Source organism: Scyliorhinus torazame, chromosome 4 (genome assembly GCF_047496885.1).
Source record: "Scyliorhinus torazame isolate Kashiwa2021f chromosome 4, sScyTor2.1, whole genome shotgun sequence".
In the NCBI taxonomy this organism is placed as follows: domain Eukaryota; kingdom Metazoa; phylum Chordata; class Chondrichthyes; order Carcharhiniformes; family Scyliorhinidae; genus Scyliorhinus; species Scyliorhinus torazame.
Window position 1 is genome coordinate 279,543,423 of NC_092710.1, and position 111,134 is coordinate 279,654,556.

The 111,134-nt window shown below is 46.9% G+C and overlaps 1 protein-coding gene across 1 annotated transcript; it reads right to left on the reverse strand.

Annotated features, from left to right (window-relative positions):
- Positions 1-1,831: 1,831 nt before the first annotated feature.
- LOC140411738 (melanocortin-2 receptor accessory protein 2-like) lies at positions 1,832-56,781 on the reverse strand. The gene is made up of 5 exons (XM_072500735.1): positions 56,673-56,781; positions 46,792-46,903; positions 36,896-37,020; positions 13,018-13,117; positions 1,832-2,318 (listed from the first exon to the last, which is right to left on the reverse strand). Exons 3-5 carry the CDS (start codon positions 37,011-37,013, stop codon positions 1,919-1,921), a joined length of 618 nt encoding a protein of 205 aa, XP_072356836.1. The 5' UTR covers positions 37,014-37,020; positions 46,792-46,903; positions 56,673-56,781; the 3' UTR covers positions 1,832-1,918.
- Between the last annotated feature and the right edge of the window lie 54,353 nt (positions 56,782-111,134).

Here is a 111,134-nt window from a genome sequence, read left to right on the forward strand (position 1 = left end):
GGCCAAATGACCTCCTTCTGAGCTGTAGGCTGCTATAATTCATTTATTTTAAAATATTTTCACTGGTTTTATAATTATTTACAGTGACATTTGTTATGGATAACACAGTAATAAAAATAGAGGGGAAAGCAACGGGAAACTACAAAGTGGGAATATTGAGGGACCTATGTACATGAATGGGGAGCCCCTGTTTATGAGCCCCGGGAATTGCTTATCACAACTGTACTTTCTTATATATGCCCCTGCTGCCATCTGGTATGTATGGGGGGAGGAAGGGGGGAGGTGGAGGGGGGGCGTGTGCTTCAGGTTTGTTGCTGTGGCCGGCCCCATGTGTGCCTTTGCCCATCATCCCTTCTGGCTCCCCTGTCCTGCTTTCCCTGTGTTTGCTTTGGCGTCTTCCCCCCACCCTCTCCTATCATCACCCCTCCCTCCCTTCCCTCCAACCCCTCCCCCAATCTCTCTCTACGTTGTCTGGTTCGGTCCCTCCTTGCTTATTGGTTGCTAATCATGAACAGGTCTTGGAACAGGCTGGTGAATGCCTCCACGTGTTGTGAAAGCCTTCCTCCCCGAATGGCGTATTTCATCTTTTTCCAGTTTGAGAAACTCAACCAGGTCGGACCGCCAGTCTGTGCCCTTGGGTGGTGCCGCTGATCACCAGCCGAGGAGCAATCTTCGGCGGGCAATAAGGGAGGCAAAAGCTAGGACTCTCCCCATCAAGAGCTCTGGCTCATCCGTAACATGGAAGTCCACCACTCGTGGGCATGGCTCTGCCCTCACCCCCACAATCTTGGACATCACCTCGAAAAAGGCTGTCCAGTGCCCAACAAGTCTGGGGCAAGACCAGAACATGTGGGTGTGGTTGCCGGCCTCCCTGGCACCGTTCACATTTGTCCTCTAGTTCCGGGAAGAACCCGTTCATTCGCGTTCTGGTTAGGTACACCACCTTTAGCTGTGTAAGGTTCAGCCCAGCGCTTGAGGACGTGAAGTTTGCCCTGTGCAGTGTTGGCTGCTGTAATTCTACGATGACTTTTCTTTTTTTTACGATGACTTTTCTATATAAGAAATATCTTTTAGTCAGACAAAAATGAGGTGAAAACAGAGATAGATGGTTTCTGTCTGAGCTGAGTATAGGGAGATTTCTGAGGCACTGACAAGTATAATTAAGTTAATGAGCACGGATTGTAGCATTAGATTGGAATCTATCTAGGCTGAATTTAATGGTCATGGCAGTGGCTCTGTCAACCCGCCATCGAGCCGGAGGCAACCTTACATCAGTCATTTCTAGGAGCTCCAGACACATACCTGCCTAGCATTAGGGTTCCAGGGACCTTGGAGCTGCACAGTAGCACAGGGGTTAGCACTGCTGCCTCACAGCTCCAGGGACCCGAGTTCAATTCTGACCTCGGGTCACTGTCTGTGTGGAGTTTGCACTTTCTCCCCGTGTGTGCATGGGTTTCCTCCGGGTGCTTCGGTCCTCCCACAGTCCAAAGATGTGCAGGTTAGATGGATTGGCCATGATAAATTGCCCTTAGTGTCAAAAAGATTAGATGGTGTCGTAAAGGAGTGGTGGTCATGGATGGGACTGCAGAAGATCCCGTACAAAGAGCAGCCATGGAGGCCCCAGAACTCAGGTAAGCTAGTTGGTCCCATTGGGGACAGATAGGTAGGCTACTTAAGGGCCTCAATTGGCTGAGGGGCAGATTTGCTGACCTCGGCCTTTTTCCTACACCTGACTTAATTGGGGAGATTTGGGAAGGTGACGGGCTTTCCAGCCAACACCTTCCTGGTCTATGGAGCCAATTTTCAAAAAGTGACAAAATAGGCAGTTATATTTCAAAAATTTCCATGTGTTACTATTGTTTTTTTTCTATGTTTAATCATAAAAGAAATCCCCTCCCCCCCAAGTTCCAGTGTTCTCTCAGTCAGAAATTTGATGTATATCCTGCAGTCTAGCTGGCTCACTTTCAAATACAATTGGCTGTTCACACATCAGTAGATCATCTTCAGTCAGGGAGGAACTTTGATCTGAGCCCACAAAGTTTGGTATGTTGAACTTGCTCAGGCTGTTCATTGGGTCATCTGAGTTGTCACTTCTCCTCCCTCTTTCTCGATTGGGAAAGTCACAGTTCCCTGGTGCAGGCACGTTGCTTACCAATTGTTGCCTTTCCACTTGTACAATCTTATTAACATGGCAATGAAAGAGAGACCTGGACTCTTCATTTGCAGGACGGGAAAAGGCCTTGTCTGATTTGGACATGGCATAATTAATAGCAAAGCTGTTTGTTCTGTGTTGTTTTGGAGGAAGGTCCACATTCCTGCTAAAAGAGATTTCAATTTTAGAGCAAACATTTCTCAGATGAATGTTCACACACCACAAACAGTAACTCAAATGGTACCTTTAATGTAATAAAACATCTAAAGGTGCTTCATAGGATCGTTACAAAATGAACTGTGATACCGGGACACATAATGAGATACCAGGTCAGATGACCAAAAGTTGGTCATGGAGCTTAAATGCTTGAAGGAGCATTTTATCGGAAGAAAGTGAGGCAGAAAGGGGCACAGGTGTAGGTGTAAGTCCAGAGTTTAGGGTCTAAGCAACTGAAGGCAGAGTGGAGTGATTAAAATTCGGACAGCACAAGAGGCCAGAATTCGAGGAGCGCAGGATGGATTGTGATGCTGGAAGAGATTGGAAGGGGTGAGGTCTTGGCGGGACTTTCAAACAAGCATGAGAAATTTAAAATATAGACATTTTGGAACAGGAGCCAATGTACATCTGGGCAAAGGGGGAATGGGTGAATGTGACTGTGCAAGTTAGGGCAAGGGCAGCAGAGTTTTGATGACTTTACATTTATGGAAAGTAGAATGTGGTAGACCAGTGTCATGTGAGAGTACCTTTAAGAAATGGGTGTTTATAAATGGGTGTGTATATAAATATCTGTAGTGAGAGTACCTTTAAGAAATGGGTGTTTACTACTGCAGTGATGTCAGAGAGTGGGTGGAGCTGGGCTGTCTGTCAGCTTTTTACTTTCGTTTTAGGTTGTTTGCTGCAGGGTGTGTTTTAGTTTCGTTTTCAGAGCTGGATAGCTGCAGTCACAGCCAGAAGGTGTATGAATCTCTCTCTGTAATCTAAAGACTGTAAATCGATCCTGGTGATTTTAAACTAATAACAGTAGTGACTTTAACCTGATGTGCTTCTGGTAAAGGTTTTGTTTTTCAGTCGTATGGATGTTAAAAGGAAAGCTTACGGATTGCTGAGTGTTGTATTCTTTGGGGGTTGTATTTGAATTAATGGTTGCTACGATGTTCACTGTATGTTTTAAAAAGGTTAACTTGAGTTCATAGAATAAACAGTGTTTTGTTTTAAAAAATACTTTTCCATTTCTGCTGTACCACCCTGAGTGGGCCGTGTGCTCCCCATACCACAATCTATTAAAAGTTGTGGGTCAGGTGAACTCCATGATACACTTTGGGGTTCTCTAAACCCTGGCCCATAACACCAGTCAGGATTATGTTGTAATTGAGATCCTTAAGTAGCCTGCCGGACTGGGCTGGATGGGAACGCCCCCATACCCGTGTTCTGTGGCCTCCATGGCTGCTCCTTCTGCTGGGCTTTCTCCAGTGCCATCAATGATCACCATTCCTGGCGGCATTGCTGGATCTGAAGTGCAGTCAACCAGCTAGATGTAATGAAGGCATGAGTGAGGATTTCAGAAGCAGATGGGCTCAGACAGGGGCAAAGTCAGCCAATGTTACAGAGATGAAAATCGGTGGTCTTAAGTGACGGTTCAAATATGAGGTCAAATGTTCATCTCACGGTCAAATATGACATGAAGGTTACGAGCAGACTGGTTTAATCTCAGTTCCCGGGAGAGGGACAGAGTCGGTAGTTGTAGGAACTTGAATTTTGAACGGGACAGAAAATCATGGTTTCAGGCTTCCCAGTATTGAATAAGAGGACATTTCTCAGCATCCAGTACAGGATGTCGGATAAGCAGTGTGCTAATTCAGCAACAGTGGGGGAGTTGAGAGAGCTGGTGGTGAGGCAGAGCTGGGCATCATCAGTGTGTATGTGAAAACTAATGCTCTGCTTTTGGATGGTGTCACTGAGGGAAACATGTAGATGAGAAAAAGGAGAGGGTGAAGGATAGATCCTCAGGGGACAACAGAGGTAACGATGCCGGAGCGGGAGGAGAAGCCAGCACAAGTGATTCTCTGGCTACGATTGAATAGATAAAAATGGAACCGAGTTAGAGCAGTCCAACCCAGCTGGACAACAATGGAGTGTTCTTGGAGATGGAGGATGTGGCCAAGCATGTCAAAGGCTGCAGGCAGGTCGAAAGGATGAGGAGGGGAAGTTTACCTTTGTCACAGTCCAGTCACAGAAGATGATGTTTGTGACCTTTATAAGTGCTGTTTGGGCATTGCGACATGGTGGAAAGCTAATTGAATGGGTTCAAACATTGAATTCCGGGAAAGATGGGCAATGGATTTAGGAGATGACATGTTCAGGCATTTTGGAGAAAAGGGAGGTGGATATGGAACGCACTAAAGAAACCTTGCTTCGTGAGGCATTAATTAGAATTCTAGATAGACTGAAGTACCACTCAGCTATTGTCCATGCTAACAGGGAAATTACATGCAGTAAGCAGTTTTTTAAAAAAAACACCCCAAGTAAATCCATTAGGTGATGATGACCCAGATGTGTGCCGATAACTACTTTGATGTGAGCAATTTCCACTTATGAGCAGCATTTCTCCGCTGGATAACTAATTATCTGTTTTTTCATTTTATCCATAATGTCAATTCCTTGCTTGCCATAGCAACATTTCATATAATAACCAATATGGACACTCACGGTTTGTAACGCCGATTCTTTAAAAAAAGAATTTCCCTGTCAGCATGATAGAGACGTTGCACCAAACCATGTCTTTTTACAGTGACTAAAAGTTAACCTGTAAGTTAATAAATCAATTTGGTAAGCTGTAATTAAAGCTGAAAGAAGCTGTGCTGATAATCATTGCCTAGTTAAAGCTTCACTGGATTGATTGCACAGTATTTCACTGTCCGGAGAGGAAAGTGATTATTCTTGGCAGCTTTTTAATGTTACAAGTACTAAAGCTTTGTGATGGGAATCTATTCCTATTTATGTAGTCTTTAATGTCATAAATATAAGGCAAGAACATTTCCATTATTGGACCACATTTGACACCAAACCATTTAGGACAGACAGCAAGAAGTTTGGTCGAGAATGTAGATTTTAAGCAGCATTTTAATGATGGAGAGATGGGCAGAGGCATGGAAAGGTCAGGAAAATCCAGAGTTTAGGGCCTCAATAGCTGAAAGCACAATTACCCATGGTGGAGTGATGACAATCAAGGATGTAAAATGGCCCGAATTGTAGGCGCAGTATCTCACAGGGTTTTAGGGCAGGAGGAACTAACAGAGATAGGCAAGGATGGGGTCATGAGGGTCTTGAAACCAAGGAAGAGAATTTTAAAATTAAGACTGACATGTTTATTCCAAGGTTGTACAGCAATCTCTCCCTGAACAGAGGCAGATGATATTGAACAGTATGCATTAGAAAGAAAGCTGCTTGAAACCAAATATTCCTGCCCAACAATCCTTGTGGTGGCACATCACCTCACAGTACAAGTTGGCAAACTTGCCAATAATTCATTGTGTCTGCAAAGTTGCTGTTAATGTGCCCTTTGTGGCCTTTCGGCGCTTCTGGATCTCATTCTATGACTGAAGAAGACAAAATGTCAAGTGAAAGAGTTACCGAGACAGAGGGACATTGGGTGCCATCTCACCCACACCATGCGGGGGAAGAAATAAATGCTCGTACAAATACTTGACAAAAGTCAACACTTTCAAAATTAAAAGAAATTTTGTTTCAAATCATCAGGGATCCCGACCTCGCTCTGACCCGGAGGAATCCCCAAATGGGCCCCATAACTGGTGTTCTGGCCGATATGACTGGTCTGATGAGGTGTATCGAAACAGCCAATCGTAGAGGCCCACAAATAAGGTCCCAGTTCTTTTCATGTCAATTGTCTCTTTTTTTAAAATAGATGAGTGGGAGCATTGCTCTCCAGCAAGTTTATCTGGAAATGAGTCAACAAGGCTCTACTCTGACATTCAGCTGGATTCAGTGCTAGTTTCCAAACTCTGCAGTGAAATTCGGTCAGGGATTTCGGTCCCCTTTGTTTAATTTAAGCACCAAGGAATAGAATATTATCTTCACACACTGGAAAATAACCTGATAAAGTGAATCGTCTATCTGTTGTATAATTATCAATAGAACAGTGAGCTCTGAAAAAGGTGTACAGTCCCAGGCAGTGAAGATGAAAATCTACCCCAGAGTCCGAAAATATCGTCTGAGTTCAGTTCTCATGGCTTCCAAGCTGTTCAATCAAAGGAAGACATTGAAAATATAAATGACAGTAAAATACCATTTTTCTTTCTCTGCCGAGACAATGCTTAAAAATATCACATTTGTTTACTCTACGTAAACATTGGGAAAAAACACTTATCACAGTCAGACTTCCTTTCATGGCAAAAGCAATTGTTAGATGCTGAACACAATGAATACATCGTTCTTATTGTACTAGCTCTTATTAATGGTGCACAACTTTAACCGCCTGAGCTACCGTAAAAGCCAATTATCTGCGTAGAACAATTGAGCACAAGAATCCGCATTACTAAATATTTTGGGTAACCACCTGCATTTTGTCAAAAGCAACAATTATCATACAATTTTAATCCACAAGAGATGATGTGGCCCTTTGTGCCTATGAATGAGAAAGTTGCGAGGCCCATTCCCTGCTCTTCCCTCATTGTCCTGCCAATGTTTCCCTTCACACATATGCAGGAACATAGCAGAGTTGGACATTTAGTTCCTCGAGCCTGTCCTGCCATTCAATGAAATTATGGATGATCTCCAGTTACCCACCTTTACCATATGTCTCTTGATACCTTTGGTTAACAAAACCTATCAATCTTGGATTTAACATTAATAACTGGTCGAGCAGCAATTACCATTTGCAGAAGAGAGTTCCAAACTTCTACCACCTCTGTTTTGAATTTCACCTCTGAAATGTGTGGCTATCCTGGTCCTAGGCTGCCCAACAAGCACTATCTGTTCCCCTTCATATCTTGAAAACTTGAAATCACCCTTAGCCTTCTAAATTCCCTACATTATTCTAGCTTGTGTAATCTCTCTTTGTAATTTAACCCTTTGAGTTCAGGTATCAATGTGTTAAAATTACGCTGCACTCCCTCCAAGCCAATATATCCTGCCTAACGTGTGATGCTCAGACCTGCTCACAGCAGTCCAGGTGTGGTTTAACACAAGCTTTGGATAACTGACCTACCATGTCCACCCCTTTTGTGTTCTAGTCTTCTGGCTATAAAGGCCAGCATTCCACCAGAGGATTTTGATTATTTTCTGTACATCCCAATACATTTCAATGATCTGTGCACCTGGCTCCAAATCTCTTTGGGCTGCCACTCTTTCTAGTGTTTCACAATTTAGAAAATACTCTATTCTATTCTATCCCTTTTAGATCCAAGGTAGATGATTTCATGTTTTCTGACACTGAAATCTATTTGCCGCATTTTTGCTAGTTCACCTACTCCATTGCTATCTCCTCACAATGTTATGCTTCCATCTACACTTCTTACAATACCATTGCCATTGTGTCAGTTGAAAACTATGTTATGTGGCTTTTCATCCCATTATCTAAGTTATTAATAAATACCGTAAATGCTTGAGGCTCCAACACAAATCCTTCTGGACACCACGAGTCTCATCCTGACAATTTGAGGATCTGTCCCATGATCACTGATCACCGCTTCTTATCAATCAGCCAATTTGCTAACCTGTTCAATAATTTGCCTTGTATTCCATGAGGTTCAACTTTAGCTGTCTGGTATGTGGGAATAAATCAAAAGGCTTCTAGAAGTTCATATGGTTTGCGATTCATTCACAGGGTGTAGGTGTTGTGGCTAGACCAGCATTTATTGCCCATCACTGGGGCCCTTGAGTAGGTGACAGTGAGCTGCCGTCTTGAACCAATGAGGCCCATGTGATGTAGGAACACTCACAGTGCCGTTAGGGAGGGAGTTCCAGAATTTGATTCACCAACATTGAAGGTATGGGCCTAAACTTTTTGCGCGTCAGGCTTGCGCACTCAACAGGCCCGCAAACAGGAGCAAAACATGCTTCCGGCTGTGAGTGGCCCCAGAGTGCAATTTCACGTCAGCTAGCTGATTAATGGGCCACCAACATAACATGTGCACTAAGAAAGGCTCAGCACTGCCTGAGAGGGCAGGAAGAGGGTGGGCATGGAGAAAAGGTGGGGGGTAAGCTGCCGCTTTTAATGTGCTCCCTCAGGGGACAGCCACTGTGAAGCTATCTCATGGAGCTGCAGATCTGTAAAAAAAAACTGCGATGGAAAAACACTGCAGAGAGTGTCTAGGCTGCACACTCAAGCACAAACCTCAGTCCCCGTCACCTTTTAAAATTTTATTTCAGCCCTGACATTTCAGTCCACCCTGAATCGATGTTGTGGCTAAAACATAAAGGCCACCCACCCGCCAACAGTAAAAGCAGACGGGCCAGGTAAAATCTTATTCAATTGGCCCCTTAATAGGTTAAATTGCCTGCGTGACTGTCGGCGGGCTTGCTTCCAACTCTTGTATTCGTCCACGAACTGAAACATTACGCTAGTGCGTGATGAGGTTGGGACCAACTTGTTCTCAAGCGATTTCACGTGCTTCCAGGTTGGGTGTGCGCCTGCCCGAGCAACGTAAGATCCTGGCCGTGGTGACATAGTTCCAAGTCAGGATTTTGAATGACTTGGAGGGGAACTTGCAGGTGCTGGGGTTTCCATTCATCTGCTTCCAGGTGGTTCAGGTCGTGAGTTTGGAAGGTACTGCTGAAGGAAATTGATGAGTTGCTACTATGTAGATAGTGCGCGCTGCTGTCCCTGTGCATGAGTGGATAGGGAATAAATATCTAAGTGGTGGATCGGGTGCCAATCAAGACGGCCGATTTGTCCTAATTGATGCCAAGCTTTTTAAGGGTTGTTCATTTTACACACACACAAAATGCAGGCAAATGCAGAGGATTCCATCACACTCCTGACTTGTGTCCTGTAGAGGGTGGACAGGCTTTGGAAAGTCAGCAGGTGACCTATTCTCTGCAGACCTCCCAGCTATCCTCTGACTTGTTCTTGTAGCCACAGTTTTTGTATTGTTACAGACGGGAGTGGGGATTAATTTAAAGAGCCTGGTTACAGAAAGGTGTTTTTTCATTTTTTGATTTTTCCTTTTATATGTATTTTCCCCATCCTACAGTTTTAAAGTGATCCAATCCTCTGCTAATAACCACAGAGCAAACTTGAAAGAAGGTAAAATAAGAGGGTTGATTTATTTTACACACATATAAAATGTGGGGAGGGAAATGTCCATTGAAAATTCTGTCAGGTGGCAAAATTTGTGATCTTGAACCAAGGAACTCGATTGCAGGTTGAGTCCACTGAAGATGCAGCAAAGTATCCTTGTCTCCTGGAAATGTGGAACTCGAGGGAGATGGAGGTCCGGTTTCCTATTCGGAGATAAAACTTCAACTGAACATAAAATTCAAAAGCTGTATAATTAAAGGACAGCTCAATTATCAGTGATGTGACAGGGGGTTTCAGGTCGAGCTAATGAGGCCCTTTACTAAAACCCATTGTATTTTGAGCAGGTAACTATGAACCCATCATTGGAGATGAGGAGTCACAAATAGCTTTGCCTGTGTCCGTAGCTGGCTGGTGCAGACAACCTTGTTCACTAATCCATTGTGTTGACTTGGCTGGAATGTTTCTACAATGCAAGGAGTGTTACATTCATAGGGTTTTATGTGTTATCCTTTGTCTGTGTTCAAATTGCTCAGATACATCCAGAACCACCATCATGTGATCAGCAATGGCCATTTTAACAATCCAATCATTTGTATATTAAGAACAATTATAAAATAGCCAGGCTGGGGTATGTGATGATATGCCTGTGCACATTTTTGTATACAGTCATCTATTAATGTGCATAGTTATTGATATGATCTCCAACCAGTAGGTGGCAATAGCGATCTACCATGCGACTCGAGATATTTGGCAGTTGGTAGGAAGTCGTACAAGAAGATAGTCGCACTAGAAGTAGCTCCAGGAGAATTCGCTGAATCCATTTATTTTGTTACCATTTGTATCATAGTTCGTTAGTTATCTTTCCACAAGTTTATCTTGGTAATAAACCTATCTTACTAGTCAAAGAACTAGATGTTCTGTGTCCATCTGTACTATGGCCAAAGCGCAGAATATAACAGGGTAGATATATGTATTCTTTACAGTCATGTGGACAGGACTATATGGTCCAAATATTGATAATGGAGGATTCAGCAGCGGTAATGTCATTGAATGTTAGATTCTCACTTGTTGAAGATGGTCATTAGCTGGCACTTGCCACTTTTCAGCCCAAGCCTGAATATCATCCAAGTCTTGCTGCATATGGACGTAGGCTGCAGTATTGAGGAGTCTCGAGTGTTGCTAAAAATTGTGTAAACAGCCAACATCTCCACTTCTGACTTGATATGGAAAGAAGGTAATACCAGCTCCTGTAGTGATGTCCTGGGACAGTGATAAATGACCTCCAACAATCACAACCACCTTCCTTTGTGCTAGGTATGACTCCAACCATGGGCAGTTTTCCCCCTGATTCCCATTGATTCCAGTTTTGCTGGGGTTCCTTAATGGCATACTAGATCAAATGCTGCTGTGAGGTGAATGGCAGTCATCTCACCTCACCTCTTGAGTTCAACTCCTCTGTCCATGTCTGGACCAAGGTTGTAATAAGGTAAGGAGCTGAGTGGCCTTGATGGAACTCAAATTGAACATCAGTGAGCAGATTATTGCTGAACAGGTGCTGCTTGACAGCACTGTTTATGACACCGTCCACCACTTTGCTGATGATCAAAGGTAGGCTGATGGGACAGTAAGTGGCCGGGTTGGGTTTGCCCTGCTTTTTGAGATCAGGACACACTTGGACAATTTTCCACATTGCCAGGTAGATGCCAGTGTTGTAGTTGTATTGGAACAGTTTGGGAAGGGGTACGGCAAGCACATCTGTAGGCACTCTGCTGTCTATTGCTTCAGTCAAAAATTTCAATCTGATCCACCAGTCATTGAGATACCCTTTACAAATCCAAATGCTGTCTCTCTCCGATCAGCTGAAAATCTTAAAGGCCCACCTATCCTTGGGCAGCACGGTAGCACAGTGGTTCGCACAGTTGCTTCAGAGCTGCAGGGTCCCAGGTTCGATTCCCTGCTTGGGTCTCTGTCTGTGCGGAGTTTGCACGTTCTCCCCGTGTGCGCGTGGGTTTCCGCGGTTTCTTCCCACAGTCCAAAGATGTGCACGTTAGGTGGACTGGCCATGCTAAATTGCCCTTCGTGTCCAAAAATGTTAGGTGGGGTACTGGGTTACGGGTGTGGGTTTAAGTGGAGTGCTATTTCCAAGGGCCGGTGCAGACTTGATGCGCCTAATGGGCTCCTTCTGCATTGTAAATTTTATTATCACTCAAGGATTCCAGTAATTTACTGACAACACGGTAGCATAGTGGTTAGCACAATTGCTTCACAGCTCCAGGGACCCAGGTTCGATTCCCGGCTTGGGTCACTGTCTGTGCGGAGTCTGCACGTTCTCCCCGTGTGTGCGCGGGTTTCCTCCGGGTGCTCCGGTTTCCTCCCACAGTCCAAAGATGTGCGGGTTAGGTGGATTGGCCATGCTAAATTGCCCTTAGTGTCCAAAATTGCCCTTAGTGTCCAAAATTACCCTTAGTGTTGGGTGGGATTACTGGGTTACTGGGATAGGGTGGAGGTGTGGGCTTGGGTAGGGTGCTCTTTCAAAGAGCCAGTGCAGACTCGATGGGCCGAATGGCCTCCTTCTGCACTGTAAATTCTATGAGTATTCTAACAGATGCAATGCAAATTGGTCTTTAATTCCTTGATTTCTCTCTCATCATTCTTGACGAGAGTAACATGCACAATTTGTGCAACCTTATTGAGCCATTGACGAATTGAGAGACCTTTGGAAGATTATAATTTGGGCATCTGTGTTGTTCCCACCTACTGTCTTAGGAAACCATCTGATTCTGTGAATTTGTAACTCAATGCCATACCTTCTTCCTTGCTGTTACTTTGCTTCCGTTGATTTTGGTGATTCCCTGTCCATGATTCAATATTAGTTTCCTGGGAGTTCCAGCATGCTGACCTCTTCCTCTATTGTGGATACTGATACAAAGTAACTATTCGTCATGCTCACCATCTCTTTACGTCCATTGACAATAGCACGATTCTCAGTTTTCACATTGTTCCCGCTCCTCCTATTTTTCAAAATGTAATTAATTTTTCGGATTGAGTTTGATATACTTGCAAGCTTGTTTTCATACTCCTCTTTTTGTAGCTCTTTTGTCACCTTTTGACCCTTCCCCACTTGCCAGGATTTTGTCTATATTTTTGCATTATTGCTTTTAGCGTTATGTCGGTGCTTACCTCTTTTATTATTGAATCTGTTTCCACCAGATGTTCAAGTGGTGTATTCCAGATCATAATTTACTGGCATAAACACTTCTCTAAATCTCCCTTCTGGTGCTTAAATCAGTATCTAAAGTATCTTAAATGTGTGTCCTTCTGCCAGTGAGAACAATCTTTCTTTATTTACTCTATCAAAACTGTTCATCATTCTTTTTTACATCATCTAAGTATTTGCAATACATACAATTCTGGCTAGTCAAGGGGACACGTTTTTTAACCTGTGCCCTTTACAAGTCTTCTCTTGGATTCGCCCAAGTTTACCTTAGTTGCTGTGCTTGGGTATTCTCTGGCTCCTGTTCATTTGAAGCTATTTGTGAGGTACTATTATACTCTGCCTCTAATGTTCTACCTTTCAAATAAAAGGGGCTGTTAGAGCCTGACTTACTCTGGATGTGGTGCTCCTGTCTTTGTGAGCAGCGTCAACACAAAAAACATAAAAATGACGAAGACTGCCAGGCCCACCCAAAATCCGATCACAATGGAGTCTGAAAAACAGGATGATATTTTCAGTTGCTTCAATACAACATTAACACAATTGGTACATTTGGCTTCAAAAGAACAACCTTGCGGCATGTTCGGAAGGCCGAAAATGTCATTAAAATGAACGATGAGAACCAGATTTACAGTTCAGGACCTGGGGAAACCTTCTGGAAAAGTTGAGGACGAGGCCATTATAATGTTTAAAATAGTATTGGCCAGCTCCTTGTCCAGAGTCACCGGGCAGAAATTGCTTAAGCCTGGCAACACCAGCCAACCTCCATCCTCTCAGGCGTGATTGATAGACACTTGAGTTCCTGGAGGGCCCAGTCTTCATGGATCTAATGCCATCAGAATTCTATATGGCTTTCGGTGACATTCTGCCACAGCAGCAAATCACTTAGGAGAGACAGGTTCAGTGGCCTAAAACTTAACACAGGCACCAAGAAGTAATATTCACCAAGAAGTAATATTCAGACACTGAGTAATAAAGGAAATGAATCCAATGCAGTTGACGTGACTGTGCATTGAACATCATTTCAGTTAGTTAGTAAATATGGTTTACCCTGTGTAAAACTGTATAGACCTTGGCACTACTCGGATCGAACAGCAGCTCCCCCTTTCCCCACTTCACTTTACAAAAGGCTGAGGGATGACCGAGTAGATATCTTCTTTACCCAAATATTGGTGGGAATGTGGAACTCGATGCCACAGGGAGTGGTTGAAGTGAACTGTATAGATGCATTTAAGGAGATGTTAGACAAACAAATGAGGCAGAAGGGAATGGGGGTTACAACATCGATTTATAAGAGGCTTGAATGGACTGGTTGGGCCTTTTTGAATGACCCTGTTTCTGTGCAGGGGCTGTACCAAGGATCCGGGTTCAATTTCAGTCTTGGGTGACTGTGTGGAGTTTGCATGTTCTCCCCATGACTGTGTGGACTTTCTCCGAGTGCCCCTGTTTCCTCCCTTAGTCCAAAGATGTGCTGGTTGGTTGGATTGGCCATGCTAAATTTTCCCTTAATGTACAGGTTAAGTGGCATTACGGGGTTGGGGCGGGGGAGGTGGGGGAGTGAGCCTAGGTAGGGTGCTCTTTCAGAGAGTCAGTGCAGACTCAATGGGCCGAATAGTCTCCTTCTGCACTGTAGGATTTCTCTGATTCTATTTTATCCCAGATAATCCTATTTCATCCCTTCACTGTATTGCAGGTACTGCTGCTAATTCGTCATTGGTGTTTTCACCCTCCATGTCTGCCATCTTGAGCAAGAAGATTCACACCAGAGATTTTCTTCAATGAAAAATGATGGAGCATCCAGCAGATGACAATTATTTGAGAAACATTGTCAAGGGAATTAAAACAGAAAATGCTGGAAAAACTCAGCAGGTCTGGCACCACCTGTGGAGAGAAAAACAGAGTTAGTGTTTGAGGCCATATCGTCATGCAGACTCGAAATGTAACTCCATTTCTCTTTCCACGGATTCTACCAGACTTGCTGAGATTTTCCTACATTTCTGCTTTTCGTTCAGATTTCCAGCAAGGCGGAGGAGAGAGTAAAAGAGAAGGATGCATTGCATTATTAGTTAAGGAGGCAGTTACTGCAGCAAAGAGATGAAGGAGTGAATTCTCCATTTGGAAGACTATGGGCAGAATTCTCCGTCCCGGGACACCTGGAATGCATTCCCTGATGGGGCAGAGAATCGGGCATCGGGGGGGAAATCGGGTGCTTATCTGAAGGCGATGCTCCAACCCCAAACTGGCGGCGTGAACGAGGTCCACGATGTGCGCTGGCGGTGGAAGTAAATTAATTCAAATAGGTCTTAATGACTCATTTGCATCTATTTAGTGGGCCCTGCGCCCTATGCTCTGGCCTCCTCCTCCCGTTGTCTGGTCCCCACAGCCAGGAATCATGTCCTTCCTCCACATACAGGGGTGATCTGACCTGACCCCCGCCACCCACCAGGGACCGCCTAACGAGGAAGACTGTGCCCAGGGACCCCTGTATAGGGAGACACCTCCTCAGGGACACCTGCAATAGAGACCCCCTAACTAAAGGGACCCCCCCCCCCCCCACAGACCTCACCCCCCCCCCACTGACCCCCCTCCCCCCAGAAAAGAGACTCCTGTCTGGAAGCAGAGAGCATTCCAAACAGGGGCAGTGAGAAAAATTACAGCTGTAATGCTTACCTGGAAGCTCCACATGTCTCTGAAGGAAAACAGCTATGACCTGTGACATGTGAACTGTGTTTCAACCCCGTAGATCCATTGGCTGCATGCCATTCATAATCTTCTTGTAGTGGGTGTGATTGACAGCTTTCATAAACCAGCTGTCACCTTGATTCATTCATCTCCCTTCTTGGATGAGTGACTCTTAGTGGTGAAATCCCAATGTTTACGAACATTGACCACAAAGTGAGATAAGTGCATGCCAGGCATGAAGTGCATTTCAATCACTCATGCATGTGATTGGAATGCACTTAATGTGGCCAGTGTTTGTAAACGGCAGACAGTGAGTCTCATGTCGGTGGCAGGGAAACTATTGGAGAAAATTCTGAAGACGAGAATCTATCTTCACTTGGAGAGGGAAAGTTTGATCAGGGATAGTCAGCATTGGTTTGTCAGAGGGAGGTCGTGAATAACAAACTTGGCCTGTAGACGAAGGTATTGCAGTTGATGTAGTTTATATGGATTGCAGCAAAGCCTTTGACAAGGTCCCACATGGAAGACTTATAAAAGAGGCAATGCACGTGGGATATAGGGTAATTTGATAAGATGGATTCAAAGTTGGCTTAGTTGTAGGAGACAGAGGGTGATGACAGACGGCTGCTTTAGTGACTGGACGCCAGTGTCCAGTGGCGTACCACAGGGATCTGTGCTGGGTCCCCTATTATTCATCATTTATATAAACGACATAGATGACTACGTGGGGAGTAGGATCAGTAATTTTGCGGATAACACAGATTGGCCGAGTGGTTAACAGTGAGGTTGAGTGTCTTGGGTTACAGGAAGATATACACGGGATGGTCAAATGGGAAGAAAAGTGACATATGGGGCGCGATTCTCCACTCCCACGCCGGTTGGGAGAATTGCCTGGGCCGCCAAAATTTCCGGGGACGTCGGTCCGAAGCCCTCCCGCGATTCTCCCAAGCGGCGGGAACGGCCTGGTCGAGTTTCGCAGGCCGCAGGCCGGAGAATCGCCGGAGACACCGAAAATGGCGATTCTCCGGCACCCCCGCTATTCTGAGGCCCGGGTGGGCCGAGCGGCCAGGCCAAAACCGCGGGTTCCCCCCGGCACCGTCCACACCTGGTCGCTGCAGTCGTGGGCGGTGCGTGAACGCTGGGGGGGGCGGCCTGTGGGGGGCCGAGAGGGGATCCTGCACCGGGCTTCACCTGGAATGTGGGGTGGCCCGCGATCGGTGCCCCCCCGATCGTCGGGCCATCCTCTCTGAAGGAGGACCTCCTTCCTTCCGCGGCCCCGCAAGATCCGTCCCCCATCTTCTTCCGGGGCGGACAGGATGGCTACCACGCATGCGCAGGTTGGCGCCGGCCAACCCGCACATGCGCGGATGACGTCCGTTATGCGGCGCTGGCCGCGTCATCTATGCGGCACCGCTTTTACGTGGGCGACAAGGCCTGGCGCGGGTAGATGACGTGGCCCCGATACTGGCCCATTGCCAGGGCCTGAATCGGTCGGGACCGGGGCCGTTCCGCGCCGTCGTGAACCTCGACAGCGTTCACGATGGCGCGGCCACTTCGGCGTGGGAGTGGAGAATCGCGCCCCCGGAATTTAACCCTGAAAAGTGTGAAGTGATACACTTTGGATAATTTGACAAGGAAGTATTCAATGAACGGCCTGACACTGGGAAGTTGCGAGGAACAAAGGTACCTTGGCGTGTTTGTCCATAGCTCTCTCATGGCTGAAGGGCGGGTTAATAAGATGGTGAAAAGAGGAGATTCACCAGGAATTTGCTTGGGTAGAACATTTAAGTTATGAAGAGTGGTTGGATAGGCTTGGGTTATTTTTGCTGAGCAGAGAAGACTGAGGGGTGACCTGATCGAGGTGTACAAGCTTACAAGGGGCATGGACAGGGTGGATAGTGTCATGTGAGTTTCCCTTTCAGAAAGGTTTTTGGCTTATCACATGGCTTCAGTGATGTCCTTGTGTGGGTGTGGCTGGGCTGTGGCTCTGTGACAGTTTTGCTTTCGCTTTCAGGTTTGACTGCTGTGGACTCAGACAGGAGAAATAGGTGTTTTGGCCTGTCTCTCTCTATTTTCATTTTAAACATATGTGCCAGCAAAAATCACCTTGGTGGTGGCTTTTAAGATACAGTTTGCTTTCCGGAAGGGTTTAAACCTGCTGGTGAGACGGGGTCAGAATCTCAGGGAAAGCCAGTCTTATTCAAGTGAGAATGCAGAGTGCTGGGCCACACCCTTGAAAAAGGGTTTTTAGTTTATGGGATTTTATTTTTGAATTGGAACAGTTAAGGGGGAATTCATTAAGTGTTATACAGAGATTAACTGTGTGATGTCTTTATGTTTGTAATTGATAAGAATTCTTGCTGTTTGATTAGTTAACTCAGTTCTGAGAATAAAGCTTATTTGATAAAAGTGTCTGGGAATACTGTTGAATAACACCTGAAGGGTAGGCTCTTATGCTCATCCTAGCCGAATACAACATAACCAGTTATAGGTCAGGTTAACTCCATAATACACTTTGGAGTTTTTAAACCCTGGCCTATAACAAAAATTGGGGGCACATCTGGGATCAGGTATTAGGTAGGCAGGTCAGGTGTTTTTCATGTGTCAGTGCAGACTCGATGGGCTGAAGGGCCTCTTCTGCACTATGTGATTCCGTGATTTACAATAATAACTTTTCTTCTGGAGACTAGAAAGTCCATTTCCAAATGGACCTCTTTCTGCTGTAACGCCATAGGAGCAAACCAGAATGAAATGGGGGCCACCAATATCCGCTCTAATTTACGTTAAAAGACCCAAAGTCTTTTAATAAGATGTGGAGATGCCGGCGTTGGAACGGGGTGAGCACAGTAAGAAGTCTTACAACACCAGGTTAAAGTCCAACAGGTTTGTTTCGATGTCACTAGCTTATCGGAGCGCTGCTCCTTCCTCAGGTGAATGAAGAGGTATGTTCCAGAAACACATATATAGCCAGATTCAAAGATGCCAAACAATGCTTGGAATGCGACCATTAGCAGGTGATTAAATCTTTACAGATCCAGAGATGGGATAACCCCAGGTTAAAGAGGTGTGAATTGTGTCAAGCCAGGACAGTTGGTAGGATTTCGCAGGCCAGATGGTGGGGGAGGAATGTAATGCGACATGAATCCCAGGTCCCGGTTGAGGCTGCACTCATGTGTACGGAACTTGGCTATAAGTTTCTGCTCGGCGATTCTGCGTTGTCGCGCGTCCTGAGGGCCGCCTTGGAGAACGCGACGCTGCGACAACGAATGAACGGACATCGCGCAACAATCACCAGGCAGGAATGTTCCCTTCCAGTCGGGGAACACTTCAGCAGTCAAGGGCATTCAGCCTCTGATCTCTGGGTAAGCGTTCTCCAAGGCGGCCTTCAGGACGCGCGACAACGCAGAATCGCCGAGCAGAAACTTATAGCCAAGTTCCGTACACATGAGTGCGGCCTCAACCGGGACCTGGGATTCATGTCGCATTACATTCATCCCCCACCATCTGGCCTGCGAAATCCTACCAACTGTCCTGGCTTGACACAATTCACACCTCTTTAACCTGGGGTTACCCCATCTCTGGATCTGTAAAGATTTAATCACCTGCTAATGGTCGCATTCCAAGCATTGTTTGGCATCTTTGAATCTGTCTATATATATGTTTCTGGAACATACCTCTTCATTCACCTGAGGAAGGAGCAGCGCTCCGAAAGCTAGTGACATCGAAACAAACCTGTTGGACTTTGACCTGGTGTTGTAAGACTTCGTACTTTTAATAAGAGTCACACAAGCCAGACGTGCAGGCCTCTTGAGCCACCAGTACTACCTGGCCGGAAGATGTTTGGCCCCCGATTTTCACAAGAATATAGGAAGTAGGAGCAGGAGTAGACCATTCGACCCCTTGAGCCTGCTCCACCATTCAACATGATTATGGCTGAAGGTCTGCCTCAACTACACTTTCCTGCCCACTCCCTTATCTCTTGATTCTCTGAGCGACCAAAACATCTGTCTATTGCAGCTGTAAACAAATTCAACGACTGAGCATTCACAAACCTCTGGGGCAGACAATTCCAAGATTCAAACCCTTTGAGTGAAGACATTTTTCATTTCACTGTTAATTGATCGGCCCTGAGGCTGTGTTCCCATGTTTTAGATTCCCCAGCCAGGGGAAACAATCTCTTGGTGTCCATCTTGTCAAGTCCTTTCATCACCCTGTATGGCAAGCGCATGTGAGCTGAGTATCTCCCCTAATGGGTTAGAACTAGCGTAACTATCTTTTCCTTGTGTGTTTGCGCCTTGGACTATGATGGCACCCTTCCATCTCATCAGACAATGGACTGTTCCCAGGGTGTATGTCACTGCAATATTGAACATCGTTTGTTGTGGCTTGGACTTGTGATTGGCCGTCCCATCCAGGCGAATAGCGGTGGCCCGAGGTCGACTGATGTCTATTCCTTTCAGCGGACTCTCTTTTCTACCATCTGGTCATTTCTTTTATCCTCCACTTTTCCAATGCCCTCCTGACTGCTTGTCTCCATGCACTCTGGTCAGTAGCGAGAGCTTCCTATCAACCGACACTGATTCCTGTCTTGCTTGCAGACATCATTGTGTCACAGCCATGGATGACCTGCTGGTCTAGTGCCGATAGCAAGCTCACAATATAGTTGGCAGCCAATAATTGTCAGGCAGTGAGGGGTGCCACAGGGATCGGTGCCAGGGCCCCAGCTATTCACAATATATATTAATGATTTAGATGAGGGAACAAAATGTCATTTTTGCAGATGACACCAAGTTGGGTGGGAGGGTGAGCTGTGAGGAGGATGCAGCAATCCTTCAGTGTGATTTGGACAAGTTGATTGAATGGGAAATTAATGGCAGATGCAGTATAATTTGGAGAAATGTGAGGTTATCCACTTTGGTAACAAAAACGAGAAGGCGGAATATTATCTAAATGGCCATAAATTAGGAGAGGGGAATGTGCAGTGAGACCTGGGTATCCTTGTACACCAGTCACTGAAGGTAAGCATGCAGGTACAGAAGGCAGTAAGTGTCGTGTTGGGTGTTCTGGTGTACAAACGATCCAACATGGCTGGAGATGGTGTAACTCAATTTTATTTACTACTTAACTATAACAGCACACTGCTAACTTGGGTAAGTGCATTACCAGCTAATCTGAGGACCCTGTCCTATTATTATCTGGGTGAGGCACTCAGCACATGGTGAATGTCTGAGTGGCAGGCTCTGAGCTCGGTGCTCTGAGCTGACTGCTGCTGGAATGAGCGGGGACTGTAGTGTCCCCTGTTTTTATAGTGCGTGTGCTCTCACTGGTGATTGGCTGCGATGTTGTGCGTGTGTTGGTTGGTCCTACTGCATGTCCATCTGTGTGTGTGTGCTTGCACCATGATATACTGATCTAAATATCATGACCTCCCCCCTTTTCGCAAAGAATATGTGCCTACATGATAATAAATAAAGAAGTGTGGTGAGTGCATCTAATCATGTGTGTGCAATATTTACAAACTATATGCACAGGAAGGTGCCAGGTGCAGAAACTAACTATGTTACACCAAGAACGAAATCAATGCCATTAACAAACAATAACAAAATCTTAAACAGTATGGCAAAAAGTCAAAATCTTAAACAGTATGGCAAAAAGTCAAAAACAGTATGTGAGAACAAGTCAGTGAGTCCAATATGAAAAGGTTCATAAATTACGTCTCTCAGGTGGGTGACGAATTCGGGTTGACCGCCTCAAGGATGGGTCAGGATCCACCGGCTGAGGAACGGGCCGGGCGACGGTTGAGTGAGGAGGATGCAGGGTGTCCGGAAGGTCAACAAAGTCCATTGTACGGAGAACAGGAGGGTGTGGCACCGGTGCAGGATCACGTAGCGAGCGCGGAACCAGACGAAGAGCGCGCCGATTGCAACGGCGAATAGAGCCATCAGGCAGACGAACCAGGAACCAGCGGGAAGCTATCTATCGGAGAACCTCAGCGGTTGTCGACCAGCCGCCCTCCGGAAGGTGTATGCGGACATTATCTCCAGGCGCCAGGGCAGGAAGATCAGTCGCCCGAGCATCATGTGTCGCCTTTTGTTGCTCACGCTGTTGCTGCATCCGCCGAAGTACCGGAGCATGGTCGAGGTCTGGGACATGAATGGACGGCACAGTGGTCCTGAGGGTGCGACCCATAAGCAGCTGGGCCGGCGATAGGCCCGTGGACAGTGGGGCCAAGCGATAGGCCAGCAAGGCGAGGCAGAAGTCAGATCCTGCATCAGCAGCCTTGCAGAGGAGCCTTTTAACGATATGGACGCCCTTTTCTGCTTTGCTGTTCGACTGAGGATGCAAAGGACTGGACGTCACGTGTGTGAAGTTGTATGAGCTGGCGAAGGATGACCATTCCTGACTCGCAAAGCAGGGGCCATTGTCTGACATCACGGTGAGCGGAATGCCGTGGCGAGCAAAGGTCTCTTTGCAGGCCCGGATGACAGCGGATGACGTGGTGTGGTGCAGGCATATGACCTCTGGATAGCTGGAAAAGTAGTCGATGATGATGATGTAGTCCCTGCCGAGCGCATGGAACAGGTCCACACCCACCTTCGACCAGGGGGACGTGACCAACTCATGGGGCTGAAGGGTCTAACGTGGTTGGGCCAGCTGAAACCGCTGACAGGTGGGGCAATTGAGTACAGTGTTAGCAATGTCCTCACTTATTCCCGGCCAGTACACAGCCTCTCGGGCCCTCCGCCGGCACTTCTCAACGCCGAGATGGCCTTTGTGCAGTTGTTCTAAAACAAACCGGTGCATGCTGTGTGGGATCACAATGCGGTCCAGCTTCAGGAGGACACCATCAACGACTGCCAAGTCGTCCCGAACGTTGTAAAACTGTGGGCATTGTCCTTTGAGCCACCCGTCCATCACGTGGCGCATCACATGTTGCAGAAGGGGGTCGGCCGCGTTCTCTTGGCGAATGTGGGCCAGGCGTGCATCAGTGGCCGGCAGATTGGCAGAAGTGAAGGCTACATGTGCGTCGACTTGGCAAACGAACCCCTCAGGGTCGGACGGTGTGTTGACTGCCCTGGACAGAGCGTCTGCTATGATGAGGTCCTTACCCGGGGTGTAGACAAGTTGAAAGTCGTACCTCTGGAGTTTGAGCAGAATGCGCTGGAGGCGAGCGGTCATATTGTTGAGGTCCTTTTGAATGATGCCAACCAGCGGGCGATGGTCAGTCTCCACGGTGAACTGGGGAAGGCCATACACATAGTCGTGGAACTGGTCAATACCAGTCAACAGGCCTAGGCACTCCTTCTCAATCTGTGCATAGCGCTGCTCTGTGGGGGTCATGGCCCACGCGCATAGGCGTGGAGTCGGCTCCGTGACCCGGGAAAGCACTCCTTGGTCCTGCAGCTGCAGCTTGAGGCGGTCCTTGTGGGATGCTGGGACCCTGCGAGGTGCGTGAACTACCGGGGTGGCATCCTGTTTAAGCCGGATTTTGTACGTGTAGGGCAGCGTGCCCATGCCCTCGAAAAAATCCTGGTTGTGCGTGAGGATTGAGTTGAACTGCGCCCTAAAGTCTGTATCTGGGAAATCGGACGTGCCTTCTGGAGAGAGAGAGTGTACACGCCGAACGAGGTGGAGGATTTTGCGCGCCTGTGCGCCTAGCAGAGTCCTTTGAGGAACCCACGATTTCGAAAGGTAGTGTGGCTTTACGTGATTTGTGTGTCACTTCGAGCTGGCACGACCCCGTGGCGGGATGACGTTGCCATTGTAGGCAATGAGTTGACAGTTGGATGGCAGAATAGGTGGTTTAACCTTCAGGGTCTGGAATGCTGACCATGCGAGGAGATTGGCGCAGGCACCAGTGTTCAGGCGGAATTCTAGCTGGGATCGGTTGACCGTCAGGGCGGCACACCACTCATCGTCCGGATCAATGCTGTGCACTGACAGCGGCTGGTGTATTCGACTCGGGGACAGCTTGTTCTTGTTGATGACAGCAACACGGAAGGGCTCCCTGTCCTCAGTGTCATTGGTCTGTGTGATGTCGGGATCGGACTCGGTGAACGTGGGTTGAATTGCCCGAACGTTTCTGCGAGGCTGGTTAAACGGGTACAAGTTGGCAGGGTGAGCTGCTCGACAGCAGGCATTGTAGTGCCCCAACCTGCCACAGCGTAGGCATTGTCGCGCTTTGGCAGGACATTGCTGCTTTAAATGGGCAGAGCCACAGTTGCCGCACGTCGTGACGTCAGTGCGTTCGTTGCGCCACCGCGCATGCGCAGTGCGGTCTTGCGTAGTGCGCGCCTAAGCATCGCATTCCTCTGCGTCAGCGTCCCCTCTTTTGGCGCGTACAAGCGCAGGAGTCCTCGTAAAGCGCGCGAAATGGCCGGCCTCCTCCAGGCCACGGCCCGGGAAGTACACAATCGTCCAGACCCGCTCCGCCTCGTGGAGCCCGTGCCGCGCCGTTTCGGCCGCCTGGATGTGTGAGTACCGGCTGGTGGCGTTCTCATGGAGGACGCAGGTCTCAATGGCAGTTGCCAGGGTGAGTTGCTTGACCCGAAGGAGCTGCTGGCGCAGGGTGTCCGACATGACTCCGAAAACTATCTGGTCACGTATCATGGAGTCAGAGGTGGTCCCATAGCCACAGGACTGAGCGAGGATGCGGAGGTGTGTTAAGTAAGACTGGAAAGGTTCGTCCTTACCTTGCAGGCGCTGCTGGAACAGGTACCTCTCGTTTACTTCAAGGCTGAAGTGTTGGTCGAACTTCAGGAGCACCGTCTTGTATTTGGATTTGTCCTCGCCGTCCGTAAATGTAAGGGCGTGTTGCCCCGCCGTGGAGAGAAGAAGGGCAATCTTCCTGATTTCCGATGCATTCTCCCTGTCTGTGGCCTCGAGGAAGAGTTGGAAGCGCTGTTTGAACAGTATCCAATTGACCCCGAGATTGCCAGCGATTCGGAGCGGCGGCGGCGGGTTGATGTTCTCCATGGTGCAGGACGGTGGATTGCTGATGCGTTGCAGGTAGGTCTCACAGGTGCTGGCTTGCGTCCACTTCTGGTATCATGTCGTGTTGGGTGTTCTGGTGTACAAACGATCCAACACGGCTGGAGATGCTGTAACTCTATTTTATTTACTACTTAACTATAACAGCACACTGCTAACCTGGGTACGTGCATTACCAGCTAATCTGTGGACCCTGTCCTATTACTATCGGGGTGAGGCACTCAGCACATGGTGAATGTCTGAGTGGCAGGCTCTGAGCTCGGTGCTCTGAGCTGGCTGCTGCTGGAATGAGCGGGAACTGTAGTATCCCTGTTTTTATAGTGCGTGTGCTCTCACTGGTGATTGGCTGCGATGTTGTGTGTGTGTTGGTTGGTCCTACTGCATGTCCATCAGTGTGTGTTTGATTGCACTATGATATGCTGATGTGGATATCATGACAGTAAGGAAGGTAAATGTATGTTGGTTTTCGATGCGAGAGGATTCGAGTACAGGAGCAGGGATGTCTTGCTGCAATTAGACAGGGCTTTGGTGAGATCATACATGGAATATTGTGTGCAGTTTTGGTCTCCATATCTGAGGAATGATGTTCTTGTTCTAGAGGGAGTGCAGTGAAGGTTTACCAGACTGATTCCTGGGATGGCAGTACTGACGTATGAGCAGAGATGTAATCAGTTAGAATTGTCTTCGCTAGATTTCAAGACCCAGCGGGTTACTTGATAGTTGATCTAAGGTCTGTAAAGCTGTCAACGACCTCCGGAGTGAAGTTGATAATGTTAATGGAAGGTAGAGTCTCACATCCATGCCCATAACTTTGGTCTTCCTGACGCTGACTGTCAGCCCGAACTCCCTGCGGGCCAGTGAGATCTGCATGCTGCTGCAAGTGAACTGCATTATGGGATGCTAGCGCTGTTTCGTTATGCTCTTGACGTAGCATCAGCTGCTTCCTAGATGTGTACTTACAGTGATGCATATCACCACAAGCGCGATGTCATCAAGAAGCAGCAACTCACAGACTCGGACATTACTCACTTAGGCCTTGGGGTGCAGCCTTGCTAAGTTGAATAGATTGATATCATCTCTGGCATGCCAGTAGACACCTTCATTTGAGTCGCCAAATGTGTACAATAGCAGCATGAGGAAGAATATGTGAAAGGGAGTTAGCACCAGTTTCACAGCGTTCCTTTACCCCCGCTGCTGGTCTTCGAAGACTCCATTGTAACTGCTGAAACTGCATGTTCTCGTGGAAAGAAGGACTGACGCCCAGGAGTCCAGACGGGCAGTCTATTTTCTGCAACAGTTAGAAGAATCCATCCCTGCTGATGAGGTCAAAGGCCTGACTGGGGTTTGTGAAAGCAATGTGTGTCAGAACTGTGTGCGAGACTTTGCCTGGAACTGCTGAAGTGAGAAAACCATGTCAACAGTCAGTCTGCCAGCACTGAAGCTGCTCTGAGACTCAGGTAGATGTGTGATGCCAGGGTCTGAAATCTGGTCAGAGCAACACGAGCAAAGACCTTCCCCACAACTGTTACAAGATGCCTCAGTAATTCCAGCAATTACTGCAATCGCCTCTGTTTTTGCGTAAGGTGACCATTTTTGCATCATGCACATCTTTTCGCACAAGTCTTTGCTTTCAGCGGAGACACAGAAGTTCATGGAGATGCTACAGCAGTGCTGGCTTTCCACTTTTGATGATGTCAAGTGGAAAGCCATTATTCCCTGAGCTTTACCACTGGGAAGATAGTCAATGGTCTTGTTGAGCTCCACTGTAGTGGCCTCACTGTCCAGTTCCTCCATGTCAGGAACATCTGGAATGACGTTGAGAGTCTGTCAGTGACAATGTTCCCCATTGTAAGGAGTGCAGGATAATGCTCCATTCACCTTTTCATCTGCTTACTAGGTTCAGTGATGATCATCCCTGTCCTTGTTTACAGGGAGGGCTGATTTGGTTGCTGCTGGGCCTGTTCTTTTCTTGATTCCTTCATACAATCCTCTTGCATCCCCGGATTCAGAGGCAGACTATTGGCTGTTGCAACCAGTATTGATTGGCGCAGTGTCGAGCAGTGTGCTGAGTGCCAGCTCTGAGAGCATCTAGAGACAGTGGACTGGTCCATATTTGAGAACTCAGCAACCAACTTAAATGAGTATGCCACCACCATCACAGACTTCATCAGCAAATGTGTGGACGACTGCGTGCCAAAGAAAGCAGTACGTACGTTCCCCAACCGGAAACCATGGCCCAATCGCGAGATTGACTCCCTACTGAAGGACAGATCTGACGCGTTCAAGTCAGGCGACCCTGACCTATACAAGAAATCCAGGTACGACCTCCGCAAAGCCATCCGAGATGCCAAGAGAGAATATCAGACCAAGCTAGAGTCACAGACTAGCGTTACACTCTCGGCGGTTGTGGCAAGGCCTAAACAACATAACGGGCTACAAAGCGAAGCGAGCAGTATCTCCAGCAGCAGCGCACCCCTCCCTGATGAACTCAATGCATTCTATGCTCGGTTCGAGCAGGTAACCAACAATCCGCTGTCGAGTGCCCCAGCAGCCCATAATTCACCCATACCCACCATCACAGCTTCCAAAGTCAGATCGGCTTTCCTGAAAGTGAACCGTCAGAAGGCGACGGGTCCAGACAGGATCCCTGGTCATGCACCAAGAGGCTGCGCCAACCAGCTGGCAGATGTGGTTCGCGGACATCTTTAACCCGTCCCTAATCCGCTCTGAGGTCCCCACCTGCTTCAAGAAGACCACCATCATACCGGTGCCAAAGAAGAACCAGGCAATGCGCCTCAATGACTACCGTCCGGTAGCCCTGACTTCAGTCGTAATGAAGTACTTCGAGAAGTTGGTCATGGAGCGCATCACCTCCATACTCCCAGAATGCCTTGATCCACTGCAATTTGCATACCGCCACAACCAGTCCGCAGCAGTTGCCCTCTCCCTGGCCCTACACTTATCCCTAGAGCATCTCGACAACAAAGAGTCCTACATCAGACTCCTATTTATTGACTACTGCTCCGCCTTCAATACTATAATCACAGCCAAGCTCATATCAAAGCTCAAAAACCTAGGACTTTGCTCCTCACTCTGCAACTGGATCCTCGAATTTCCAACCCAGAGACCACAATCAATAAGATTAAACAACAACACCTCCTCCTCAATAGTCCTCAATACCAGGGCCCCGCAAAGCTGCGTACTTAGCCCCCTACTGCACTCCCTGTACACACACGACTGCATGGCAAAATTTGGTTCCAATTCCATCTACCAGTTTGCTGAAGATACGACCATAGTGGGCCGGATCTCGAATAATGACGAGTCAGAATACAGGAAGGAAATTGAGAACCTAGTTGAGTGGTGCAGCGACAACAATCTATCCCTCAATGCCAGCAAAACTAAAGAGCTGGTCATTGACTTCAGGAAGCAAAGTACTGTACACACCCCTGTCAGCATCAACGGGGCTGAGGTGGAGATGTTTAGCAGTTTCAAATTCCTAGGGTTGCACATCACCAAAAATCTGTCCTGATCCACCCACATCAACGCGACCACCAAGAAAGCACAACAGCGCCTATACGTCCTCAGGAAACTAAGGAAATTCTGCATGTGCACATTAACTCTTATCAACTTTTACAAATGCACCATAGAAAGCATCCTATCTGGCTGCATCACAGCCTGGTATGGCAACTGCTCGGCCCAAGACCGCAAGAAATTTCAGAGAGTCGTGAACACCGCCCAGTCCATCACACAAACCTGCCTCCCATCCATTGACTCCATCTGTACCTCCAGCTGCCTGGGGAAAGTGGGCAGTATAATCAAAGACCCCTCCCACCCGGCTTACTTACTCTTCCAACTTCTTCCATCGGGCAGGAGATGCAAAAGTCTGAGAACACACACGAGCAGACTCAAAAACAGCTTCTTCTCCACTGTTACCAGACTCCTAAATGACCCTCTTATGGACTGACCTCATTAACACTACACCCCTGTATGCTTCATCCGATGCCAGTGTTACGTAGTTACATTGTATACCTTGTGTTGCCCTATTATGTATTTTCTTTTATTTCCTTTTCTTCCCATGTACTTAATGATCTGTTGAGCTGTTCTCAGAAAAATACTTTTCACTGTACCTCGGTACACGTGACAATAAACAAACAAACAAAACAAACAAACATTTTGTTTGCTGGGTATTTACTTGTAGTTCTTCAGAGCTCTCCTCTTGCCTCCTGTAACTGACTTCATTTCAGTCCAGTTAGTCTTGCCGCGCGCTTGAGAGCATGTGAAGATTAAGATGTTTTTCTGAGCCTTCTGTGAGACACGATGATCTTCACCACCATCGTAAATAACCCATGTTTCTTCCCTTGCTGTGCCAACGCTAAACCACCAAGCTGGGCTGTACCCTTCAGGGCACAAGCCAAATAGTATGGAGTTCCCAAGCATCAGGCCTCCCCTCTCCGTATTGCTGGTCTTGCAGCAATTACCGGAAAGGTGTCTGATGGATGACATATTACTGCCTATGAGTGAGTTCTCCCAGTGAGACAGAGAAGACAGCCAGGAGTGAGGCAGCAAAGAGTGAGTTTGGGAATTTGAATCGATGTGGGAATTCGAAGCTGGGTGGGGAGGAAGTGCTTTTTGTGACTGGTAAGTAGTGTTTCTGTTTTTCTGTTTCTTTTCATTGGTATATATGTATATATATATATATTTTTTTTTTTTCTTCATTGTTTATTTATTTAGTTAAATTTTGGGGGGGGAAATTGAAATTGTTCAAGTTAACCGAAGGTTTAAGACATGGCAGGTGATCTCAGACCCGTGTCATGCTCCTCGTGTGCGATGTGGGAGCTCAGGGACACGTCCACTGTCCCTGGCTCCTTCACGTGCAAGAAGTGTGTCCAGTTGCAGCTCCTGTTAGACCGCTTGACGGCTCTGGAGCTGCGGATGGACTCACTTTGGAGCGTCCGCGATGCCGAGGATGTCGTGGATAGCACGTTTAGCGAGTTGGTCACACCGCAGGTGAAAGGTACTGAGGGAGATAGTAAATGGGTGACCAAAAGACAGAGCAAGAGTAGGAAGGCAGTGCAGGTGTCCTCTGCGGTCATCTCCCTGCAAAACAGATATACCGCTTTGGATACTGTTGAGGGAGATGGCTCACCAGGGGAAGGCGGCAGCAGCCAGGTTCATGGCACCGTGGCTGGCTCTGCTGCGCAGCTGGGCAGGAAGAAGAATGACAGGGCTATAGTGATAGGGGACTCAATTGTAAGGGGAATAGACAGGCGGTTCTGCGGACGAAATCGAGACTCCAGGATGGTATGTTGCCTCCCTGGTGCAAGGGTCAAGGATGTCTCGGAGCGGCTGCAGGACATTCTGGGGGGGGGAGGGTGAACAGCCAGCTGTCGTGGTGCACGTAGGCACCAACGATATAGGTAAAAAATGGGACGAGGTCCTACAAGCTGAATTTAGGGAGCTAGGAGTTAAACTAAAAAGTAGGACCTCAAAGGTAGTAATCTCAGGATTGGTACCAGTGCCACGAGCTAGTCAGAGTAGGATTGCCAGGATAGAGAGGATGAATACGTGGCTCGAGAGATGGTGCAAGAGGGAGGGATTCAAATTCCTGGGACATTGGAACCGATTCTGGGGGAGGTGGGACCAGTACAAACCGGACAGTCTGCACCTGGGCAGGACTGGAACCGATGTCCTAGGGGGGGTGTTTGCTAGAGCTGTTGGGGAGAGTTTAAACTAATGTGGCAGGGGGATGGGAACCGATGCAGGAAGTTGGAAGTTGTAAAACAGGGACAGAAATAAAAGGCAGTAAGGGGGAAAGTGTAAGGCAGAGAAGCCATAGTCAAAAATCAAAAAGGGCGACAGTACGAGGTACAGTGACTGAGGGGAGCTCAGTGAATAGGACCAGGAATACTAAAAGAAATAAAACGGGAAGTGAAAACATTAATGGTAAGCGATGCGGCAGGTTGTTACAGGAAGATGTGGGTTCGACGACAAGGAAAATTAGGAGAAAGGTTAAGAGGAAATATAACTTAGGAGAGGTTACTGATCGAGGTGTTAAGATTCAGAACAGAGGTAAAAAAGCCAACATAAGTGTACTTTACCTGAATGCTCGTAGTATTCGGAATAAGGTAAATGAGTTGATGGCGCAAATCATCGTGAATGACTATGATTTAGTGGCCATTACTGAAACATGGTTAAAGGATGGTCACGACTGGGAGTTAAATATCCGAGGGTATCAAACTTTTCGGAAGGACAGAGTGGATGGTAAGGGAGGTGGTGTAGCTCTGTTATTTAAGGATGACATCCGGGCAACAGTAAGGGATGACATCGGTGCTATGGAGGATAAGGTTGAATCCATTTGGGTGGAAATCAGGAATAGTAAGGCGAAAAAGTCACTGATAGGAGTAATCTATAGGCCACCAAATAGTAACATTATGGTGGGGCAGGCTATAAACAAAGAAATAACAGATGCATGTAGAAATGGTACAGCAGTTATCATGGGGGATTTTAATCTACATGTTGATTGGTTTAACCAGGTCGGTCAAGGCAGCCTTGAGGAGGAGTTTATAGAATGTATCCGCGATAGTTTCCTCGAACAGTATGTAATGGAACCTACGAGGGAACAAGCGGTCCTAGATCTGGTCCTGTGTAATGAGACAGGATTGATTCAGGATCTCATAGTTAGGGATCCTCTCGGAAGGAGCGATCACAATATGGTGGAATTTAAAATACAGATGGAGGGTGAGAAGGTAAAATCAAGCACTAGTGTTTTGTGCTTAAACAAAGGAGATTACAATGGGATGAGAGAAGAACTAGCTAAGGTAGACTGGGAGCAAAAACTTTATGGTGAAACAGTTGAGGAACAGTGGAGAACCTTCCAAGTGATTTTTCACAGTGCCCAGCAAAGGTTTATACCAACAAAAAGGAAGGATGGTAAAAAGAGGGACAATCGACCGTGGATATCTAAGGAAATAAGGGAGAGTATCAAATTGAAGGAAAAAACATACAAAGTAGCAAAGATCAGTGGGAGACTAGAGGACTGGGAAATCTTAAGGGGGCAACAGAAAGCTACTAAAAAAGCTATAAAGAAGAGTAAGATAGATTATGAGAGTAAACTTGCTCAGAATATAAAAACAGATAGTAAAAGTTTCTACAAATACATAAAACAAAAAAGAGTGGCTGAGGTAAATATTGGTCCTTTAGAGGATGAGAAGGGAGATTTAATAATGGGAGATGAGGAAATGGCTGAGGAACTGAACAGGTTTTTTGGGTCGGTCTTCACAGTGGAAGACACAAATAACATGCCAGTGACTGATGGAAATGAGGTTATGACAGGGAGGACCTTGAGAGGATTGATATCACCAAGGAGGTAGTGATGGGCAAGCTAATGGGGCTAAAGGTAGACAAGTCTCCTGGCCCTGATGGAATGCATCCCAGAGTGCTAAAAGAGATGGCTAGGGAAATTGCAAATGCACTAGTGATAATTTACCAAAATTCACTAGACTCTGGGGTGGTCCCGGCGGATTGGAAATTAGCAAACGTGACACCACTGTTTAAAAAAGGAGGTAGGCAGAAAGTGGGTAATTATAGGCCAGTGAGCTTAACTTCGGTAGTAGGGAAGATGCTGGAATCTATCATCAAGGAAGAAATAGCGAGGCATCTGGATGGAAATTGTCACATTGGACAGACGCAGCATGGGTTCATAAAGGGCAGGTCGTGCCTTACTAATTTAGTGGAATTTTTTGAGGATATTAACAGTGCGGTAGATAACGGGGAGCCAATGGATGTGGTATATCTGGATTTCCAGAAAGCCTTTGACAAGGTGCCACACAAAAGGTTGTTGCATAAGATAAAGATGCATGGCATTAAGGGGAAAGTAGGAGCATGGATAGAGGATTGGTTAATTAATAAAAAGCAAAGAGTGGGGATTAATGGGCGTTTCTCTGGTTGGCAATCAGTAGCTAGTGGTGTCCCTCAGGGATCAGTGTTGGGCCCACAACTGTTCACAATTTACATAGATGATTTGGAGTTGGGGACCAAGGGCAATGTGTCCAAGTTTGCAGACGACACTAAGATAAGTGGTAAAGCAAAAAGTGCAGAGGATACTGGAAGTCTGCAGAGGGATTTGGACAGGCTAAGTGAATGGGCTAGGGTCTGGCAGATGGAATACAATGTTGACAAATGTGAGGTTATCCATTTTGGTAAGAATAACGGCAAAAGGGATTATTATTTAACTGATAAAATATTAAAACATGCTGCTGTGCAGAGAGACCTGGGTGTGCTCGTGCATGAGTCGCAGAAAGTTGGTTTTCAGGTGCAACAGGTGATTAAGAAGGCAAATGGAATTTTGTCCTTCATTGCTAGAGGGATGGAGTTTAAGACTAGGTAGGTTATGCTGCAATTGTATAAGGTGTTAGTGAGGCCACACCTGGAGTATTGTGTTCAGTTTTGGTCTCCTTACTTGAGAAAGGACATACTGGCACTGGAGGGTGTGCAGTGGAGATTCACTAGGTTAATCCCAGAGCTGAAGGGGTTGGATTACGAGGAGAGGTTGAGTAGACTGGGACTGTACTCGTTGGAATTTAGAAGGATGAGGGGGGATCTTATAGAAACATATAAAATTATGAAGGGAATCGATAGGATAGATGCGGGCAGGTTGTTTCTACTGGCGGGTGAAAGCAGAACTAGGGGGCCTAGCCTCAAAATAAGGGGAAGTAGATTTAGGACTGAGTTTAGGAGGAACTTCTTCACCCAAAGGGTTGTGAATCTGTGGAATTCCTTGCCCAGTGAAGCAGTAGAGGCTCCTTCATTAAATGTTTTTAAGATAAAGATAGATAGTTTTTTGAAGAATAAAGGGATTAAGGGTTATGGTGTTCGGGCCGGAAAGTGGAGCTGAGTCCACAAAAGATCAGCCATGATCTCATTGAATGGCGGAGCAGGCTCGAGGGGCCAGATGGCCAACTCCTGCTCCTAGTTCTTATGTTCTTATGAGACTCCACTCTGCATTTTCAGTCACAGTTTACTTCCTTAGCCTTCTTCTCTCTGGAGGTACTCAGAAGGCAATGGGGCTATTTACACTTGGATAGGCATCTGGGTTCATGGGTACCATGCGCTGATGGGACGGTAAGCAGTATGCCATGCGTCTGGGGGCTAGGATTCCTCCAAGTTCTTCATCGTGTAGCCAAGATCGGCAAATTGCCCAATTTATATATGTCGCCACAGAGAGGCACTATGCTGAACAGGCAATGATGAACAGGCTATGTACTGGCGGGAGAGGCTGGCGCGCTCGACTCACTTCTCTCAATAGTTGTACCACTCGTCAGCAGTGAGAGCTAAAAGCAAAAGGTGACAAGCAGACTGACCACAACACATGTCCCACTACACGAACATACTTGACGCATCACATCAACCAGAAACACAACCTTGGACTATATTATCCAAACTATCCAGAGTAATTTATTTTCAAAATTTCTTTCTGTTATCCGCGCACCATATGGCTAACCTGGTTGAGAGGTTGGGCAGAACATGTTGGCCAGGACCTCTGCCTAAGCTTGACTGGAGAGTTTAGGAGCGATTCACCTTAGAATTTCCCACCCTCCCGCCATCCACGCAGCCTTTGCCTCTGGCTAAAAGGTTGGACTCTCCTTGCACTGCTGAGATTGATAAGCTTAATAATCAGAGATCGCTTCTCAGCCTTTTGGTGTACATGAATCAGAGAGACTTACATCAGATCTTGCCAAACTGTGCAGCTGCAACGTGATTTATAATGTGCAATTTACTTCACAATTTGTCACACTGATGGAAATAAGCACCTTTTCCTGACACTATACCAATGACAAAAGCTGGTTCTCCAGGTCTTTGGGTTTTTCTTTTGTTTTACACTGTAGAGTAGTACAACTATTGTGAGAAGTGAGTCGAGTTCCATTGAAGCCCCGGCTTTTTACCGGGAAGGTCTGTGGCAAACTGGCAGACAACTGAAAGCTCATGAGGAGACCATTACCGTTGAAATCGGACAGAGTAATGATCAGCAAGCAGGAATTCAAGCTGTGATTGCACCTGAGGTCTGACTACTGGGAGGGCATGCTGAGAATTTCTGTATGGACTCCTCACACTTGTCCTTTTATTCATTTTCAGGCAGAAGGTCATGGAGGGGATGTGTTATGTTCTTAATGACTTGTAATGTGTATCCAGTGAGCAAGGCTTTGTGCCAGAGTGAGAACCTGTGACGTGACTCACTAAATGATTAAATCACTAATGCAAGGCAGTAGGAAGATCTGATACAGTACACTTTTGAAGGGGGGAAAAGAAATCACTCTTACTTCATTATTTTCAGAGTATCTATACGTGGGTAGCTTCACCTCGGGCTCTAATAGCAAACTTCTCAATGTGCACTCATTCAATATACGCTTGATGTTTGCCTGAGCCTCAGCTGATGTTTAATAAGATTGCTGAGATAACTTGCACATTTGTCTCTGTCTGTGTCTCTTTCTCTGTCTGTGTCTGTGTCCGTGTCTGTGTCTCTGTCACTTTCTGTGTCTGTGTCATACTTAACCTGCTCGCAAATAGCGGACCTTTTAACAGCAGCATTCTGTTAATATAGTGACTAAAACGCATTCTTCAGCCTTGACCTTTGCCTAGGAACCAGTCCTGGCCCCAACAATCATACTTGTAAAAAATATTCAGCAACTATCTGGGGGGGCAGGGGGGGGGAATTCAGATTGTTATCTGAAGATGCTGCTGAGTGACTGCCCAGTGATCCTTTAGCCATGCCAATGTGATGAATATGTTACAGCAAAACATGAAGCTGAAGAAATCACAAAATGGTGGACTGAACCCCGGGGATCCCCATTACACCATCCTGCAATCTGAATAAGTCATCCAATCAAGGTCAGAACTGCTGTGCCCAATGCTGACAGTCAGAAAACTGTGCATCGCTTGGTCATGTTTAAAAGGTTCCAACATCCGGTACAGAATCCTGAAGAACTTGCTCAGTGCAGGACTCCATGCAGAGACGCACACAAAGCATTAACACAGAAGATAGGCCCCCTTTTAATGGCACAAGCTGCCGTATAGGCCCCCTTTTAATGGCACAAGCTGCCGTATACTAAGTTTAAAGGACCAGTTTGAATGTTGGTGAATGGGTGAGTGCGGTAGGTAAGTGTGCGAGGTGGGTAGATGGGTAAATGGGTAGGGAGTGAGGTGAGTAGGTGGGATAGGTGGGTAAGTGCATGGGGTAGGGTGTAGTGGGAGTAGGGCATAGGCGGGTAATCGGGGCAGGTTGAGTTTGATTGGGGTGGGGTGGGTCGCAGGGTTATTTGGGTCAAGTCAAGGGATGAAGTCGCACAGGAGGGGAGTAGTTGATCAAAATGGTAGTGAGGTGGTCTGGGGTGGTCAGGTCTGGGGTGGTTGGGGGGCTGGTTGGGTTGGTGGAATGGAGGGTTTGTCGAGTTGGGTTGGGAAGTAAACTGATTGGGCCGAAGGTGGTCGGGTTGGGGGGGGGGGGTAGTTGGGTGACTGGGAGGTAGTCAGGTCAGGTCAGGGGGATAATTGGGTTTGATCGGGGGTTAGTCTTGTGTTCGGAGGGGGGTGGGGAGTAAACATGGTTTGGGGGGCTGTTGCAGGGGATGACAAGGGAGTCAGTTTTGTAATTACCAAGATGTTCAACTAGATTTTACTCTATCTAGCATTTTGGAGGTAACTATTTGGGTACGTAATTGGATTCGCCCAAGTCTCAGACTCTAGCTCAGCGTTGACATTTGCAGAGGGTTCTGGTAACATGAGAATTACCAATCGGATGTTGAAACTTCCATGGTCATTCAAACTAGGCCCCGCCTGAGTGTCGGTCAAACATCAAGTTCGAAATGATCCAGCGAATGGAAGGTTTGTCTCTTTCGTTAAATCTGCTTAAAGTTGCACAGCAGCTTGACAAAGGCTCGGGAGCGGTCTGGTAGGCCCAAGAGGAGAAATGGTAGGTTTTAATGCTTCCCTCACAGAGTTTTGCTTTTACTGGACAGAAATGTTCATCTCTGTATCTGAATCCCCAGTACGCACTCTCTGCAGCCTGAGCATCAAGTCAAGGCTGATAGTCTAAATCAAATAGCTGAATACGGCAGGACTTTAGAACATAGAACATATAGTGCAGAAGGAGGCCATTCGGCCCATCGAGTCTGCACCGACCCACTTAAACCCTCACTTCCACCCTATCCCCATAACCCAATAAACCCCTCCTAACCTTTTTGGACACTAAGGGCAATTTATCATGGCCAATCCACCTAACCTGCACGTCTTTGGACTGTGGGAGGAAACCGGAGCACCCGGAGGAAACCCACACAGACACGAGGAGAACGTGCAAACTCCGCACAGACAGTGACCCAGCAGGGAATCGAACCTGGGACCCTGGCGCTGTGAAGCCACAGTGCTAGCCATGTGCGCTACCGTGTTAGTCCTAATTACAATAGATTCACTCTGAAGGAAATGTTTCCCTGTGGATTGCGGTTCAGTTTATGTCATGTCCTTTGCCTGAATGCTAAATGATTATAGTTTATTTATAAAATATTGGAATCATATTGGGTGAAAAAATCCATCCATGAGAGAAACTTACATTTGTGCGCTTTCAGTCCTTCAAAGGAAACTGGCTCATCATCGTAATACTCGTAGCGCCAGATATAATCACTGTTAGAGTCAGTGGTCTTGTTTGCAATGGGATTAACTTCAGACATTTCATACCTGTTAGTAAGAATAATAACATTGAATTTCATTATTGAGTTCTCTTAATTAATTAAATTCTGCAATCAAACTGATAGCATGTTCATCCCAAATGAAATTCCAAAATTCATGCTCACTTACTAATTGGATTTTAATTTAGATTAACATCTTCAAGAACATTCAGTGCTCAATTGCTGTCAACAATCTATTTGAATTTGTGTATTTATCACACTGTAACATCAAACACGGCCATTTTGCAGTCTCATGGCTTTCATCTGCCACAACTTTTATTCCGTCTTGGTCAAACTCCAAAGGAAGTTAGGAAGCTTCTTTAATCATTCAAAACTGATGAATTAAAAAGGAACACTCGAGTTTGAAATTGTTTCCTGACTCATTAACTGAGGAGGTGACGATATTCTGACTATGGGTTACAATTACAAGCTGCTGGTATGACATTTCTCCGTCCGCTTCATTTTTGTAAATATTTTTATTGAACATTTAAAAATTTATAAATAAATACAGAAACATAACACAAAAACAAGAACAGTCCCCTCGCCCACCATGGTCGCGGGTCCGATCTCCTGCCAGGTGGTACCAGGTTAGAACCACGCCGGTGGGAATTGGCAGAACTTGGGGCAGCACGGTAGCACAAGTGGATAGCACTGTGGCTTCACAGCGCCAGGGTCCCAGGTTCGATTCCCCGCTGGGTCACTGTCTGTGTGGAGTCTGCACGTTCTCCCCGTGTCTGCGTGGGTTTCCTCCGGGTGCTCCGGTTTCCTCCCACAGTCCAAAGACGTGCAGGTTAGGTGGATTGGCCATGATAAATTGCCCTTAGTGACCAAAAAGGTTAGGAGGGGTTACGGGGATAGGGGGAAGTGAGGGCTTAAGTGGGTTGGTGCAGACTCGATGGGCCGAATGGCTTCCTTCTGCACTGTATGTTCTATGTTCTAACTTGGCAGGGGTACGGCCGGTCAACCGCTGGGAATCACCGCAGGGGCCTTTCAGCGGCCCCCCGACCGGCGCCACAGCGACTGTGCGGACGCGACTGGCGGGTTGCAGCTATTCTCTGCCCCCGCGCCGGGCGCGATACCGGCGCAGAGGGTCAGAGAATCCTGCCCCTGATCCATTGGCCCCTGATATATTGCTTGTGGGTTTCTTTAGCTCTGTCCTGTAGACCTGCCACCTACCAATAACTCTTTGTGTCTCTAATTTGGCTTCTGGTGTTTCCCCATTTCTTTTGATGCCCACAGTTGTGCCTTCAATTGAAATGGAATGAAATGAATGAAGTTGATAAGGCTTTCAAATTTCCTCACTAAAACTTTACATTTCTGCAGCTCTCTCTCCTCCTTTGAGACCTTCTTTAAAACTCACTTATTTAGGCAAGCTTTTAGTTATCTTTTGATATTTCCATCTTTGATCGGAGTCAATAGTCTGTGAAGCACCTTGGGTCATTTTTCTATGATAGAGGTGCTTTATAAATGTGGGTTGTTGTAGAAGCTATCCACTGTAATTCCATTTTCCAACTCTTTCCCAATATTAACTTAAGATTATCCTTCCCTTTCAAGTACCTGTCTGCCTTTTAATGTCTGCCTTAACAGTGATTTACAGCGAAGCATTTTCCACCTTCAAATATCTTGTTGGTAATAAGAATGAGAGAAGGTTTGTATGGCATAAACACACAAGCATAAATCAGTTGGGCTCAAGAACTAGTTTCTGTGCTGCGGTTTCAATCCAATTCTGCATAACTGGCTTTCCTTTGTAAATAAAATCCTGAAAAATATTGAACTGCACTATGTGAACTTGTTCAATGTATTATGGTTTTTGGCTTCAATTTCCCGTTCAATAAAAACATTTGGGGCAGGATTCTCCATTTCTGAGACGAAGAGCTGGATTCTCCGATTCTGCGGCTATGTCCACCGGATCTGTCTGGTCTTACGACCAAAAAGCCGGCGGCGCCACCGCACTGATGCTCTGCCCGGTGGGTGGCTAGCAGCAGCGCCACGTAAAGCCCTCAGCTTTACCTGCTGATACGGACGCAGAATTGCTGGATCCGTGGCCGAGCATGCGCACGACGGCGGCCTGTGGCGGCCGCGCCGTACAACATGGCGACGGCCACGCGCGGACTCGGGCGGCCAAAGGCTGTCCCCCTGTAAACCCCCTCACCACCCTCGGACCACCCCCCCACCATTCCCCACAGCCCACACCAAAGCCTCCTCTGCCAGCGGAATGGCTCCCCCCGCCCCCGGCTATGGTGGCACAGCCTGCAGCCGCCACACCAGGTCCCCAAAAAGTGAGAGGACACACGACCGACGCTGTCGGGGACTCGGCCCATCGGGGGCGGAGCATTGGGGAAGGGCCTCAGGTGACGTCCTGAGGCCATCCCGACGGCGAGTATGACGTTTCTTGAGGGGGCAGAGCATCGGAAAAACAGCGTCACCCCGATTCTGACATAAAAATGGATTCTCCGGCCGATCGCCGATCGGAGAATCCCGCCATATATGTTGACGCCGATGCAGATTTTGTGGACTTTCACGACAGCGAAACTGGTGCCACACCTGCAGCAGCTCAACGACCATTGAGGGCTAACACCGGGGCCACGTGGAACACAATCGATTCTAATGAGCAACGGTCCCGGAATCACCAGTTTCGCGATGGACACTCAGGTTATATACACACACCACTCCCCACACACACCATCCCAGCCAACAAGATGGATCCTGCGGACATAGCGAGGATAATGGACCCAAGGTTCGCGGACACAGAACTCGAGACCGCCTTGGACGCTGTGGAGGGAGAGGAGTATGACCCTGTACCACGGCCCAGGAAGGAGGCTGCCAGGAGCTGCCATTCGCTGTGCCTGGGCACAGGTGGCAGAGGTGGTCAGCGCCGTGGGAAGCGTCATCCGGACTGGCCAGCGGTGTCATACAAAATGGCACAACCGACAGACAAGAAGCCGATTTTGTGAATGCTCATTGTGGTGAACTTCATGGGGAAGTTCATTCCCAACTTATCCAATCATACAATGGCTCTACGTAACCTCATAAAAGAGAATGTAGACTTTAAATGGACGCCTGAACATGCAGCTGAGTGGCAGGACATGAAAGCAGCTCTGACCACTGCTCCACTGTTAATGTTCTATTTTTAAAAAAATATATATATTTTATTCAAATTTTTTCGGCCAAACAAAACAGTACAAAAAATTTTCCTTTTTTACAACAATAAAACAATATAAATAATAGTGACCATTTTTAACAAATAAATAAATAATATATAAACTAAATGGCAACTGCCATAACAAAATATTAACTCTCCCAAATAATAAAGTCAAACAAGCCAATATACATATCCAAGTAAGTAAAAATATCCATACAAAAACTCCCCTGAGGACCCACCCGAGCCCTCCCCCCCCCCCCCCCCCCCCCCCCCTGGGTTGCTGCTGCTACTTTCCCAGTTCCTTTATCGTTCTGCGAGATAGTCAATGAACGGTTGCCACCGCCTGGTGAACCCTTGAGCCGAACCTCTTAGTGCGAACTTTATCCGTTCCAGTTTTATAAACCCTGCCATGTCGTTTATCCAGGCCTCCACACCCAAGGGTTTAGCTTCCTTCCACATAAGCAATATCCTTCGCCGGGCTACTAGAGACGCAAAGGCCAAAACATCAGCCTCTCTCGCCTCCTGCACTCCCGGCTCTTCTGCAACCCCGAATATAGCCAACCCCCAGCTTGACTCGACCCGGACCCCCACCACCTTTGAAAGCACATTTGCCACCCCCACCCAGAACCCATGCAGTGCCGAGCACGACCAAAACATGTGGGTGTGGTTCGCTGGGCTTCTCGCGCATCTCCCGCACCTATCCTCTACCCCGAAAAATTTACTGAGCCTTGCTCCGGTCATGTGCGCCCTGTGCAGGACCTTGAATTGTATCAGGCTAAGCCTGGCACATGAGGATGAAGAGTTTACCCTGCGTAGGGCATCTGCCCACAGCCCCTCTTCGATCTCTTCCCCCAGCTCTTCTTCCCATTTTCCCTTCAGCTCATCCACCATAATCTCCCCCTCGTCTCTCATTTCCCTATATATATCTGACACCCTACCTTCCCCCACCCATGCCCCCGATATCACTCTGTCCTGAATCTCCTGCATCGGGAGCTGCGGAAATTCCCTCACCTGTTGCCTCACAAAAGCTCTCAGTTGCATATACCGAAATGTATTCCCCTGGGGCAACCCGTATTTTTCCGTCAGCGCTCCCAGACTCGCAAACGTCCCGTCTAGGAACAGAAACGTTCTATGACTCAACCAAAGAAATGAAAATCTCAACAGATGCCAGCAAACAGGGCATTGGCACAGTCCTCCTCTAGAAAGATGATCAGGATATGTGGAAACCTATTACGTATGCATCTCGATCGATGACTCCTGCAGAGCTGAGATATGTGCAAATTGTGAAAGAGTGCCTTGGCATCACTAAATTTCACAACTATGTTTATGGGTTGCCACATTTCATCATCGAAACGGATCACAGACCAGTTAGTATATATTATCAAAAAAGACCTCAACGAGATGTCTCCACATCTCCAGAGGATGATGATGAAGCTAAGTCGTTATGATTTTGCACAATTCTATACACCAGAAAAGACTTAGTTGTTGCTGATACCTTACCAAGAGCTACCACTGATACTGACACATCAGATACAGATATAGTACACATAGTGGAAGCACAAGCCTCATTTACTGCCGAGATGCTACCAGTGTCTGATAGAAAACTACGAATCATTAAAGAAACAGAAAAGGATTTGACATTCCAGAGGGTCATAATAATAATCGCTTATTGTCACAAGTAGGCTTCAATGAAGTTACTGTGAAAAGCCCCTAGTTGCCACACTCATTCCGGCGCCTGTTCGGGGAGGCTGGTACGGGAATTGAACCCGCGCTTGTTCTGCATTGCAAGCCAGCTGTTTAGCCCACTGTGCTAAACCAGCCCCTAACCAGTCTTCAAATACCTCAAAGAAGCAAATGCACCAATCTATGCAATGCAAAGAAAGTATGGAAGAAAATGAACTCATCATCAAGTTGGTATGGATCTGTTATACTTTAAAGGTCCTGACTATCTAGTCATCATCGACTATTATTCCAACTATCCCGAGGTGATAATGCTGAATGATTCAATGACAAGATCTGTCATACGTGCAGCAAAATCCATTTTTACACGTCACGGGATACCATTACACGTTGTCTCTGAAAATGGTCCTTGATTCACAAGCTGGGAGTGGACACAATTTGCAGAAAGGTATAATTTTAATCATATCACATCAAGCCCATTGTATCCTCAATCAAATGGCAAAGCAGAGAAAGGCGTAGGAATAGTCAAAAAACTGTTCCATAAAGCAATCTATAACAACAAAGATTTATCTTTGGCACTGTTGACGTACAGAGCCACACCACTGTAATCTGGATTATCGACTGCCCAGATGTTAATGGGGAGAAAAATTCGCACCACGTTACCTGAGATAACTACTCCAGATATGGATCATCAAAAATACACAACTGCTCAAGATTACGAAAACAGAAACAAAAAGAAAGCTATGACAAGCACACAAAAACTTTGTTAAAATTAAAAGAAGGAGACTACGTACTCCCTGATGGTGGATGGCAACACATAGCTAAAGTTCAAAGACAAGTTGCACCTAGATCGTACTTAGTTCCGACTGAACAAGGTTCCATGTTCAGAAGAAATAGAAGAGCACTATTGCAAATAAAACATCATGTTCTATTTAAAGTTCAAAACATTGTTGCTCAGGATGACATCTTCAAAGACATTGACTTTCCTAATCCTTCCTTGTCACCGATGCAGCAAGACAATTTGGAAAATCAATTGCATACTTTGACGAAACCACTGAGAAGATCAACTAGAACGAGGAGACCTCCGAATAGCTTAAATTTGTAATGACTGTACTAACTATTCATTTGTCACCAACAATGTGACTTTTAAAATTTTTTTAGAATGCCCAATTCATTTTTCCCAATTAAGGGGCAATATAGCGTGGCCAATCCACCTACCCTGCATATCTTTGGATTGTGGGGGCGAAACCCATGCAAACACGGAGAGAAATTGCAAACTCCACACGAATAGTGACCCAGAGCCAGGTTCAAACCTGGGACTTCGGCGCCGTGAGGCAGCAGTGCTAACCACTGCACCATCATGCTGCCCATCAACACTGTGACTTAACAGTTATTTTTCCAACTGACTGTAAAAATAATAACAAGTTAATGATTCATGCTCGCTCCTGTAATGTTTATAAAGTCACAAAGTTTATAACTTTTTTTTCAAAGGAAGGGGGATGTGACATTATCACAAATGTAAGTACTGCAAGGGTTAGTGAAATGTCTAGGTCAGCCACTAGAGGGAGATAGAGTTACAAGTTTATGACATTGATGCTAAGCCTTGTGGGGAGAGAAGTGAAGGAGATAGCTATAATACAGATTGAAGGAAAGATAGTGTGAGTGAGAGAAGATCATAGTTTGTAACAATGTAGAGTTTAGTAGTAGATGGGTGTAGATTATATCTGAAGTATCACCTGTGTATTTTATAGGAGTAAGTGTTGAATTCAATTAAGTAGTGTTCATAAATTTAAAGCTTTGTTCAAGTTAAAGCTATTTTGTAATCTTTGTTAACACTACGCCAACCATCTTTAATTTAGCAACACAAAGAACACCACAACCACCCCAACACCACCCTCACCCCCCAACCCACCTCACCCCCACCCTCACCCCCATACCACCCTCACCACCCTCCCCTCAGCACTGGAGATGGGATGGAACAATCTGGCATCCCCCGCCCCCAGCCAGTGCCACAGCCAGAGCCCCCCCCTCCCTCCCCCGTGAGCCGAGCAGTGATGAGAGCAGCTCGGATGCCAGCCCTCCACCCGGGACTCAGGGGACCCTGGAGCTCGAGTCGGAGGATGGCAGTGATTTTCTGTTACAGCTGTCTCCAACATCCTCCATCATCCAAGAGACACTCACCTTGGTTGGGCATGTTAGTGAAGAGGCTCCTGGGACACTATCTGGTTCTCATCACACAGCTGATCCATCATAGCAAGTAGAGGTAGGAACACCCAAGGGGTAGGATGGTCGGAGGGGAAGCTGGCCCCAGGGACTAGTTGCCGTCCAGATGGGTTTCGGGCTCCAGGAACGGACAGTCCCATCAATTGTGGAGATGCAATTGCACAGCCATGAGGGGTTGTCGGCGAGCATCAGCACTGCAGGTGCAGTTGGAGAAGTCCAACTGCATGCAGCAGCAGCAGGAGGCAGTGCCAGCTATCCAGGCCAACACCGCACAGGTGCTGCCCACGATGGAGGCATAGGGGATTTGGTTATGGATCTGCATATCCAAGGCTTTCTGTGGGGGCGCTGGCCGAGGCCCAGGACAGGGTTGCCATCTCACAGGCCAGAGCCACCTGGACATGGCGTAAAGGTTCAGGGTGACTGTCACCTTGATGGCCACCGGGAGCGGGGGTCCTCCCCCATAGTCCCGTGGTGCCAGGTGTGGCATGATCTGGCAGATATGTCACACTGTCTCTCTGCTCAGCCGGAGTCTCCGCCGGCATGTCAGTCCGACAGGTCCTCGAATGACAGGTGGTGCCAGTACACACGGGGCCTCATGCGCGCCTCCTTGGCACCTCCTCCTCCTCGGCCTGTTGGGCGGCCGGCCCTCCACCCTGGGCGGCTGCCTTCTATCCTTCTGCATCACACTCCGCTGCTGCAGCTTCCTCCTCCCCAAGCAGCTCCAACCCGTACAGCCGCAGGGCATCCTCCAGTGCTGCGGACACTAGGAGGAAGGCCGCCATTTCTGGTTGAATTCCAATTTCTATTGTCTGTAGTGGGTGAAAGGTCGATGTGTTAGCACGGTGCATATTCCCGTGCCCAACCATGTACACCGGGCTACATGATGGCCCCGGTTGGCACTGAGGACTCTGCCCCGCATGTTCCCACCCCCATCCCCACACCCCTGGCCCTGTCAGTGGCAGGCACCGTGGGGGCCTCTGGCACCTGTCCCTGATGCCAAGGGTACCGTCAGCTGGCACTGCCCTTGCAATAGGTAGGCACCGCGGCCCCCGGCCAGCACCCCCATAGGGGCTACAGTGGGCATTTCCCTGGATGGGCTGCTAGCGGGTGGTGGCAGGGTGGGGGAGGGGTAAGGTGGAGTGTTGGATGGGGGTTGGGGGCACCCATTCGGCTGGTGTCACTCTGCAGTACCAGGGATCAAGGTGGGTGGTCAGTGGTTGCACAGCAAGATGGATGTCTTGCAGGCTGCGGTAATGGCGGTCCACAACTGGACCCCGCCCCAGTACCGTCGGGGGTCATCCCCTGGCCCTGTCAGTGACACCTCACCCACCCCAGCCAGCCGAGCCAGTGTCCGGCCCCGCAGCCCACAGTCACTCCTCTCAGTGTCCTACCTCCTCTCTCTCCCTCGTCAGCCATGATGCAGGTTTCACAATTTTTAAAAGCATAAGTGAACCTTGCCATCGGGAACTCGGCCCATTAGAGGATGAGAATCGTGGAGGCCCTGGAGAATACCGGGTCAGGTCTGCTAATGATATGCAACGTTGTTTACTGTACATGCTTTCCAAAATGCATTGACGCTGCTTTCGAGGTGACGGAAATTTGGCGTCAAATCTGCATTTGCCGCGATTTTGGCGTCAGAAACTATTCTCCGCCCAATCACATTTCCCGATTCCAGTGTCGGTCAACGGAGAATCCCGCCCTTGTTGTGTCAAAATGTTGGACACTTTGCCCAACATTGGACATCAGACAGATTTCAAACCATGTTTATCTACTCAAATTATTTCTGTGCCTTTCTGGAGTCCTACTCCATACACAAAACCGCGCATCAGCGCAATAACACTTGATAGAACTTACTTCCTGCCAACAATTATTTAGATTAGGTGATAACTTCATTCTCCATGGCGGGAGAAGTATTGAAATAGGTCTGTACAGTATTTTCTTTGGGTTGATAGATAAAAGCAGCTGCAGTATTTAGGTTAACTGATCTCGAGAGCCCCCAGAATGAAACATATTCCACTGCACATCAGATTATACACTGGAATTTTATTTTCCATATAGCAGCGATACATTAATACCCAAGCACTCTGACCAGCAGAATATCCTTTTTGTAATCCTATGTCGCTCCAATGACTCAGTCACCTTTCCATTTCTCACACAGTGGCAGGGTTTTCCATGAGAAGGTAACTCAGTCATCCATCAATTACCAAGTAACACACAAAGAATAGGCCAGGTCATGTACTCTTTCAACCAGATGTTATATTAGTAATTATACCCAGTGGTTTTACAATGAAAACCATTTTACAACTTCCGACCTCAGCAGATCTCAAAGGAGAGTATAAAAAAAGCCTTGAAATCAAAGAAATTCATTTCAAACAAAGCTGCAATGTTATTAATTTATATTGCAGCAAAATCTTCAAATAAAACCCATGGCTAAATAATAGAACTAATAACCGCAAGTATTCTTTTACCACTGTGGGTTTGATTTATCTAAAACCTCTTCAAAACAAGGCTGGATGGACCTTGTATGTTACCCATTCAGAAAATTAACACGAATTATTGAATATAATTTTGATACACGATTTCACAACTACTTCAGAACTGTCGGTGATTTCCCCACCTTACTGCTCACTTTCCCTCTTGCTTCATTACTTGCTATCCTCCTTGACAAGTATGCTGCTTCATTTAGCACGGCTGCATTGTCTTCGCACAGTCTGCTGCTTGCTTTATATTTCTTACCACTTTCCCTTGGGCTCTTTCTGCACCGTTTGTCTCAGCCTCTCTCAGTACTCTCCCTCGTGTTGCCGCTGATGGTTAGAAGTACGCTTTATTGTTCTTTTTCATTTATTTCCTGTGGAAAGGAGTGAATAAGGATAAAATTAATGATCAAGAATGCAGAAGCATTACAGAAAAGACAAGCAACAAGTGTACTGAGAAAATCACAAATCAATTCAACAGAGCAGCGGAGTATGAGGTATTTATGAGAGAGAGCAATGATGTATGTCTGCATATTTTGCCTATTTCCTCATCTATACATCTATCCATTGAAACCTTCAATATCACTATCCACTTATTAAATGACACAAAAGAAACCTATTTCCTACTGAACTGCCAGCATTTGTAGATAGAGAAACAGAATTAAACTATCTGGATGATGTTATTTGCCAGGACATTCCTTCCTCATCCTATTTAATTTGCACAACATAGTTACATAATGTTCATGTAATTTTCTATGCGATGAAGTCCAAAGGCTGCAATATTGAAAATGAACATTATGAATTTGGACCTTTGTGCTCTTCCAATCACCAGGGCAAAGCGATGCCACGACTGACAGTGGGAAGAATTGGAATATGCCACCGCAAGCATAAGGGAGAATTGTTAGAATCATGGCCACTGTTGGACATTCATCCAAAGGAGCGGACCCCATCGCAGAATGGAATAACCCGTTATTTAACAGCAATGGCTCCAATCTGAAACATGGAGATAGATTATGCCATGCATGAGGAAGGTGATGCTCCTGAACTTGCTATTTTTTATTTGTAGTAATTGCGCTTATTAGCTTCTGAGGTGGTGACAAGTGGCATCGCTTTGTATCTGACTGCAAAATCTGGGCCATTATTATACACAAAATAACAGTTTGGAGGAAATCAGAGCCTCTGCCAAAACACTTCTTTTATTTCTTTAAGACTTTATCGGCTCCTAACAAGCCTCCAAGCAATTAATATTTTATTGATTCTGAGCCCTCAACTGCCTTTCTGCAATAGTCTATTTGAGCGTTTTGGTGATCACAGAGGCATTAAACCAGCTAGCTTGATCTTGCCATTGGTTTGAACAGAGGGGCGGAGTTAAGATCATTACAGAATCAGAGAATTTTTAAAAATTAGTTCACAGGACGTGGGCGTCGCAGGTTGTACCTGCATTTATTGCCCATCCCTAATTACCCTTGAGGGGGCAGTTAAGCGTCACCTGCATTGCTGTAGGGCTGGAGTCACGTGTAGGCCAGACCAGGTAAGGACAGTAGATTTCCTTCCCTAAATGACATTAGTTAACTAGCTGAGCTTTTATGACAATCGGCAATGGTTTCATGGTCATAATTAGACTTTTAAATCCAGATTTTTATTTAATTCAAATTTCACCATCCGCAGTGGCGGGATTTGAACCTGGGGCCCCAGAACCTCTGGGTCTCTGGTTTACTAGTACAGTGACAATACCACGACACCACCACCTCCCCATTCAGCCCATTGTGTCTGTGCTGGTTCCATGAAGGAACAATTCACCAAGTGCCTTTCCCCTGCCTTCACCCCATAGCCCTGCACATTCTTCCTTATCGGAGATAATAATACAATTTCCTCTTCAGTGCCTCGGTTGACCGTACATCCACACTCTAAGGCAGTACATTCCAGACCCGAACCACTCGCTGCGCAAAAAAGATTTTCCTCATGCCGTCATTCCTTCTTTTGACAATTACCTAGAATTTGTGGCCTGTTGTTCCTTCCACCAACAAAAACAGCTTCTCCCAATCTACTCCGTTCAGGCCCCTCAGGATTTTGAATACCTCTATCAGATTTCCTCTTAACCTTCCCATCGCCAAGGGGCCTCATGTTTTTGTACTCTATGTCACTATTAATAAAGCATAGGATGCCGTAGGCCTTATTAGCAACTTTCTTAACCTGTGCGGACACTTTAAATGATTTATGCACCTATCCACCCAGGTCTGTCTGCTCCTGCACCCATTTTAGAACTGTAGCCCTTATTTTGCATTGTCCCTCTGCATTCTTTCCACCAAAGTAAATCATTTCACACTTCTCTGCCATGAATTAAATTTCATTCGCCATTTGTCCGCCCATTGCACCAACCTTTTGAAGTTCTATACTATCCTCCTCATAGTTCACAAAACATTGAGTTTGTACAGTCCACAAATTTTGAAAGTGTGCCCTGTACACCAAGGTCTATGTCATTAATATATAGAGTAAGAAGTCTGACAACACCAGGTTAAAGTCCAACAGGTTTGTTTCAAACACTAGCTTTCGGAGCACTGCTCCTTCCTCAGGTGAATGAAGAGGTAGGTTCCAGAAACATATATATAGACAAATTCAAAGATGCAAGACAATGCTTTGAATGCGAGCATTTGCAGTTAATTAAGTGTTTACAGATCCAGAGATAGGGGTAACATTACATGTCGCATTACATTCATTCCCCACCATCTGGCCTGGGCTTGCAAAATCCTACCAACTGCCTTGAGAACAGCGACCACGACACTACAAACCCTGCCATGGCAATCTCTGCAAGACGTGCCAGATCATCGACATGGGCACCACCATTACACGTGAGAACACCACCCACCAAATACATGGTACATACTCGTGCGACTCGGCCAACGTTGTCGACCTCATACGCTGCAGGAAAGGATGTCCCGATGCGTGGTACATTGGTGAGACCATGCAGACGCTGTGACAACGGATGAACAGACATCGCGCGACAATTGCCAGGCAGGAATGTTCCCTTCCAGTCGGGGAACACTTCAGCAGTCAAGGGCATTCAGCCTCTGATCTTCGGGTAAACGTTCTCCAAGGCAGCCTTCAGGATGCGCGACAACACAGAATCGCCGAGCAGAAACTTATAGCCAAGTTCCGCACACATGAGTACGGCCTCAACCGGGACCTTGGATTCATGTCGCATTACAGTCACCCCCCACCATCTGGCCTGGGCTTGCAAAATCCGACCAACTATCCTGGCTTGAGACAATTCCCACCTCTTTAACCTGTGATTATCCCTCTCTCCAGTTGCTCCGTCTGGACCTGTAAAGACTTAATTACCTGCAAAGACTCGCATTCAAAGTATCGTCTTGCATCATTGACTTTGTCTATATATATGTTTCTGGAACCCACCTCTTCATTCACCTGAGGAAGGAGCTTTGCTCCGAAAGCTAGTGATTTGAAACAAACCTGTTGGACTTTAACCTGGTATTGTAAGACTTCTTACTGTATTAATATATACCAGGAACAGCAGAGTCCTAACTGCTGGCGAACTCCATTCTAAACCTTGCTCCATTCAAAAAGACTTCTATTAACCATTGTTTCCTGTTGCTCAGCAAATATTCATGTTTCTCTTGCTCCTTTTTTTCTCTGAACTCTAACTTTGCTCACAAGTCTATTGTGTGGCATTTAATCAAAGGTCTCGACGAACTCATCAACCTCATCAACCATCTGTTACCTGATCAAAACATTCAAGCAAGTTAGCTAAACATTCCCCCAAAAAATCCAGGCTTGCTTTCCTTAAATAACCTGCTTTTGTCCAAGTAACCATTCATCTTGTCCTGAATTATTGTTTCTAGAAGCTTCTCCACTACCATGGTTAAACTGATTGAACTTTAGCAGCTGTGCCTACCTTTACAACCTTTTTTGAAGCAAGGTGCAACATTTGCAATTCTCCAGTCCTCTGGCACTACCCATCACAAAGGAGAAGTGCTAGAGAAACTAAGAGGTCTAAAAATTGATAAATCTCCGGGCCCAGATGGACTACATCCCAGAGTTCTAAAGGAGATAGCTGAAGAAATAGTGGAGGCGTTAGTTATGATCTTTCAAAAGTCACTGGAGTCAGGGAAAGTCCCAGAGGATTGGAAAATCTCTGTTGTAACCCCCCTGTTCAAGAAGGGAACAAGGAAAAAGATGGAAAATTATAGGCCAATTAGCCTAACCTGAGTTGTTGGCAAGATTCTAGAATCCATTGTTAAGGATGAGATTTCTAAATTCTTGGAAGTGCAGGGTCAGATTAGGACAAGTCAGCATGGATTTAGTAAGGGGAGGTCGTGCCTGACAAACCTGTTAGAGTCCTTTGAAGAGATAACAAATAGGTTAGACCAAGGAGAGCCAATGGATGTTATCTATCTTGACTTCCAAACGGCCTTTGATAAGGTGCCTCACGGGAGACTGCTGAGTAAAATAAGGGCCCATGGTGTTCGAGGCAAGGTACTAACATGGATTGATGATTGGCTGTCAGGCAGAAGGCAGAGAGTTAGGATAAAAGGTTATTTTTCAGAATGGCAACTGGTGACGAGTGGTGTCCCGCAGGGTTCAGTGTTGGGGCCACAGCTGTTCTCTTTATATATTAACGATCTAGATGACGGGACTGGGGCATTCTGGCTAAGTTTGCTGATGATACAAAGATAGGTGGAGGGGCAGGTAGTATTGAGGAGGTGGGGAGGCTGCAGAAAGATTTAGACAATTTAGGAGAGTGGTCCAAGAAATGGCTGATGAAATTCAACGTGGGCAAGTGCGAGTTCTTGCACTTTGGAAAAAAGAATAGAGGCATGACTATTTTCTAAACGGTGACAAAATTCATAATGCTGAAGTGCAAAGGGACTTGGGAGTCCTAGTCCAGGATTCTCTAAAGGTAAACTTGCAGGTTGAGTCCGTAATTAAGAAAGCAAATGCAATGTTGTCATTTATCTCAAGAGGCTTGGAATATAAAAGCAGGGATGTACTTCTGAATCTTTATAAAGCACTAGTTAGGCCCCATTTAGAATACTGTGAGCAATTTTGGGCCCCACACCTCAGGAAGGACATACTGGCACTGGAGCGGGTCCAGCGGCGATTCACACGGATGATCCCAGGAATGGTAGGCCTAACATACGATGAACGTCTGAGGATCCTGGGATTATATTCATTGGAGTTTAGGAGGTTGAGGGGAGATCTCATAGAAACTTACAAGATAATGAATGGCTTAGATAGGGCGGACGTAGGGAAGTTGTTTCCATTAGCAGGGGAGACTAGGACCCGGGGGCACAGCCTTAGAATAAAAGGGAGTCACTTTAGAACAGAGATGAGGAGAAATTTCTTCAGCCAGAGAGTGGTGGGTCTGTGGAATTCATTGCCACAGAGGGCGGTGGAGGCCGGGACGTTGAGTGTCTTTAAGACAGAAGTTGATAAATTCTTGATTTCTCGAGGAATTAAGGGCTATGGAGAGAGAGCGGGTAAATGGAGTTGAAATCAGCCATGATTGAATGGTGGAGTGGACTCGATGGGCCGAATGGCCTTACTTCCGCTCCTATGTCTTATGGTCTTACCCCTGAGTCTAAGGAAGATTGCAAAATTATGGCCAATGTCCCTGCAATTTCCACTCTCACTTTCCTTAGTATCCTGGGATGCATCTCATCCAGTTCTAGTGGCTTATCAACTTTAAATACAGACAATATAATACTTCCTCCTTATCGATTTTCAGCCCTTCAAGTGTCTGAACTGCCTCCTCTGAACAAATCTTGCTTCTTGGTTAAAAACAGATGCAAAGTATTAATTTAATACCTCAGCCATGCCCCATGATTACATTTGCAAATCCCCTTTTTGGTTCGTAATCAACCCCACTCCTCCTTTTGCGATTGATTTCCCAAAGAAGACTTTTGGGTTACCTTTGATGCTAGTATCTTTTCATACTCTCTCTTTGCTTCTCGTCTTTGTTTTTTCAATTCCCCTCTGACCTTCTGTACCCGAGCCGGATTCTCAGTTGTATTATCCACCTGACAACTGTCATTAGCACAGTTTTTCTCCTTCCTCGTGATCACTAATTTAATTGAGCTTTTTGAGGTGTCGACAAAAGTGATTGACGAGAGAAGGGCTGTGGATGTTGTCTACATGGACTTTAGTAAAGTATTTGACAAGTTCCCTCATGGCAGGCTGGTGCAAGATATTAAATCACATGGGGTCAGGGGTGAACTGACTGAATGGATTCAGAACTGGCTTAGCCATAGAAGACAGAGAGTAGCAGTGGGAGGGTGTTTTTCCGAATGGAGGTCTGTAACTAGTGGTGTTCACAGGGATCAATGCTGAGACCTCTGCTGTTTGTAATATATATAAATGACTTGGAATAAAATGTAGCGGGTCAGATTAGCAAGTTTGTGGATGATACTAAGATTGCAGGAGTTGTGGATAGTGATGAAGATTGTCAGAGAATACAGCAAGATATAGATAGGCTGCAAAATTGGGTAGAGAAATGGCAGATAGAATTTAATGCAGGTGATTCATTTTGGTAGATACAATTCAGGTGGGAGCTATAAAATAGATGGCAGAACCATCAGGAGCATAGACACACAGAGGGATCTGGGCGTGCAGGTCCACAGATCATTAAAAGTGGCAGCACAAGTGGAAATGGTGGTAAGGAAAGCATATGGCATGCTTGCCTTCATAGGTTGAGGTATTGAGTATAAAAGCTCGAAAATTATGTTACAGTTATATAGAACGTTGGTTAGGCCACATTTGGAATACTGTGTCCAATTCTGGTCACCACACTACCAGAAGGATGTGGAGGCTTTGGAGTGAGTACAGAAAAGGTTTACCAGGACGTTGCCTGGTATGGACGGTATTAGCTATGAGGAAAGATTGAATGAACTGGGATTGTTCTCCCTCGAGAGATGGAGGCTGAGGGGCGACCTGATAGAAGTTTATAAAATTATTAGGGGTATAGAGAGGGTGAACAGTTGGAGGCTTTTTCCCAGGGCAGAAATGACAATTACAAGAGGGCACAAGTTCAAGCTGAGAGGGGACAGGTTCAGTGGAGATGTGCGGGGGAAGCTTTTTTACACAGAGGGTGGTGGTGTCCTGGAATGCACTGCCGAGTGAGGTGGTTGAGGCAGATACATTATCGACCTTTAAGACTTATCTGGATAGGCACATGAACAGACGGGGTACAGAAGGATACAGGCAGTTGGTCTAGATAGGACATGTGATCGCGCAGGCTTGGAGGGCTGAAGGGCCTGTTCCTGTGCTGTATTGTTCTTTGATCCTTAATTCTTTCATCATCCAGGGAGCTCTGGATTTATTTGCCCTACCATTCCCCTTCATGGGAATACATTTTGACTGTGCCCCAAAAATCTCTTCTTTAAAGGCAGTCTATAGTTCAGTTACAGTTTTGCCTTCCACCCTTTGCTTCCAGTTTATCTGACTCAGATCCATTCTTATCCTCTTGAAGTTAGCTTTCCCTCAGTTAACTATTCTTACTCTGGATAGTTCCTTCTCCTTTTCCATTCCTAAACCTAATAACGCAAATATAATTTTCCTCTGAATGTTCCACTGCTAACTTTTGATCCACTTGGCCCGCCCCATTCCCAAGGGCCAGGTTGAGCAGTGCCTCTTTTTGTGTTGGACTAGAAACATATTGCTGTTGAAAAAATGTTCTTGAACATATTCTGAGGATTCTTGCCTATTTCTTTCCAGTCTGTATTTGAAAAAATAAAGTCCCCCATTATAACTACGCTACAATTCTTGCACCTCCTCTAATTTCCTTGTAAATTTGTTCCTTCCCACTAGTGGGTGGCTTATAGGCCACACCGAATAATGTAATTGCATCTTTTTTGTGCCTTAGCTCCAGCTAACCTTTTTCACCATGAGTCTCTTTGAAGTTGTGTAAAGGTCCTCAGAAATTATGATACAGCATTCTACACATCATAAATCACTCGTCATCATTCTTTTTGCCATTTCTGCGGTGTAATAATGGTATATTCAGTAGATAGGGCATTATTACTGATAACTTTCAGCTTGTTGGCACAGAACTTGTTGGGTGTAAATTCAGTTAGTGAATCAAAAAGCCAGCAATTTGTGGTGAGTAAGAGTGTGTTAGAATGGGTGAGTTGAAGGGGCGGCACGTGGCGCAGTTGTTAGCACTGGGACTACGGCACTGAGGACCCGGGTTCAAATCCCAGCCTTGGGTCACTGTCGGTATGGAGTTTGCACATTCTCCCCATGTCTGCATGGGTTTTACGTCCACAACCCAAAGATGTGCAGGATAGGTGGATTGGCCATGCTAAATTGCCCCTTAATTAGAAAAGAAATAATTGGGTATTCTGAATTTATTTAAAAAATGAATGGGTGAGTTGTGAACCATTACACATTGCTGAATGATTGACGCTAGTCCATCACAGGCCTTGTAAAAATGCAAGTTCAGATTGTCGTGGAATTGCTGAATTTTTGCAATAAATATAAATTAAACTGACCAGAATTAGGGCTGATCTTATGCAGCCGATATGCCCTGTTATTGGGGGAGCTACTGTTCCAACAATGCCATGCAGTCTCGGAGGTCCCAAAAGGAAACAGAACTTCAATATTGCTGAAAAGAGAGGCATGGTACTCATCAGAAAGAAAACATGAATGCAAATTTCAAACTCTCACAACAATTCATACTACAGCAGAAAAACGTGCTGATTGGTTGGCAAGTTCACTCTGATTGGCCAAGGCATTGACATGGGGAAAATATTGGGTAACTAAAGGCTGCCAAAGCTCCTGGTAATTCAAGAAAGGTGCAAGTTTTGAACACCTTCCTCATATGGAGGAATCTGTTCTGTGCAAACAAAAGTAATATGCTCAAACCATGTACCTTTTCAAAATACCTGGGATAATGGAGAGCTTATTGTTCCCCATGGCAAGGCCCCAGCCAATCAGAGTTGACTTGCCAGCCAATCTGTGGCATAAACTGTTGCGATGGTTTGAAATTTGGTATTCATAGAATCCCTGCAGTGCAGAAGGCCATTTGGCCCATCGAGTCTGCACCGGCCCTTGTAAAGAGCACCCTACAGAGCCCATGCATCCACTCTATCCCCCTAACCCAGTAACCCCACCTAACCTTTTTGACACTAAGGGATAATTTAGCATGGCCAATCCACCTAACTTGCACATCTTTGGACTGTGGGAGGAAACCTACAAAGACACGGGGAGAATGTACAGACTCCGCACAGATAGCCACCCGAGGCTGGAACTGAACCTGGGACCCTGGAGTTGTGAGGCAGCAGTGCTAACCACTGTGCCACCATGCATTCTTGTTTGTCCTGATCAGTGCAAGAGCCAAAGCTTCAGCACCATGTCTCCTGAGTAATACTGAAGAAAATAATTAAAAGTCTTCAGCTTCTCTTCTTGTAAGTAGTAAATTGTTGATTTTTTTTCTTACTTGCGCTTTCTGGTCTTTTTTAATCCTTTCAACCTCGATTTTTTTTTTGCTGTATTCAATTTGACTCTAATTGGTCGTATTTCTTGCTTGCCCTTCCTTCCTCGCCCCTTCGCCTTTAAATGTAAATAGTTGAAACAAATTTCTATTCGTCCTTCCAGCAATCTGAATGTAGTTTTAAATCACTGCAGCTGGCCAGCGACAAACACTGAAATGCACCGGCATGGAGACAGTTCAGTTGTCTTCTCCACCTTTTGGAGCACCCAGTTAGATTTTCAGGTTAGATTTAATTTATTCCCCGCGTTCTTAATATTCTGAACACCACATTGCACCGTAAATGTTCATTCTGCAAGAAGACATCGAGTCCCGTTTTAAACAAAACTCGCATCACAAATGGAACTGTTTAAACCGCACCCCGCGCACAAGCTACATTTCTTTACGGTTCTGCATTAATAAAAACATTAAAGTTTCCGCCACAATATCCTCGCCGTTTGTTTTAATTCACCCTTCATCGCGGAAATGGACAGAGCTTGGGTTTGATTCCAGTTTTCGCCATTGAGTCTCCCTGGAGTGCCCCACAGCCCAGCCCATCCCAGAGACCCCACAGTCCCACAGACCCAAATCCACTGTGTCCATCCAGCCCCCACCCCAGACCCACTGGACCTGCTCCAGCCAGCCCATCCCCGCCAGTTCACCTCCACTCTGCTGTGTGTCCAGGCAGTGTTGGCAGCAGCAACCCGGCTCCGGAGCCCTGCCTTCCCGCTTTCACAGCTGCCGAGCGACTGCGCCTGGCATCTACCTGTGGTTTCTGATGTCCTGCCTGAGGTTGAGGGATGTCTCCCAGCGTCAGAGCTGAGAGCGAGCTGTCACTCCTCTCTCCCGCTGGCGGTGAGCCTCCTCCTTCTGTCCAGGTGAGTGATCCGGGGCAAAGTGAGTTAGGGGCACATTGATCAGCTTCCCACCTTATCAGCGCCGCTTTCCCCCACTGCCCGGGATCTTCACTGGGGAAATCCGGTCACAGCACCTCCACTTGGTCCGTCTGCAGATAGTTTTCAGAGAAAGGGCTACAGCGGCACAGGGCACCATGCACACTGTTCGCAATGTGTTGGTGTGATGAGACAGCCTTTTTGCAGGTTAATTGGCTCTTAAATAAAATCCCCTGTCAGTACAAAACATTTTGGTGTGCTGCAGCAACCGAGTACATGCAGTCAGTGCACGGTTCTGTTTAAAATGTTATCATCGCTGGAATTCAATAAAAGAAAAAAAAAGATTCGAAGATAGAGGAGTCTAGAACTAGAGGGGATAGGTTTAAGATGAGAGGGGAGAGATACAAAAGAGACCAGAGAGGATTTTGTTTCACACAGAGGGTGGTGAGCATCTGGAACGGGCTGCCAGAGGCAGTGGTAGAGGCGGGTACGATTTTGTCCTTTAAAAAGCAGTTAGACAGTTACATGGGCAGGATGGGTATAGGGGGGTAAGGATCAAATGCAGGCAAGTGGGACTAGCTTAGTGATAGAAACTGGGTGGCATGGACCAGCTGGGCCGTTGGGCCTGTTTCCATGCTGCAAACATCGATGACTCGATATAAAACAGGGTCCCGATGTGGGGTGGTGGGTGGGGGTGTTGGATGGAAATGACAAGACTGGAATATTGAATACACACAGCCAGAGGAATCAGCTATTCCTCAAGCAACATCACAAGTAACAAGTCTCTCTGGTCATTCATGAGTATTGGAATAAGGATGGTGGTCTCTGATGCCGACCCAAACCCTGTGAAGCAGCCCTGCCAGGGGGTGCAGTGACATTTAAAGAAAAGTGATTTGTTGAGAGAACGGTTTGACCAGGAAGGTTTTTTTTTTGCTTTTATTTATGCACAATAAATAATTCCACGAAAGTATATTATTGGATCTTAACGGCATAGAATATAAGAGTAGGGAGGTTATGATGGAGCTGTATAAAACACTCGTTAGACCATACTAGAGAGGTTGTAGAGGAAATTCCCAGGACGTTACCTGGGCTGGAGTGTCTCAGCTTAGAGCAGACAAGGCTGAGGGGGACCTGATTGAGGTGTTCAAAATTATCAAGGACTTGGATAGGGTAGATAGGTAGAAACTTTTCCCCTTAGTAGAGGGGTCAGTAACCCGGGGGGGGGGGGGGGGGGGGGGATTGCATAGATTTAAATTATTGGGCAGGAGATTTCGAGGGGAATTGAGGAAAGACATTTTGACCCAGAGGATGGTTAGAATCTGGAACTCACTGCCTGAAAGGGTGGTAGAGGTGGGAACCCTCGCAACATTTAACAAGCATTTTAAATGAACACTTGAAACGCCAAAGCGCACAAGGCTGCGGCCGAAGTGCTGGAAAATGGGATTAGAATAGAATTATAGAATTTACAGTGCAGAAGGAGTCTATTCGGCCGATCAAGTTTGCACCAGCCCTTAGAACGAGCACCCTACTTAAACCCACACCTCCACCCCGTCCCCATAATCCAATAAACCCACCTAACCTTTTTGGACACTAAGGGGAATTTAACACGGGCAATCCACTTAACCCACCCATCATTTATATGTGGGAGGAAACCGGACCACCCGGAGGAAACCCACGCAGACATGGGGAGAACGTACAAACTCCACACAGACACTGACCCAAGGCCAAAATTGAACCTTGGTCCCTGGCGCTGTGAGGCAATAGTTCTAACCACTGTGACACTGTGCCACCCCTTTCCTGCTCTTTCTGTGCTGTAAAAGTCTATGACTCCATTAATTATTCAGTGTTGACCTCTCCATCGAAGATCACCCACATCCGATAAAAAGAATAACGCCATATTTCAAGATTATACAAACTGACAATATCCCGGCAATAATCCTGAAGACTTGTGCTCCAGAACTTGCCACACCCCTAACCAAGATGTTCCAGTACAGCTACAACACTGACATCTACCCAGCAATGTGGAAAATTGCCCAGATGTGTCCTGTACACAAGAAACAGGACTATTCCAACCCAGCCAAATACCGCCCTATCAGTCTACTCTCCATCATCAGCAAAGTAATGGAAAGGGTCATCAACAGCGCTATCAAGCAGCACTTACTCAGCAATAATCTGCTCATGGACACTCAGTTTGGGTTCCTCCAGGGTTACTCAGCTCTTGACCTCATTACAGCCTTGGTTCAAACACGGACAAACGAGCTGAATGCCAGAGGTGAGGTGAGAGTGACTACCCTTAACATCAAGGCAGCATTTAATTGAGTATGGCATCAAAGAGCCCCAGCTAAACTGGAGTCAATGGGAATCAGGGGGAAAACTCTCCACTGGTTGGAGTCATACCTGGCACAAAGGAGGATGGCTGTGGTGGTTGGAGGTCAATCAGCTCAGCTCCAGGACAACACTACAGGAGTTCCTAAAACTAGTGCCCTGGGTCCAACCATCTTCAGCTACTTCATCAATGACCTCCCTTCCATCATAAGGTCAGAAGTGGGGATGTTTGTGAATGACTGCACAATGTTCAGCACCATTCGCTACTCCTCGGATAATGAAGCAGACCATGTCCAAATGCAGCAAGACCTGGACAATATCCAGGCTTGGGCTAACAAGTGGCAAGTTACGTTCGCGCCTCACAAGTGCCAGGCAATGACCATCTCCTACAAGAGAGGATCTAACCACAGTCCCTTGACATTCAATGGCATTACCATCGCTGAACCCCCACAATCAATATCTAGGTGTTACAATTGATCAGAAACTGAACTGGACCAGCCATATTAATACTGTGGCTACCAGGGCAGGTCAAAGTTAGGAATACTACAGTGAGTAACTCATCCCCTGACTACCCCTCAAAGCCTGTCCACCATCCACAAGGCACAAGTCAGGGGTGTAATGGAATACTCACCACCTGCCTGGATGAGTGCAGCTCCAATAACACTCAAGCAGCTCGATACCATCCAGGACAAAGCAGTCCGCTTGATTGCTCCCCCTTCCACAAACATTCAAACCCTCCACCACCGCAGCAGCTCACCAAGGTTCCTTAGCACCTTCCAAACCCACAACCACTATGATCAAAAAGGACAAGAGCAGCAGATACCTGGGAACCCCACCACCTGTATTTTATAGAATTTACAGTGCAGAAGGAGGCCATTCGGCCCATCGAGTCTGCACCGGCTCTTGGAAAGAGCACCCTACCCAAGCCACACCTCCACCCTATCCCCACAACCCAGCAACCCCACCCAACACTAAGGGCAATTTTGGACACTAAGGGCATTTATCATGGCCAATCCACCTAACCTGCACATCTTTGGACTGTGGGAGGAAACCGGAGCACCCGGAGGAAACCCACGCACACATAGGGAGAACTTGCAGACTCCGCACGGACAGTGATCCAAGCCGGGAATCAAACCTGGGACCCTGGAGCTGTGAAGCAATTATGCTAACCACTATGCTACCGTGCTGCCCTGTATGTTCCCCTCCAAGTCACCCACCACCCTGACTTCACTGTTGCTGGGTCAACATCCTGGAATCCCCTCCCTAACAGCATAGTGGGTGTACCTACACCTCAAGGACTGCAGCAAGAAGGCTGGTTCAAGAAGGCACCTCACCACTACCTTCTGAAGGGCAACTAGTGATGGGTAATAAATGCTGGCCTAGCCAGTGACGCCCACATCCTGTCAACGAATATTTGAAAAAATAGATCACTCGGTAGTTACATAGCCACGACAATGGAATACAAGTTTAAAAAGGGGGCAATGGTCAAACTGTCCAGTGCTCCTGAATACTGTAATAAGAATAAAAATGTCCATTGATTTCGGCAGGAGCAGAAAATCCCACCAAGCCTATGCCACCCTTGAATACCGTGGTGGGTATCAGCCTGGATTATTTGCTCAAGTGCTGAACTGAAGATGGAACTCACAAATATTGATCGGCTAACCATGTGCTTGATTTCGATATAATGAAAATGCATGGAGATGCTAGCTCATGTACAACAGTGTATTGAGCTTAAAAGGAACAGAGTTAAAGAGAAATGTAGAGGTAACACCAAAATGGTGCAGCGAACAAAGATTACTGCAGAGAGAGAGAGATCAGAGGTACTTGGGAGATCAAGCAAAAATTACTTCCTTTTACCCTATTTTTGGGGGGATGTCCCACGGAAATAAGGCAGGGATCCAACTCATTGCAGGTCTCAGCATTATTTGAAATAAGAACAGAAAATGCTGGAAAAACTCAGCAGGTCTGGCAGCATCTGTGGAGAGAGAAACAGAGTTAACGTTTCAAGTCTGTATGACTTCTTCAGAGCAGATTTTTCCGGGGCCTACTTTGCAGTCTTAGTGACACAAGTCAGATGGATTGATGACAATATGTCAGGAGGGCTGGAGATTCAGTGCCCCTTGGCATTAATCAAATGGGATGGTGCTAGAAACCATAGAATCCCGACAGTGCAGAAGGAGGCCATTCAACCCACTGAGTCTGCACCTACTCTCTGCACCTACACCCTACCTATGCCCATTCCCCTGCTGCATCCCTGTAACCCCACCTAACCTGCACATCCATGAACACTAATGGGTAATTTAGCCCGGACAATCCACCTAACCTCATCCACCTGATAGGAACACAACTCGCAACTTTTGCATTGTTAGTCCAATATACTGTAAAATGGAGGGTAGAAAACAGTTGAAGGTCCACAATTCCTCCACAGAGTGAGTTTCCAATCTCAGCCTGGAAGTATATGCTCTTCCACAGTGACAGAAGGAAGAAGAACAATAAAGGGATCTTGACTCAAGGGCGTTCTTATTCCTATCCACTAGTTGTCTCAGCTTCTCAACTGATGTATCATTTAAGAAAGCACAAGAGGAGTGGGACGGTGGCACAGTGGCTAGCACTGCTGCCTCACAGCGCCAGGGACCCAGGTTCAATTCCAGCCACAGGTGACTGAGTTGACTTTGCACTTTCTCGCAGAATCTGCATGGGTTTTCTCCGGGTGCTCCAGTTTCCTCCCACAGTTCAAAGATGTGCAAGTTAGGTGGATTGGCCATGCTAAATTGCCCCTGAGTGTCCAAAAGGTTAGGAAGGGTTACTGGGTTACGGGGATAGGGTGGAAGTGTGGGCCTAGGTGGGGTACTATCTCCTAAAGTCAGTGCAAACTCGTTGGGCTGAATGGTCTACTTCTGCACTGTAGGGATTCTATGAAAATCTCAGTTCTCTGCCCCAAGGAGGGTCGAATCCACAATGCCACAATCTCCACCATGGGTAGGTCAAAGAGACGGCTCCTGAATCCACCTCAGGTGGATCAAGGATCACACCCCGTGCACTACTCTGATCCACACTGGCCACCCAGCCAAATGAACTAACACCCACACCCAGGGAGTCCGAATTGCTATGGCAGCATACATTTTTGCATGCATGTTGCAGCCTGGTGCTATGGATTGTTTCCATCACATAGCTGACCAGGAATCGCTCCTGCTATTACCACCTGCCATTGTCAAATGTTGGAAGGATCGTCACTCTGTGTGCCTGTGTTGTGAGGAGAGAAATAAGAAGGAAGAGGAAGTAGCACCGTAACATCCATTCATACTGAAACGTCCATTGTATTGGCTCTGGGTATATATACTGAGAATTTCCACTTGATAAAATATTTGTTGTTTGAACAAATGCCAGAGATAAATTATAGATTCCTAGGGACTAATGTTCCACATGGGCCCCACTAGCTGACTCCCGTGATTCCAACAAGGGACTGACAGGAATCCCTAGTGAATGTCTTTTTTAAAATCTTTTAATTCGCCACATTTTTATCATACAAACAAGTTTGAACATTCTGAATTCTCCCTCTGTGTACCTGAACTTCTGCACTGTAGGGTGAGTGTGGCAACTCGGGGCTTTCACGGTAACTTCATTGCAGTGTTAATGTAAGCCTACTTGTGACAATAAAGATTATGATATTAAAAGAAAAACAAACAAAGAAACAGCAACAAAAGCGACCCCACCAATATACAGTGTTATGGGCCAGCGTTTAGAGAACCCCAAAGTGTATCATGGAGTTCACCTGACCCACAACCTTTAATAGATTGTGGTATGGGGAGGACACGGCCCACTCTACAGGTGTGGTACAGCAGAAATGGAAATGTATCTTTTTAAGCAAAACAATGTTTATTCTATGAATTCAAGTTAACCTTTTGAAAACAAACAGTGAACATCTTAGCAACCTTTAATTCAAATACAACCCCCCAAAGAATACAACACTAAGTAATCCATAAGCTGTCCTCTTAACATCCAGAAGACTTAAAAAAAACCTTCAAACAGAAGTACATCAGGTTAAAGTCACTACTGTGAGCAGTTATTAGTTTTAAATCACCAAAGGATCGATTTACATTCTTTAGATTACAGAGGGAGACTCTAATACACCTTCTGGCTGTGACTTGAGCTATCCAGCTCTGAAAACGAAACTAAAACACACCCTGCAGCAAACAGCATAAAACGAAAGTAAAAAGCTGACAGACAGCCGAGCTCCACCCACTCTCTGAAATCACTGCAGTAATAAACACCCATTTCTGAAAGGTACTCTCACTACAGATATTTATATACATACCCATTTATAAACACCCATTTCTTAAAGGTACTCTCACATGACACCTCCCCCCCAAGAAAAACTTCAAGATGGTATCATTTTTCACTTTTTCGCTATCCTTTAAGAAATGCACACAGTAAATATACATTTTTGTTTCAAAAAACAACACACGCAAACAGATATAATAATATAGTCCATTTTTTTTTCGTTTTTCTTCCTCCAACTGAAATCCTTCTCGATTGACAGTCTCTTTAAACATGAAGGTCTCTGCACGATCCATTTCTCTACGCCTCGGCATTTCTCTTTAAAGTCAGATACTTTAGTTCAATCTGATCACAGAGTCCCTTGCAATTCTCCAACACAGGAGCATTGGTTATCACAGCTTTCAGGCAGTCAAATGCCTGTTGAAAGTCCGCTGTCCATTGAAATTTTCGACATTTCTTCAGCAAGTTCAGCAGTGGAGCAATCACGCTACAAAACGTTTGCACAAATGTTCGATCAAATCCACTCATGCCAAGAAATCGCATTATTGCCCTTCGTCTCGAGGGTATTGAAAACTCCTCAAGGAAAGTGACTTGGGCTTTTCCAAATTCACTTTTGGCTCGGTTCATCACCAAATCTGCCTCCTGAAGTCGATTAAATAACTCCATCAGATGTTTTAAATGTTCTTTCCATGTCTGGCCGAAAACTATCAGATCGTCGATGTATACCGCACAATTGGATAATCCTGAAACAACTTTGTCAGTTAACAGTTGAAATGTGGCTGGGGTGTTTTTCATGCCAAATGGCATAACTTTGAATTGGCATATACCATCTGGAGTCACAAAAAAATCCAGTGTGGAAATAAAAGCTGATTGTCCCACTTTCTCAATGCAGTCCTCCAAACGTGGGATAGGATAAGAGTCCGTTCTTGTAACTGCATTAACTTTTCTATAGTCCACACACAACCGTTGGGTACCGTTCTGGTTTAGGTACCATCACTATGGGTGAGCTCCATTGGCTGCAACCCACTTCAATTATGCCATTTTTAAGCATACTCTCAATCTCTTTCTTCACCTGTGCCAATTTTAAAGGGTTAAGTCTATATGGATGTTGTTTGATTGGAACAGCATTTCCCACATCTACATCATGTATAGCCATTTTAGTACTTCCCAATTTATCTCTACAAACTTGCCCATGTGATATCAATAACTCTTTCAGGTCAGTCAGTTTTTCCTCTGGAAGGTAACTCAACAATTTATCCCAATTTTTAAGAACATCCTCATTTTCCAATTTAATTTGAGGTATGTCAAATTCACAGTCATCTAGATTTGGTTCGTCACTTTGAGTTAGAATCATTAAAACCTCCTCCTTTTTCTCTCCTTCCCTTTCAAAGTACCTTTTAAGCATATTCACATGACACACTCGGTGAGCCTTCTATCTGGTGTTTTTACCACATAATTCACCTCACTTAATTTCCTTTCAATCTGATGTCCACAAAACCTTGCTTTTAAAGGTTCACCCACCAATGGTAACAATACTAAAACCTTATCTCCACTGGCAAAACTACAAACTTTGGATTTCTTGTCCACGACCCGTTTCATCACATTTTGTGCAACTTTTAAATGTTGTCTTGCCAATTCACCTGCTCTATTTAATCGTTCCCTAAAATTTGACACGTAATCCAATAATGTAATTTCCGATTTCTCATTCACTAATTTTTCCTTAATCAATTTAAGTGGTCCTCTTACCTCATGACCAAAAGTTAGTTCAAAAGGTCTAAATTTGGTTGACTCATTAGGTGCAGCCCTAAATGCAAACAGTAAGAATGGAATTCCTTTATCCCAATCCTCTGGATAATCTTGACAATAAGCCCTCAACATTGTCTTTAATGTCTGATGCCACGATTCTAACACTCCCTGCGATTCTGGATGGTATGCAGTTGATTTAAATTGTTTTATTCCTAAGCTATCCATAACTTCTTTGAATAACCTTGAGGTAAAATTTGATTCTTGATCCGATTATATTTCTGTGGGTAGTCCATAACTAGTAAAGAATTTAAGTAACTCCTCCATAATCTTTTTAGCTGCAATACTACGTACTGGAATGGCTTCTGGAAAGCTAGTAGACACATCCATTCTCGTAAAAAATATTGATTCCCACTTTTTGTTTTAGGAAGCGGTCCTACGCAATCAATTAGGACCCTTGTAAAAATGTTGGAATGGGTATTAAGGGCGCTGGTTTTATTACTGCTTGAGGTATCCCTGTCACTTGTCGTGTGTGATATGATGGACAAAATTTAACTACATCTTTATTTTATTTTTAAAAAATATATTTATTAAAGTTTTTTAACACAATTTTTCTCCCTTACAAACAATAACCCCCCTGCTCGTAACAAAAACAAAAAAAAAAACCGAGAAATCGCGCAGAGCAAGATATATACATGGCAAAATGATATATTTACACAGCTTTGTACACTGGCCCTCACCAGTACGTGCCAGTTTCCCCAACCCTTCATGTTATCTCTTGCTCATCCAACCTCCCAGGCAGTCCCCCCTTTCCTCCCCCTCCCCCCCCTCCCAGGACGTCCCCTCCACCCACCCCCCCAAGGTTGCTGCTGCTGCTGACCGACCTTCCTCTAACGCTCCGCGAGATAGTCTAGGAATGGTTGCCACCGCCTGTAGAACCCCTGCGCAGACCCTCTCAAGGCAAACTTAATCCCCTCCAACTTTATGACCCCAGCCATATCATTTATCCAGGCCTCCACGCTGGGGGGCTTTGCCTCCTTCCACAGTAGCAAGATCCTTCGCCGGGCTACTAGGGACGCAAAGGCCAGAATGCCGGCCTCTTTCGCCTCCTGCACTCCCGGTTCGTCCACTACTCCAAATATTGCTTGGCTTGACCTGGACTTTCACCACCTGAGATATTGCTCCCGCCACTCCTCTCCAGAACCCCTCCAGTGCCGGGCATGACCAAAACATATGGACATGGTTCGCCGAGCACCTTCCACATCTGTCCTCTACCCCAAAGAACCTACTCAACCTCGCCACCATCAAGTGCGCTCTGTGGACCACCTTAAATTGTATCAGGCTGAGCCTGGCACACGAGGAGGAGGAATTAACCCTACCTAGGGCATCAGCCCACAGACCTTCCTTGATCTCCTCCCCCAGCTCCTCCTCCCATTTACCCTTCAACTCTTCTACCAGCGCTTCCCCCTCTTCTTTCAACTCCTGGTGTATTTCCGACACCTTGCCCTCCCCGACCCATACACCCGAGATCACCCTATCTTGAACTTCTTGTGCCGGGAGCAACGGGAATACCCTCACCTGTCGCCTCACAAAAGCCCTCACCTGCATATATCTAAAGGCATTTCCTGGGGGTAACTCGAACTTCTCCTCCAGTGCCCCTAGGCTCGCAAACGTCCCGTCGATGAACAGGTCCCCCATTCTTCCAATCCCCGCCCGATGCCAGCTCTGGAACCCCCCGTCCATCTTCCCCGGGACAAACCGGTGGTTATCCCTGATCGGGGACCACACCGATGCTCCCATTGCACCCCGGTGCCGTCTCCACTGGCCCCAGATTCTTAGCGTTGCCGCCACCACCGGGCTCGTGGTATACTTTATTAGCGAGAGCGGCAGCGGTGCAGTCACCAACGCCCCCAGGCTCGTTCCTTTACAGGACGCCATCTCCATCCTCTTCCATGCCGCCCCCTCTCCCTCCATAACCCACTTGCGGATCATCGCCACATTTGCTGCCCAGTAGTAGCTCCCCCGGTTTGGCAGCGTCAACCCTCCTCGGTCCCTACTGCGTTCCAGGAACCCTCTCCTTACTCTCAGGATCTTATTCGCCCACACAAACCCCATAATACTCCTGCCTACTCTCTTAAAAAAGGCCTTAGTGATCACGATGGGAAGGCACTGAAACACAAACAGAAACCTTGGAAGGACCACCATTTTGACCGACTGCACTCTACCCGCCAGCGAGAGCGGTAACATGTCCCATCTTTTGAAATCCTCCTCCATTTGCTCCACCAACCTCGTCAGATTCAGTTTATGTAGGGTCCCCCAACTCCTGGTTATCTGGATCCCCAGATACCGAAAGCTTCCCTCCACCCTCCTCAGCGGTAGGTCCCCTATCCCTCTTTCTTGGTCCCCCGCCTGTAATACAAAGAGCTCACTCTTCCCTACATTGAGCTTATAGCCCGAAAACGCCCCAAACTCCCTTAGAGTCTGCATGACCGCCACCATCCCCTCCATTGGATCCGCCACCTACAGCAACAGGTCATCCGCATATAGCGACACCCGATGCTCTTCTCCCCCTCGGACCACCCCCCTCCATTTATTAGACTCCCTTAATGACATGGCCAATGGTTCGATCGCCAATGTGAACAACAGGGGGGACATGGGGCACCCCTGCCTCGTCCCTCGGTACAGTCGAAAGTACTCCGACCTCCGCCGGTTCGTCACTACACTCACCATCGGGGCTCTGTAAAGGAGCTTAACCCAATTGATAAACCCTACCCCGAACCCAAACCTACGCAGCACCTCCCAGAGGTACTCCCACTCTACTCGGTCAAAGGCCTTCTCCGCGTCCATAGCTGCCACTATCTCCGTCTCTCCCTCCTCCGATGGCATCATTATCACGTTTAAGAGCCGCCGCACATTGGTGTTTAGTTGCGTGCCCTTTACAAATCCCGTCTGGTCCTCGTGGATTACCCCCGGGACACAGTCCTCGATCCTCGTGGCCAGCACTTTTGCCAGTAACTTTGCATCCACATTGAGGAGCGAGATCGGCCTGTACGATCCACATTGCAGTGGGTCCTTGTCCCGCTTTAGGATCAAAGAAATTGTCGCTTCTGACATTGTCGGGGGCAGGGTCCCCTCCGCTCATTAAAGGTCCTCACCAGTAGCGGGGCCAACAGGTCTGCGTACTTCCTGTAGAACTCCACCGGGAATCCGTCCAGTCCCGGGGCCTTCCCCGCCTGCATGCTCCCCAAACCCTTGCTCAGCTCCTCCAACCCAATTGGTGCCCCCAAACCAGCCACCTCTTGCTCCTCCACCCTCGGGAATCTCAGCTGATCTAGGAATCGTCTCATCCCCTCTTCCCCGCTGGGGGCAGGGATCTGTACAGCTCTTCATAAAAGGCCTTGAATACCTCGTTTATTTTCGTTGCACTCCGAACCGTGGCTCCCTTTCCATCTTTGACTCCCCCTATTTCCTTCGCTGCCATCCTCTTACGGAGCTGGTGTGCCAGCATCCGACTAGCCTTTTCCCCATACTTGTAGGTCGCCCCCTGCGCTTTCCTCCACTGTGCCTTCGCCTTCCCTGTGGTCAACAGGTCAAACTCCGTCTGGAGCCGTCGCCTTTCCCCAAGTAATCTTTCCTCCGGGGCCTCTGCGTATCTCCTGTCCACTCTCAAAATCTCCCCCACTAACCTCTCCCTGTCCATACCCTCTGTCTTCTCCCTATGAGCCCTAATGGAAATTAGCTCTCCCCTGATCACCGCCTTCAACGCCTCCCATACCACCCCCACCCGCACCTCCCCGTTGTCGTTGGCCTCCAAGTACCTTTCGATACACCCCCTCACCTTCCCACACACCACCTCGTCCGCCAGCAGTCCCACATCCAGCCGCCACAACGGGCGTTGGTCCCTCTCCTCTCCCAGCTCCAGTTCCACCCAGTGCGGGGCATAGTCCGAAACGGCTATAGCCGAATACTCCGTCCCCTCCACCCTCGGGATGAGCGCCCTACCCAGAACAAAGAAATCTATCCGGGAGTAGGCTTTGTGTACATGGGAGAAGAAAGAAAATTCCCTGGCCTGCGGCCTTGCAAACCGCCATGGGTCCACTCCCCGCATCTGATCCATAAATCCCCTAAGTACCTTGGCCGCCGCAGGCCTCTTTCCAGTCCATGATTTGGAGCGGTCCAGTGCTGGATCCAACACTGTATTGAAGTCCCCTCCCATTATCAGGCCTCCTATCTCCAGGTCCGGAATGCGCCCCAACATGCGCTTCATGAATCCTGCATCATCCCAGTTTGGGGCGTATACGTTTCCCAACACCACCCACGTCCCTTGCAGCCTACCGCTCACCATTACATATCGCCCTCAATTGTCCGCTACATTAGTCTTGGCCTCAAATGACACCCGTTTTCCCACCAATATTGCCACCCCTCTATTCTTCGCGTCCAGTCCCGAGTGGAATACCTGTCCTACCCATCCCTTTCTTCACCTGACCTGGTCCGCCACCTTCAGATGTGTCTCTTGGAGCATGGCCACGTCTGCCTTCAGTCCCTTTAAGTGCGCGAACACTTGAGCCCTCTTCACCGGCCCATTCAGGCCCCTCACATTCCACGTTATCAGCCGGATTGGAGGGGCTCTCACCCCCCCCCCCCCCCCCCCACACCCCGCCGACTAGCCATCTCCTTTTCTGGGCCAGTCCAGTGTCCACGCCTCCCTCACCCTCCAGTCCCCCAGAGGGGGGGACCCCCGTCCCGACCACCTCTTCTGTGTCCCATTCCCTTTTGGCCAGTGCAGCGGCAACCCTTTCCCCCCCCCCCCTTCCCCCCCCTCCCCTTCCCCCGCTAGACCCCTGTCTAGATTTTTTGCTCCCCCATGTCACTCCCGTAAGTCAGCTGACGCCTGCTGACCCCGGCTTCCCCCGTCGTCCCATTGATCTCCCCGCGTGAGAGTCTCCCAATCCATATGCATTCATTCGTTCCCCTTCCCGTCTTTCTTCCCGCACGCGGGAAAACACCCCGCGCTTTCCAAAGCCCGCTCCGCCCCCTCTGGTGCAGCTCCTGTCGCGGCCTTGTCTCTCCCCCCCCAGCCCATGTAACATTTCCTGCGTGTGATTGACCCCCTATATACAACAACCATCACACATCAAACCCCAAAACATCCCCCCACCCTCACAAACCCTCAGTTAGAGTCCAACTTTTCGGCTTGTACAAAGGTCCACGCCTCCTCAGGCGTTTCAAAGTAATAGTGTTGGCCCTAGTATGTGACCCACAGTCGCGCTGGCTGCAGCATTCCGAATTTCACTTCTTTCCGGTACAACGCTGCTTTGGCCCGGTTGAAACCTGCTCTCCGCTTTGCAACCTCCGTGCTCCAGTCCGGGTATATTCGGATCTCTGCATTGTCCCACTTACTGCTCCGCTCCTTCTTGGCCCATCTCAGGACCCACTCTCTGTCCGTGAACCGGTGGAACCTCACCACCATCGCCCTTGGCGGCTCATTTGCCTGGGGCTTCTTCGCCAGCACCCGATGTGCCCCATCCAACTCCAGCGGCCTCGAAGGGGCCTTCGTGCCTATCATCGTCTCGAGCATCGTGCTCGCGTATGCCCCGGCATCAGCCCCCTCCACTCCCTCAGGGAGACCCAGGATTCGCAGATTCTTTCTCCTCGACCTGTTCTCCAGGTCTTCGAGTCTCCCCGCCCACCTCTTGTGTAGCGCCTCGTTCTGCTCCACTCTCACCGCCAGGCCCATGAGCTCGTCCTCGTTCTGACTGACTCTTTTCTGTACCTCCTGGATCTTAGCTTCGTGGGCCTTCTGCGTGATCCCGAGTCCTTCAATTGCCGAAAGCATAGGCGCCAACATCTCTTTGCGCATCTCCTTGCGCTGCTCCTCGAAGCAGCGCTTGATGAACTCCTGCAGCTCCCCATTGTCCCTGGCTGCCGCCATTTTGTTTTCTTTCCCTCGCTTCTCCCGTTGCTCCAGTGCCGCTCCTTTGGCCGTTACACTTCTGGTCCGTTTCATAGAAGTTGGCAGTGTTTGCTTCACCAGTCTGCCCCAAAAAGTCTATGGAAACTCCTGAAAAAGGTCTGAGAGTCGGTCCCAGACGGGAGCTGCCGAATGCGCGACCTACTCCTCCATGGCCGCCACCAGAAGCCTCGTCCCCGCCTCTTCAATGGCCTTGGTAGATCCTTTCCCAGTTGTTCCCTCTGCTGCTAGAATTCACCTTTGATAGAGTCAAGTCAGATTGCAGCTTTAAGCTTGCCCTTCCCCCGCCTGCATGCTGGAAGAGGCCTCTGTTTATTGCTGCAGCTCAAGCCAAATCCTTCACTGTTTCTACCGGGTCTGGCAGCCAAAAGACACAACATTCCTGGGGGACACCGTCAGGGGAATGCTGCAGTCTTCTTCCCACACCGGGAAATGTCAAACAAATGCCGTGGGGGCCCTGTAAAAGAGCCCAAAAGTCCGTTCCAAGCGGGAGCTGCCGAATATGCGACCTAGCTCTGCATAACCGCACCCGGAAGTCAACTACATTTTTATGTAGTCCAGGCCAATAAAAATGTTTTTATATTTTAGCTTGAGTTTTCCTTATTCCCAAATGACCTCCCACTGGTACATCATGTACAACTCTCAACACTTCCTTTCTATACCCTACCGGCAATACTACTTGATGAACTTCTGCCCACTTTTCATCCACCTGCATATGTAAAGGTCGACATATTCTCATCAAGACATTACTTTCATGGTAATAACACTCTGGTATACACTCAGATTCCTCTTCCGTGTGTGCTTTCTGATACATCCGTTTTATTTCTACATCTTTTTGTTGTCACTCCTGCCAATTTTCCTGAACTAAAAATATCTGCCTCATCCTCCACCTGTTCTTGTTTTTTTTCAACCATCTGATCAAAAATTGTTTCTGATAATTGCACTTCAACTTCATCTTCACTCTTTGATTTCTCCTCTTGTCTTAACCTGTGACTTCGTGACCTTGTTACTACACAATCCGGAAAAATCCCAGGATGTTCGTCCTTCAACACTTCAGTTGGCTGATTTTCCACTGGCTTATCAACAACAGTAGGCATCGCTCCCACCTACGATCCAGCTATATCATTACCCAAGATAAACTGTATTCCTGGACAAGATAGTTTCTCTATTATTCCTACTACCACTTCACCACTCTTCACTGGACGTTCCAACCCTACCTTATATACTGGAACACTGCTCCTCTCACTCTGAATTCCACATATTACCACCTTTTCTGGCAACATTCTTCACAAACTACATAACTCCTCATCTCTTACCATTAAAGATTGACTAGCTCCCGTATCTCTTAAAATTGTGACTTCTTTACCTGCTCCTCCTGATACACATGAGTAAACTTTTCCCACACAAGTAAATTCTTTAAAGAGATCTGGCACCTTCTTATCAATCACCTCTTGATCATGCTGGACAATCTTTTGCACCTCCTTCGTTTCACTTGGGCTTTCCTTTACCACTTTAACAAACCCCACTGTCTTATCCTGTTTTATCACATCAGCCTTCCCAGTGCTTTTCTTCAACCACCAACACTGTGACTTTACATAGCCTAGTTTATTACAGTGAAAACAGTTGAAACTTTTTATGTCTCTTCCACCCTCCTGGATTTCTTTTTTAATCTGAGGTGCACTCTCCTTATTATCTCCCATCAGATCACCTTTACTTTCACCACTTGAGTATTTCTCATGTCCCCAGTTTCTATCCCTCACAGGCTGAAACTGATGTTGGAAACCAAGCTTTGATTTATGAACTAATTCATAATCATCTGCCATTTCTGCTGCTAACCTCACAGTTTTAACCCTCTGCTCTTCCACATGAGTTCTCACTACATCAGGAATTGAATTTTTAAATCCTCCAAAAATATAATTTCTCTGAGAGCTTCATACGTTTTGTCTATTTTCAAAGCCCTTATCCACCTATCAAAATTACTCTGTTTGAGCCTTTCAAACTCCATGTATGTTTGACCAAATTCTTTCCTTAAATTTCTTATCCTTTGTCTGTAGGCTTCAGGCACTAGTTCATATGCACCTAAGATAGATGTTTCCACCTCTTCCTCTGTCCCAGATACCTCCTCCGTTAGTGATGCAAACACTTCACGAGCCCTACCTATCAGCTTTGTTTGAATCAGTAATACCCACATGTCCTGTGGCCATTTCATTTGTTTAGCTACCTTCTCAAATGAAATTAAAAAGGCTTCTACCTCCTTCTCATCAAACCTTGGCAATGCGTGGACATATTTAAATAGATCCCCACCAAGCCTTCGACTATGACGCTCTTTCTCACTATCCTCATCACTATCATCCAACTGTACATTTCCCTTTATGCCTGCCAATTTTAACTGACTGTCATGTTTCATGGCCATTTTATGAAGTTCAAACTCTCTCTCTTTATCTTTATTCCTGATCTGTATCACCCTTTCTCTTTGTTTTTCCTCTCTATCTCTTTCGTATTCAAGCTGCTTTAATTCTTTCTCATGTTCCATTTGTTTAATTTGTAACTGAATTTTTGCTATTTCCAATGAGTCAAACTGTACCTCAGGCAACTTTAAATGCTTCGCCACTGCCATAATTACCTAATCTTTTCACATTTTGTCAGGTAATGTTAACTGCATTGTTTTTGCCAAATCAAACAGTCTGCTTTTAGTCTCTGTCCATAAGGTACTGCGTGTGTCCGTCTCCACCCCCCAAAACTTCTGAGCCTCTGAAAGAGCCATTGTCCACAAGACACTCCCTACTTAAACTAAAATACCACACCTGAAAAGCACCCACAATATGCTCACCCCTCACTGTCTTTATGTTCACTAAGCCAATCCAATAGATAGACTTTTATCCCGGACAAGCCCCCAATTTGTTATGGGCCAGGGTTTAGAGAACCCAAAAGTGTATCACGGAGTTCACCTGACCCACAACTTTTAATAGATTGTGGTATGGGGAGCACATGGCCCACTCTACAGGTGTGGTACAGCAGAAATGGAAAAGTATTTTTTTAAGCAAAACAATGTTTATTCTATGAATTCAAGTTGACCTTTTTAAAACAAACAGTGAACATGTTAGCAACCATTAATTCAAATATAACCCCCCAAACAAGACAAAACTAAGTAACCCGTAAGCTGTCCTTTTAACATCCAGAAGACTTTAAAAAAAACACCTTTAAACAGAAGTACATCCAGTTAAAGTCACTATTGTGAGCAGTTATTAGTTTTAAATCACCAAAGGATCGATTTACATTCTTTAGATTACAGAGAGAGAGACTCTAATACACCGCCTGGCTGTGACTGCAGCTATCCAGCTCTGAAAACGAAACTAAAACACACCCAGCAGCAAACAGCCTAAAACAAAAGTAAAAAGCTGACAGACAGCCCAGCTCCACCCACTCTCTGACATCACTGCAGTAGTAAACACCCATTTCTTAAAAGTACTCTCACCACAGATATTTTATACACACCCGTTTATAAACACCGATTTCTTAAAGGTACTCTCACATGTCAACAGCCTGAAACATTGACTCACAAATTCAGAAAATAAGTTAAAAAACAGAAATAACAAACCAAACCCCCTCCATCCCTCCCCTGTCCCCACTTCGTGTTCAATGGAAACAAGTTCCCTAAAGTGCATGAAATACAAATTCCATGAATTGTAGAATCCCTCTTTCGCGCCCCCCCACCCCCCGCCTTAGTTCAAATTCCACCTCCTCCAGGGTGAAGAATCCAAGCAGCACCCCCCCGCCACGCCAAGGCACATGGCGGGGAAGCTGACCTCCACCCCAATATGACCCACATATGAGCAATCAGCAAGGCAAAGGCCAAAACACCCGTCCCCGCACCCGCCTGCAACTTGGGCCGGTCTGACACCCCAAAAAAGGCCTCTAGGGAACTGGGCACCAAGTCCACATGCAACACTCCCTGAGATGATATTAAAAATCTCCCCCCCAATACCTTTCCTGCTTCGGGCAGGACCAAAACATATGTACAGGGTTTGCAGGGCCCCTCCACACACTACTTGCAGACATCCTCCAACCCCTCAAAGAGCCGGCTCATCCTCGCTTTTGTGAGGTGCACCCGCTTTTGTGAGGTGCACCCAATACACGATCTTCAATTGTATCATGCATGAGATTGAGGCGCAGAACCTCGCACCACAACCGTCTTCCATTACCTCCCCCAGCTCTTCCTCCCACTTAGCCTTAATCCCCTCCATGGACACTCTATCTCCTCCAAAACCTCCCCATAGATTGCCGACATCACCCCACTCTCCAACTCTCCTGCGACAGTGCAACCTCCAACAGCGAGGGGGCCGCACTAGCAGGAAGGTCAGAATCTCCTTCCTTGCAAAGTCTCGGAATTGCAGGTACCTGAAACCTTCCTCCTGTGCCAACCTGTACTTTTCCCCCAACTCCTGCAGCCTTGTAAATCGTCTCCCCAGGAACAGATCTTTCATTACATTAATCCCCCTCTCCTCCCATCTCCGAAACCTCGCATCCTGCCTCCCAGCTCTACATAGACATAGAAAATACAGCACAAAACAGGCCCTTCGGCCCACGATGTTGTGCTGAACTTGTTTCCTAGATTAAGAACAAATTAATCTACAACCAATCATTCTACCGTAATCCATATACCTATCCAATAGCCGCTTGAAGGTCCCTAATGTTTCCTACTCAACTATTTCCACAGGCAGTTCATTCCATGCCCCCACTACTCTCTGGGTAAAGAACCTACCTCTGACATCCCCCCTATATTTTCCACCATTCACCTTAAATTTATGTCCCCTTGTAATGGTTTGTTCTACCCGGGGAAAAAGTCTCTGACTGTCTACTCTATCTATTCCCCTGATCATCTTATAAACCTCTATCAAGTCTCCCCTCATCCTTCTCCGTTCTAATGAGAAAAGGCCTAGCATCCTCAACCTTTCCTTGTAAGACCTACTCTCCATTCCAGGCAATATCCTGGTAAACCTCCTTTGCACCTTTTCCAAAGCTTCCACATCCTTCCTAAAATGAGGTGACCAGGACTGCACACAGTACTCCAAATGTGGCCTTACCAAGGTTTTGTACAGCTTGTAGAGGGTGCCATCTCCGCTACTCCACTACTGGGCCGATATCTGGGGTTTGAATATCTGTGTGTGTCTCTCTCCAGCTGGCACTGAAACTTCAGAGGCCAGGGGGTGTCGCACTGGGACACTTCCACTGAAGAGAGCACTGATTCAAGCCTGCCGTTTATTCCTAACCGACAGCCTGAGACTTATATCACACAGATCTCCAGACCCCTACCAATACCCAGGTGATTCTCTCTCTTGCCGGTGGTGCAACAGCCACCCGGTTCCTACTCCACTAGAGTAGCTTTCCCAAGAGGGAGAATAGGACACTGCTGTTTATTCCCTAACCAGCAGTCTGTCCTGAGTGAATCGCTCAAGATGACCCTCGATTCCTGAACCCGGAATTAAGGTGAGGAGTATTTTAACAATGACTTGGTCAGAGATCACTGGTGAAGGATTGAAGAATTTAAACGACTCCAATTAGCATCAAATCACGGTTTATTGTAAAACCCAGGTCAAAATCATCAACAGAAGAAACACAATAAAATCTTATGCTCTAATACAACTAAGTCTATTCAAAAGGTAATATAGCGGACACAACGAAAATTCTTACGGTTACACAGGTTTTAGCAAAATCACAAAGCACAAAACAAGTTCCCTTCCCCAAAGCCTCAACCACTATTAAAATCAAGGGAGTTTCGCAAGCTGTTGCGGGTTACTTACGGTCACAGGCTGCAGAGGTCAAGTCAGGGGTGCAGAGGTCGAGCCACGAACGAACGGGTTAGGGTGACTGAGGGCAGGCGGGTGTGTTCAACCTGTGAGGGGGACCTTCCTTTGGGGAGACGGTGGTGGCCCAGGAAGCTGAGGCTGGACATGAGGGATCGGTCCTCGGACTGGGAACGGACTGGACACCAACACCTAACGGACCATCACGGGGTCACCGGGTAGGATCACCGTTTGCGGGGATAAGGGGTGGGCTTCTGACCGGGGCATTTATTGGTGTTCATGGGGATCTACCAAGGCATGTCCACAAGGGGCATTAATCACTTTTGTAAGGTGGTGGCAGAACCCAGGGAACGGGATAAATTGACCGCAGTGGGGAGGGATGTGTAACGCCCAGGGAAGGGATGACTGTAGAAGCTACCGAACTGCTGGTTCAGGTAAAGCGACCCCTGCCCACAGCCCAACCGATCGACCCTCACAACTGTCCGATCACCACCAGGGGGGGGCCTGAGAATGGTTTAGTGTTTGCCCCCACAAAGGAAATGTAGTACAGGGGGTACATTATGCTGTCGCCTCAGTTGGACTAAACCTCTCAACTGCAGGTATCGACGATGGAGGATAAATGAAGAGCCCTCAACGGGAAGAAGCGGAGTGCAGCCAAGAAAGGAGGATCCTTGGTGAAATAAACAGATGCAATTGTAAATAGTTGTATGGATTCGCGTGAAATGTGTACTTGATGGTGATATATGTACAGGGACCCTTACGTTTGGGGTCCCGGTGAAATGTGTATATGTTACTGTGTGTTTAAACTAGATATGGTCTTGTCTTTCCCTTTCATTGAAACCAGGGGTAGCCTAGATTAAGGGAACTGTCTTGGGAATTGTAATTTCGCATGTTGTTGAGGGGGGGACCTACGGTCCACACAAAGGCACACAATTGCCCTTCACCTGTGTCGATACGATCCAAGCAGGTAGGGACGTATCGAAGGGGCATCTGTAAGGTTTTCGGGCAATTCGGCCCTTTTTGGAGAAACTCAGAGACTGTAAACCGACTTTCCAGCCAAGGGAACAGAACCAGTTTTCCCAGCAGGCTTGGCCCGCTGAGCTGAGTAAGGGCATAAATACATAAACATTTACAAACACCCCCCTAGGAGCTACAAGGAAGAAGGAGCCAGACAAACAAGATAACATCAAGACACAGACAAAGGGGCACGGGAATACACAGGAGGCTTGCATGCAAGCAGGACAATGGGATGGTCATAGCCCCATGCAAATGTAAATGACCTGGCCTCCACCAGAGCAGAATCCAATTAGCACCCCATCAACATAGCGAGGTGAGAATAGCAGCCATCTCCGGAGCAGCTGGAAGACACTGAAATTCTCCACAGAAGAGCCTAACCTCATTAAAACTAGAAATCAGACTGTCTGAGTCCAGCATATTGCGCTGGAAAAGCCCCTAGAAAATCAGCGGTAGAGAAAAAACCAAGTTGGAGGCGGACCTGGGGGAGGTACTCCAATCTTGACAGGAGCTACCGGCAGAAACTCACTGGGAGAAAGGGGGCGGAGCCAGCGCCAAATTCAAATCGCGCAGGTCTGAAAAAAACCAAGTTGGAGGCGGACCTGGGGGAGGTACTCCAAGCTTGACAGAAGCTACCGGCAGGAAAACCAAGTTGGAGGCGGACCTGGGGGAGGTACTCCAAGCTTGACAGAAGCTGCCGGCAGAAACTCACTGAAAGAAGGGGGCGGAGCCAGCGCCAAATTCAAATCGCGCAGGTCTGCCTAGCTGGAAGAAGCGGACCTGCAAGGAATACCCGGAAACATACAGCTCTGACCGGCAAAGGGGGCGGGACCAGCGGGAACTTTAAAAACTTACCTTTTCAATGCAAAAGGGGCTGGCCGATCACAGAACAAAGCCAGGTATAACTATATAAAAGGGGCTGTGTTTTCGAGAGGGGTCTCTTCGTTCGTGGCTCGACCTCTGCACCCCTGACTTGACCTCTGCAGCCTGTGACCGTAAGTAACCCGCAACAGCTTGCGAAACTCCCTTGATTTTAATAGTGGTTGAGGCTTTGGGGAAGGGAACTTGTTTTGTGCTTTGTGATTTTGCTAAAACCTGTGTAACCGTAAGAATTTTCGTTGTGTCCGCTATATTACCTTTTGAATAGACTTAGTTGTATTAGAGCATAAGATTTTATTGTGTTTCTTCTGTTGATGATTTTGACCTGGGTTTTACAATAAACCGTGATTTGATGCTAATTGGAGTCGTTTAAATTCTTCAATCCTTCACCAGTGATCTCTGACCAAGTCATTGTTAAAATACTCCTCACCTTAATTCCGGGTTCAGGAATCGAGGGTCATCTTGAGCGATTCACTCAGGACAGACTGCTGGTTAGGGAATAAACAGCAGTGTCCTATTCTCCCTCTTGGGAAAGCTACTCTAGTGGAGTAGGAACCGGGTGGCTGTTGCACCACCGGCAAGAGAGAGAATCACCTGGGTATTGGTAGGGGTCTGGAGATCTGTGTGATATAAGTCTCAGGCTGTCGGTTAGGAATAAACGGCAGGCTTGAATCAGTGCTCTCTTCAGTGGAAGTGTCCCAGTGCGACACCCCCTGGCCTCTGAAGTTTCAGTGCCAGCTGGAGAGAGACACACACAGATATTCAAACCCCAGATATCGGCCCAGTAGTGGAGTAGCGGAGATGGCACCCTCTACAAGCTGCATCATCACCTCACGTCTCTTAAATTCAATCCCTCTGCTAATGAACGTGAGCACACCATAGACCTTCTTCACAGCTCTATCCACTTGAGTGGCAACTTTCAAAGATCTATGAACATAGACTCCAAGATCTCTCTGCTCCTCCACATTGCCAAGAACCCTACCGTTAACCCTATATTCCGCATTCATATTTGTCCTTCCAAAATGGACAACCTCACACTTTTCAGGATTAAACTCCATCTGCCACTTCTCAGCCCAGCTTTGCATCCTATCTATGTCTCTTTGCAGCCGACAACAGCCCTCCTCACTATCCACAACTCCACCAATCTTCATATCGTCTGCAAATTTACTGACCCACCCTTCAACTCCCTCATCCAAGTCATTAATGAAAATCACAAACAGCAGAGGATCCAGAACTGATCTCTGCGGTACGCCACTGGTAACTGGGCTCCAGGCTGAATATTTGCCATCCACCATCAGTTTCTGACTTTTATTGGTTAGCCAGTTTGTTATTCAACTGGCCAAATTTCCCATTATCCCATGCCTCCTTACTATGTGCATAAGCCTACCATGGGGAACCTTATCAAATGCCTTACTAAAATCCATGTACACTACATCCACTGCTTTATCTTCATCCATGTGCTTGGTCACCTCCTCAAAGAATTCAATAAGACTTATGAGGCAAGACCTACCCCTCACAAATCCGTGCTGACTATCCCTAATCAAGCAGTGTCTTTCCAGATGCTCAGAAATCCTTTCCCTCAGTACCTTTTCCATTACTTTGCCGACCACTGAAGTAAGACTAACTGGCTTGTAATTCCCAGGGTTATCCCTATTCCTTTTTTTGAACAGGGGCACGACATTCGCCACTCTCCAATCCCCTGGTACCACCATGGTTGACAGTGAGGATGACGGCTCTGCAATTTCATCTCTTGCTTCCCATAGAATCCTTGGATATATCTCATCAGGCCCGGGGGACTTGTCTATCCTCAAGTTTTTCAAAATGCCCAACGCATCTTCCTTCCTAACAACTATCTCCTCGAGCTTACCAGTCTGTTTCACACTGTCATCTCCAACAATATGGCCCCTCTCAATTGTAAATACTGAAGAAAAGTATGCGTTCAAGACCTCTCCTATCTCTTGATCGGACCTACCCTTGCTTTAGTCATTCTCATATTTCTCACATATGTATAAAAGGCCTTGGGGTTTTCCTTGATCCTACCCGCCAAAGATTGTTCATGCCCTCTCTTAGCTCTCCTAATCCCTTTCTTCAGTTCCCTCCTGGCTATCTTGTATCCCTCCAACGCCCTGTCTGAACCTTGTTTCCTCAGCCTTGCATAAGTCTCCTTCTTCCTCGTAACAAGACATTCAACCTCTCTTGTCAACCTTGGTTCCCTCACTCGACCATCTCTTCCATGCCTGACAGGGACATACATATCAAAGACACGTAGTACCTATTCCTTGAACAAGTTCCACATTTCAATTGTGTCCTTCCCTGACAGCCTATGTTCCCAACTTATGCACTTCAGGTCTTGTCTGGCAGCATCGTATTTACCCTTCAACAAATTGTAAACCTTGCCCTGTTGCACGCACCTATCCCTCTCCATTACTAAAGTGAAAGTCACAAAATTGTGGTCACTATCTCCAAAATGCTCCCCCACTAACAAATCTATCACTTGCCCTGGTTCATTACCAAGTACCAAATCCAATATGGCCTCCCCTCTGGTCGGACAATCTACATAGTGTGTTAGAAAAGCTTCCTGGACACACTGCACAAACACCACCCCATCCAAACTATTTGATCGAAAGAATTTCCGCTCAATATTTGGGAAGTTGAAGTCACCCATGACTACTAGCCTGTGACTTCTGCACCTTTCCAAAATCTGTTTCCCAATCTGTTCCTCCACATCTCTGCTGCTATTGGGGGGCCTATAGAAAACTCCCAACAAGGTGACTGCTCCTTTCCTATTTCTGACTTCAACCCATACTATCTCAGTCGGCAGATCCTCCTCGAACTGTCTTTCTGCAGCTGTTATACTATCTCTAATTAACAATGCCACCACCCCCCCCCCCCCCCCCCCCATCCCTTTTACCACCCTCCCTAATCTTATTGAAACATCTATAACCAGGAACCTCCAACAACCATTTCTGCCCCTCTTCAGTCCAAGTTTCCGTGATGGCCAACACTTTAATCTATGATTCTCCTTTATCAGCATCCCCCGACCCAGCCCCAGCTTAAAGTGCTGTCTAAACTACCTCCAAATCTTCAAAGTTGCAACCACCACCATCAGACTTCCCGCATACTTGCCCGGGGCCATGTGGAGCTGTGCCGTTGCCAGCGCCCTCAACCCCATCACCCTGCATGAGCTTTCTTCCATCTTGACCCACCGGGACTTCCCCCCTTACCCCCCACCCCCCCCCCACCCCAACCCCGCACCTTCTCTTCGTTCGCCGTCCAGTAATAATATAATAAATTTGGGAGGCCCAGCACCCTAACCTGTCGCCCTCTCTCACCTTCCTAACCCTGGCTACATAAACAAGGTGACCACCTAGTCCACATCCTTAAAAAAGACTTGATAGAAAGACCGGCAGGCACAAAACCAAAAATTGTCGTAACAGATTCATTTTAACTGCCTGCACCCGGCCCACCAATGACAGAGGGAGGTTGTCCCACCTTGCCAAGTCAACCTTCACCCTCCCCACCAAACTTGTAAAATTATACCTACAGAGCTCCAGAGTCACGCACTACCTACACCCCCAAATACCTGAAGTGGGTTGCCGCCCTAAGAAATGGCAGCTGCCCCCACCCCCCACTCCCTTCCCCACTCCTGGCTGGGACACCATAAAATATTCACTCTTCTCTAGGTTTACCTTATACCCGAGAACAACCTAAATCTTTGGAGCAGCCCCATTCTATTCCCCACCGGCGTACTCGGCTCTGAGATATACCGCAGTAAATTATCCATGTACAAGGATACCCTATGTTCCATCCCCCCTCTCACTATCCCGTTTCACAACCCCAAACTCCTTAGAGCCATGGCCAATGGCTCTATTGCTAATGCAAACAGCAGGGAGGACATAGGACATTCCTGCCTAGTATCTCAATGCAAAGTACCCCAAACTCATGTTGTTCGTGCAAACATTCGCCATCGGTTCCCACTAGAGCAGCTGTACCCACGCCGTCAGTCAGCCCAATGTTAAATTTCTCTCGGACCGCCATCAAATACTCCCACTCTACCCGGTCGAACGCCTTCTCCATACCTAGTGCCACCACCAGCTCCGTTTACTTTCCCTCGACCGGCGTCATGATCACATTTAGCAACCTTCTAACATTTGAGAACAGCTGCCTGCCCATCACAAACCCTGTCTGATCCTCTCCTATCTCCCACAGGAGACACCCCTCCAAACTTTCCGCCAGCATCTTCGCCAATATCTTGGGCATCCACATTTAATAAGGATGTGGGCCTATACGACTCACACTCCGTCGGGTCCTTGTCCTTTTTTAGCAGCAGGGAAGTCTAAGCCTGTCCCAATGTTTGTAGTAATACCCCCCCTGTCTATCGCCTCCTCAAACATCCCCAACATCAGCGGCACCAACCTGTCCTTAAACCTCTTACAATACTCTATGACACACATCCGGTCCTGCCATCTTCCCTGATTGCATCCCCCCCGATTGTCTCCTTTGCCTCCTGTTCCCCTACCATCCCCTATCTTCCTCCCCCAACCTTGGATAGTCCAATCCATCCAGAAACTCCCTCATCTCTCGCTCCTCTCCTGGTGACTCCGACCTGTACAACGTCTCATAAAACTCCTCAAAACTTTATTAATCTGCTCAGCAGTCACCACTAATTTCCCCGTCCTATCCCGCACTTAGACTGCCTCCCTCGCCGCCGTCTCCCTCCGGAGCTGACCAACCAACATACGCCCTGCCTTCTCCCCATATTCACAAACTTCTCCCCTTGCCCGCCTCAGTTGGCACACCACCTTCCCCGTAGACAACCGATCAAACTTTGCTCCTTCTTCTTGTCCACAAGGATCAGATCTGCATCTCCCACGTACCTCCGATCCACCTCCAACATCTCCTCTATCAATTTTTGGTGCTCCTATTCTCCTCCTTAACCAACTTAGCCTTGAACGAAATTAACTCTCCCCTCACTACTGCCTTCAGGGCCTCCCACACTACCACCTGCAACACTTCTCCTGTACAATTATATTCCACATACTCCTCAATCATCTTCCCAATCTTATCGCAGGACATTCGGTCCCATAACAACCCCGCATCCATTCTCCACCCCGGCCTCTTGCTATCCAATGTGCGACTTCCACCTACATGCCGCCCCCGGAAGTTTCCCTCTCCAAGACCACATCCACCCAATGCGGCGCATGACCTGTGATCGCCATCGCAGAGTACTCCGATCCTTTGACCCCAGACAGTAATGCCTTCCCTACTACAAAATAGTCTATCCTCGAATACACTTTGTGCAACAGGGGAAAAAAAACAATACTCCTGCTCCCTCGGATGCAGAAACCTCCACGGGTCCACTCCTCCCATCTCTCTCATGAGCCCAGGCAGCACCTTCGCCCCCCCCCCCCCCCCCCCCCCCTCCCAACTGGGCAAGTGAGCGCGGCTGTGACCTGTCCATCCTCAGCTCTTGTACCAGATTCCAATGCCCCCCTATTATTAGCTCATCATGTCCAAGTCCAGACTGGCACCCAGGACCCTCTTCGCAAACCCTGCATTGTCCCTGTTGGGGCCGTATACACTCACCAGTGCCACCAACCACCCCTCCAATGTCCACGTCACAATCATATACTTACCTCCCTGGTCTGCTACCACCTTCTCCATCTGAAACCTCACTCTCCTGCCCACCAACACCGCTACCCCCCGCCAACCCCCCCCCCCTCCCTGTGGCCCCCCCACCCGAGCCCTACTATCGAGCCCAGAGTGGAACACCTGACTGACCCAACCCTTCCTGCGCCTCCCCTGGTCCTTGACCCTCAGGTGAGTCTCCTGCAGCATTGCCACATTGGTCTTTAGGCTCTTTAAGTGCACAAATACCCTCAACCACTTTACTCGCCCCCCCCCCAAAACCCTCATGTTCCACCTTACTATTCTGAATGAGTGTCTTTCACAGCCCCCCCCCCCCCCCCCCCCCCACCCCCGCCACTCCTACCCGCCATTGTCATAACTCTGGTCCCTGCCCATTGGTCCTGGCCAGCTCCGTCCCTTTGTTGCCATTGAACCCCTCCCCCGCCCAGTGACCCAGCCTCCGCCATCTTTTCTGATGGGCTGACCCGTTCACTCGATGGCGAATCTTCACTTGTCCCCTTCTTCCCGACGGCTGTTGTCTGGTTCTTCAACATCCCCCTCCTTCCTCATGTCTTCCTCCACCAGTTCATTCAAAAACTGTCTAGGGACTGGGCATTTAATGCCAAAAAACCGAGCCTCGAGCAGGTGCTACCCAATGTGCGACTTCCACCTACATGCCGCCCCCGCAAGTCCCCCTCCCAGGCGAATGTTAACTGGAAATTCTCTCTCTGTTTCCCTGGGAATTCTGACCCTTTTCTATCAAAGGGATGAGTTAAGGTCTCAGTGCAGATCTCCAGCGTTTCAGGGTTGACGTTCTCTCACAACATGAAACCATTGGGCAATAATGGGACATTGGGGATAGTTTTCCAGATTTACACCAGCTCCAAAGAGCCTTTCCTGACCATCCATATCAGGAAATTTTAGAGAAACTGCCTGGAGTTTTCTAAAGTCTGTAGTGGACAGATGTGACTTCTTAATGGCATTGTTTTGTGTGCTGTGCATTCTGATATACAAACAGTGATACAACACTTACCTCAACTCAACAGAATAAATTCAATGACTGTATACATTTGCATTTAACTTGAGATCATTTATTTTACTTCAGGTATTTGTTTTTGATCACATAGTAATAATTTTGAGGCAAGTCATGTGTTTATTCCAGGACAACGGCCCTCCCAGAACTTCTGTTTTCTATGCCTACTCAGGATCTTGTAATAGTGAATAGTTTTCTACCCAGCTATGAGTAAATTGTCCTCTCGACGGGTAACACTTGCCGCACAGGATATGATTTTCGCACTGTTGTCAGTAAACAGCAGCGGCATCACCATTTGCTGCTCAATTTAGAAGTTTGCTCTTGTATCCTTCTAATCAAGCGCCATGAGCATTCAGATGAATGCACAACCTAGATAAGGAATTTTTCTTCGAAGTTTATCAATTGGCTTCATCAGTAAATTGAAAAAAAAAGTGTATTTTGCACTGAGATTTGACTCAGTTATTCAGTGTTGTTCCTGAGTATTTGAGTTAACCTGTTATATATGTATGAGAGGGTGAATGAATTATATTCCTGTCCAATAAACCAAGGAGCGGAAAGTCAATAGGCAGAAAGGGGAAAGGGACACAACACAGGGGTTTGATTTTTTATGTTATCCCAGAAATAATGGGATTTTCCTAAGGAAACACACAACATCTGCATTTGCAACAGCAAAGCAAAGGGCGGGTATTTCTCATCCACATTCTCCGTTTTCCTCCAGGTTCTTTCGTAGTTTGCCTGGGAATATGGGTGTCACAAAAGGTTGCATGCGCCATTGCGCCGGGAGCCACTCAGATTGAAATGTCTGAAGAGGACAAGCAGCAAGCCAAGGGAGATCTAAAAAGATAGGTGGAATCTTTGTTTTAAGCGCAGGAGGAGATGTTTTTGCCAGATCGAGGCCTTATGTCCAAAAGCAACAATGGGGAGGCACAGAGGTTGGAGGCCATTGCCTTTGGTACAAACCTCTCAGATTCAAGTCTTTGTTCTTGAATTCCTCCAGTCTGACTAGATCATTGCGCTCCTTAAATTCTGGTACTTCTGCGTACCCCCAATTTTCATTGCTCCACTGTTGGCAGACATTTTTTCAGTTGCCATGGTTCTAAGCTCTGGAATTCCCTCACTAGACCTCTCTACCTTTATCTTCCCCTTTAAGATGTTCCTTAAAACCTACCTCTTTGTCCACGTTTTTCACCACCTGTCCTAATAATATCTCCTGATGTAGATTGGTGTCGTGTTTTGTTTGAAAACGCTCCTGAAAAACACATTGGGATATGTATTATGGTTTTCATTATGTCAAGGCAATCTTTTATTTAAGTTCCTGACAGGGTCAGATCTACATTCAAAGGCACATTGGGAGTAGGATGGTGACTTGAGACCAGATTTCTGTATCCGCATCAGGAAAAAGTGCCACGTTCAATTTCAGCCTTGGATGACTGTGCGGCGTTTGCTCGTTTTCCCCGTATCTGCATGGGTTTCCTCCCACAGTTCAAAGATGTGTAGGTGAGGTGGGGTTATGGGGATAGGGCAGGCAAAGTGGGTCTAGGTAGGGTGCTCTTTCCGAGGGTTGGTGCAGACTTAATGGGCCATATGGCCTCCGTCTGCACTGTAGGGATTCTATAAAATGGTGCAAGTTCTGCTTTGGGCATGTGCGGGTTGAAGTTGGGTCCATTGCCCCTTGGACACAGAGCAGAGGCTGCTATAGGGGCTGTCAAGTGCTGAGGCTTAGCAAGCTGTTTGTTAAATATTAGATCCTCTAGCCTTCACCCCTCACACCCTATTACCTCACACATTTCCCATGCCTTATACATGTCAATTCATAACCCCCACCCACATTCGTACAGCCTCCATGACAACGCATGCTCCCGTCCATCACTATGGTCCCTAATAGTCTCCATGCCAACTTAATGCCAACCCATACTAACCCATGATCATTGCGCATCATCCTTTACCCTTATACCCTCCATACCCGTAACCATCATAGAGAGATCTCATGAACCAATTTGAGATAAAAAATAAAGTTCCAACTATTTACATAAGCATATACAGCGTTAAACATTCCCATTCATGAAAGTCTATTCAAAACTATAAAAGCTATGGGCGGCACGGCGGCACAGTGGTTTGCACTGCTGTCTCACGGCAACGAGGGCTCGGGTTCGATCCTGGCCCTGGGTCACTGTCCATGTGGAGTTTGCACGTTCTCCCCATGTCTGCGTGGGTCTCACCCCCACAACCCAAAGATGTGCAGGGTAGGTTGATTGGCCATGCTAAATTGCCTCTTAATTGTAAAAAAAATAATTGGGTAATCTAAAAAAAAAACCTATAAAAGCTGTTTAATAACCTCTTTGAGCTGTCAATCAAACTGAATTTACAATCCACTTGTTGGAGTGGGTTGTGGAAAGAAGCAAACCATTAATAGTGATACAATGATAGCTCTTGGAGTAATGTCAGTAAACAGATATTGTAACTAATGAAACTGATGGAATTTTTTTTTTAGTCAACTGCTTCTAGTGTAACTATTTGGATTGGATATTTTCCATTGGGCAAAACCTTAACTGCCCAAAGGTTCTAGTGTGTAAAGTAGTCAAATCTTTTAAAAGTGACATCAAGTTATGATCCTGACATAATTTCACTCCCTTCTGGGTTTGACTGGAACTGGTTTGCAGGCGGGTGGGGTGACCCTTGGGTTTGTTGGGTAAGTAATTGTCACCTGCCGTTAAGTAATTAACTGCAGTTTACCCTAGCATTCTATCTTTAACAACTAACAACTCTACTTTGCAAATTAGAGGAAACTGGTCAGAGTCAAGCAGGTGAGTGCACATTGGCACACACTTCTTCAATGAAACTGAGCATTTAATAGTGAAACTGAACCAGCTATATCCAGGTGAAAGGCTGGTGCAGATATCTCTTCCTCTGTAAGTGTGTTTTGACTGCTTGACAGATAATTGTCAACTTCTTGGGTTCACTTGTCTTGCACTTCAATCATCGTTAGCTACACTTTGCTGCTGTCAGTCTTCACCATGGCAGGGGAGCTGTTTATGCAGTTCTATCTTGCACCTTTGATGAAGAATGAGAGGAGCAGCAGCAGAACCATCAACAGCTCAGGGAGGAGTAACAACGCTGGCTGCCTTCTCTTCATCCATCATCCTTCTTTTGCAAGTGAAAATGAAACGTGTCAGTGTCAATTTCTGCAATCTATCAAGGTAATAATAATAATTTTTATTGTCACAAATAGGCTTACATTAACACTGCAATGAAGTTACTGTGAAAAGCCCCTAGTCTCCACATTCCAGCGCATGTTCGGGTACAAGGAGGGACAAGTAAGAATGTCCAAATTATATTTGGGACTTGTGGGAGCAAACCGGAGCACCTGGAGGAAACCCACGCAGACACAGGGAGAACGTGCAGACTCCGCACAGGCAGTGACCCAAGCCAGGAACCTGGGGCCCTGGTGCTGTGAAGCAACAGTGCTAACCACTGTGCTACCTTGCTGCCCTAACTTATGCCCATTGCCTTGTGCCAATTCAAATACGACCTTGTGCCGAGGAAATTAATGCTTTTTTTGTGTGTTGAGTTGACAATCTTGATGAATTTATCAGATTCCGTTTCTGAGTCCAAATACCAATGTGTCAACACAAAGACAGAAGGTAATGTTATTACATGACTACATGTGATAAAGAAGTTTGTGAGCTTAAGAAAGGAATTAGAAAAGCAAAGATATGAGAAAGCTCTGGCTGGTAAAAGTAGAGAAAATCCCAAGATATTCTATAAGTATATCAATGGGAAGAGGACAACCAGGGAAAAAGTAGGACCCATTAGGGACCAAAGGAGAAATCTGTGGGTAAAGTCAGAGGACATTGGTAGGGTGTTGAATGAACACTTCACATCTGTCTTCACCCAAGGGAATGCGGAGTTAGATATAGAACTTGGGGAGATAGGCTGTGAGGTTCTTGAGCAAATTGTCATCGACCTCCATACTTCATCATATCTGTGCGCAAAGTGACCTTGAAGAATGATGAAGACATCGGCCATGTTTGAACTCCTTGTTAACCGCTGCCAGCAGCTTTTTTAAGTTCTTTGAAATTTGATAGAAAAAACAAGAAAGTGAAAACCAGCGACTGGCTCCTCAGGCTTGTATCCGCATGCTGGGCCTCATAGCTTGGGATAACTGGTTACCAATTATCTTGATGTTTTGAAATACACTTCAGAATTTTATTTTTTATTTCAATTTTAAAAGGTCAACACTTTCCTCAGTATAAATCATCATCTTGACCCCTAGATCTTTGCAGACCCCCTTTTCCTCGTTACAAGGTACAGGTCACAGCCCGAATATTATTTTGCCCTTTCCCATACTAGACACCTAATCATCCTTCAATCTGGAAAAGTTATTAGGAGGATGGCAATGCATTTTCTTCTCTCCTTTAAAAATCTCCATTGGGCCCTGTGCCCACGACAGGAACAATCCCAAACTCAGTCGCTCTGGAAAAAACCCTCTGGAAATCTCACAATGTAAATGGGATTTTCCGCTGACTTTTGTGTCGGGTGAGTTTGGAAGTACGAGCGGAAAATATTCCAAGAAGGCCAAACTCACATTTCACGTCGATGTAAAGGCAGAAAGCAATCATCTCCTCCTCCTGTCCGTGGCGGGCTGCATTTCCCACTATTTAAGGCTGGGAACCTCATTGTGATGCATTCGGAGATCATTATTGGGCTGACATGCTGGAATCATAGTCCCATGTCACATGATGCATCCACGGTGACGTGATGTCAGAACGATGTGATACATGACTGGTCTCAGTAAATGTGCATCTGGTGAGAGGTATTGCGAGGGAGCTTGGATGTGAGTGCAGCATTCATAGTGCGGGGGGGGGGAGGCGAGTGCTGCCATGGGTATCTGGGGCACACCTCAGTGAAGACTGTTTCCTCGTGTGCTGCTCACTGTGCATTGGATTGGCAGATCATCAAAGTGCTGAGATGATGGTGGTGCGGTGAATCCGAGGCTGCCTGCCAGTGATGCAGTGGGGAACCCCTGCCTGTCTTTTTGTATACAAAGTGCTGGACCATGTGGCGTTAAAAGCCACCATTGCCATCGGCACGCTCAATGCCACTTTTCCCACCTGACATTGGATTTTGCCGATATCGGAGAAAATCCCATCAGAAGTGACCACCCCTTTTCAGTTGACCATTGTCCCTGGTGAATTGTGCAGGTCCTATGTGCAAGAGTCAGGAACATCAACCTTTATGGGTGCAATTGAAGGGCCAAGTTGCACCCGGCACAGATACAGGCACTCCGGTCTAATCATGGAAGAGCCTGAAATTGGGATCCGCGAGGTGGCAACCAGTTCACGATCTAACTGTTGCTGAGTTTCGGATGCGGCCCAGACATGGCAAGATACCAACTGACACCAAGTAAGGGCAATCTGTATCTGATTAGTGAGATGTAAGTGCAATCTAATGGCCTCCTGGGAACTAACCGGCTCTCCAGCGAACTAACCAGCTCCCCAGCGAGCGATCATGTGGGCCCATTTAGCACTGGCCCACAAAAACTTGGACCGGATGTAATGACACGTGTAGGGGTCTCCCAGTTATTGGAGACACCTGGATGGAAGGGGTAAGGAAGGATGGCAACCTGACTCGCCATCTGCACACGGGCACCTTGGCACTGCCACCCTGGCATTGCCAGGTGGGAAGGGGCACTGCCAGGGTGGCAGTGTCATGGTGTCTGGGTGGCACTGCCAAGGGCTGGGGCCTGAGGGGGGCCATGCCCATGAAAGGAGAGATGCGGGGGTATGATGGGTGGGGACGGGTGAAGGGCAGATGTAAAGGGGCCTCCTAAAGTTTTGGGGGGTGAAGGGTGGGGCCTTGAAAGTGGGGAAAGCTGGTAAGGGGGGTGGAAGTCCTGAAAAGAGGGGGCCCATAGCAGGTGTGCTCACTTGGGGGGGGGGGGGGGGGTGAGGTAATGCCCATGTTTGAGGGAGATGACATTACCATGGGTTCGGGATGTGGAGTACCCTGAAGCTCACTTGGAGATTGGAGCACTCTTTCAAAATGGCAGCCTGGCATGGACTGGAGAATCGGGCATTGGGAGCAGTGCCCAACATGATACTCCAAGCCCCAGTGGGTGGCGTGAACAAGGTCAACGATGTTGTAATGACCCATTTGCATCTATTTAGCGGGCCTGGCACCATATGCTCTGACCTCTTGTGTTCTCCAGTCCCCGTAGCCGGCAATCACGTGGGAGCGCATCACTTGTGGTCTCCACCAGCATGGCACTGGTGTGGTAGACATCACGGTGGGCAGTTGCCACTTTGGCTCACCACAAAGTCCACCACACAAGGGCCACGCCAGTAGAGACCATTTAAGGGCTACCCCCTAACAATGCACTGCCTGCCAACGCCTCCTCTTCCAGACACTCCCACAGGGACCACTGCATAGGGGAACGCCCCATAGGGACCCCTGTAACAGGGATACCCTCCCCCACAGGGATCTCTGTAATAGGACGACCCCACCACAGTGATCCTCTGCCTAAAGGAACCCCCTCCACAGACCCCTCTTGCAGAATAAGGTCTCCTGCCTGGAAGCTAGACAGCAGGCCAGGCAGCACCGATGGAAGCATGATAACTGTAAATCTTACCTTGCAGCTCCAGGTTTCCTGGAAGGAGAGCAGCTGTGCCTGCATCTGGTTGCCACAGATCCATTAGGTGCATGCCATTCATAGCTCTCACGTAGTGGTCTGTGATTGATAGCTTCAACAAACCATCTGCAGCTTTGATCCATTCTTTTGGGGAGGCGGTGGTGCAGTGGTAGTGTCACTGGAGTAATAATTCAGAGACCCAGGGTTCGAATCGCACCATGGCAGATGGTGAAGTTTGAGTTCAATAAAAAATCTGGAATTAAAAATATAATGATGACCATGAGGCCATTGGCAATTGTCGTAAAAACCCTTGGTTCACTAATGTCAAAATCTGCCATCCTTACCCGGTCTGGCCTACTTGTCACTCCAGACTCAGTCTGTGATACAGCTGACTCTTAACTGATACCCCCCCCCAACACACTGAAATGGCCCAGCAGGCCATTCAGTTGGTTGGGCAACAAATGTTGGCCCAGCCATTGACGCCGACATCCCAAGAATGAATTTTTTAAAATTAAAAATCCCTTGACAGCTCAGTTGCCTAAGTGGTGAAACTCCAATGTTTGGACACATCGACCACATCAAAGAGATGCAAGTGCATTCCAATCACTCAAGGGTGTGATTCATTACACTTACAAAGAACATAGAACATACAGTGCAGAAGGAGGCCATTCAACCCATCGAGTCTGCACCAACCCACTTAAGCCCTCACTTCCACCCTATCCCCGTAACCCAATAACCCCTCCTAACCTTTTTGGACACTAAGGGCAATTTAGCATGGCCAATCCACCTAACCTGCACGTCTTTGGACTGTGGGAGGAAACCGGAGCACCCGGAAGAAACCCACGCAGACATGGGGAGAATGTGCAGACTCCGCACAGACAGTGACCCAGCGGGGAATCGAACCTGGGACCGTGGCGCTGTGAAGCCACAGTGCTATCCACTTGTGCTACCGTGTTGCCCTCAAACTTCCTGATGGAATTACCCCCTTTGCCCTTGGCCCATCGCCAGGTCCACTATGACAGGCTCACGTTTGATGAGACCATCTGTAATCCCTGCCCACGTGATTTCCGGCCTTGGGGACAGCAGAATCACGGAGGGCCGAAGAATAGGGCACCGGGCCTGCTCAATTAATTTACGGCCTCCTGCTGGTTCCTGGTTGTGAACCTCGATCCTACCGCCAACATTGTTGGAGCTTTGCGATCGGATTGGGATCCACCGTCAACCGGCGCCAATCCCTATTTTGCGATTCTATTCCACATCGGGGACCCCTATACTGGCAGCAGGGATGGAGAATCCCCCTTGTGGGTAAATTCCAGTGTGGATCTCACGGAAAGAGCTGACGCGAAGCACCCTGAAAGGACACTGAGAAGCTTTTCCGTTTAATTGTGCACTATGGGCGGGATTCTCCCATTCTCCGCGCCGGAAACGCGCCCGGCGCGGGGGCGGAGAATAGCCATTCTCCGTGGACCTGCCAGTCCCGCGCACGCGGTCGACGCAGTGCTGGTCGGGGGCCATTAGATCAGGCCCCCGCAGCGATTCTCCGCGGTCGACCGCCCAAACTCCCGCTGACGTGGTTTACATGTGGTACCAACCGGCGGGAGCTTGGACCCGCAGCCGAGGTGATGATCCTGGTGGGAAGCGGGGGGTATCTGATTCCAGGTGGGGCCTCAGCGGTGGCCAGGCCCACGATCAGGGGCCACCGATTGGCGGGCCACCGCGATCTGGGAGGGACCTACCTTCCTGCGCAAGGGCCCGCTGTGTAGCACCGATGTCGGTGGCGCCCGCGCCAAGGTGGGCCGCCGCGCATATGTGTGGCTACGCGATCTGGCTAGCAGGGCCCTGCCGGCAGCCAGAGCTGTGGGACGCACGCCGGGGCTATGCTAGCCCCTTGGAAAACAGAGAATCGCCCCGGACATTCGAGGAAAAAGCCCAGAGTGATTCTCGCCCGTTTTCCGGCGGGCGTGGGGACTTAGTCCCCAGAAGGGAGAATCCTGCCCCATGTCTTCACTAACAAAAAATCTCATTGTTCAATTTTCTAACTATGTTGAGGGAAAATTGTGCTGTTCCTGCCTTGTGTTCTTGCCATGTATTCCTGCCCTGTCTTCCCTGAGAATTGCACACAATGGGAACGCACAATTGGAAAGCGATGTTATGGCATCATCCTTCAATATTGTTGCCTTCAAGCAAAGCTACTCCAGATTTTACGTGAACACTACTTCATGTTATTTTCTACATTATAATTGAAGTAAGTCTGAAATTGCAGTATCCTGGTATAGTGTTGATGTTTTTCCATAGTTTAGATACCCACAGCTGTGTTTCGCTTTTCTCTTTTGAAGGACTAATTTTACTTCTTTGACAATGCCTGAAAAGCGATGCGAGCGGATAACTGCTCGCTATGCAGCCCACTTGATTTTTCAGCCCATTTTCTTTAATGGAGAGGATAACTGGCGAGGTGTGTAATGGGTGTCTGTCCCATGATCACACCTCCATCTAAAGTCAAAAATCACCCTCCTCATTCAATAGTTTTCATTTTATTGTGTTTTTGCTTGTATGGGCCTCAAATGTGTTTTTCATCCGTCGTCACCCACTTGCTGCAAATTCCTTCCTTGTTTTTTGTACATTTCTGTACCATTTCACTGGTTGTCTTTTTATATCACTTAGCAGTGTTATTGAGCACCTTGCAGAGTATTTAACTTCCTCTATATCGATCTCTCCGCTTCCCATTTTACCGTTTTATTTTCAAAATGCCTATTTATGTTCGATTCTGATGGAAGGCATGATGCATCTTTTCTATTTACAGATTCTGGCTCATCCATGTTTGCTTCCCCGCTCTTCTTGCTTTTATTTGTCAGTATCCACGGGTCAGAACAAATTCCCATTACCGGAAAGGGCATACACGTGTCTCTGTTAAAGCTCGGATGGGATGCTTGAAGAGCGAGAAATAGCTGAGAATTGTTCCTGCTCTCGCTACTTCACGACATGTACAATGTATGCTTCAATACATTTTTTCACGGTTTCAGTACCACAGTGCACGTATTTGAACGTATTTGAACAAATATATTCAAGATTTTTGGGTTCAACTGAATCTGACCAACTGATTTCAACCATCATATTCAAAAGTGCCTGTGAACAATCATTGCACAGGAGCCCCGGCTGGGTTGGGTGCCATCACAGAGGTAGGTAACCTATACTGTCATGTAAATCAGAATCAACGTGGCCTCCTGCACTGGTTTTGATCATTTAAAGGGATCGGAGAATATTTTTACAGGTTTCATTTCCCTAATTGGCTTGGGCTGTTATTTAGCTTTTTAATTTCTCCTAGGAGATGACATGATTCTGGGTGGGTAAGGATCATGTATATTATAATGCATTAGGTAGCACTATTGTATTGAGCCACTGTGGTCCCTAATTTGTCTTTTTCTGTCTGACATTTACATATGTTTGTTGGCTCAGAACCACCGTCTCTCAGATACCAGTTATTGATTAAGCATTGAAAACTGAACCTGTTGTTTGTCACCTCTTTAAGTGAGAACTGTCCACTGAAATCAGCGTCGACACAGGATTTGAGGGGTAAGGTTCTATATAATAATCTTTATTATTGTCACAAGTAGGCTTACATTAAGACTGCAATAAAGCTCCTGTGAAAATCCCCTAGTCGCCACATTCTGGTGCCTGTTCGTGTACAGAGAGGGAGAATGCAGAATGTCCAATTCACCTGACAGCACGTCTTTCGGGACTTGTGGGAGGAAACCGGAGCACCCGGAGGAAACCCACGCAGCCACGGGGAGAATGTGCAGACTCCGCACAGATAGTGACCCAAGCCGGGAATCGAACCTGGGTCCCTGGAACTGTGAAGCAACAGTGCTAACCACTGTGCTACTGTGCCGCGCGCTATGGTAAAATAGGTTTGGCTTTTTTTTTATGCATCAATTTTCTCTGTTGTCATTATGCTTCTGTTGTTAAAAGAAGCAGTGTTCCGCCAAATATGCAGGCCAACATTATGAAAGTGTACTCTGAAAGAAAATCAAGAGGGAATTTTGGGCGCATGACCCCCGTGAATTTTAAATTTTATACAGATAAATAAATAAATTGGGCCTGAGTCGAATATCTCAGACAAGACCCTATTAGTTAGATGTTCTCCTGCACCTTTCAGCTAAATCCTTTTTTGTGCTCCAACTTGCTGCAAGTGCGAGCTGGCAATGGCATCTAGAACGTCACCGAATGGCAGGATCAACAGTGTATCACCTTAATAAATCAGCTTTCAGGATTGAGAAATAAACAGGAAGGACGGAAAAGGAGGGTCTCAGAGCTAAATAATGTATAGAAAGAGAAACAAAGAGAAGGATACAACTTTTGCATAAAGAGAGGGGAAAAAAAGAGATCGAAAAAGTAAGAAAATTCTTAAACCTGGCATATTTTAGGATCTCCCAACAACAACTCACTAACTGAAGGAATGAGACTCCACAGGTCATTCTGGACCAAGGAAGTTGATTGTTAATTGTTCAAATTTATCATGTTGTGAAGAGGGTACTTAAAACTATTAGCTCCTAGACTTAACCTCCTGTGATGGGCTAGTAAGCAATTAATACTCATCTAATAACACAATTGGCTGCAATGAAGACCAAAAAGACCAAAGCTGAGATGTGGGACTCTGTATGGAATTAATGTTAAGTGAGTTGGCACTTGGGAAGAATCATCATGAATACCAATTGCCGCCCAGAGCTAGCCTGGGTATGGCAACTATATGCCTGCCACACCAAGTATGAATGGGTCTTTTAGTTTCCCAGGAACTATGATGTTTCCCTACAGGACACCAAGGTCAAACTAGTTTGCTTTCTACCACCCTGGTCATCACTCACCCCCTTCTGCCCTGTAATCCCCACCCCAATCCCACCCCTGCTATTACTCATCTGTGCCTGGGGCTCTCCTCAATCTGCAGCCTCAAACAAATATAGTACCGGCCACACCTACCGCCTCGCTGGTGGCGCTGATGAGTACAGAAGAACTGCAGACCTCTAATTGGTCACCAGCTCTTGGCAGGCGGGATTTCCCCTCCTGTCCTTGATCTCAGGGGCAGGGTTGAGAGGGCAGGCCAGCAGCTGGTCTGCTAAGTGCCTGAGTGGAACATGATGCAGCGGGCCCCCTTGAAATGAAGTGGGGGTCTCGCCGGCTCTCCAGCAGCAGCTGACATCCCACTCGCCGCCACAAAATTCAGCCCAATGACGGTGTTTTGAATTTATCCCCTTTCAAGTACAGGCCTTGTTCTCTGATTGTACTATTCTAGATAAAGCAAACAGCTTGTCAAAGCCCATATTCTCTTGGCTCTTTTACAATCCTAAAAAGAACAGGAATACCTCAGCCGGGCAGCACGGTGGCGTAGTGGGTTAGCCTTGCTGCCTCACGGCCACGAGGCCCCAGGTTCGATCCCGGCTCTGGGTCACTGTCCGTGTGGAGTTTGCTCATTCTCCCCGTGTTTGTGTGGGTTTCGCCCCCACAACCTAAAGATGTGCAGGCTAGGTGGATTGGCCACACTAAATTGCCCCTTAATCGGAAAAAATTTATTGGGTACTCTAAATTAAAAAAAAAGGAATACCTCAGTCCTTGAGCCTCAAAAGTGGCAAAAAATCCCCCTAGCAACAGTGCTGCCAGCTTCCTTCATCAATTGATTGACATTATTGTAGAGTTGAGAGCAACATAATGATTGATTGTATTGTGGTGAGTATGGCAGGCTCTTATATAATTCTGTTGTTCAAGTTTGCTGGAAAACTGAGGACCACCCACTGATTAACTTAGTAAGCCTGAGGGGAGCTCTTCGCTATTGCAGGAAAATTGCTGTCCTTGACACAAAGTGACAACCATTTTGGAGTGTTTGATAGTCTAAGACGAAGATGCTCAACTTTAAAACCGCACTGCAGCCGTGAGGTTTGGGACCAGGTCCGACTGGTGATCTAGGAAACTTAATGGTAGATGGCATGGCAGATGATAATCTCACCTCAGCAGCTGAAATCATCATTGACTGAAGCTAGAATGTCCTTGCCGTTTATTTGCTAATCTGGACCCAACAAAAATAATTGCAGCTGCTTTGTGAAATCAGTAAACACTCACAAGGATGGTTAAAATCTCTTTGAAGCAATTAATGGCTGTGGTACAGGTATGTTTTCTTCTCGTCAATTGTGACGATGAAGGGCTGTGGAGGTCATCAGGAAGATGAAATCAAATCAATGGGTTGCATTCAGTTGTAAGGATGTACGATTGCACAAAGATCCTAAATCATTTTTCCATTGACTAAACTCTATCTTGCTTCAAAGAGGTTCGAACCATCGTTGTGAGGGTCTACTGATTTCACAGAGCAGCTACAATTATTTTTGCTGGATCCTGATTAGTAAATGAATAGCAAGGAGGTTCCAGCTTCAGTCATTTATGTTTCAGCTGTTGGAGTGAGATCATAATTTGCCATGACATCTACCATTGGTCTTCTTGACCTAGAACACCAGTCCGACCTGGTCCTGAACCTCACGGTTGGTGGCATAGTCTAAAGAGTTCCTTGGTGTTAATTCCCATAACTGCCGAGTCTGGTCCCCTCCAAAAACTGAGCCAGTGCCCACGGCTGCTGGAGGTGTAAAGAAAGTGTTAATCAGACCGAGAACAGAATTTGTCAAATTTGACGTGGAGAGATTTGATGAAGCTTGCTAAAGTAATGCTGCTAAATGATGAGTCAATATATTGTCAACATGTTACCTTTCTAGCCTTTGTTCGTTAATTGTTCAGTAGGATGCTTAGATTGTAAAACATTTAAGCAATTGCCTCATGCTATAATTGCTGCATGGCAATTAAAAGGAGGACCACTGAACTTCTGAAATTAGGCTGACAACATTGCAGTCTGAATATGCTTGTACCTGATGTTCCTAATAGAGAATGGGCGTGATTTAGCAGCCTTGTCAGGCCTGACCTGGTGCCGGGACGAGGCCGTTGAATCTCGTGATAGGTCTTTTGCAAGATTTGCGACGCTCGAAACTCATCGCAAGATTTAACAGAGTCACAGGGGCGCTAGAGTGGAGGCTAGTGGCGCTGGTAAGTGTATATGGTCCCAATTGGGACGATGTGGGATTCGCGAAGAAGGTGTGTGGGGCCAACCCCGACTTGGACACACACAAACTGATAGTGGGGGGGGATTGGAACTTGGTGCAGGAGCCAAAATTGGACAGGTCACGGCCGCGCTCACTAGTCCCGTCGGGGGGGCGAAGGCGCTGGCTGGGCTAATGGTGGAAATGGGAGGAGTGGGCCCTTGGAGGTTTCTGCACCCGGGGGAGCGGGAGTACTCGTTGTTCTCAGCGGTCCATCAGGGGTATTCGTGGATTGACTTTTTCATGGTGGGGAGCCGCTGCTGGCTGGGGTTAAAGGGTCAGAGTACTCGGCAATTGCAATATCAGATCATGCTCCGCATTGGGTGGCTATGACACCGGAGAAGAGGATGGTACAGAGACCAGGGTGGAAGTTAGATGTGGGATTGTTGGGGACCGAGGGTTCTGTGACAAAAGTGAAAAAGTAATCGAGGAATATGTAGGTTTTAACTGCACGGGTGAGGTGTCAAAGGTGGTTGTCTGGGAGACTTTAAAGACGGTGGTGAGGGGTGAGGTGATCTCGTTCAAGGCTAGGCGAGACAAAGAGGAGAGGTTGGGATGTCAGAGGGTAAGAGATGAGATGCTGGGGGTAGACAGGAGGTATGCAGAAGATAGGGACCCAGCACTGTTGGTAAAGAGGAAGGAACTCCAGGCGAGCTTTGACCGGCTATCTACCAGGAAGGCGATACGCCAATTGAGGCGAACAAGGGGGGCAGTTTATGAGCATGCAGAGAAGGCGGTATGTTGGCGGATCAGCTCCGTAGGGAGGCTGCGGCAAGGGAAATTGTCCGGGTGAGGGACAGGGCAGGGAAGTTGGTGGTAGCTCCAGATCAGATTAACTAGGTCTTTAAGGAATTCTATGAGAGGTTGTACAGGTCAGAGCCACCTGGGGGAGGCCGGGAGATGCAGGAATTTCTAGATGGGCTGGAGTACCCGAGGTTAGGGAAGGGGGACAGGGCTACATTAGAGGGGCGATAGTGGAGCAGGAGATAAAAGATGCGATTGGGAGGATGCAGTCGGGGAAGGTGGCAGGGCCGGATGGAATTCCGGTGGAATATTATAAAATATTCAAAAAATAAGCTGGTACCGCTGATGATGGGGTTGTTTGAGGAGGTGATAGGGAAGGGGGCAGGCATTGATTTCCCTGTTACTTAAGAAAGATAAGGATTGTGGGTCGTATAGGCCCATATGACTTTTAAACGTGGACGCAAAGATATTGGCAGGTAGGCGAGAGGAGTGCCTCCCAAAGGTGATAAGTGAAGATCAGACTGGGTTTATGAGAGGGATGCAGCTCTTTTTTAACATTAGGAGGGTATTGAACGTGGTTATGGTACCGGCGGAGGGGAAGGAAACAGAGGTGGTTGTCGAATTGGACACTGAGAAGGCGTTTGACCGGGTAGAATGGGGGTACTTGATGGCAGTTCTAGAGCGGTTTGGAATTGGACCCTGATTTGTGGACTGGGTAAAGCTATTATATAAGGAGCCGAGGGCCAGTGTCCTCAAAAATAACATTAGTTCAGAATACTTTCCTCGCCACTGTGGGACTAGGCAGGAATGTCTTTTGTCCCCCCTGCTGTTTGCACTCGCGATGGAGCCATTGGCCATCGCATTAAGAAGTTCGGGGGTATGGACTGGGATAGTCCGGGGGGGGAATAGAGCATAGGGTGTCCTTATATGCTGATGATTTGTTATTATATGTATCGGAACCAAGTGTGTCAGTAGGGGGAATACTGGAGCTGCTTCGGGTGTTTGGGTCTTTCTTAGGGTACAAATTAAATCTAGACGAGTGGATATTTTGTGGTGTCTCGGGGTGGGGGCAGGGATGTGGGGGTTGCCATTCCACAAAGCAGGGACTCACTTTAGATACCTGGGGGTGCAGGTTGCTCGAGATTGGGGGTGGGGGGGCTCCGTAGGTACAACATTTCTAGTTTGGTGGGGAGGGTGGAAGCTGATCTGGCAAGGTGGGATGGTCTCCCTCTGTCACTGGCGGGTCAGGTACAGGCGGTTAAAATGAATGTGCTGCCGTGACCTGTTTATTTTTCAATGCCTGCCGATTTTCCTGCCAACGGCATTTTTTAGAGAGATTGAAGGGATGTTACCTCGTTCATATGGGAGGGAAGGTAGCCAGAATTAAAGAGGTGCTACTACAGAGAGGAAGGCAGGAAGGGTTTTGGGTCTTCCGAACCTGATGTATTATTACTGGGCGGCGAATGTGGAGAAAGTGCGGAGCTGGGTCAGAGGGATTGACTCCCAATGGGTCAGAATGGAGGAGAGTTTGGGTATGGGGTCAGGATTGGAGGCGCTAGCGACAGCGCTGCTCCCGATGGCCCCAGGGAAATACTCAGGGAGTCCGGTAATAATAGCTTTGTTGAGAATTTGGAGGCAGTTTCGACAGCACTTCGGGTTGGGGCAGTGTCAAGGGAAATGCCAATTCGGGGGAACCATAGATTTGAGCCAGGGAAGTGGGATGGAAATTTTCGGAGATGGGAGGAGAACGGAATTAGGGAACTAAAAGATTTGTTTCTTGGGGGTCAGGTTGCAGGATTGAAGGAGCTGGGAGTGAAGTATGGGCTGGAGCAGGGGGAAATATTTAGATACATGCAGGTTCGAGACTTTGCCAGAAAGGAGATTCAGAGCTTCCAGTAGAGCCGGATTCCACATTGCTGGAGTAGGTGCTGACGACAAGGGGACTGGAGAAGGGGGTAGTATTGGCGGTTTATGGGGCTATTTTGGAGGAGGAGAAGGCACTACTAGCAGGGATCAAGGCAAAGTGGGAGGAAGAGTTGGGAGAGGGTATGTGTAGTGATCTGTACATCTGTACATACATCTGCACATACACCAGGGACTGCAGACAGATGTAACAGCCACAGCAACACTAAAGGGCATCAGGGACGGGTATAAAGGGTCCAGCCCAAGGGAGGATCCGCCTCTTTCAGAAGCACAGGGCCAGTGAGCAGCAGCAGACAGAGACAGCTCAGCATAGACAGTTTATCTTAGCTTCACTGGTCGTACCTCTTGACTGTCTTATATCTAGTTAAGCTCTGGAAACAGAATGAAGCCATTGAATAAAGTATTTGTGTTAACTGTAAGTCTACAATGTTTATTCAGACTGAGAGAATAACATATGATACCAGGAGTGATTTCAGAAAGCTAGCTAGACACCAGCAAGAGAAGAAAAACTTAAACTGGATATTCGACTGTGGAAGACTTCGCAGCAAATTGATCCTTGACGACTAACTGATTCGATGGAACTTGTTGGAACTCCACGGCAGCTGGAAACAACCGGTAATTTAAGTTATAACTGGAAAATGTTTGAACAGCTTTTCCAAATATTTATCTCAGCTAATGATTTAAGCACTGCGTCTGACGCAACGAAAATAGCCCTACTACTCTCAACAGGAGGGCATGAAGCTGGAGAAATCTTTAATTGCTTTAATTACTTAGAAGGTGAGGACAACACCAAAGTAGACATTATACTCAAAAAATTTGCTGAACGCTGTAAGTCAGTCCGGTGAGATGCTGGAAAGATTTAACTTTTGTCAGAGAAACGGAGGGCCCATCTCTGATTTTATTACAAATCTCAAGTTAATACCACAAGGCTGTGATTATGCTGATTTCAGAGACACTGTGATAATGCATCAATTAATTTCTGGACTATCTGATAAAAATTTGAGGGAAGAACTTTCACAAAATAAGTATCTAACTCTAGAAATCGCTATACAAAAATGCCTTGCTTATGAACGAAAACAAAATCAGTACTTTGAGTCTCTAAAAACACAGAATCATCATTTAGAAAACAAAATCGGTAAAAATGGCGCAAACACTCACCACGAGGCGGAGGCAGTGTTGAATCGGAGAAAGACAGAGGTTCTGAGTGGCAGCCATCTTGAGAAAGGAGCCGCACATGCTCAGTTGCGAAAAGAGGGCACAGTACAAGAAACTTGGTGTTGCACATGGGCAATCGAGTCCTACGCATGACGTCACGAGCGTCGTGACGTCAGAGGACCCTCACTTAAAAAGAAAATGCACGAAAATGAACAAAAATATATTTAAAGCTGCAAAACCCAATTTTCTTGCCTCAAAAGACAGATCAATGCCCAAACTAACACCAGCAGTTTAAAATAGCTGTCACAACACCCTGGAACAAGCAGTTAGCACCACCCTAGAAGATGATATGGTTCATAGACTACGACTCAGATGAAGGTTTCATCTTGGGAGATGGCTACCCCAGTACCAATTCCGAACCGCAACTAGAGATGTTGTACCGTGAAGACCCCGACAATGAGTTCTTCGGAATGGAGAATCTTCAGCCCCGCATATATGACATCCCAACTCGTGAGTGCAGGATTATGCTGCGGCCTGACGCCAAGAAACAGAGAGTGGTCCACGCACCATGAAGGGTCCCAGCCTCCACACAAGAAGATGATTTGTTCATTGAACATGAAGAGAACAATCACAACTCCGAAACAGCATGCGATGATTTGTCCACCGAACAATACACACCATACTGCTCAGACATGGCTGAGTTATTCGGAGATCCTGATCACAGCATCAGCAACACGGTTGAATAGTTCAATACGACTCTTCTCATGGTAGATGACTACCATGGTGCCATGGAAGATCGTCGGTACATTGGATGACAGCAATACCCAAGCCGAAGACTACGCCACACAGAGAACACAGAACGACTCCGTTGAGAGAGCACAGATTGACTCTACAGCGAGAACACTGCACAACTCCACAGAGAGAGCGATGAAGGACTCCACAGAGAGAGCGATGAAGGACTCCACAGAGAGAGCGATGAAGGACTCCACAGAGAGAGTGATGAAGGTCTCCACAAAGAGAGCGACGCAAGCCTCCACAAAGAAAGTGACATAAGCCTCCACAGACAGCTCGGTGACAGACTCAAAAATGGAAGCTAGCGAACGCCATGCATAGGCAAGACCATGAAGATCTATCAAGCTTATTTGAGCCACCAGAAGAAGACACTGAATGTCTACCCACTGTATGTGAGACAAGTGATGAAGAAATCACAATTCCCATACAGGATGTGCAGGATCACAGCGAGACTGACATATCTCAGCTCGTCTGCACAGAAGCACTCAATAATCAGAGGACGGCCACCCATGAGTCCAGAGAGACAACGTCAATTGAAATCTTGAAGATTTTGACTCCAGAAAAGGAGCACAAAGAGATCACAGATGATTCAAATGAACCTGAAATGACTCCAAAAGAGAAGCACCAAGAAATCAATGATGATTCAAGTGAACCTGAAATGACTCTAGAAGAGGAGCACCTAGAATCAATATGATTCAAGTGAACCAGAAATGACTCTAGAAGAGGAGTACCAAGTAAGCAAAGAAGAGGAATCAAATCCACCACAAATGACTGATGTCACCAACATCAATGCAACATCAGATCATTCTCACAATTCTCAAGAAGATACGCTCAATGTAGCAGACACCACAAAGGACACTGGCACCAATAACTGTGACAATGACTCAAATCATCCACATGGAACACTCATTGAGCGCAACAAGAACAACAAAAACCGCAAGAAGTACAGCAGAAACAAGAACAACAACAGCAACAACAAAAACAACATGCAGCGCAACAAGAACAACAAAAGCAACAAGAAGCATCCCAGAAACGACAAGAAAAAGAACAAGAATAACAACGAAAACAGAATCAACAAGCGCGACAAAAAGAACAACAAGAATGACAACAACAAGAACGCCAACGAAAACAATCAAGACAGAAACGACAGAAACAACAACAATGAAACAACGACCTGTACAACATGGTACAACTCTGCACATGAAGGACAATGCCACAGCACACTGCGAAACAATGACAAGACTACAAACATGCCATGCCATGATAAAGAATCTCACGAATTCACATCTGCTCCAGAACAAACAAGCAAAACAGCTTTCACGAACGATAACATACAGAATCAATACCACAAACACAGGAAAAAGTCGAGGTCAGACAATGGTGTGACACAGAATCGCTACCCGCAATCAAATGGAACAGGGGAAACAGGTATCCACATCATTAAACGACTCATCAGCAAAGCAGTCGAGTCACGATCCGACATCAACCTAGCTCTGTTATCGTACTGAGCAGCCCCATTGAGCTCAGGACTGTCGCCAGTGCAAATGTTCTTCGGCAGAGACATCCGGACAACCCTACTGGCAAAGCAATTCCGAGACCCCAGCAACGCACCGGTTCTCAACAACATGCGGGCACTATGCTCCAAACAAAAACTATACTACAATCAACATGTGATCCCACTCAAGCCACTGACAATAGGTGATACCATCAGAATCAGGGACCCAGAAGGCGGATGGTCTGTGTCAGCCACGGTGATCAGGCAGGAGGCACCGCGGTCCTACATTGTCAAATCGGCTGCGGGAGTACGTTTTCGCCGTAACCGTCGGGATCTATTAGAGATTCGACCTACAACGCCAGTATTTCCCACACTGGACTTGACTGAGTCCATTTGTCCACAGGACATTCCTAGCCACACAACGCCAGACAGTATTCTTGATGACATCAAACCATCATCCCTACTACCACCGTTAAGACGCTCCAGCAGAAGCCGTAAGGCACCCGACCGGCTAGATTTGTAACGGCACTTCAACACACGCACAAGACGAATATGGACATTTCTCACGATGGACTCACAACACACTTCATCGTTTCTGTATTACTTTTATTATTTTCGCAGTGTGCAGATTTGCATATTCTCACCACTTGTTATGTACAGTTTTCTTGAGGCCAGTCTAGAAAGCATGTCCAATAAAAGGGGGGATGTAGTGATCTGTACATAGATCTGCACATATACCAGGGACTGCAGACAGATGTAACAGCCACAGCATCACTAGAGGGCATCAGAGACGGGTATAAAGGGTCCAGCCCAAGGGAGGATCCGCCTCTTTCAGAAGCACAGGGCCAGTGAGCAGCAGCAGACAGAGACAGCTCAGCATAGGCAGCTTACCGTAGCTTCACTGGTCATATCTCTTGACTGTATTATATCTAGTTAAGCTCTGGAAACAGAACAAACCCATTGAATAAAGTATTTGTGTTAACTGGAAGTCTACAATCTTTATTCAGACTTATAGAATAACATAGTATGGAGGAGGGGATCTGGTGTGAGGTGCTCCGGAGGGTGAATGCCTCCACCTCATGTGCGAGGTTGGGGCTGATACAGCTGAAGGTGGTGTATAGAGCGCACCTTACAAGGGCGAGGATGAGCTGTCTCTTTGAGGGGGTAGAAGATGTGTGTGAACGTTGCGGGGCGGGCCCTGCAAACCATGTTCTTATGCTTTGGTCCTGTCCAAAGCTGGAGGATTACTGGAAGGAAGTGTTTCTGATAATCTCTAAAGTGGTGCACGTGAAACCTGACCCGGGCCCTTGGGAGGCCATACTCGTAGTGTCAGACCAACCGGGATTGGAAACGGGCGCGGAGGCAGATGTTGTAGCCTTCGCCTCGTTGATCGCCCGAAGGCGGATCCTGTTAGGGTGGAGATCAACCTCTCCACCCTGTGCCCTGGCGTGGCGGGGGGACCTGCTGGAATTCATGACGCTTGAAAAGGTCAAATTTGAATTGAGGGAAAGGATGGAGGGGTTCTACAATTCATGGGCGTTATTCATTATGCACTTTCGAGAATTGGATCACATGGAACATTAGGGGGGTTGGGGGCTGGGAGGGTTGGGGGAGAAGGACTGTATGTGTTAATGGTGACTATGGCTGATTCCTGATTCCTTTTTGTCATTTGTTAATGTTAACATGCTGGCTAATGTTTGGGGGTTTGGTGAGAGGATGGGATTGTTGCTATTGATATGGGGATTGACATTACATTTGTTACTGATTATTGTTTATTGTTGGGTGTATATTTGGGCGAAAATTTGAAAAAGGAGAATAAAAAAATATTTTAAAAACAGATTTAACAGAGTCTTGCGAGAGGTCGTGATCTGGATCTCACCATCACTGGGTGTAATCCAGATCTGCATAATTAAATGGACTATTAGGCTCATTTAAATATGCATTCACGGGATTCTCCCGGCGCCCGGGGACCTAACAGCCGGGCTTGGGAGACCTTGCCTGGATGCCATTTAGTACTGGTTTCCACAAAAGTGAACTAGCCATAATAGCACCTATGGGGGGGGGGTCTCCCAGGCCACGAGAGACCGTCGGCTGGTCGGGGACAAGGCAGGGTGTCACCGTCTGACAGCCTGGCACCTTGCCACTGCCAGGGTGCCCAGGTGGCAATGGCAGGCTGGCAGGGGCACTACCAGGATGGTCGTGTCGAGTTACCAGTTTGGCACTGCCAGGGATGAGGCCCAGGAGGCCTTACCAGGTGGTGGAGGGGCGGGGTGGGTGTTTAAGGGGTTGTTCCCAGGGGCCTCCCGTGGCTCGGTGGCGGGCAAGTCGAAAATGGGGGTTGGGGGTGTTGATAGGCGCAGTCAGACAGCAAAGTGCCTTTAAATAGTGCATGCTTCTCAGGGCTTCAGCCTCTGAGAAACACCCCTCTAAACACGCCCAAAGCCGGACATAGATTTTTTTTCCCGTTGATATGCGCCCGATGTTCTTAATAGGATTATGGTAACTGAAGGCATGATATTATGTACTGGTTCTTGAGCTTGAAGGAATTGTAGTATTGCTCCATGTCTGTAAAGATGTCTGCTGATCCAGTGAAAGGAAAACATCTGCAAAAGCATCCTATTTAATTAAAAATTGTATCAGATAGAAGGATCAGATTAGAGCTGAGAGGGTCCAGGTTCAAATAACAGTTTCACAAGGTTGAACAGTATTAAATGTAACAGGAAAGACGTGTGATAATACAACAATATTAAAGAGTTATACTGATCTAATTAGCCCAGCAGCAAAGGGGTGTTTCGTGAGTAATTCTGCTTGTTATATTTTTAAGGAATAGGTTTCTTATTAGTTTTTTGTAGAGCTATGCAATGTGAGTATCTGCTGATGGTTATGGAGTAGAGTAAGAGAAAAATAATGGATTATAATGAGGATTTGGATTTGGAGGACATTATCAACTTGAATGCTAAGTTCAGAATTATAAGTTTTTTGATTTCCCAGTCATTAGATGTAATTTCACGCACCATATAATTGGGTATGCTTAAGCACTATTGCATGTAATTTATACTTAAGAAGTTGAGCACTTGACTGTTATGATTTTACGAACGTTTTTGATTCTGAGGATTAGATTGAAAATATAACAATAAATATATTATTTCTTTAATAGCAAGTGCCAGCTCAGACCCCTCCACATCTGTGCACCCTCTACCATAATTCCATGCCAACTTCTGACCCACCCATCTCTTTCCCTCATCTCCATTGCCACTCACCCAATATCTATTCCTGGAAGACTTCAGAAGCTATATGGAGATGGAAAAATCTTAACAATCGATTCAAAGCTTTTAAATCTCCTCAAGTTCATAATCTTTTATGAAGGCAAACTCCTGTTCATGCACTTAATCCTATAATAGCCTCTTTCAACTGTCAATTGAGATTTAGATTTATTGTCACATGTACCGAGATACAGTGAAAAGTATTGTTCTGCATACAGTCCAGGCAGATTGTTTAAACCCCTGCTTAGATATTCATTGTATAGACCCATAGAATCCCTACAGTGCAGAAGGAGGCCATTTGGCCAATCAAGACTGCACCACGTCTCTGAAGGAGTAATTCAACAAAGCTCATTCTCTTCCCCTAACCCATTAACCCCTTAATCTAACCTAGACATCCTTTTGGACACTATGGGGCAATTTAGCATTGCCAATCCAACTAACCTGCACATCTTTGAACTGTTGGAGGAAACCGGAGCACCTGGAGGAAACCGACATAGACACGGGGAGAACGTGCAAACTCCACACAGTTACCCAAGGCTGGAATTGAACCCGGGTCCTTGACGCTGTGAAGCAGCAGTGCTAACCACTGTGCCACCATGCTGCCCATTTGTAGCTTCTAAAAATTAGCCAAGCATTCATAATAACTTAATAATAATCCTTATGAATTTTCAGCAAAGGCCTTCACTGAAACTGCATGAACTGATGCTAATGCTTTTTGTAACTGATGCTAGATGGCCTATCAATGAAAACAGTCCAGCAGAGGCTTTTTAAAATATTCTCACTGGCAACTTCAGACTGTTATTTTGAAAAATTGAGGAGTTTACAAAACACTTAAACGTGCCTACCCTTCACGAGGGTTTACATCCACTGCATATATTCATGACTCACACACTGTGGGATGGAACAGCAAAAATGGGGCCTCTTTGAATTCAGTGTTAAGTTTAAAAGGTTCTGCTCTGGGGTTTCCTCCTGCGCACAAATGCTTCGCCTGTTGGCAAAAGTTGGAGCCCTATGAAATGGAGTCAGGACCTCGGCATTTGGATTCTGCCCATCATTTCAAAGGTCCCCGGAGTTGCTCTGACTCCCCAACAATCTGCCCCAAGGCGTTTCATGGGAGGAACTGGAATCCACTTTCCAACAAATGGCAGAGCAACAATTGCTAATTACATTTACACTGAATTCTTAATAACTGTTCTAAAACAAAGTGTCAAAGGAGGGGGGAATAGCAATGATCTTGCTTGATAGTAGTCAGGAACTAACCTGCTTTAGAGCAGCCCTTCTCAGGCTGATGTGTAGGATTCTTAGTTATGTCAAGGGCCGTGACTCATGTATTCTTTCTCTGATCACTAAGGTAGTCACTTTAGCAAGATAGAACCTAGATGTTTACTGCAAAGGCGGAGGCCAATGGACTCATATTTTGAAGGTTCTTTCCTGGAGCAATCTGAAAATTGATCCCACTGACCGATCCATAACCCTATATTCTTCTCCTACATTTCTACAATTTGCACTTAAATAAATACAACCTTCATCTTTTCCTCTGGCGAACTATTCTATGCTGCCACAATTCTCTGCCAAAGAAAAGGTTTCTCAAACTCTCTCTCATTGTGCCAATCTTATCACTGACTTCCCACCCTCAGGATATAACATTTTCATATTCATGCTATCAAATTACCTCTAACTTTAATTTACCTTTGTAATGCAATTGGCAATTTTCAGGATCAGTGGGGGAATGTGTGTGTGTGCTGTTGTCTCAACAGATGACCTGTTGAATATTCTATTTGGCATACTGAACCTGATTCTTCGGCTTATATTCATTTGAGTCCAATCTTAACTGAAGGATAAACTGAAATTTCAGGTTTCTGGTGAAGCTGAAACTGGTTGAAACAAGGTAAATAGCAGAGCCATTTGAGTTCACATCACCCAGTGCAGTCAGAATGCCCAGTGCCCAGAATGCCCAGCCCTTTAGAGAAATGGGGGGAAAAAAGGCTGTGGTGATAATTGGATTAAAAAAAACTCTGTTCCAAAGGTTCCCCGTAAACTTGCACATTCTTTCTTTCCAGACAGCAATTTCATTCACTTTTGAATACCTTGATCGAACCTGTCCCCATCACCCTATCAGGAATTTTGTTCCAGACTCCAACCACCGTCTGGGTGAAAACAAAATTCTCACATCACTTCTACTCCTTTTGCCGATTATTTTGAATCTGAGCCCTTTAGTTCTCGATGCTCACTTGAGAGAGAACAGTTTCCCGCTATTTACCTTCCTCTTATCACTGAGGATCTTGAATACCTTATATCAAGTTGTGATGCTATATATATACCTCTATCATTGCTGTGGATCTGAAGTCATATGTAGGCTAGACCAGGGAAAAGGTGGCAGATTTCCTTCCCCAAAAGGACATGAGTGAACCAGATGGGTTTTTAAAACAACC

What these genes read in the sequence shown, in the direction of transcription:
- LOC140411738 (XM_072500735.1), bottom strand. Translation starts at nt 37,013, where the DNA reads ATGTCTGAAGTTAATCCCATTGCAAACAAGACCACTGACTCTAACAGT. An exon ending in AGGACTGAAAGCGCACAAAT is followed by an intron (nt 13,118 to 36,895) that starts GTAAGTTTCTCT and finishes CCTGTTTTTCAG; the next exon opens with ACTCCATTGTGATCGGATTT. An exon ending in ACAGGAGCACCACATCCAGA is followed by an intron (nt 2,319 to 13,017) that starts GTAAGTCAGGCT and finishes AATCTCTTTTAG; the next exon opens with CAGGAATGTGGACCTTCCTC.